This window comes from Leptidea sinapis, chromosome 17 (assembly GCF_905404315.1).
Source record: "Leptidea sinapis chromosome 17, ilLepSina1.1, whole genome shotgun sequence".
NCBI lineage: Eukaryota > Metazoa > Arthropoda > Insecta > Lepidoptera > Pieridae > Leptidea > Leptidea sinapis.
In genome coordinates, this window is record NC_066281.1 from 6,420,804 (window position 1) to 6,539,188 (window position 118,385).

Here is a 118,385-nt window from a genome sequence, read left to right on the forward strand (position 1 = left end):
ATACTTTGAAACTATTTCTTATGTGTTCGTCCAAAAAAAACATTGTTCGGCCTTAATTACCTTTTAATTTCATTATAATTTTTTTTTATTCCACGTTAATTAATTTTTTCCGCGCATGCGCGGTAATCTTCACCATAAGACTTGTCCACCACAAGACTTGTGATTAAGACAAGCTTACGTACAATACAAATATGATTATTGATAGAAAAAATATTTTTTTATATCAAATACAGTGAAAATTATCCAATTTTATGACAGTTGGTTTATCACAAAAAATTTATATTTGGCGAAAAATTTCAATCTCCTGCTACACGACATAAGATATCAGTTATAGTGCCACCTGCCAATAACATAATAAGTTAATTAATTACGGAAATAAGCACTTCTATTGTGCTTGTGTGTGTGTAAGAGATTGAAATTTTCATTCGACGACAAAGGCAAAATGAATACATTTGTGTCTTTATAATAATAAAATATAAAAAGTTATAAAATTTTACATGTCTATTCACACTCAAAAAAGCCATGATAAATCCACGCTGCATGAATATATGGGCCTTAAACCCACGCTGTGTGAATGTGAAGACATTCACGCGGCGTAGATTTATCAGGACTTTTTTTGGGTGTGAATAGTCACTTCTAATAAAATTACTAAGTCATTTTATGACTTATCTAATAAATAAAGTTCTCCATGAGGCACGATTGAAGTATGATTGCCAATTGCTTCTGATACTGATAATAAGTACAAAATTACAAAATTGAGCACAATTTTTTGCCTCATGCCGGGGTATGTGTTTACGTTAGGGAGGATATCTGCTGTCGCCGTCTCGGCAATTTTGAGGGTAGTGACCTGTCTACTATCTGGCTCCGCGTAGATTTAGAGGACCGCGTCCGCATTTATGCGTGTGTCTACAGGTCCCATAGTGGTAACGCAGAAACCGATCATCTCATGGGCTGCGTTCAAGCGGCAATTGACGTGCTTGCACAGATCCCTTCCGCTGAAATCGTAGTCTTGGGTGATTTCAACGAGCACAGTGCCGAATGGCTTGGATCATGTACCACAGACTACGCAGGGCGATCTCTGCATAACTTTGCATTGGCGTATGGTCTGTCCCAATTGGTTGCCAACGCTTCTCCCGGATGTGGATAGCCACATGCCGTCCTTATTAGATCTTCTGCTGACTACACATCCCGATGGTTACCAGGTCTTTGTCGACGCCCCTCTCGGAACGTCCGACCATTGCCTGGTCAGGAGTGTAGTACCTATCCGACGGCAACGTCGCAGACCACCAGCGACTTGACTTGACTTGACGCGTTTGGTACTACAAGTCAGCAGATTGGGATAGGTTTCGTTCCTTTCTTGCATCCTACCCTTGGGGCAAGGTTTTTGTCCTTCGGATGATCCTAGTGCCTGCGCCGTTGCAGTAGCCGATATCATACTACACGGCATGGATATTTTTATACCAAGCTCTGTAGTACCGATCATTGGCAGATCACAGCCCTAGTTCAATGCATCAGTTAAAGTTAAAGTTTTAAGCGGCAAATCGCCCGTGCAAAGTCAAAACACGTCAAAATCGGCGAGCAGCTTTCCAGTTACCGGACCGGAACACGCAAGTTCTGGTCGTTGTCGAAAGGTGCTCTTGGTGACTTCAACCAGCCGTCCTTGCCGCCGTTGCACATTAAGAATGACACCCTTTACCGTATGGGGCAAAAGAGAAAGCCGATCTCCTGTGCGCTTTTTGCCTCCAACTCGACTCTTGACGACAACGGAAAACTGTTAGGCGAGCTCTGTTTTCGTTGGAGGTCAGGAAGTCGAGCGGGCCAGATGGAATTTCTCCAATCGTGCTTAGAACGTGTGCCCCTGAGTTGACGCCGCGTTTATTCCGGTACTCTTATTCAAAAGGCGTAGTCCTTGACTCATGGAAGTCAGCCCTTGTCCATCCGATCCAAAAAAAAGGAGACAGTTCGGATCCGGTAAACTACAGGCCTATTGCTATTACCTCCCTGCTCTCCAAAATCATGGAGAGCATAATCAACCGCCAGCTCTTGGTATACCTACCCTGGTCGTCAGTTGATCAACGACCGGCAGTACGGCTTTCGCCATGGTCGGTCAGCAGGTGATCTTCTGATATACCTAACACTTAGATGGGCGGCGGCTATTGAAAGCAAGGGGGTAGGCCTAGTAGTTAGCCTGGATATAGCAAAGGCCTTTGATATGGGCATGCGTGGCGTGTATGGCACAAGGCGCTCCTCTCAAAACTTCCATCATTTGGGCTTCCCGAGAGCTTGTGCAAGTGGACCTCCAACTGGGCGCAGCATACAGGTCGTTGTCGACGGCTATTGCTCGAACCCGAAGCCCATGAATGTTGGAGTGCCCCAAGGCTGTGTGCTATCTCCTACGCTGTTTCTTCTGCATATCAATGATATGTTGGACACCTCCAACATACATTGCTATGCAGCACTGGTGATGCCGTATACACGGGCCATGCAGGTCTCTCTCGGGAAATCGTCGACCAGTGCCGGAGATATTCGTGTCTTCTATCGAGTCCTCTCTCGAGAAGGTAGCGGAATGGGGTAAATTGAACCTTGTCCAATGTAACCCCCAGAGGACTCAAGTTTACGCGTATACCACTAAAAAAACCCCATTTGTCGTATCACCGCTTCGACAACACTTCTCTTAAAGGCTCACCTAGTATCGGAATACTTCTTCGGTCTTCTACCGCATTTATCATGGGGTGTGTTCCGAAGAGATGTTTAACCTGATTCCTGTCGCCGAATTCCACCTTCGCACGACACGCTACAAGTTAGGATATCATCCTCACCATCTGGATGTGTGGCGATTCTCCACGGTGCAGTTTTCAAAATGAATTTTTTTGGAACAAACATTGAAGAACAGTTAAAGAACAATTGAATTAGTGAAAAAAATTAATAAAAAATTAATTACCCCCCGCCAACTTAAAAGTTAAGCATAGCCGACTATGTGATCACTTATCACCAATGACCACTGAGTACAGACTTCTTACTATTTAACACTGGACTGGCGTATGTCAAAGTGCTTTTGTGCCTGTTTGATATTCGCCATTTCGGCACTATTGTCCATGTAGCGAGAGTCTGCGGAACTAAAACTAATGATGACAACCGCAGCTAAATAAACAACAATAGGAAAACTTTTTACAAAAAAAATGTGTACTTTATTACGTTGATCCATAAAGTATAAATAACATGGAAAACGACCGAAACTAATTCAAAATCCAAAAATATTTCAGAGTACTGTACACTCAGAGTTCTGTTGTAGGCATTTGCAGTGGCGCTTCAAATAGGCACAAAAAATTTGCTGTCAAACATATGGAACAGCCTGTCCAGTGGTATTTATACAGGTCAGTGCCAATGACGCTTAACAGCTTAACACCAATAATAGTACCCTATGGTGTGTAGTTACAGTTATGTCATCAAGAAATTCAGCTCTTTCTGATTTTACTGACAGCTTTCGCAGAGATCAAGCTATCTTTAAAACAGGATTGCCTGTAAGATTCGTTCAGAAGCAGAAGACACTAATGCAAAAGTACTTGCTGCCAAAACCACTGAACTTTTGTCAGAAAAGAAAAGATCTGGATGGTCGCGTTTCTGCGACGAACTCTCTCCTATTATCGTTACTCTGTTTATTGTCCTGTCAATTCATCTAACGACCCGTCGGACTGGATTGAAGAATAGCTTCCCCCTCTGTACCTTCTTTGGAAGAACTTGGCCCACCCATTCTTCTTCCTTATTCCCCTGATGATTTTGAATCACCTTTTTCTTGGGAGGAACTCTCAATTGCACTAGAGGGCCTTAGAGACTCATCACCAAGAATTGATGGGATTCCATATTCTTTCATCTCCAATAGGAGCGTCCCCGCAAAACAGGTATTTTATCTATTGTTAACAATATATTTTTAACAGGTACCCCGCCAGAGGAATGGAGAACACAGATTATTATACCCATTCTAAAACCTGGCAAGTCTAGCTCTGACCTATCTAGCTATCGTCCAATTGCTTTGTTTTACACAATGGCTAAGGTATTGGAACATTTGATTAAGAATCGTTTAGAATGGATAGTGGAGAGTAAATATATATTGGCTAAGACCCAGTTTTATTTCCGCAAGGTTTCTAGTACTTTGGACAGTCTAAGCACATTTGTCACTGATAACCGTATTTCCTTTTCTAAGAATGAACCTCTAGTAGATGTGTTTTTAGATGTTTCATCTGCATATGACAATGTTCTTCTTCCAGTGCTCAGGCATAAAATGTTCCAGCTGAGTATTCCTGTGAAGATTGTAATTATAATTTTTAATCTCCTCTCTCCTAGATCTGTGACAATTCGTTCTCCAAATTATAATCGTTCTCCCAGACAGGTATAGAAAGGGCTTCCCCAAGGCTCTGTCCTTAGCTCATTACTTTACAGTATCTACACATATGATTTAGAGCACTCAGTCAATTCTTTTTGTGAAATACTCCAATATGCCGATGACTTGACCATCTATGTGTCTGTCAATAAAATTGAGGGGGCTGCTTCTCGCCTCAATTCAGCTATTAGGTATCTCAAGGATTTGCTTCTAAATCATGGATTGTCCTTATTCACCGTAAAAGCACAGTAGTTGTTTTTTGTCGATCTAGATCCCTCCCTGATGTTTCAGTATCATATGGCCCACAAAAATTTACTGTTATCGACAAGGTCAAATTTTTAGGCATGGTTATGGATTCTAGATTAACTGGCATTCAACATATTAACAATATTGTTAAAAAAATCTCTATCCGGAGTTTGGTGGGGCTGCCACCCATACACCCAGAAACTCATGTACAATGCCGCGGTGCGTAGTCACTTTGATTACGGCACTTTCCTATTGGAACCTTGTAATAAATCTGACCTGTGTTCCCTCGACAAAATAAGATCGAAATGCCTTCGGATAATATGTTGTGCTATGAAATCATCCCCTATTAATGCTCTCCAGGTAGAATGTGGTGATGCTCCCCTGTACCTTAGAAAACAATTCTTATCTGACCATTTTCTTTTGAAACTCATTCAATTCCCTTATCATCCCCTTATTTCTAAACTTCATATCCTGTCAAACTTTATTTCTTCTAATAAATACTGGTCTCATAAAGATTATCCCTGCCTTTTCAATAGTTTTGTTACTTATCTCCGTCTACCTTGTCCCATATTTCAATGCCAAAAGTTTCCTCTTTTTGGCATCCCTTTTCACTCCCTTGTCTTTCAACCCCAAATTATCTTTCAATGATTTCAAATCCTTACTCTCCTTTGTTAATATTTTATTTTCATTTATTAACCAATATAACCAACTAACCCTTTGTATATATTGTGATTATCTTTTCTGTTTTGGATACATCAACAGTGTTATTTGCGGTAAATAATTTCACCAGTAACAAATTTCTTAGTTTCTCAAGACCTTGTTTATTCACGAAGCCAAATATAACAGAGTGGATTGATATACACTCGTCATTAGCGAAATCTAAAAGGATACGCCATGAAGTCAAACAATAATAATAATAAGACAGGATTCATTATTCTTATTACAGTCCGTTCACACAGTTATTTTACCTCTGACAGAAGTCATTATATGTTTTCTTTATGTTGGTGTTCCTGTCGAGTCGTCGCCGTCGAAAACGAGTTGCCGCCATGACGGGTATGTAAATTTAGTATTTTTCCCAATTTTAGTGGAAACTTGATGTCCTAGCGTTACCGCCATCAGTACATAATTTCTGTCGCGTCAACTTTGATTTTCTCTCACCATAAATATTAGACTGCTTGTTGTTGTTCTTGCGAGTACAGTTACTATCTTGTGATGTTTTATGTATGTTTTATTTTTATAGTAATTTAATCAATCATTTGCTTCAATTTGATATACCTTTATATTTGTCTTTTTAATATATTACATGATTTCATAATTTAATAGAGTAATCATTGTCAATTAGTATAAGTCGCCTTGAGTGGTTTTAATTTGAATAAATAAATAATATAAATGCCAAGCTGACCTCTATTTTTTTTAATTAGAACTACAATTTTCGTTTGGTAGCATTTGATACGATTAGGTAAAAATGTAAATAGGAACATTATTGGTAAGAAATAGCCCTCTACATATATACACAGCTATTTTTAGTTTATAATAAAATAGGCTTTATAAAATAAAACATTTTTCCTGTTTCAGGAATATCTGAAAAAACCGTAAGCAAGGCGAAATTGCTGCATCCACTTCTCAAAAAATTTCTACGCCCAGAAAAAAACGCATCAAAAAAATTATACTGGATGATTTTGATCTGTGTGCAGTTCGAAATAAAATGCTTGAAATGTATACCGTCAGAAAGGAGGTACCGGCTTTGGGGAAATTTTAGCAGAGTTAAAAATTTATATAAATTTTTGTGGAGGTCGTACAACATTGTGAAAAATTATACCTACCTACGAAAAAATGCTGTGCGAAACTCTATTTCACTATTTCTTGTGAGAAAGTCAAATATCGTGAAAAACGTAGCCTAAAACGCAAATAGATTACCTTATTTCCGATTAAGATAATTATCCGGATGAATATGTTGTGGTTATTGCAGTGTAACTAACTAATACAATAACAACTGACAGCTTACAATTAATACAGTAAACGTGCTTTTTTAGGATAAAAAGTAGCAACTCATAAATGGGTTGGTAATTCTTTGGTACTAGTTAAATACTTTTGATAAGCTTACACATATTTTTTGAGTTATTTTCAAACTGTAATTATTATCATTTCGTATCTTACTGAACAGTTTATTAAATTAAAATTGGAATAACGAACTTCGCTCCTGACGGAAATCTCCCGATCACTTAATTGTTTATTATTTTAAAATAATATTATTAGATAGGCATATTCTTAAAGATATATAAAGGTATAGTCTTACATTAAATAACAAAGCGAACGGAAATTAATATGATAAGATAGGTATAAATATATAGGTAGGTATATTTTTTTATCATCGGAATCCGAATAATAAAACTATTAAAATAACTTGTTGTATTGTTTCTACTCTTCTAAAAAAAAAAGCATTTCAGTCGTTCATGCGTACGATGATCCCCATCTGTACGAATTATCTCTTGGTACGAGATGGTTCTCTGTACGCCACATTTCTTAGGAAGTTAGGAAAAATAGACTATAATAATAAATATATCACACTGATGTAATTATTAGCAAATTTGTATAATGACTCCAAATATAAATTTAAATGCGTTCAACCGTCCCGATAACAAAAGATCTTATTACAAACTTTACGTTCAAATCATTATATTTTAAGAAAAAAAAATATCAATACCGTAAAGTTTAACTTGTCGTTTTTCGTGGTAAAATAACTGTGAGCGCACTGTACGTAGTATTCAGATCCTCTTTGTTCTTATTTGTATATTGTTTGGATATCAAGAATTCCTGCTGCAAATTTATAAATTTTAATTTTTTACCAATGACTTCAAATGAAACGGAAACTGAAAATAAAAATGATGCTGCCTCAAGTGACACAGCAGAAAATACTGGAGAATGTGAACAACTGTTGCTATCTGAATACGTATCAAGTTTGGAAGTCAGGTTAAAAAAGAAAACCGATATGAGAAATCAAAATTTAACCTGCGTTCGACCCCCCGACAATTACTTTTCGAAACTTGATTCTGGCTTAAAGAAAAACACGACATTTGTGAAAAAACTCAAATCGTTCAGTGCACCACAGCTGGAAGTACTATTGAAAGATCTAAGCTCACTCAACCTCACTAAGTATATCTCAGAGGTAGCCGCAGCTTTGGTGGAAGCAAAATTAAAAATGTCAGACATAGCTGCTGCTCTTATATTGTGTTCTTCTATCCATTGCACTTATGCAGAATTTTCAACATTTTTTTTCGAAAACTGGCATAAAATTCTGACATTTAAAGCAACTGATAAGATTGGAAATTCTTCGAAACTGAGAGTTGACATCAGATTTTATGCTGAGCTTGTATCAATTGGTATATTTGCCAATAAGACTGGTTTGCCATTGTTAGGGAATGTACTCACAGTACTCATAAACATGGACAAAGAAGATCACAACAATATTCCCATTTTATTATCATTCTGTAAGCATTGCGGAGAAGACTATGCTGGCTTAATTCCAAAAAAAATCAAAGAAATTGCTGAGAAATATAATGTTACCATCCCACGTAACCAATTTCTACCAGCTGAAAAACAAGCTGCAGTGAGAGGATTGCTAAAGGATTACTTTTCATCACTTTTGAAACATCTTTTGGCTGAGAAAGGTCAATTACAAGCCCTCCATACTGCCAATCAACGAACTTTACACACAAGAGGTGAACTGTCACAGGAGAGAAAAGATCAATTAGAACAACATCAGGTACTTTCTATTATTTTAAATAAAAATGTTAATTTATATGTGATGAGAACAGATTAACATAGATTTGCATACATCTTTGTAGATTTAACCTTTCAGAAGAGGATGAGATTAAAGAATTCTATTTATTTAGTATAAGCCCCACATCATATACAATGTTTTACCTAGTGGTAAATTTACACATTAATAACTTATACTATCTAACATTGTATACCCCATTTACGGGTTAACTCGACATGCAATTAATTACAAGTACTTAATAACACTATTAAAAATAGACAATTTCCTTGTTTACTTACTATGTTAAAAAACCCTGTACGATAATTAGCTTGGATTTGACGTAGAATGCGGAGACACCACTAAAAATAAAATAAAAAATCAAAACCCCTTTTGAATAAATGCTACAGTAAAATGAACATTTCATATTAAATGGTTTCAAAAATCTTGAGAAACTCTGACTTATTTATTCTACCAGTAAATTCAAATTCAAATATTTTTATTAAAAATAGGATGTGATATCATTTATTGAAAGTCAAAAAATACTACCACCTATTCCAAAATGAATGCCTCAGGCCTGAAAAAATATGTAATATATATGTAAAACAAAGCAATTATTATTAAGAAAATAATTCATGTTATAGTAACCTTTACCACACAAACATGGGGACATTTTAATGGGGAGGAAAGACAGGGAAACACCTAAAACACAGGAACATTCACGCAACTATGATAAAAATCGAATAAACATTATAAGAAAATGAAATAAGCAATATAGGAAATAGAAAGAAAGAAAAAAATATTTTTTGTTGTTTTTTTACTTTACAACTCTGGGCCCTAGCCTTTTTAGTCTAAAAATTATAATTGATGAAGCTGTCTAGTCTGTCCCAGACTATTTATTATGTTTTATTTTACTGTTTTTCATTTACAATTAACCGCCACCATGCCAGCGCTTATCTACAGTTTTATTTATGTGATTTACCCATTTTAAGTTGAGATTATAATTGTATTCGTTATTTTTTTTGAAAACTTTGTTTTAAATGTGATTTTTTCGTAGAAATCAATATTAATATGTACTCACTACTTAATACCAACATACGCCTTAAGATAATATAGTATACTGAATTTTTTAACAGCGTATTGCATATTACAATATATGTATATTGCAGCATTGTATAAACAGCTTTATAAAGTACACAAAATATAAATTTTAAAACATGTAAAACTATATAAATTAAGAAAATAAAGCAATTATTATGAACAGCAGCAAAGACGAATGTTATTATTAAATTAAATTATTTTTAATTTATTTTACACAGACCTGACATTCCCTTGCTTGTTTTAGATGAACTCTTATTAGTCAAGGTTTTTTTGATATGAGAAGACTAAAGGTATAATTAGTTATTATTAATTATTGTGTTCGCCACTCATACTAAAGCTCGTCTTTAAGCCCTGCCGCCTTTACGAACCGCAGTAATTCCTTGATGTGAGTGTTGCAAACACTATCTGGTGGCACGAAGAGGTTGCCACAGATTGTGTTACGCTTATGCATTAGTGGATAGTATTGGATTTGTAAGTAATTTCATAGAAATAAAAATAAGGTTTCATTGGCAGTGACCAGCTTAGAATAATAATTAGTTGGATTGTCTCATTGGCCTTACTATACATCTGTATTGTCATAAACTAACCCTATTTGAATATTATGTAACAACATGTCTACCTAATTTATTCAACATCACACCAATTGTCTTTATAACTTGTAGGCCACCTATGACAAACTGTTGGCTGGAGCTCAGAGTTTTGCTGAGATTCTCGGGGAGGAACTTGGTGAGGCTGGTGAGCCTCCCACTCTGACTCTGAATATCATAGAGACTCAAGGAACAGTCACCATTGGAGGCAATGAAGAGTTTGCAATGCAAGCTGCAAGTGACCCCTGGCAAGATGAAGACACTAGAACATTCTACACAAGTCTGCCAGATTTGAAAGTTTTTATGCCTAATCAGCCAAAAGAGGTAAGAAAAATATTGAATACTATTAATAACATGGGTATATTTTGTAATTGAAACTGTGTTTGACTATTCTGTAGTTATTTTGTTTATTATTATTTCATTAAATCTGATCATTACTACAATGCAGCAAATATTATTTTTTATCTATACTACTATAATATGTAACTCTGTCCTATAATAATATCCTTGACTTTCTATAATTTAACAATGGCTTAACCTATATTGATTATGATTGTTAATATCATAAGACATTTACAAATTAATGAATATAACTTTGATTTAGATCTTTGTGATTTATGTATTGATTCATACAAAGAGACAACTATTATATAACAAGATAATTTGTAAAATATATTGTAAAATATCAGCTCGTATCACTAAAAACTTCTAGTTGCTTTGATTTTGTAATGGAATTACAAATTCCGTAGATATCACCAGTATATGAAACATATGATCAAAATTCCTCATGCGCTTTTCAATCACTTTACATACACCCAGCGCAATATTATCTTTCACATGCGTATAAACTAGTAGTTGTGAATACTTCCCTAACCCATTGAAAATGTACACTGAATCTCTTCCTATGTAATACACCTTTTTTCTAGTTGTAATGTTCATTGCTTATTAAATAAATTTTGAATATTTGAATTTATTAACTTATTTTCTTTGGTAAAATATTTAAATTTTTAATATTCTTTCAGGCAGTTAAAAGCAAACCTGAAACTGTAACAGAAGAAATGCTCGATGAAGATCTGAAAGAAGATGATCTCAGTGACAATGAGGATGTTCCAGTTGTTGCTGAAGTGGAACAAGAAGAAGCACAACCAACGAACATATCTAACAAGTTAGTATTCACAAATGTCTCAATCCGCTAGACACTGGACTTAAAAGCCTCACACTTAATCATAATACTTTAAGAGAAACCTTTTTAAATAAATCTTTAAGGTTGGGTGTATATGCATAAACTTGTTATGCTTACTACTCAGTTAAGTCAAGTTAGTAAGTCACTTGTTGGGATCCAATACATCAGTATAAGTATGTTTTTACGACATGATCCCTGAAAATGTAGGCACAAAACAGATGTGTAACGTCATTCAAAAGAACTTAAAAGGGATGTTTGTGTCGTAAAGGTTATTATTATTTTATTATTTTTTGAAGAGGGTGGCTATTTCCTAGTCGTAAAGATTCCTAGTAACACCGCGTCCAAAATTGAACTATTGTGTTCGCCACTCATACTAAAGCTCGTCGTCAAGCCCTGCCGCCTTTACGAACCGCAGTAATTCCTTGACGCGAGTGTTGCAAACACTATCTGGTGGCACGAAGTAGTCGCCACAGATTGTGTTACGCTTATGCATTAGTGGGCCGCAGTCGCAGAGTAGATGAATAGGCGTTTCATCATCCTCAAGTCAGAATCTGCAAGTTTTGTCGCTTTTGATGCCGACCACACTGAGGTGCTTGTTTAGGCGACAGTGCCCGGTTAGCATCCTAGTGAGTATGCATAGATTTTTCCTGTTCAAAGATAGGGCTTCATTACTGCCCCACCGGCATAGCTGCTGTTGAATGCCCTTATCAGTGCTTTAGAGTGGTTTAAACCTGAAGAGTTGTACTCAGGGTGTGTCGGATGGCGCTCTAGGTAGTCCACAAATGGGTTCCGGACCATATTGGACTGCTTTAGCCCCAGCTCTTGCGAGCTCATCGGCTATTTCATTGCCTATGATTCCGGCATGCCCTGGGACCCATCTGAGAATCACTCTGTTTTTCATGCCTAATGAATTCAGGCATTCAACGCAATTATTGACTAACTTAGACGTCGTCAAGTCAGCGTCTAAAGCCAACAATGCTGCCTGACTATCAGAGTGAATGTATATGTTATGATTGAAGTAGCCTTTTTGGATATTGGTTTCCGCGCATTCCAAGATGGCGTACACCTCTGCTTGAAATATGGAGGTAAAGCTCCCCAGGTTTGTGCTGGATTTAAACCTGGGGCGTTCTCCATAGACCCCACAGCCAATTTCATTTTCCATTTTGGACCCATCGGTGAACCACACGAGGCTCCCGTCCTTCCACGAGACTTTGTTGTTCATCCAGTCGTCCCTGGAAGGTAGTTCCACGATATAGTGTTTAACAGAGATTAATTGTGGAATCATCTGATCAGGTAACATGCCTAATATGTGGTCTCGCAGAACTGAGTCTTCTAAAGTCCTAAGCGTTTGCGACATCCAGTTACATGAACCCCCCTGGGCGATTGCCCGCAGCATGCTTGCCTTCTGTCTGCAGTTTTTTTCTGGCTGGCTTTGTTCTACCACACAATGGAGGCGTATGTGATTGTTGGTCTCACAATTGCTGTGAATAGCCATAGGATAATCTTTGGGCGCTTTCCCCAATGTCTTCCTACCAGACGTCGACATACACCCAAGGTTGTTTTAGCCTTTTTTACGGCCTTGTCGATGTGAGAATTCCATGTGAGTTTCTGGTCGAATGTGACTCCCAGATACATAACCTCAGCTGAGAATTCTAAAGTAGAGCCGTTCAAGGTGGGAGACTTCAGTTTGTTAAGTGTTCGTTTCCTCGTGAATGGCACAATAACAGTCTTTCCTGCGTTGACTGACAGTTTGTTGGCTGTACACCACTGTGAGATGGTGTTTAGCGCCTTTTGCAATATAGAGCTTAGTAGGCTTTGGCAGAAACCTCTGACGATAATAACTAGGTCGTCTGCGTACCCTAGTGCATCAATCCTGAGTTCTGCCAGCTTATTGAGTAGTTCGTCAACTACTAGTGTCCATAGAAGTGGCGAAAGAACGCCACCTTGTGGGCAACCTCGAGTAGTGTATAGCTCCAGTGATTTCCCATGGAGGGAGATTAGAGCTTTGCGATTTGAGAGCATTGACCTTACCCATTTGACAGTGGTGGAGTCTACGTTTTTGTTAATTAGTCCCTTTACTAGCGTGTCTATCGGGGTATTGTCAAAGGCGCCCTCAATGTCTAGAAACGCACAGAGTGCAATTTGTTTGTCTTGTAACGCCTTCTCGACTCTATCCACAAGTTGTAGAAGGGCCGCTTCTGTAGACCTGCCTCTACAGTAGGCGTGTTGAGAACTATGAATGGGCTATGGCTATGTCGTAAAGGTTACTATCAAATAAATTATTTTCTTAATGATACCACAGCTAGAAATGTAGAGACCGACTTCAGGCTATGTAAACAATAAGTTTTATTGTATGATATTACATTGTTACCACATTTTTATGAAAAAAAAAATGAAGCTCGCTGAGTTTGTCGCGCCCGTTCGCATTGACTTTAAATAAGTGATATCCCTTGGACAGCATTCCGCACCAACCAATTCATCCTTCACACTCTAGGTGTAAAAACCAGACTCTCATTGAATTGTAGAATCTTAGAGTTCTTTGGACATATCGCCAGAAAGGAGGGCCTCAACCTCGAACAACTGATGGTTACTGGGACGGCAGACGGACGACGCCCCAGATGCGACCTCTGACCCTATAAGATGGTCTGCCCAAATCCGCACATCTCTGGATACCGGACTTCAAGAAGAAAAAGTTGAATCCTCAGAGAAATAACGACCCTCAGCAATGAGGAGGACGAAGTGATGTCACTTCCTATTTAAAAAAATATATATTTTCATATTGTAACGAACATTAAGAAAGAAGAATAACCCCACTGAGTTGCTTATGCTGGTTCATTTCCGGTCAATTTTCGAACGGGCGGTAGTTTTTTACGTTCAATACATTAAAACCTATTTTAAATTAAAATATTTGAATTTGAATAAGTCATACTTGCAGAGGATAACACGGACGGATATTAGTAAAACAATAAGGTACGAGACGAGCAGGACGTTCAGCCGATGATAAATGATACGCCCTGCCCATTACGATGCAGTACTACAATTGCGCTCTTCACTTGAGAAATCAGATGTTAAGTCTCATTTGCCCAGTAATTTCACTAGCTACGGCGCCCTTCAGACCGAAACTCAATAATGCTTACACAGTACTGTTTAGGGTTTTAATGAATTGTATTATATATCTTTTTAGGTACGCTCTTGAAGCGTTTTTAAATGAGCTACCCAATTGTATTAATCGAGAACTCATAGACAATGCCGCTGTCGACTTCGTGCTCAACCTAAATACGAAAAACAACAGGAGGAAGCTGACAAGGGTTCTGTTCAGTGTTGCTAGAACTAGGCTTGACTTGTTGCCGTTTTATTCGAGGTTTGCGGCAATACTTTATTCGGTGTTGCCCGATGTGTGTGTAGATCTTTGTCAAATGCTGAAACAAGACTTCAAATATCATGTGAGAAAAAAGGATCAAATAAATATTGAATCTAAGGTTGGTATTGCTATGTGCAACATGTTCCTTAATTGTCAATTATGCGTGAGGTAGACGCGGGGAACAAAAGCGAAGGGCAGAACAAATATTACATACATTACATTGCTATGCAGACGACAGCACTGGTGATACCGTATACACGGGCCATGCAGGTCTCTCTCCGGAAATCGTCGACCAGTGCCGGGAGAAACTTGTGTCTTCTATCGAGTCCTCTCTCGAGAAGGTCGCGGAATGGAGTAAATTGAACCATGTCCAATTTAACCCCCAGAAGACTCAAGTTTGCGCGTCTACCTCTAAAAAAACCCCATTTATCGTATCACCGCTCTTCGACAACACTCCCCTTAAAGCCTCGCCTAGTATCGGCATACTGGGTCTCGAAATCTCGAGCGATTGCCAATTTCGTGGCCATCTGGAGGGCAAAGCCAAATTTGCTTCGAAGAATCTGGGCGTCATCAATAGAGCACGGCAATACTTCAAGCCGGCCCATTCTTGCGCTCTACAAAGCGCAGGTCCGGCCACACATGGAGTATTGCTGTCATCTCTGGTCTGGCGCACCCCAGTATCAGCTTGATCCATTTTACCGCGTGCAACACAGAGCAGCTCGAATTGTCGGGGACCCAGTGCTCTGAACGGCTGGATCACTTGGCGTTGCGTAGAGACGTCGCTTCATTGTGTGTCTTTTACCGCATTTATCACGGGGAGTGTTCCGAAGAGCTGTTTAACCTGATTCCTGCCGCCGAATTCCACCTTCGCACGGCACGCCACAAGTTAGGATATCATCCCCACCATCTGGATGTGTGGCGGTCCTCCACAGTGCGGTTTTCAAGGAGCTTTCTTCCTCGTACTACAACGCTGTGAAATGAGCTTGTGCGGTGTTTCCGGGACGATACGACATTGGTACCTTCAAAAAAAGCGCGTACATCCCTTAAAGGCATGCAACGCTCTTGTGATTCCTCTGGTGTTGCAAGAGAATGTGGGCGGCGGTGATCACTTAACACCAGGTGACCCGTAGGCTCGTTTGTCCTCCTATTCCATAAAAAAAATAAAACGAAATGACGTTTCGTGCAGCATAATGCCCAAGAAAGTTAAGAAGCCTGAACTATCCGGACTTACTCTTGATTCGATTTTACCTTGATGTCTTAAGAATGTTCTCGACGCGTCTAGTATGAACAGTATCATACTATAGCCATTAAAAGTATGTTCTATACATTATTTTTTTTCAAAATTAGTAATTCGTTTAGCAATGTACGTACATAGAAAGTATATTTTTATTTAGATTTCTATGGTTAGAACGCATGTCGACCAAGCTGTAATACCTTACAGCTTGGTCGACATGCGTCATGTAACAATTCTGTTTTTGTATTTTTAGATAAAAGTAGTGAGGTTCATCGGTGAGCTAGTTAAATTCGAGCTGTATTCTAAAATGGAGGCGTTGTACTGTCTGAAAGTACTTCTCCACGATTTCAAACATCACCATATAGAGATGGCGTGCAATCTTCTTGAAACATGTGGAAGGTTTTTGTACTGCAACACAGATACACACCAACGGACCATGATATATTTACAACAAATGATGAGAAAAAAGGTAAACATTTAAAATTGTGATTATAATTACTTGTAATATATATACTTATAATATAATTTAGTTATTTAATTTGTTGTTATCTCATCGTGTATTATACCAAATTTATCATTAACTAGCTTTTGCCTGCGAATTCGTCCGCGTAGTAGTCGAAATGAGACATGAACGAACTATGATATATATATGATAGATCGTCATAGTTCAATCAAATTTAAAAAAAAATTAGGAATGAATTTCCAGAAAGCTGGATATCATTTTAATACCTTCATTTGGTCCTAAATCGCGGGTAGTACGAATTCGCACGGTCCTAGGAGGTGCGCTCAACTTTTGGGGGTCAAAAAACCGCGAAATTTTCGCACTTTTTTCAGTTTTGTGCTTGTAGCTCGGAAACGGTACGTTGGACTGAAATATCGTTATTGCAATATTAAAGAGGGTTAAATTTTGATGTATGTTGAGGGTTAGTTTCGTATGATTGTCTAAGACTTTAAATTCGGTTTAGTGGTATAGTCGAAATGTTGTAAACCGGAAAAATTTCTTATTTACGTGCAAATTTACATTTTGCGATTTTTCAAGACGATATTTCTTTAAAACTGATACTTCTATTGAAAAACCCAGAAGACAAAAGTTGTAGAGAATAAAATTTCATATTATATAGACACCTCAACTTTCAAATTCAGTCATTTTGTAAGACTAAATTTTGCATCAATTCAAAATCGTTTTTTTTTTGCAAGTCCCCGTAATTTGCGCATTTTCTGTAAATATGAGGTCTACATTAAATGCATTTTGAGGGTGAGAAACATTTCAATGCGATTTTTTAAGGACGCAATCAGAAAACTAGAGATTCGAAGTAGTGTGAATGAAAAACTTTTTTACGCAAGTAATATTTAATTGGTACTTTAGGAAGCAATAGAAACATTTAAAATGGATGTGTCATTGATAAACTATGTAGATAGGCAGCATTCAAGTTCGCATTTCCTGATATGTCGATGGCCGTTCATCTATGAAGCTCTCAAGCTGGGATGGCATTTCGAGGCCATCTTCAAAGGGACTGTCCTCACCTATTTCTGCTTCTATAGCGATCGGCCTGTGAGCCTCCTCGAACGGTGCTGAATTCGAGCATGACTGGCCGTGGCAGTTGAGGCAAATTATCGAACATTTCATGCCTACTTTCCGTCAGGTGCACTTCCCTGTACACCACTTCTTACATCTGCAAGACACTGCGTTGAGGATTTCAGGTGGAGCTGGATCCTTGGTGTTCTTGGTGGGGAGCAGGCCAGGTCTGTCTTTCTCCAACCCCAGATGAGAGGATCCTTTGGCCTATCTAACCAGCCCTGGATTTGGAGGTAGACTCGCAGAATATTTTGGGTGGCGGCTGCATTTATTGGGGGTAGAGAGGCCTGATTAAATTTGTGATTCATGAGGGATTTAGAGAATATCTCGTAGCGGATTTTGTCTAAGGAGGAGTCGTTGGCTTTAGGTGATATAGGACTGCCAGGAATAGTTGACCTACTGAAGCTTCCCTTGAAGAAACCTTGACAGCTTCCTGTAAAGCCGTGTTCTTTTCAAGGAGCTTGACAAATTTCAACTTCCCTTGGCGAAATAATGCAGAGGTTGTATCGCATGTAGGAACAGAATGTTCAGTTTGACAGCAGAAGAGAAGTTGGAGTACATAGGAGAGTAGAACGTGTTCTCAGACGGTTCCTCTCCGATTATTATGACCGTCGCAAAGTTCTCTGCCACTTTAATGGCGGTGTTGACAATGAGGGTATCAGCATCCTCAAGAGTTTGCCTAACTTCAAAACCCTGCTGTACTAATTTTTCACTCAGCATGGAGATAAGCCGTTCTTTGTTGCTATTGTTGGACAGAAATTGTTCTTTCATGGTTGCAGCCATCGTTTCAGTGAACACCATGTTTGCAGAAGAGTGTTTGCATTTACGGCGAAGCCGCTCAGCTGATTTGGTACTCTTTACTGAATCATCAGGATAACCACCAAAAACGATGATTGTACTGGCAGGGTTATAGTATTTCTTAACGTAGTCGACATTTGGAGAGAAAGGTTGAAAATTTTTACTTGGATTGCCAAACCACTCGATGTAGAAGGAACCCACCATCAATTACAATGCCACTACCTCCAAGGTTTTGGTGGATCAGGCACAGGAGAAAATAAATCACACAGATTTCTTTGTTTACAATACGTTGAATTTATTGTTTATATATATATATGTTTTATATTATTTATTGTAATATTCCCCAGTTATCACAATAATATTATGTCATTGTAAGGTACTAGTTTACTTCGTCACCCGTAACTAGGTTTCATTTTAGTTTGAATATGAGTGAACTGTCATCCCCCAAACATTACTAACTCATTTATTTCTACCAGATTGGGTAAATCATTTATATAGTAAAGGAAGAGGAACGGTTCAAGAATAGACCCTTGTGGTTTACCTCTTATAGAGAGGAGCTCCAGGAGTTTTACTGCAAATATTATTCAAATATACATTCTGAATTCTATTGTTTAATTATGAAATGAAAAGATCGAGCTCAATTCCTTTTTTATATCACTTTCCTTCCTTATTATCAAATTCTCTAGTCTCTATAACTGTGGTATCTTGACGATATCGGTTCGTCGAATAGTTGCTTAATCGATCGATGGCTTGATGTAGTATGAAATAATATTTCTTATGATATAATATGTCTCTCATGGAAAGATTCCACGTAAATCTAGGGTCTGCTATTTCAAGTAGCAGATACGGTGTAAAATGATTCTAATTTCTGTTGCATTTTGTGATGCAAAATCTTTTTTATTTCTATTTTTTATTTTACTTCTTTAGACGATACAACAAATACACATTGGTAACGTTTTGTTATATGTAGCTGGTCCTGTACTTGATAATATCACTCTGTTGTGGGTTTTATTTTGTGGCAGCTATCATAAAGGTATAGAAAGGCATTTATTTTTTCAAAGTTGATTTCTATAGAATTATTTTTAATGTCACTTGAAACCCTACCAGCGCTTCGGAAATAAATGGCGCTCTGAGAGAGAAGAAGCCTTATCTAGTTCAACTTATGTGCAGGTATTACGTATTTAATTTCAATGATGGTATCTCTGGACTAATACAATCTGTTGATGCTTCAAGAAACGGAAATCTCATCTATCTATCTAATAATAATATATGTAAGAATCTAATATTACGTTTATTTTGTTGACGTTAAGAATATTTTTCCATAAGCCAGGTCTATAAAAGAAGGATGCCCATCAGTCATACCAACTTCGGTACAACATGAACTATAAATAAGAAACTAGTTAGGAAATTGGCTTAAATAGAAGAATGGGTTTTTTATAAAAAAATGTTTTTACTTTTCATTTTCGTGATATTATATCACTGCTTTTTATCGAATTGCAAATACATTTTAAATTGCGTCAGATACGCATTAATTACAAGAAATCGAGTCCAAGTCGGTGCTACGGTTATCGTGAGAAGCGGGGGCAAGATTCAGGCCGTGGTCCTTTGGGTTAGAAAATTCGTAGGTGTCCATTTTAAAGCTTAGTCGTCTATTAAATACCAATTACAGAGAAAAACAAATTGAAAATGCACACGCAAATACAAACGGAAATTGATTGGTATGTTGACATGTTACCATGAAATAGATGTTGCCAAATAATTTGTTGATAAATATCGAATGTTATTGATCTATTTTATAAATTTTTGAATACTGTTGTTATTAACACCACATGTACCGTGTATCCTTATTCAATAATTGCACAGTGCAACTATATATTTGCTACATCTGATGAAGGTTTATTATGGCTGTATGAAAACACACCCAATCATTTAAAACAAAAAGCTATTCGCATAATCCTGTTATTTAAAACCTGTGTAGTGACAAAAATTATATTATATATTATAACAAATAGATAGATTATTATTAACATTTTCTGCTTTTATATAATATAGCTCATACCCGCCACTTTCTTTTAAATTACAATTCAAACAATATGAATATTGTTTCAGACTGTGTCAGCTTTAGATTCGCGTTACGTTACACAGATCGAAAATGCGTTTTATTACGTTTGTCCTCCCGAAGCCCCGGCCCAACCGAAAGAGGAGGAGCCACCCATGCATCAATTCATCAGAAAGATCTTACATGAGGATTTGCAGAAGAGCAATGAGGAAAAAATATTGAGGTTAATGAGGAAATTGAACTGGGATGACCCGGAGATTTCGTATGTTGCAGTTCAGCATTTAGCAGGAGGCTGGAGAGTGAGAGCCAGCGCGAGAAGAGCATTAGCTAGACTGACTGCGGAGCTGTCTGCCTGGCAAGAGGCAGTAGCTCCTGCAGTAGTTGATACTATCATGGAGGAAATACGACTGACGATGGAAGATCCCCATCCTAGATACAACCAGAGACGCATTGCCACGGCAAGATACTTGGGTGAACTCTACAACTATAAGCTCTTAGACTCTCGAGATGTATTCACTGTTCTATACTCTTTTATAACTTTTGGAGTTTCCAATGACCATAGTACGATCTCTCCACTGGATCCCCCGGACAATGTTTTCCGGATAAGGCTTGTTTGTGCTCTATTAGAGACCTGTGGAGCCTATTTCAACAGTGGCTCGAGTAAAAAGAGGCTCGATTATTTCATTGTGTTTTTCCAAAATTATTACTGGTTCAAATACTCCGATCCATACTGGACAGAAGAAAACCAATTTCCGATATACGTAAAATATATCTATCAGGAATGTTTGACAACACTCAGGCCGAAATTGACACTGTGTACTAGTTGGCAGCAATGTAAAGACGCTGTAGAGGAGCTGAGGCAGACCCTGTACCCTGAGTTAGGGGATGATGAGCAGGATGAAAATGAAGATCAAGGCGAAGATAGTATTGCGGATGGATTGGATACTATTGTGGAGACCGATGACGAGACCGACAACTTGGTTATGCCTGAGGAGAGTTCTGATGAAGATCCACTCACAGAGAATGCTGGCAATGATGATAATGATGTACAGAATGAGGAGATGACTTGTGAACCACGCCGCCCCGCGCCCAAGCCTGTGAGTATAGTAATACAGTACGAGACACTTAACACAGTGTGTGTTAAATTAAATCTCTATAAAGTTATTTTATACTTTTGAGTTTTTGAAGTCGATCTTTTTAAACGTAGTTCCTTTTTTTTTTTTACTTTATAGTGTCATTAATCAGGATAAATTATAGGATTTCGTTGCTTTTTACTGTCATATATTAAATAGTAATTTTTTTAAGTAGCTATGGATAGGCCTACGAAAGGTTCCGCGTGTATCAACGCGTGTAAAACAATATAGATGCCCTATTTCACGTTCTTGTGAGACACTGAAATATCGTGAAAAAAGTTTGGTTGCTATGAATGACAAACGGGCTAATGATAAAAATATATAATCAAAATAAATGAAAACTAGTATACAAAATATAATAACATCAACCACGTATATAAAAATATTCATAAAATGAAAACTACTGGGCCAAACTATGTCGAATTTTTTTGGGACCAAATGGCAAACATTCTGCATCAAACTAAAGAGGAATCACGAAAATCGGATCATAAATCTCAGAGTAATCGGTGTACATACATAAAAAATACTAATCGAATTGAGAACCTCCTCCTTTTCGAAGTCGGTTAAAAATAAACAATTGTAGGATTGCAATTAAGTTTTATTTAGGAGTTACTTGCATTATACCCTGTCTATTATATTTTGTAGGTCGAAGATGTGGAGTTTGAATCTGCGTTTGAAAAGATGGTGATGGAGAACATAGCGGACAGGCAGCGGGAGAACAGACCGCAGCAGAGGGACATTGCTGTACCCATGACGTGCCGCCAGACCACCAAGAAGACCTATGAACAGCTGTTGGTGAGATCATTATTGATACCCACTCTGATGTGGTCTGATTTCTAGTTAATTGTATTTAGCACCTAATCCCGTAACAGTTGGGAACTGTACTCTTGACGAGTATGAGACCTTGGACAAATAATCCAGTTGGGCAGGTCCAATGTCGGGAAACAGGTCACTCGCCGAGTCCAACTCGGACGGGCAGCGTTCGGGAAGCTTCGTAATATCGTCTCCTCCCAAATACAGTGTCTGAATACAAAGGTTTTCAACCAGTGTTTGTGGCCAGTGATGACTTACGGTACGCAGACGTGGTCGCTATATATGGGCCTTACGAGGAAGTGCATTGTGGCTCAGAGGGCTATGCTCGGAGTATCCCTGCGAGATCGAATCAAAAATGAGGAGATCCGTAGGAGACACAAAGTTACCGAGCGACGTTTAGCCACCATCTGAGCTATGTCGGTGAGTTGATGGTTGTCAGTTAGTTTTAGTTGAACGTTTAAGCGAAGTGATTTGGACATGTAACTCAATTTATGTACACCCATGCCTTAAATACTCTATTAAAGATTCTAAAACAGTTAGCTTATTGCCAACATTAAAACACCCAATGTCCTAATAACCATTACATCATCCAAACGACTGTTGTAATGAAATTCAGTACAACATTACATCATTCGTTTTCATTTTACTAGGGCTGGCTTTTTTAATGTTAGCAGTAAGCTAACTGTTTCAGAATCTTTTATAGAGGATTCATATTTTGGGTGTAGATAAAGTCTTGTATGCAACTGTTGATAATTAGGTATTAAAACACTCATGTGAAACTGTTTTCACAAACCCATTTCGTATTTTAATACCCCTTATTACACAACAGTTGCATAAATAACTAATATCACACAGCATTGAAACTAATTGTTGTTTATATTCTTGCTAATGGCACAACATTATTAAATGTTTCAGCAAGGTAAAGAAGGGGTCGAGTTTGTCCTGATGGTCCGGAAAGGAACCAAACCTCAATACAAGTCTTTCAACGCTCCGCCAGAACTGGCCAGCAACCTGCAACAGCAAGCCCTGGCCGACAAACAAGAGATGGAAAGAGTTAAAAGGCAAGTACTTAATATCTTATGTCATATTAAAATTAAATCAACTCGTTATAATTGCAGATGATATTTTTCCACTCCAACATATAGTTTTATTACCTATATAATATTAAGACGTTAAGCGAAAACTTTGTACATCTTTATTAAAAAATTGCGCGAATTATGAACGTGATATTACAACAATTATAAATAGTAGGTATAGGTATGTGTAGGTATTGCCTTAATAAGTTTTCAAAACACGATAATAGATGGCGGTACTTTGTCTTTCCCATTCTAATAGTTGAGTTAGGTATCTATTACTATAAGTATATACTCTGTCGGTACTAGATGGCCACACTATCTCTGGTCCTCGCTGGCACGTAACGCCTCCTTCCCGCGTTCCCCTTTTACTCGCCCGCATCCATTCTCTTGCCCCAGAACGGCTTGCAGTTTCATTACCGTCAGATAGTACTAGTCGTGATATTTTGGTGCTATCACTGCTTTGTTTTTGATGTTCTCATTGTTACGTTTTGACTTTTGTTGTTAAAAGTCTGTAGTTTCTGTTGTTCTGTGTCGCTATGACAGTACTGTCAGACAAATAAATACTCTTAGTACTTAACCTAGATGCTTGCATTGATTTTTCATCATTATAATAATAATAATTAGCATCACAACACAACACCTTTACAATCGTAGTTTATTTATTAATAACTAGTTGACCCGACAGACGTTGTTCTGTATATAATAAATAAAATAATGTTTTTATAAGAATTTGTCAATTATATTATCATAACATCAAAAGTTACTTCGTAAAATATGTTACGCACCCTGCTGTCGTAATTAAATTGTTTCTCAGCAGAACTGTCAAACCGTGCGTCAGTAAATTCTCTCATAATTTCTATAAATTATGTATGGACACATCTAAGGAAAAACAAATTTGTTGTTTTTATTTAATTTAGCAGCATTTTCCTATTTATTCACCTTTTAACCTTCTCTGGACTTCCACAAATAATTCAAGACCAAAATTAGCTGAATCGGTCCAGCCGTTCTCAAGTTTTAGCGAGACTAACGAACAGCAATTCATTTTTATATATAGATTATATTAGGATATACAGGGTGGTTTTTTGAGAAGGGCGTAGTTTCTGACTTGGCCATCAAGTAAGAAACTACGAGACTTAGAGAAAAGTTGTGAAAGGAGTCATGCCCTCAATTTATAAGAAACCAACAACTCACTGCGTATTTGCTTTTTTTTTGATTTTTTGAGCTTTTGACGGAAATCGACCCGAATGATTTTTCAAAAAAAAAATACTTAAATCTTAATCCTGTATAATTGGATCAATGAACTCTGTTGCTGATAAGGATCAATCTCTGTAAAGATACGTATTATTAAAAAAGGAAGGAAATATCACATTTTTTGTTTTATTATTTTTACACGGAACAAAACTCACCTCCTCTTCAAACCATTTGTAACAACTTATTAGTTAGGTAAAAGTGAGATATGGAAATCAATTTGTAAATTTTTTTTTCCTATCTATATATAAAAAGATATAAAATTAAAATAACTTTTTTGTAATACATATCTTTGCAAAGATTGATCCATATCAGCAAAATAATCCATTGATTCAATAATACAGGATGTGTTTTTTTTTTTAAATAATCAGTCGGGTCGATTTCCGTCAAAAGTTCAAGAAATTTAAAAAAAAAAAGTAAATATGCAGTTATTGGTTTCTTATAAATCGATGGCATGACCTTTCAGGACTTCTCTCTAAGTCTCTTAGTTTCCGACTTGGCCATCACCGCCCTTTTCAAAAAACAACCCTGTATAATATCAAAGCGACGATGTGACGTCAGATCCACAGATAATGTAACCTGGCCGGTTACATTTGTATAGTACGCTAGCTGACCCAGTAAACGTTGTATTGCCGATATTAAAATCGCGATACAAAAGTAACTGTTGATCGTAGATGGGTGAAAATTTGAAGTTTTGTGTTTTTTTTAATGCTGACTCATAATCAAACAAATTTAACAAAAAATGGCATAAAAAATAAAAATTTCGTGTGGGACCACCCTTAATATTTAGGGGGATGAAAAATAGATGTTGTCCGATTTCATGAGAATCGGTCAAGCTGTTTCGGAGGAGTTCAATGTTTAACACCATGACACGAGAATTTTATATATTAGATGTAACATCAATAAACAACAAATAGTGCAATTATATTTGTAAATGTTTATTTTCCAGATTGACATTGAACATATCGGAGCGTCAGGAAGAAGAGGAATACAGTGCAGAGAGTGGGGGAGGCTCTGAGAGGAGTGGTAATCCTAACAGAGGCATGCACAGCCGACAGAAGTACCAACATCCCAAGGGAGCCCCAGACGCAGACCTCATATTTGGACCGAAGAAATTTAAATAGAATCCTTGTGACTTAATAATGCTAGAAGAGCAGAATCTGTAAGGTCGTATTTTGTAATGGAGGAATTGATGTTGCATTAGATTGTTCGTGTCGTGCAACAGAGACTATTACACAAGTTTTATTATATAATTATTCATGAACTCTATATGATTTACAGACAGCGCGCCAGTTGAGTGAGTGGGGCCTTATTCCCCGCTCGTGCCCGTGGTCTTAGATGTTGATTTTAATAATGACTGATTCGAGTGCATCAGGGTCCGTTCCGAGATCTTTTGATCGCCAAGCGAGAGAAATAGCGATGATAAAAAAAAAATATTTATTTTTTTTAAATTTTGACCCATTACCAAGCACCACCAATGTTAAACTTAAAGTATTTTTGTGAATTTATCGACACACTCACGATAGTGGTGGTAACATTCGCGCGATATCTGAAAATGAAATGATGAAAACATTGACTCGTTGAATATTTGAATTATGGTTTATAAGTGCACATCTATGATTGTTGTTACAATTGTGATAAACTAATGATAAATACATATCCACCACGGCCAGTTTAAGATAATATCTTCTGTTCGAACAATTTATTGAGTTCAGCTATTCATAAGTCATTAGTTTGATATTTGGCTGGCTATAGACGATTAAAATAAACTATACTCGTATAATTAGATCGTTAACAGTCAACGTCCTATACTTGTACCCTTTACCAGTCTATTTGATATAACTAGTGTCCTGTATCTCTCATATTACAATTAATACTAGCTAAATGAAATTTTAAACTATGAACTTAACTACAATGATTTTAATTTACTACAAATACAATTCAAGTGTTATTTTTTATATTAAAATATGTATTTAACAGTAGGTACGTCTCGCCACGTTAGTTGTTCATTTATAGTTCGTGTATAGTGACATATGAGCGACAAATGTTTTATTAAACAATTAGGATGATCTGATAATAAATTACTTGAATAAAGGGTTGTTTCACAATAGTTGAAGTTTTAATAGAAATTATTAATATAATATTATTAATAATCCAATATCCGTATCTATCGAATAAAAACATAATTTGCGTATCACAATGTATAAATAGTGTTATATAGCAGAAAAGCGCCATTTAAAAGGATGGATCTAGTAGCAAATATCATAGTTATGTACCGGGTACTGGATAGACTGACAGATAAAAAAAAATTGTATGATATGTCTCTGGTGGACGGAGTGTGTACAGCAATATAAAACAAAACAGTCACAAAGAAATACTCAAGTGCCCCACCCCACGTGCTCCTAACCAATATAGTAACGATGTGACCAAAAGCTGTGAACAATTTTTGAAAATGCAAAAAAACATCATGACCACTAAATTCTCAAGCGGGCCACATTATTATACTAGGATGCCGCAGTCGGTCGTCGTACCGCTTCGCTGCGGCGTCTATTTGAGCGAAGCGAGGTAAACTTAGTCTGTGTACAATAACAAAACCCTCAGTTACAATTAAAACTTATTGTGATTTGATCAATCGGCTCAATTTTTAATAAATATAAATAGCGCGTGCTAATTTATTATATAAAGATATAATGTGAATTATCCAAAATATTATAAGTCAGAAAAATTTAAATAACTTTATAAACATTTTAATACAACTCTTATACAAAAGCTGATACGATTAATATGAATAAAATACTACCTATTGATAGGCTTTAAGTCGGTACCTGCGCGCTTGGGTTGTTTTGTTTTAGATGAAGCTATCGCGCTCAAAGGTACCTGCTATTACATGTAGTTTGGCTCCGACTTCAGACCTATCAATAGGTAGTGTTTTATTAATATTAAAGTGATCAGGTTTGTATAAGAACTGTATTAAATTCAAATTTTTTTTGCTTCCCCCGTATGTATGTCTGTAACCGACTTAATTCTGCGTGATTTTGACCCACTTTAAACGGCCACATTTCGTTCAAACTTCGTAGATTTATCAAGGACCGATGACAATACATTAATTTGATAAAATCATTCCATTTTTCAATTTGCAAAATAAGATTTTTTTTATATAATTCTCATCTATCGTCGGTATGAGGCAGGAATTGGTGTTAATTTTAAATTTCAAAATAAATTTTATTTTTTTTAGTTCGGTTTTCTATAAACAGCTTGTTTTCTTAGTTTTCCTAACTACTTTTTATATATTTTCAAAATTAATAAAATATATGTATATAACAACTATGCAAGAAAAGTGTTATTCAAATGAAGACTACAGGGGAAAAACAATAAATGTCAATTGTTAGTTAATTTACATGAACTCAAAATAAAACTAATGAAAGTCTATATTTTTTTGTCTAAATTGTTTAAAACAATTTTTTTATTTCCAATTTATCAGGATTATTATATGATTCAATACTAAACTAAAAATAAGTAAAATATAACAAGAAATTCTTAGATAGTTTTATTAAACTTTAAAAGAGTCACACAGAAAAGTGCAAGTACAATGATGGTGAATGACATTCACTGTTGTTCCTAATTTTTGATCACAAAATGTTCTTGATAAAAATCCTCTATCTTCTTATGGTTAAATGTGGTAGATTAGTAAACGAAACTTGAGCTTCTTTTGAACAAAATTTCTTCAGTACTTGGATACTTTTCTTTTGATATTGGTATAGGTCCTGAAACAGATTTATTAAAAATAATTACTTATCAAATAAAATAGTTTTTATTTTACAAAATACATGGCTTGTGCCTAAACAAGACAGATAATAGGTAAGTTTAGTACCTTCATATGCAGCATTAGGCAAATAGAGTTCCTCGCCTCGACATGGTGTTACAGTCACTTGAGTACGCTGAGGCTGGCCTTTATTTTTTGCAGCAATAATTATTCCCTTTGAGTAAAGGCCATTATAATTGCTGCGATGGTTTTTCAGATGAGCAATACAGTTCCCGGATTTCCTATAGGACAACCTGTCCTTTTAAAATACAGGAAATCCCTTTAAATTCTTGAAGATTGGGTCTTTTAGAAAATCAGCCCAATCTCTGACAATCCGTGGGTCCTCTTCAACATTTATCACTTGAAAAGGACTGGGTTTTGCTCGTGCATTTGCAATAAGCTCATTGAAATCGCATGGCATTTCCATTTTGGTTTTCAATTTTATAATGCCAAATTTTTTATCACATTCCATATAGGAATGCCCTCTAATGGGGAATGTGATATCAACCCAATTCAACAAGTTACTTTTGTTTGCTATAAAATGAAGCCATTTTATGAAATTGTAATTTTTATTTTGTCCACCACATGACTGTCCAGTTGATAAAACATGTATATTGAATGTGTACATAGATAGTTGTCTTTTATAGTAGACATCATTCGTTGTGATCTTTGGTAATGAAATGTTTTTCTGATAATCAACTGCAATGGCTTCAAAGTCACAATCGAAATGATTGCTTTTAATTTTTTATTTATTTTTCTATCATAGAAAGTCCCAGCTTTGGCGAGATGTAATTTCTTTTCTGTATCCAATCCTTTAATTTTCTGCTTTATTTCCGGTGTGCTCTCTTGTTTAGCCAAATAATTCAATTCAGCATTTATTTTGTCACATGTGCTACAGGTGTCGGACCTCGGGTAGCAAAAAGAAATATTGTATTTCTTAAATTCTGATCTATATGCCTCATAGGAGAGCTTATGATGTGGATACTTATTTAAGAAAAGTGTGTATACTTTATTGATGTCAAACTCTTGTGGCAGATAAATTTTTGATGTTTTTTTGTTACTATAAAGGCTCGAGCAACCCTTAAAAGATTTTAAGTGTTCTTTAATATCATCCACTAAGTATTTGAGTTTTCAATCTGTTTGGACGATTATGATGTTTACCTCTCATGTCTACCGGTGCAGTACCAGAAAACTTTAGCCTTGCTTGGAGATACTGCACTTTAGCCTTGGTTATTCCAATAATTGACAAAAAGCCTTTATGTTTTATAAATCCCTATTTGTTTAATAGGGATTTCTACGCACATTTGCTCTCTGACAACTTTTACAATGTAAGAATATGCAGAATCATACTGACCTCTAGCCTCTTCAACTGGTTTCCGTGATCTTCGCTGTTTAACATTTTTTACTGATATCATGGAACACTAGTAACTATTTTGTTGAGTTACTGATTCTAAACTATTCAAATTATTAAGAAGCTTACGCCTTTCTACTTCATTTACAGTCTCCAAGCATTTGAAACGTTTACAACCACAGTCTTAACCACTTTCGTGACTTTGAAAATTGGTTATTTTCATGACATCTCTTATGCGTCCTTTACACAATTTCTTTCGTTCTGGCGATTTTACTCGCGTGTCTCGTCACTGCTACTCGACATTATCTAATGATTTTAAACTTTGTGAAGCAAGGAAAATTTTCGCGCGCGGACGTTCACGATTCTTGACAAGTACAAACAAGCAATTATTTGGCTGTAACATCGACGATTGTTGTTTCTTAATTTTTTCTGAGGTTTCTGTGTACCCAACACACAAATGCCGCTAGATGGCATCATTCGTTCATTTTTTATTTTTTACTGACATTCCTTGTTTTTCCCCTGTACTCTTCAAATGTAAAAATATAAAAATGCAAATCTATCTACAAACTAAATGAATCGGAAACTTAGAAAACCCAGAGTTAAATGACAGATGCTACCTATATTATAAATATAAATTATTTATATTGCAATCCTCGGGAACGTTATTGATTCTAAGCGTTTCTAATTATACGAAAATAATTATTTTCGCGTACATATTATATAAAACAAGTTTTGTGCTAAGTCTCATCTTGTGTCAATAACTTGACACAACTCACCGCCCACATTCTCTTGTAACACCAGAGGAATCACAGGAGCATTACCGGCATTTATCTCTAGATCTTCTCAACTGATTTTGAAAATTCTGTTACCAATAGAAAGCCAAATTTTTTGTGAGTGTTACATACATATTATGTATTATATTAGCCCGAAAAATAAAAAGATTCGTGGTATTCGGATTTTTAAAGTACGTCGGAGAAAAAACAATCGAACAACAATAATTATTTTATATTGCAAAACAACGTTTGCCGGCTCAGCTAGAATGAAATAAAAATGTATTAGAAGCCATTAAGCTTGTGTTACGTTTTTTCGTTTAAGGAACAGTATTTTTAATATTTTCATTTCGTCAAACGGAACTATTGCATCTAGTAAATAAACATAGCGGCAAAGAATATATAATAGTACGAGTACGGAAATCTCACTCTGCAAAAACAAAGAAATAGGGACTCTTGCGGTCATACAATAAGGTGTTATTCAGATCGTGCAGCGCTACTAACCTACATTTTAATTTACCTAGAAGTTGCCTCTCTTTCTAACGCATGACTCTTCCCTCTTCTGATGACATTAGCGTTGACTTCTTTACCTTCAACTGTACATACCTAGTATAAGGTCATCTTATTAAAATAGCTCAGTTTTTTCTATAATGTAAGTAAGTATGTAATCGTAATTGTAAATCAATATTATTTCGTTGTCAAACCTACATTATTGCAAATAGTGATGTATGTTTTGGAAGACCAAATCTACTTAGTTTATAGAAAATAAATAGGTAGGTAGCTTTATTATGAATGTAGTAAAATTTTTGAAAAAATAATTTTAAGCCAAATGCTTACTTACTTTAACTCTCAAAGTTACTTCATATGAAACAATTTGGCTTTACTAGGGGACTTTCAACAACGGATGCAGGTGTTGAACTGATCAAGAATATTTTTGATGCCTAGGAGGAATCACGGAATGCACTAGGTATCTTCTGTGATTTATCTAAGGCCTTTGATTGTGTTGAACATTCAACGCTGGCCAGGAAGCTACATCACTATGGTATAAAAGGAACAAATCAAATCAAAATCAGCTTATTCACGTAGGTCACGGAAATGACACTTATAAATGTCAAAAAAATATATAAAATATTTTTCTTATTGAATCTACCGCTACTTCGTAAAGGGTTGAGCTAATGAGAAGAAAAAGCAAGAAACTCATTGCCACTCTTTTATATCAAGATTTACATTTACATCGATTTACAAATCATTTCAATTACAATATAAAATGTAAAATGATGCAACAAACACACTCAAACGTCAAATAGTCAATGTCTCACACGAGTAAGTCAAAAAAGTAAATGTAAATTAATACAAAAGTTATTGAGTACAGTAGCTGCATCATCCACATACACCATAAATAAATAAAGGTATTCTGTGAGCATTTTATAAGCGATTATAAATAAATAAATATGTATATATCCATACATATATATACACACAATAACTTTTAAGAATCTGAAACCGAGTCACCGGCAACAGGATCATCCTGCCACCACAAGCAGCACCCGTTCACGAGCATGACGCATGAGCCAGCCATCGAATCCCTCAACCATATTTTAGGGAAGGGTACGACCCATCCCATTTCGCCGCCACAAGCAGTGACATTTAAGCGAGGATGACGAAACCTGTTACGAGAACTCAGCAAACAATAATAAAATAATCCTAATCTACATATCATGCAATACTCACCAAATACCTCTACTTACAATTTGACAATTCTGCTTAAACTTGTAATTAATATAATATTTTTACTAACAGTAATCAAAAGCTCAATCCTTTAGGGTAATCAAATCAAAATCACCTTATTCAGGCACGTCAAGGAAATGACTTTTCTTTTTATATCCACCTCCTTTGAGGGTTGAGCTTTAATACGAAGAAGTGGCAAGAAACTCTTTGTGACAATCACTCACTCATAAATCATTTCAGTTACAATATATGTAAAGTGATGCAGCAATAATACTCAAACTACAAATACTCAAAAAAAATGTAAATTAATACGTAAAAACAAGAGTTATTGAGTACAGTCACGGCCGACTACTACTGTATCAACAATAATACCAAGCCATGGTACAGTAGATGCATCAATCCACACACACCGTAAATAAATAAATGTATTTAGCGACCATTTTATTAGCAATTATAAAAAATATAATTTTTAAATTTAAAACCATGAGGTAGAGTTTCCGGTTACAGGATCATCCTGCCACCGCAAATAGCGCCCGTTCACGAGCATGACGCATGGGCCAGCCATCGCCTCCCTCGACCATATTTTAGGGAAGGGAACGACCCGTCCCACATCGCCGCCACAAGCAATGACATTTAAGCGAGCATGATGATAACTGTCACAAGAACTCAACCAAATAGCAAAAAACCAGAATGTTCAACTAAAATATATTCAACCACACTCACTAAACACCTCTACTTATAAGTGGACCATTTTGCTTTTAGTATAAATTATTCATTTTTTAATAATTATTAATAATTATAAATACTATTATATTTAACTAAGGGTAATTAAAGCTCAAATCTTTTAGAGCAAATCATACCCATGCTTTCTTATCATCTAAATAATCCTTTAAATTGTAATACGATTTTTCCATAAGCTTATGTTTAATATAGGCTTTGAACTTGTTGAGGGACATTTCCATTATGTTCTCAGGAAGCTTATTATAAAATCTAACGCAATTACCGATGAATGACTTGTCGAGTTTACTAAGCCTAGAAGAGGGCATTAACATTTTTTTTTGTTTCTAGTATTAATATTATGTTTTTCATATACCTTTTGAAATTTATTGCCATTTTTATGAATATACACTAAATTTTCATACATATATTGGCTAGAAACAGCCATAATTTTAAAATCTTTAAATTTAGATCTAAGCGACTCTCTTGGTCCATACCATAATTTGCCCGAACAGCTCTTTTCTGCAGCACGAAAATAGAACCAATATCAGCAGCATTACCCCATAATAATATTCCATATGACATAATGCTGTGAAAGTAACTAAAATAAACCAATCTTGCAGTTTCAATGTCTGTTAAGGAACGAATCATTTTTACTGCGTATGCAGAAGAACTTAGTCTACTTGATAAATTTTCTATATGAGGGTCCCATTGGAGTTTGGCATCTAGCGTTATTCTTATTCCTCGTTTTTAAGCTGTATATCGATTCGATCGACCAAAGATCATTAATTGTCGCCTTATTTTTAAAAGATTTAAAAGCTTTTATAACATCAGAGCCATAGACATGATCAAATTTAAAGATTTTATCACATTAAAAAATGTTATCTTTCAATAGTGAAAGAGCGGAGTCTGGTGATGAGTTCAACGAATTTGTAGTGGTAACAGGTATATCTGTAAAGAATGTTTCGAAAATTCTTGCAACTTCGCAATTCGACTTTACGGACCTGTTATCAAAGTTTAAATTTAACTCGGATATTTTATGGGTCACCCTTCCGGCTTCTTCATTTATTATTTTCCAAGTCGTTTTTATCACGTTAGTACTATTAATTATTTTATCTCGTATATACCTTGACTTGGCAATAGTACAATCTTTTTTAAAATTTTTAGAGAACTGTTGAACATATCTTTTGAAGTCATCACTACAGTTATATTGTCGCTCCGCATATAAATCGTAAAATATTTGCCTGTTTTTGTGTAATTCAACTGTTGCCCACTCGCTAAAAACCATTGCATCAGTTTTGAGGACCGATTTATGAGTGAAAATAGAATTTATTAAATTATAGAACATATTAAAGAATTAATTATACATTTCATTTGGTTTTAATGTATTATGTACAAATGGGAGGTCTCTAACAGGGGTAAGCCCTCACTCTTTCTATGCGGTCTGATGTAACTGGCACAAAAGTTATTTTGTGTTTAGTTATATTGGGTTTTAAAGATTCAAACTGAATTAACTGACCACAGTGGTCCGAATCTAATTTACTAATTTTGTTTGTACTAGTAGCCCTCAGATTTGTAAAAATATTATCAATACATGTGGCACTAGTAGAAGTTATTGTTGTCTCTTGTCTCCATGAACATATTGGATAAGTTGTATGATTTAAATAGATTTAATAATTTAACACTTAAAGCACTATTTTCTAAAATATTTATATTAAAGTCTCCACAAACAAGCATTTTTTATTTGATTTTGTGGTTTTGAATTAAACTTCATCCATAACTTTCTCTGCGCTCGATCTTCTGATTTTATATTTAAACAATAGAATTCAGAAGGTTGACGTGAATGGCAGAATTCTCCTGGGACTCCTCTCAGTATGGGGGTTCCAAAAGGGTCTAATAATGATCCTAATCTACATAAGTGATCTTCCTTATCTTATAGAAAAAAAAACATAAGGTAGCATTGTTAGCGGATGACACTTCACTGATATTTAAAGTGAAAAGAATCCAGGTTATATATGATGAAGTAAACGATATTCTATCTGACATCGTGTACTGGTTGAGCGCTAATTACCTTTTGTTAAAGAGCAAGAAAACGTGAAACAGTCACTTAGAATCATTGACGTTTGTTTAACATGATCTATCTGACGCTTAAATAAAATTATCAAAATCTTTAAACGAGTTTCATTTCTATTTTAAGTTATGACTGGATGGTAAAAATGAGACCCTACCTACTACTAAGTACTACTATTATTATTTAGTAAGTGATGTGTCAGGCGTGTAAATACCGTACTTACTCCACTGGTGAGATGAGAATCTTTATACGACTTAACACGTAGATGTATGTAAGAACAATTTTGTCTACAAATAGCCTTTGGGAAAGTTACGGGGCCATTCTGTTGAATCCAAACCAACGCTAACCAAACTAGTAAATAAATGTAAGTTAAATGTAAGTAGATATGTTATGTAAATAATTAAATAAAATAAATAATAAACAACTGCATCGGGTCTTTAAGTGGCAAAAGTTCCCGATGTCCGTATCTTCTTTGGTGGTCACCAATGTCCCGAATAGCCAGTTTAATGTTACACTGCTTATATTATCTAGGCTGTTGCGAAATAAGAATGGGCTCCCTAATGGAGATGATTTTCAAATAAGTAAGAAACTGAAAGTGAGCGTGTGCGGCGAATGTATTATAATCATTTATTTCAGGCGTAACCCATAGAAAATATAATTGAAATCACAATTACAATTAAATGACAAAAAATAATAAATTGTTTATTTCTTTAACAAAAAGTAGGTACTTAAAAACTAGGGGCAGGTGTCTCCCGTTAAGCTTATCGCCTGTGTTGGGAGTCACCGCTCTTTAACCTTTATTTATAACAAAAAAAAAATATATTATACTCAAGAGAAAATTAATCTCTGTGAACGGCTGGATCTCTTGGCGTTGCGTAGAGACGTCGCTTCATTGTGTGTCTTCTACCGCATTTATCACGGGGAGTGTTCCGAAGAGCTGTTTAACCTGATTCCTGCCGCCGAATTCCACCTTCGCACGACACGCCACAAGTTAGGATTTCATCCCCACCATCTGGATGTGTGGCGGTCCTCCACAGTGCGGTTTTCAAGGAGCTTTCTCCCTCGTACTACAAAGCTATGGAATGAGCATCCTTGTGCAGTGTTTCCGGGACAATACGACATGGGTACCTTCAAAGAAAGCGCGTACACCTTCCTTAAAGGCCGGCAACGCTCTTGTGATTCCTCTGGTGTTGCAAGAGAATGTGGGCGGCGGTGATCACTTAACACCAGGTGACCCGTACGCTCGTTTGTCCTCCTATTACATAAAAAAAAAGAGGTATTTATACATGTAAAAGTTAACCAATAAAAATATAACTTTGACTTTTATTTACTTACACGAAATTACACAAATGAAATAATATGTTCTTTAATTTAAGATGAGAATAAGATCTGAGTTTGTAGTTACGATGAGGATAAGATCTGAGTTAAGAGTTACGATGAGGATAAGATCTGAGTTAAGAGTTACGACGAGGTTAAGATCTGAGGTAAAATTTAAAATGAGAATGGATGAGGTCCGAGTTAAGAGTGACGATGAGGATAAGATCTGAGGTAAAATTTAAGACGAGGATCAGATCTGAGTTAATAGTTACGATGAGGATAATATCTGAGTTAAAAGTTACGATGAGGGTAAGATCTGAGCTAAGAGTTACGATGAGGTTAAAGTCTGAGGTAAAATTAAAAATGAGGATGGTTGAGGTCCGAGTTAAGAGTTACGATGAGGATAAGATCTGAGTTAAAAGTAACGATGAGGGTAAGATCTGAGTTAAGAGTTACGATGCGGTTAAGATCTGAGGTAAAATTTAAAATGAGGATGGATGAGGTCCGAGTTAAGAGTTACGATGAGGATAAGATCTGAGGTAAAATTTAAGATAAGGATCAGATCTGAGTTAATTTTTTTTTTATATGAGTGGGGGCAAACGGGCAAGAGGCTTACGGGATGGGGAGAGATGAGGCAACCGCCCAGGCAAGAAATTTCGGACAAAACGCGCGGTTGTAGGATGCCAGACGTCTACGTGATGCGGATGGTACTTTGCACGTAATGTCCGGTGGTGGAATTCGGCCGCTGGAATCAACCCGAACAGCTCCTCTGAGCACTCCCCGTGATAAATGCGGTAGAAGATGCAGGGAGAACCCACATCTCTACGCAATGCTAGAGAATCAAGCCGATCGGAGATGACTTGATCGTCGATGATTCGAGCCGCTCATCGTTGTATGCGGTCAAATGGAAGAAGCTGGTACTGGGGAGCACCCGCCAAGAGGTGAGAACAGTACTCCATATGAGGCCGAATTTGCGCCTTATAAAGTTGCAGGCAGTGGCTTTTAGTGAAGTACTGTCTCGCCTTACTGAGTACACCAAGCTTTTTTGAGGCCAGTTTGGCCTTCTTTTCCAAGTGACCACGGAACTGAACGTCGCTCGATATATCGACGCCAAGTATGCCAATACAGGCTGTGGCAGTTAGAGGAGTGTTCTCGAATCGAGTGAGACTTTTTAGTGGTGAACGCACAAACTTGTGTCTTCTTGGGGTTGAATTGGACTAAATTTTGTCGGCCCCATTCCGAGACTTTACAAAGCATAGTCTCGATTTCAGACACAAGTTTGTTCCGGATCTCGTCGACGCTATCCCGGGACATGTTGGCACGGCCGGTGTAGTGTAGTGAATATTGCTGATTTGCAGCATATCATTGATATGCAGAAGAAACAGCGTATGGGATAGCACGCAGCCTTGCGGGACACCAGGGTTTATGGGTTTTAAGTCGGAGCATGCACCGTTGATAACAACCTTGATGCTCCGATCAGCCAAAAAGCTAGTGACCCATTTGCACAATTTCTCGGAAAGCCCATAGGATGGCAGTTTCGCTATAAGCGCTTTATGCCACACCCGATCGAAGGCCTTCGTTATGTCCAAACTCACCGCCAACGCCCTTCGACTCAACCGCTTCTGAGCGACCCTGACGGAAACCATACTGGCAGTCGCTGATCAGCTGGTGCACCTCTAGGTATACCAAGAGCTGGCGGTTGATGATCGACTCCATTACTTTGGAGAAAATGGAGGTAATGGCAATGGGGCGGTAGTTGGACGGATCTGAGCGTACACCTTTCTTAGGGATCGGGTGCACTACAGCCGCCTTCCATAATTTCGGGACTACGCCTGATGAGTAGGAGAGCTGTAAAAGACGGGCTAGGACCGGCGCCAGATCCAGAGCACATGTCCGCAGCACTATCGGGGGAATGCCATCGGGCCCGCTCGATTTGTGAATGTCCAAGGTGAGAAGCGCCTTAAGCACGGCACTTTGCCGGATTTTTACCTCCGGCATATATGAATCGCACCGCGGAATATGCGGTGGTGGTGCACCTTGGTCATCCAGAGTCGAGTTGGACGTGAAGAGGGAGCCCAGGAGATCAGCTTTCTCTTTCGCGTCATGGGCCAGCGAGTCATCATCCCTGTGTAGTGACGGAATGGCTGGCTGGCAGAAGTTTCCTTGGACAGCCTTGGCGAGCGACCAGAACGCACGAGTTCCCGAGGGAAGGCGTGCAAGTCTCTCGCCAATTCTGCCAACGTGCTTCGACTTCGCGTCAGCAATAACTCTTTTGAAGGACCTGGAGGCATGATTGAAGTGTTTTTTAAGTTCGCTGGGATTCACATCCTTAGATACCACCGCATTGACCCAAGCCTGATACCACTCCTGCTTTCGGCGAGAGGCCATTTTGCAGGAGCGGTCAAGCCATGGTTGGGACCTGCCACCGATGGGCACAGAGGAGAATGGAGGAGTTCCATACCTTGCAGTACCACATCAGCAACAGCGTCAGCAGCGGTATCTGGATCTCCCAGCGAAAAACAGATCTGCCTCCACGTGTAGGATGCAAAAAAGCACCGCATCTCGTCCCACTCTGCTGACCTATAGTGCCACACGCGGCGACAGCCTAAGAAGCGGGGCCGTGTTAGGCGCGTGATCGGCACGGTGCTCCGGATCAGGCAGTGGTCCGACGATCCCAGAGGAAGGTCAACGGAAACTATAATAATAATAATAATAAAATATTTTATTTGCAGCTAAAAAACACACAAAAAATAAAACAATTCTTAAATTAAATTAAATTTGAAATTAAACAATAAAACACTCCATACTTATTAAAAGACTAGGAACGTTAGCCACAAATAAGCTCAAGCTCGGCATATGCTGGCACACATATTATGCATGCTCAACGCCGATCTTCCGCTTGAGCCATTGTGACTTCGTAACTGTCCCAACACTTATACGCTATAAATATACAGATTTAATACGAACATTAAACTAAACACAAGCAATGGGAAAAACTTTGAATTTAAAACATTACTACAACATATTACAATTATTAGAATATTATTACAATTTAAAACAAGGTAAAATGAAATAGGACTACCCAGCACCAGGCAGAAAATACCTACTAAATATAAAAAACTACTATGATTACAAATAACTACCTAGTTCGGATGCTAATCAATTCACAAATTAATAAATATATTAAGACCAAACCTGAACCTACCCTATAATACACTCATATCTTGAGCCAAGCTTTCTTGCGCTCTTTGCTCTTGTAGAAGAAATTGTCGTAATTTCGTTTTAAATAAAGGCAGACTTTTTAAATTTCTAATGGGCGGATGTTATTCCACATTTGGATGCCGAGTAACGAAAGCTACCCCTAAATGACGCCGATCGATGTTTGTCAATGATTATCTGAACAGAACATTGCCGTGACCCGCAGGACCTAAGACTAGCCGTTCTTGATAGTTTGTCATAAAGGTATTTTGGCTTCTCGAATTTTAACACACCAAATAGAAGGCAAGCCAAATGTAGTTTTCGCCGGTGTGTCATTTTTAACATTGAATGCTCTGAATGAGCTTTCAAGAGAGAGAGAGTTCAAATTCAAATATTTTTATTCAAAATAGGGTTTATAATTACTTATTGAACGTCAAAATCTACCACCCATTCAAAAGAGACTGCCTCAGACCTGAGAAGAATGGGCGCAAGAAACTCAGCGGGCTTTTTTTTTTTATATTAAATATGGATTACAATGTAATATCGTACAATAAACATTAATAATTAAAGAGCCTGGGGGTGTTCGCTTTAATCCCAGTCCGTGGTGTCATTAAGAAAATCGTTTATGCTATAATAACCTTTCCCACACAAACGTTTTTTAACAATTCTTTTAAATTTCGTAACACATTTGTTTTGTACATTTTCTGGGATCATATTGTAGAAGCATAAACCCAACAAAAGACTTACTAACTCGACCCAACTGAGTAGTAGGCATAACAAGTTTATGTTTGTTCCTCGTGTTAACATTATGAATGTCACAGTTTCTAGAAAATTCCTCAATGTGCTTATGAACATACAAAACATTATCAAAAATGTATTGAGAAACAACAGTCAAAATGTTTATTTCTTTAAATTTTTCTCTTAATGATTCTTTATGACCTAGGTTATAAATCGCGCGAATGAAGGGGTTACGTGGTCTCTATGTGATATATTGAAACAATAACGGGCGCATGCATTCTGGACTCTCTGTATCAGTTTTTTTGTTACGGAAACTAAACGCGGGCCAAAGACGACATCTGTATAATTCAGCTTTGAGAGAACTAGACTTTCAACGAGGCGGATACGCATTTCCTTCGACAGATAAGGTCTCATCCTGTATAATACTTTCAGCCTGTAAAAGGAGTTACTGACTAGGTTAGTGATGTGATCATGGAATCGCAGTTTACAGTCGAGAAGAAGACGATGTTTTTTGTCGCCACAAATTATGTATTTTGATTTTACCGGATTAAGACATAAGCTGTTTTTCTGGGCCCACAACATAATACTATTAAGGTCATCGTTAAGCAACTGGACCGCGTTATCTATTTCATTTGGCTTACAAGATATATAAATTTGGGTGTTATCAGCATAAAAGTGGTACTTGCAATGCCTAATGTGGTTTTTGATGTCTGCTGTGTATAAAATAAATAATATGGGACCCAAAATAGAACCTTGAGGTACTCCATTTGCAACCGGTAAAATCTCAGATGTCAAGGTAGAACAACTGTTGTGGGAGAGCTGTACAAATTGGTGACGCTCACGAAGGTAGCTATTGAACCATTTTAATGCACCAAAGTCAAATCCATAGTAATTTAATTTTGATAGCATTATATCTGGTCGTTCTAGCTGTTAGCGGTCGTTATAGCGGTAAATATCACCCTCTCAAACAATTTACCCGCCTCGTACAGCAACACTATGGGCCTGTAGGCTGTGACCGAGTCTGCAAGCCGCCCCAGCTTCGACGAGAGAACCAGCTTCCCACTCTTCCAGCAGTCAGGAAACCGTCCGAACACCAGGCCTGCGTCGAACAGTTCCCTGAGGCGGTCCATCATATGGTTGAGGGCTAAGGCCAGCACTCGGGCAGGAATCCCGTCCGGCCCAGGGGCGGTGTTCTTCGAACGAATTCGTAGAACAGCCGCCCCTATCTCCGCCTCTGTAGCGGGCGGAACGACTTCCCTTTCGGCCTCACCGTCATCTCTGGCGAAAGGGGCCTAACCTAACCTAACCTTACCTAACCTACCCTAACCTCACCTTAGAATTTAAGATAAGGATGAGGTCTGAGTTAAAAGTTACGATGAGGATAAGATCTGAGTTAAAAGTTAAGATGATGATAAGATCTTAGTTAAGTGTTACGATGAGGATAAGATCTGAGTTAAAAGTTACGATGAGGATAAGATCTGAGTTAATTGTTACGATGAGGATAAGATCTGAGTTAAGAGTTAAGATGAGCATAAGATCTGAGTTAATTGGTACGATGAGGATAAGATCAGAGTTAATTGTTAAGATGAGGATAAGATCTGAGTTAATTGTTACGATGAGGATAAGATCTGAGTAAATTGTTACGATGAGGATAAGATCTGAGTTAAGAGTTAAGATGAGCATAAGATCTGAGTTAATTGGTACGATGAGGATAAGATCAGAGTTAATTGTTAAGATGAGGATAAGATCTTAGTTAAGTGTTACGATGAGGATAAGATCTGAGTTAAAAGTTACGATGAGGATAAGATCTGAGTTAATTGTTACGATGAGGATAAGATCTGAGTTAAGAGTTAAGATGAGCATAAGATCTGAGTTAATTGGTACGATGAGGATAAGATCAGAGTTAATTGTTAAGATGAGGATAAGATCTGAGTTAATTGTTACGATGAGGATAAGATCTGAGTAAATTGTTACGATGAGGATAAGATCTGAGTTAAGAGTTAAGGTGAGGATAAGATCTGAGTTAAGAGTTAAATTAGGATAAGATCTGAGTTAATTGTAACGATGAGGATAAGATCTGAGTTAATTGTTAAGATGATGATAAGATCTGAGTTAATTGTTACGATGAGGATAAGATCTGAGTAAATTGTTACGATGAGGATAAGATCTGAAGTAAAAGTTACGATGAGGATAAGATCTGAGTTATTGTTACGATGAGGATAAGATCTGAGTTAATTGTTACGATGAGGATCAGATCTGAGTTAATTGTTACGATGAGGATCAGATCTGAGTTAAAAGTTACGATGAGGATAAGATCTGAGTTCAGAGTCACGATGAGGATAAGATCTGACTTAATCGTTAAGATGAGAATAAAATGAGGCCGGCAACGCTCTTGTGATTCCTCTAGTGTTGCAAAAGAGTGTGGGCGGCCGTGATCACTTAACATCAGGTGACCACTACGCTCGTTTGTCCTCTATTCTATAAAAAAAACTGAGTTAAGAGTTACGATGAGGATATGATCAGAGTTAATTGTTAAGATGAGGATAAGATCTGAGTTAATTGTTACGATGAGGATAAGATCTGAGTAAATTGTTACGATGAGGATAAGATCTGAGTTAAGAGTTAAGGTGAGGATAAGATCTGAGTTAAGAGTTAAATTAGGATAAGATCTGAGTTAATTGTAACGATGAGGATAAGATCTTAGTTAAGTGTTACGATGAGGATAAGATCTGAGTTAATTGTTACGATGAGGATAAGATCTGACTTAATTGGTACGATGAGGATAAGATCTGACTTAATTGGTACGATGAGGATAAGATCAGAGTTAATTGTTTCGATGAGGATAAGATCAGAGTTAATTGTTTCGATGAGGATAAGATCTGAGTTAATTGTTACGATGAGGATAAGATCTGACTTAATTGGTACGATGAGGATAAGATCTGACTTAATTGGTACGATGAGGATAAGATCAGAGTTAATTGTTTCGATGAGGATAAGATCTGAGTTAATTGTTACGATGAGGATCAGATCTGAAGTAAAAGTTACGATGAGGATAAGATCTGAGTTATTGTTACGATGAGGATAAGATCTGAGTTAATTGTTACGATGAGGATCAGATCTGAGTTAAAAGTTACGATGAGGATAAGATCTGAGTTCAGAGTCACGATGAGGATAAGATCTGACTTAATCGTTAAGATGAGAATAAAATGAGGCCGGCAACGCTCTTGTGATTCCTCTAGTGTTGCAAAAGAGTGTGGGCGGCCGTGATCACTTAACATCAGGTGACCACTACGCTCGTTTGTCCTCTATTCTATAAAAAAAAAACTGAGTTAAGAGTTACGATGAGGATCAGATCTGAGTTAAAAGTTACGATGAGGATAAGATCTGAGTTCAGAGTCACGAAGAGGATAAGATTTGAGTTACTCGTTAAGATGAGAATAAAATGAGGCCGGCAACGCTCTTGTGATTCCTCTGGTGTTGCAAGAGAGTGTGGGCGGCGGTGATCACTTAACATCAGGTAACCCCTACGCTCGTTTGTCCTCTATTCTATAAAAAAAACTGAGTTAAGAGTTACGATGAGGATATGATCTGAGTTAATTGTTACGATGAGGATAAGACCTGAGTTAAAAGTTACGATGAGGATAAGATCTGAGTTAAGAGTTACAATGAGGATAAGATCTGAGTAACAAGTTAAAATGATGTTAAGATCTGAGTAAATTGTTACGATGAGGATAAGATCAGAGTTAATTGTTACGATGAGGATAAGATCTGAGTTAATTGTTACGACGAGGATAAGATCTGAGTTAATTGTTAAGATGATGATAAGATCTGAGTTAATTGTTACGACGAGGATAAGATCTGAGTTAATTGTTAAGATGATGATAAGATCTGAGTTAATTGTTACGATGAAGATAAGATCTGAGTTAATTGTTACGATGAGGATAAGATCTGAGTTAATTGTTACGATGAGGATAAGATCTGAGTAAATTGTTACGATGAGGATAAGATCTGAGTTAATTGTTACGACGAGGATAATATCTGAGTTAATTGTTACGACGAGGATAAGATCTGAGTTAATTGTTAAGATGATGATAAGATCTGAGTTAATTGTTACGATGAAGATAAGATCTGAGTTAATTGTTACGATGAAGATAAGATCTGAGTTAATTGTTACGATGAGGATAAGATCTGAGTTAAAAGTTACGATGAGGATAATATCTGAGTTCAGAGTCACGATGAGGATAAGATTTGAGTTAATCGTTAAGATGAGAATAAAATGAGGCCGGCAACGCTCTTGTGATTCCTCTGGTGTTGCAAGAGAGTGTGGGCGGCGGTGATCACTTAACATCAGGTAACCCCTACGCTCGTGTGTCCTCTATTCTATAAAAAAAACTGAGTTAAGAGTTACGATGAGGATATGATCTGAGTTAATTGTTACGATGAGGATAAGACCTGAGTTAAAAGTTACGATGAGGATAAGATCTGAGTTAAGAGTTACAATGAGGATAAGATCTGAGTAACAAGTTAAAATGATGTTAAGATCTGAGTAAATTGTTACGATGAGGATCAGATCTGAGTTAAAAGTTACGATGAGGATAATATCTGAGTTCAGAGTCACGATGAGGATAAGATTTGAGTTAATCGTTAAGATGAGAATAAAATGAGGCCGGCAACGCTCTTGTGATTCCTCTGGTGTTGCAAGAGAGTGTGGGCGGCGGTGATCACTTAACATCAGGTAACCCCTACGCTCGTGTGTCCTCTATTCTATAAAAAAAACTGAGTTAAGAGTTACGATGAGGATATGATCTGAGTTAATTGTTACGATGAGGATAAGACCTGAGTTAAAAGTTACGATGAGGATAAGATCTGAGTTAAGAGTTACAATGAGGATAAGATCTGAGTAACAAGTTAAAATGATGTTAAGATCTGAGTAAATTGTTACGATGAGGATAAGATCTGAGTTAATTGTTACGACGAGGATAAGATCTGAGTTAATTGTTAAGATGATGATAAGATCTGAGTTAATTGTTACGATGAGGATAAGATCTGAGTTAATTGGTACTATGAGGATAAGATCTGAGTTAATTGTTACGATGAGGATAAGATCTGAGTTAATTGTTACGATGAGGATAAGATCTGAGTTAATTGTTACGATGAGGATAAGATCTGAGTAAATTGTTACGATGAGGATAAGATCTGAGTTAATTGTTACGATGAGGATAAGATCTGAGTTAATTGTTACGATGAGGATAAGATCTGAGTTAATTGTTACGATGAGGATAAGATCTGAGTTAATTGTTACGATGAGGATAAGATCTGAGTTAATTGTTACGATGAGGATAAGATCTGAGTAAATTGTTACGATGAGGATAAGATCTGAGTTAATTGTTACGATGAGGATAAGATCTGAGTAAATTGTTACGATGAGGATAAGATCTGAGTTAATTGTTACGATGAGGATAAGATTTGAGTTAATTGTTACGATGAGGATCAGATCTGAGTTCAGAGTCACGATGAGGATAAGATTTGAGTTAATCGTTAAGATGAGAATAAAATGAGGCCGGCAACGCTCTTGTGATTCCTCTGGTGTTGCAAGAGAGTGTGGGCGGCGGTGATCACTTAACATCAGGTGACCACTACGCTCGTTTGTCCTCTATTCTTTAAAAAAAACTGAGTTAAGAGTTACGATAAGGATATGATCTGAGTTATTTGTTACGATGAGGATAAGATCTGAGTTAAGAATTACAATGAGGATAAGATCTGAGTAACAAGTTATGATGATGTTAAGATCTGAGTTAATTGTTACGATGAGGATAAGATCTGAGTTAAGAGTTAAGATGATGTTAAGATCTGAGTTAATTGTTACGATGAGGATAAGATCTGAGTTAAGAGTTAAGATGAGGATAAGATTTGAGTTAGTTGGTACGATGAGGATAAGATCAGAGTTAATTGTAAAGATGAGGATAAGATCTGAGTAAATTGTTACGATGAGGATAAGATCTGAGTTAATTGTTACGATGGGGATAAGATCTGAGTTAAGAGTTAAGATGAGGATAAGATCTGAGTTAAGAGTAAAATTAAAATAAGATCTTAGTTAATTGTTACGATGAGGATAAGACCTGAGTTAAGTCTTAAATTTTACCTCAATCTTTATCGGTATTACTGGTTGTTCTACGAAACCAAATCCACTCACTGTATTAAGCGTCTTTGGGCCATATATTCGGGTCACACAACTTATCATAATCATATTCCGATACTGTAACCCTAAATGAAGAGTATCCCCATTCCGTTTTATGTTTTATTTGATCTACTTTTATATAACTGTTTTCACCAAAAACATCCCGTATGTATTCTGATAAATCCTCTTATTTTGTTCCTTCTTGTAGCCTCCATACATGAAGAGATTTTTTCTTCTCCACGGCTTTTATTCGGAGGTCAGAGGTGTTTCCACCTTTCTTAATGGAATTACGTCATTTAGATCGAACCCGAATCCAACTTTCACTTTCACTTGTTGATTTTTCGCCATGGTCACCCTCTATTTCTGTACTCTTGGCGATTTTAGCATAACTTAACTTTGTCGGGCTTTCACAAATAGTCATTTCATTGTCAGGTTTTGAATAAATATTTTATCATTACTCACCAACAGTGGGGACCGTTGCCTGTTTTGTTTTTGACCAGATCCCCTTAATTTATTCTCATTGGCTACTAATTGAGATGTTCCAATCATGTGTTCCGTTTTATATAGATAGGCATTTATTGCGACCTCAAAACCCAGAATGCAAGTGAGTTTATAAAGCTTACAAAGAAAGTACTAGAGACAGATGAGATTGGAATTATCCTGACAGATCAATATCCGGGCATTAATTCAAGAGAATTTAAGCAATATTTGCAAAAGAATAATATTAAACAAATTTTTACAGCTGTGAATACACTATTCTCGAACAGCTTGAATGAAAGATTAGATCAAACAATAGTAAATAAAATAAGGTGTAAAATGAATGAGAAAAATAATAAGAGAACATGGACAACACTAGTAAGAGAATGTATACATAAATATAATTAAACAGAACACGTTACAGGTTTTGCACCAAAATATTTACTGAATGGTACAAATGTCAATATTCTACCAAATGATTCAAAACAATAGAAAAGGAAGACAAGTGGATTGCTGATAGAAGATTGGCATTAGAGAATACAATAAAATCCCATGAGTACCTACAACAAAAAAATATTTGATAGAAATAGAAAAATGCAAGAGTTTAATGTAGGAGACAGTGTATATGTAGAAAATGGAAATAGACTGAATATAAAGAAATTAGACGAATTAAAAATGGGCATTTCAAGATAATAGAGAAAATATCCAATTCCATTTATTTGATACATTAATACTGGCAACAGAAATACAGAAACAACATTATTTCACATAACAAAACTACAACCTGTTCTAACAGAAACTGAAGAAGATGCAGGAATAGAAAACGAATATGATGATAACTTATTAGATACATAGTTACATTGTATAGATATATTGCTTAGAATTTTCGCTTTTAGGGGGGAGATGTAATGAAATGAATGACATTTCATTAATTTGAATTTGCTGCGCTTGGCGTATCTATGTTGTCTGTGGATGATGGTGCATCGAAGTGACGTGTGAACTATGATAAGATGACGGATGACACTTAGATTATTTTGTGCACTTTATTGTGATAAACAACTTATCTAAGGATACAATTGAGGAAGCGATATTAGTAAACTTTAAATGTCGTTTCTTTGTATTATCAGAGAAACAATTTGTGGTTATTTTGAAGATCTTCAATAGTATACTTTATATACATTATTGTAGTCAAAATTTTAACGAGGAAAAGTAGTATCTTATACTAGTTTCGTATTAATAGCTACGCTGTACCTAGTTTAAATTCTAAAAAAGCTATGGAAATTTTCTATTTTATAATACATAATTTAGAATTCCACAAAACCTAACTAAGTGTTTAACTTTTACACTAAAACATGTTTAATTGCATTTTGCTTCAATTACTTTCCACAAGTTCTAGGTCGTCGGTTAAAACGCTTTCTTCGCAGTATGCCTTTATTAGAATATATTATAATGACTTCACTTGGAACAGAGAACTGATATGTATTTTAAGGCGACCACTCTAGCCAACTGTTGAAGATCGACTAGCTTGCTGATCGTTGGTATTAAACACGTTAGTAATCGACTGACAACTAACTGACCAAAGACGAGGTTGAGTCGTCAGGAGGTAGATTAGAGAGAAACAATGTCTATGGAATTTAAAGTATAGTAGACTATAGTTTTAATATTTGTAACACAAGGTTAATAATTAATATAATATGCCAATTTATGTAGGTATTAATGTCATAAGTGGGTGTCAGTAACAATGTTATCTCACTGTTCTTTGTAAGATCCTGATGGATGTGCTTCAAAATACTCGAAGGATTTGGTAAAAATACAAAATCAATTTCATAGAAACTTAACTTTATTGAAACATATATGAACTTATTGTAATTCAATGCATTAAGATTTGCATCTGCGCTAGTTGACTGTAAGTGTCGCCCGGCATCCGGTACGCAATGTTCCCGGCGAACGTGTTCAGGATCTCTGCTTGCTCTTTCAGCCAATCCACTTGCTGGAAAAATAGCATCAAGTTATAATAACATTGTTGTAATTATTAACAATTAGAAGTTGCAACAATTACAAATAATAAAACACAAAAATAACATGTTAACATTGTTGAATAAACAAACAAATTTGTTCTCTTCACCATTGTTACGTATCTCTTCCAATCACAGCGCGTCACTTTATGCGACGAGGGTATAAAATAGCGGTTTCCGGCTTATTCAATTCAGCCTCGTACCTGAATGTGGCGAGTCAACATCTCCTGAGGATGCCTCGTGTAGAGTCAAAACACGCGTCGAATTGATTGAAGACAAATCTTAGCAATTGGAAATAATAAAATACAAAAAAAACATGTTTACATTATTGTAATTGTGAATTGTATCAAGTTGAGATGGTTTGCTCGTGTACAGAGCATGGACTAACTTTACAAGATATTTAATGTAAAAATCTTAAATAATAGGATGTTCTTTCCTCTAGGCAACATATTAATCTATTATATTATCTATTATATATATAAAATTGGAGGTGTGTGTCCCTATATTTCACCTTGCAGCCAAAACTACGCATCGCAGACCAAAAGTATTTGTATGTGGCAATAGGTACAAGGTTCCCATTGTGCACTATGGTGGTTGCAAGTCGATAATTATAAGGGTGTAAAAGATACGGGGGTTGAAAGATGTTAACTTTGAAAATGTGACTATTATTGATCTAAAATGGTCTGGATTGTTCAGGAAATTTCTGGAATGTTCTAGAAAGCTTTAATATGTATACCAATGTTCTGATCGATCGATCGAAAATGTTCTAGGAAATTCTAGAATGATCTAGAAAATTCCAAAATGATCTGGGAAGTTCTAAAATCGACGTGTAGATTCTGATCGAATGAGAATGTTCTAGAAAATTCTAGAATGACCCAGAAATGTTTAGAATGATCTGGGAAATTCTGGAATGATGTAGGGAGTTCTAAAATCTACGTTTAGATTCTGATTAAATAAGAATGTTCTAGAAAATTCTAAAATGATCTGGGAAGTTCTAAAATCTACATTTAGATTCTAATCGAATGAGAATGTTCTAGAAAATTCTAGAATGATCCAGAAATGTCTAGAATGATCTGGAAAATTCTAGAATTATATAAAGAGTTCTAAAATCTACGTTTAGATTCCGATTGAATAAAAATGATTTAGAAAATTCTAGAATGATCTAGAAATTTATCGAATAATCTAGAACATCCAAGAATAATTTGGATATCTTTGGAATGTATTCCAAGGCTCTGATTGATCAAATATATTTGAAATGTTCGAAAAAATTCTAGAATCACCTAGAAATTTCTAGAATGATCTAGAATATTCCAGAAATATTATATATATATATTATATATATATATAAAATTGGAGGTGTGTGTCCCTATATTTCACCTTGCAGCCAAAACTACGCATCGCAGACCAAAAGTGTTTGTATGTGGCAATAGGTACAAGGTTACCATTGTGCACTATGGTGGTTGCAAGTCGATAATTATAAGGGTGTAAAAGATACGGGGGTTGAAAGATGTTAACTTTGAAAATGTGACTATTATTGATCTAAAATGGTCTGGATTGTTCAGGAAATTTCTGGAATGTTCTAGAAAGCTTTAATATGTATACCAATGTTCTGATCGATCGAAAATGTTCTAGAAAATTCTAGAATGATCTAGAAAATTCCAAAATGATCTGGGAAGTTCTAAAATGATATGGGAAGTTCTAAAATCGACGTGTAGATTCTGATCGAATGAGAATGTTCTAGAAAATTCTAGAATGACCCAGAAATGTGTAGAATGATCTGGGAAATTCTGGAATGATGTAGGGAGTTCTAAAATCTACGTTTAGATTCTGATTAAACAAGAATGTTCTAGATTGAATAAAAATGATTTAGAAAATTCTAGAATGATCTAGAAATTTATCGAATAATCTAGAACATCCAAGAATAATTTGGATATCTTTGGAATGTATTCCAAGGCTCTGATTGATCAAATATATTTGAAATGTTCGAAAAAATTCTAGAATCACCTAGAAATTTCTAGAATATTCCAGAATGTTTTAGAAATGACTTATATGCCACGGTTTTGAACGATTAAGAATGTTCTATATCTTACTAGATTGATCTAGATTGTATGCTAATTTTCTGATCAATATAGAATGTTCTGGAAATTCCTCCAATGATCTAGAAAGCTCCAAAATGTATCTCAACTTTTTGATAGATTAGAAATATGCTGGATCGTTCTAGAAACTTTTAAAATTTCTTGAGATACTTAAAAGTCGAAATTATTAGAACAATCCGGAAAATTTGGTCGGTAGTGGGGATAATTTTTGCGACTATATAAGCCGAAATGTCAAACCCGTGCTTCAGTCGATTTTTTATAAGAATTGTATAACGAAAAAATAAATATTAAAAATTAAATAATCATAAATAACAGCGTATAGTGTTTTTTAAAGTGAAGAATCAAAAGTTTTAACGTGCAGTGTAATACACAATATTGTTTCTTTTTTTTTTAGTTTTTTTATTTTAGTGCAGTGTGAAAAAGGTGAAAAAAAAAAATTAAAATATTACTAACGATGCCGAAACGTAAATGCGTATTCTCACGTTTTCGAATTGTATCGAAAAGGCAAAAAATGTCACGGAGAAATGAAATTACAGACGAAAGAGAACAACGTCTCACATTACTTCGAGAAAATTATCATCAAAGTCGAAATAATCAGACTGAAGAGCAGCTTAATGATTCTAAAGAAACGGACCGAATCAGAAAAAGATTGCAAAGAAAAAGAAAGACAAATGAACAGGCAGATGATAGAAGAATACAAAATGCAATAAGAATGCGTGATCTTCGACTAAATGAACAAATGGAGGCTCAAGTTTCTAAAACAACTGTATATTCTGTTCGTCAAAAACGTCGGGAAAAATACAGTCTTGAACAAGAGGCGTTTCATTATAATCCTACTAGAAATTATTTTGAACATTCAAGTATAGTGATCGGAAGAATGAATGAAGTATGCAAATTTTGTGAAGCTAAAAAATTCAAAGGAGAAACGCAAAGTATATGCTGTTCAAGTGGCAAAATTAAATTGAGTTAAAATCACTGCCACCGGAATTTCTAGAATATATGAAAGGAGAAACACAAAATTCTAAAGAATTCTTACAACAAATTAGAAATTACAATGCATGCTTTCAAATGACTTCATTTGGAGCAACTGCAGTAATTGAAGAAAAAGGATTTAATCCAGTATTTAAAATACAGGGACAAGTATATCATAAAATTGGATCATTATTGTCACTCCCAAATAATACTCTGAAGTTTTTACAAATTTACTTTGTAGGAAATGAAGAAGACGAACTCATCAAATTTTACAGAATTGCGTCGAGATATAATTCTTTATTTACAGCGCTTTCTACATGAAAATAATGAGTTGATAAAGATATTTAAGACTGCGATGGAAAAAATGGTTTCAGATGATTATAAAATAATAATTCGGGCAGATAAAAAGCCAATTGGCGAACACGAAAGACGATTTAATGCACCTCAAGTAAATGAAATAGCCGTAGTTATGGTGGACAATGAAAGTAGTTATAGGGATATTGTGGTACAACGAAGAAGTAATAAGTTGGAACGCATCGCTGAAACTCATCACATGTATGACGCCTTACAGTATCCACTAATATTTTGTCATGGTGAAGACGGTTACCATTTTAATATTCAGCATGTTGATCCACAAACAAATAGCCCTACAAACAAAAAAGTTTCTTCCAAGGAATTTTACGCATATCGGATAATGGAGAGAGTGAATAAATACAATCATATACTCAATTGTCGGAAATTGTTTTTACAGTTTATTGTTGATATGCAAGCAAAAATAGAAGCAGAAAGATCTATTCGTTTTATTCGATTTATTCGTCTAAATCAAAATAAATTACGAACGGATGAATATATTCACTTACGAGATGCGGTAGCCAATGATGGGGATGTTGAAAATTTGGGACGATTAGTAATTTTGCCTTCTACATTCATTGGTAGCCCTAGGCATATGCTTCAATATGCACAAGACGCAATGGCGTATGTGAGAAAATATGGTCGTCCTGACTTATTCATAACGTTTACGTGCAATTCGTCATGGAAGGAAATTAAAGATGAGTTACAATTTGGACAAAAGTCACATGACAGACATGATTTAATTGCGCGCGTGTTTAAACAGAAACAAGTAAAATTCATTAATGCAATTGTGAAGAGTTGTATTTTCGGAAATGTTAATAGCTGGATGTTCTCCATTGAGTGGCAAAAGAGAGGGTTGCCACACTCACATAATTTAATTTGGCTGAAAGAAAAAATTCACTCAAATCAAATCGATGACGTTATTAAAGCAGAATTCCCAAATCCGGTTGAAGATCCTGTTCTATATGAAATAATCGTGAAACAAATGATACATGGACCTTGCGGGGCACTTAATATGCAATCACCCTGTATAAAAGATAATAAGATCATTTTTGAGTGAGACGCAAACGGGAGATGATGGATATCCGCAATACCGACGTCGACCACCGAGTGAAGGAGGATTTACAGCAAAAATTAGAGTACGGGATGAAGAAATCGAAATTGATAATCGATGGGTTGTCCCTTATAATCCGTTATTATCGAAAATGTTTAATGCACATATAAATGTAGAATATTGCAGTTCAGTTCAGTCAATTAAATATGTGTGTAACTATATTAACAAAGGAAGTGATATGGCTGTCTTTGAAATTACAAATGAAAATAGATATGATGAAATTTTAAGTTATCAAATGGGACGATATATAAATAGTAATGAGGCAGCTTGGCGTATATTGGGGTTTCCGATTCATGGCAGGGATCCAGCTGTTTTTCACTTAGCAGTTCATCTTGAGAATGGGCAACGGGTATATTTTATTAATCAAACAGCACAAAAAGTTGCAAACCAACCTGTTAATACTACGTTAACTGCATTTTTCGAATTGTGTCGAAGTGATCTGTTTGATAGAACTCTTCTTTATGGAGATGTTCCCAGTTATTACACATGGGGCTCATCGCGAAAAGTATTTAATCGACGAAAGAAAGGAGTTTCGGTTGAAGGATTTAAAGGTGTCTTTAAAGATAAAGCTATTGGTCGAGTATATACGGTACATCCAAAGAATGCTGAATGTTTCTATTTACGTCTACTACTTCATGAAGTACGTGGACCAACTTCTTTTGAAGATCTTCGAACAGTAGATGGTTACATTTGCGAAACGTATCGTGAAGCATGCCAGCGTCGTGGTTTATTAGAAAATGATAATCAATGGGAGCAGGCAATGAAAGAGACAGCAGAAACAGCAACAGCGAATCAACTGCGAGAACTCTTTGCTATAATTCTAACATCGTGTAATCCTTCAAATCCGAATAGACTATGGCTGAAATATCGTGATAGTATGAGTGATGATATTCTAGCAAGACTACGTAGAGAAAATCAAGATATGAATATTACATTCAACCATAATATTTATAATGAAGCTTTGATAATTTTAGAAGATCGATGTTTCGCAATATGTAATCAAACTTTAGTTACTCTCGGAGTGCAATCTCCTAAAAGAAACGAATTAAGCGTGACTAATTCTGAATTATCAAAAGAACTTAATTATAATAAAGATGAATTGCAACGTTACATTGAAGAAAATGAACCAAAATTAACACGAACACAACGAATAGTATATAACACAATAATAAATCGTATTGAGACGAATGCAGGAGGAATAATCTTTTTAGATGCACCCGGAGGTACTGGAAAAACTTTCCTCATTAATTTGGTCCTAGCTACAATTCGGGTGAAAAATGAAATAGGCATCCTTGGCATCCTCTGGAATTGCCGCGACATTAATGGAAGGTGGAAAAACGGCACATTCTGCACTAAATTTGCCATTAAATGTAGCTGAACAAGAATTCCCAGTCTGTAATATCACAAAATTTTCTGTACGTGGCCAAATTTTAATAAGATGCAAACTTATAATATGGGATGAGTGCACGATGGCTCATCGAAAATCACTGGAAGCGCTGGATAGAACATTACAGGATCTTCGGAAAAATACAAAACTAATGGGAGATGCTTTATTGCTACTATCAGGGGATTTTAGACAAACGTTACCAGTTATTCCAAAATCAACACCAGCTGACGAAATAAATGCATGTTTAAAGCGATCAATTTTTTGGAACAATGTTGAAAAGTTATCACTGACAGAAAATATGCGAGCGTTAATTACTGGAGATCCAAAAGCACAAGAGTTTGCCGACAATCTTTTGAAAATTGGGAATGGCACCTACCCACTAGATCCACAGTCTGGTAAAATAATTTTAACTGAAGAGATATGTCATGTGGTAGACACCGAAGAACACCTTATAGACAAAATTTATCCATCCATACAACAAAATTATTTAAATAAAACATGGTTGTCTGAGCGAACAATTTTGGTTACAAAAAATGATGCAGTAAAACGAATAAATGAAAAAATACAGGAAATGATACCGGGAGAGGAAAAAATCTATAAATCAATAGATACAATGATGAATCAAGATGAAAGTTTAAACTTTCCAACGGAATTTTTAAATTCATTAAACCCACCTGGTATGCCTTCTCATGAATTAAAGCTAAAAATTGGATCACCAGTCATATTAATGCGAAATCTTAATAGGCCAAAATTGTGCAATGGTACAAGATTATGCGTAAAACAAATTTTGAACAACATCATTGAGGCAGAAGTTCTCACTGGCAAAGAAAAAGGAAACTTGGTTTTTATACCAAGAATTCCAATAATTTCGAATGATTTACCATTCTATTTTAAACGGTTACAATTTCCTGTACGATTAGCTTATAGTATGACTATCAATAAGGCGCAAGGTCAGACGTTCCGATTTTGTGGAGTTAATTTAAAAGAATCCTGTTTTTCACATGGTCAACTCTATGTAGCTTTTTCACGCGTAGGACAGAAAGAAAATTTATTTGTTTATGCACCAGAATGCAAAACTGTAAATGTAGTATATAAGAATGTATTTCAATAAAAATGTTTAGGATATCAGTTAATGTTAGATGATAAAAGATATTAATGTCTACTTAGTCGTAAGATTTTAATGTAAAAATAAGTAAGATCAATAAATTAATAAGAAAAAAGAAAATGTGTCTTTTATGTGAAAAAATTGTGAAGTAAGTAGTGATAGATTATTAACATTAACAAATAAGTATACAATTAAAAATGACCCAGCGAAGCGGGTATTCATAGCTAGTATAATTATAATGTTGCCCAACTTACATTACAATCTAGCCGTAACTTTAGCTAAAAAGTAATTCTACATTAATTTAAACGGCACTTTGTTAATGTGTCTTTTATAATATCCCTATTTTTATACTGTATTACGAATTCATCACCACTACACACAATAGGTTTGTTCATTATAGTCTTACTATATCAGTGTTGTCAAATAGATGGATTGCCCCGACATCCACGTGATGATGATGTTTATGTTGATGAGCACAGCGTATTTTTTGTATTACTTTGTCAACGAACTCGATGTTAAGGTTCCGATGGAGACCGCAGTTTCCAAGGTTCGCGTTCACAATTTACCTCAATACTTTATTCTGGAAGCGTTTGAATTGATTGAGAATTGAATTTGAATATTGGTTTGTTTGGTGCAGCCCTACTGCTGGGTCAAATAAGTCCATACAAGATTACGGACTTGCTTGTACAATAAAATATTAGTATGATAATGTATTTTTAACGCGAGTCCCAAGATATAAAATATTCAATTATAATATAATTCAAATAACCATTAACATTTATCATATAGAGCTTGATATTTATATATTTCTATGAAAAAATCCACAAAAGTGTTTTATTTTTAAATAAATGACTTCACCAAGTGTTTCGCCTTTACACGAAACATCTTCAGGGACTGTTAACTTGACAAACGCTGATACCTACGTGGATGCGCCGCAATTATTATTTTTATTGTTATTTGGTTATGGGCAATTTATAGCCGACGCCTGTAGACAGAGAAATACCATAGACAACAGACGCATTGTCACCATAACATGTGAGGTTAACATTATCACAGTTGTCTATTTCGCCGCCTAATAATATAACCAAAATTATTATATATAGTTCTCACACAAATCGTCACATACGCATAAATTCCGCTTAATATAATTGCGCAAGTTCTTCAGAAGAGTTCATCAGTGGTCAGGGATCTAATCGCAAGAAGTTCTCTGTGTAACCCATCGCAAAACCCTTTCCATATACAAGCCGAGAGGAAGTAGCACGCACCGTAACACCAGGAGTTCCTAGAGGACTAGCGGGGGCCCCCAGCTACAGACCGTCGCGTCCAGCAATACCAGGTACATTGGTATATTATTTCAGCCATAACTGATTGCGCAATTATAATATAATCATATCTTAACCACGAAGACTAGAAGAAACACTAGAAGAAAACAAAATGAAATATTTCAAAAAAATAACGATGTTCACAACTACTATAACAAATTGGAAGAAGCAATTATATCTAGTCTTAAAATTACAAAGGAAAAAACCATCAAAGAACATAGAATATTCAAAAACAGTACAGAACTAATAAAGAAGGGAACGGAACTAAATACGGTTAATAACAAAACAAAATAATTAAAAGAAGAACTGAAATCGTTATATAAAAAGATCCACAAAGCAATCAGAGAAGACTATCAAAATTACAGAAGGACAATCTTAGTGAAAAGTTTGTTGAATTATAGAAGTGCTAAAAGAGTAAACAAACAATTAAACTAACATAAAAGTTGGATTCAAGATCTCAAACAGAATCAAAAGAAAATTAAGGCAAGTCATAGTAAGTATATAATATATAAATAAATAAATTGCGCAACGTACAGAGAAATTTATACAAAACCACCACATTCTTATATGTTAAATGAAACTACCAATGAGAGTAAGAACGAAAATAGAACTTCAACTTTAACTGAAGAAATAACAGAAAAAGAAATATTAAAACATAAAAAAAAAGAAAAGAGCTCTAGCCCAGATAGTGTCAGTAATGAAGCCCTGAAGATCCATTGTTTATCACTTTTCTAACGAGGTTATTCAATATGGTGGTAGAATCGGAAGTAGTTCAACATTGTAAGTCAGAAATTATACTGCTCTATAAGAAAGGAGATCAAGAGTCATTGGCAACTATAAGCCAATTAGTCTACTATCCAGTTTGTATAAGCTTTTCTCATCATTGCTTTTGGGTAGAATAACAGAAAAAATAGACAGAATGCAACCAGAAGAACAAGCCGGAACAAGCAAGAAAAAATAAAAATAGAAAGAGGCATAAGACAAGGAGACCCTCTTTCACCGAAATTGTTCATAGCAGTATTGGAAAATGTCTTTAAACAATTGGACTGGAAGGCCAACGGCATATGGATTGGCAATAAGTGCCTTTACTTAAGATTTGCAGATGACATAGCACTTTTTGGTAACTCGGCTTCAGAAGTCGAGCACATGATGCAAGCTTTGAATAAAGCTAGCAAAAAAGTTGGCCTACATATGAACACCAGTAAAACGAAAATCTTAACGAATTACCATCATCTTATATATAAAATTCTTGTGTCACAATGTTAGTCACCTTACTCCTCCACCACTAATTATTAATAAAAATAATGAATAAAATATATATCGTAAGTACCCGTCATAATAATTACTATGTTAATGTTCCGCGATGATAAAAGTTTAAAGACTCAAATCAGATACAATATGTGGAAGATTATGTATATCATGGGAAGCAAATATCTTTTAACTCTAATAGTAACGAAGAAGAAGTAGAAAGAAGAATCAAAAGCTCTTGGAACAAGTTCTGGTCACATAAAGAAATATTAAAAGGATCCTTCGACTTAAGAGTTAAAAAGGTGGTAATGGATACATCTTACCATGCCTAACATATGCAAGCCAAACATGGATGCACACAAAGAAAATTAAACATCGGTTACTAGCAACACAACATGCCATGGAGAGAAGTATCTTGAGGCTCAGAAAGATTCATAAAATCCGAAGCAAAACGATCATGAAAAAACAAACCTTGTAGATGTCTTTGAATGCATTAAAAATGAAATGGCAATGGGCAGGACATGTGGCATGAAATGGCAAAAGCGACAAGATGGAGTGGTCCCTCAGGTAACAGATACCGAGGTAGACCCAAAACGAGGTGGAGTGATGACCTTCTTACAGTGGCAGGCAAAAACTGGCTGGAGAAAGCAAAAAATAGAGTTATGGAAGAAGTTGGAGGAGGCATATACCCAGATGGGATCAAGATTATAATTTAAATAATAATATTAGTTTAAGGTATATTTTTAAGTTACTAACACATTAAAATATGTACCTAAACTATACTCTTGAATAAATATGATTATTATTATTATTATCTTAACCACGCACGCGCACTCATAATTTGGTTAACTAAGAGCCGTATGAATATATCAGATTAATTACCTACTCACGCAAACGGGTGTGCATTAAATTATTATGCATTTCACGTAAATTTTCTTATTTCTCTTGTGTGTCGACGCCATTTTGACACGCTAGTGACGCTTACAAATATACAATATTTTTCCGCATTACAAAGTTAAGTATTACGCATAAATTAATATTTCAATTGTCAAAACAATATCAAAATGTCGAAACTTAAATTAAAATTAATTGAATCTAAAATACAGGCTATTTTTGAGCAAATAAATCATTAAGTACAGCAGATACAAAGAGTAAACAGGAATTTGTAATTAAATCAAATAATATTGACATACTTAATGAACAATACAATAAGTTATGTGACGATGAATATCTTTTGAAATTGCAAGAGGACCCATTTTGAGATATCAATTATAAAGCTTGGACTTCATTTGAAGATGTATATTTTAATTCACAATTATGAAATAAGGGTAACGCCAGTGAGCAAACGCAACAGGACAAAAATGAGCCTGTATATAAAGGTAAACTACCTGCTATTGAACTCCCAAACTTCGATGGACAGCCAGAAAATTGGCTGCTGTTTAATGGAGTGTTTAAAACAAATATTCATGACAATTCAAAATTATGTGATTCGCAGAAGGTGCAGTATTTAGTTAGCAATTTGCGGGGTAAGTCACTTATGATGTTTTCTGGAGTGATTCCAAACGCAGAAAATTACCAGTCAATTTGGAAGGCTGTAGTCAATAAATACCAAGATAAGCGCGCCTTACGTTCTTTATATTTAAATAATATTTTTGATTCCAAAAATGTTTCTAACAATGTCAATCAACTTAATAATTTTGTTGAAAAGTTCTCATCGTAATTGCTTTGAAACAACTAAATTTACCTGATTTAGGTGATTTTTAATTCTTGTTTATTCCTCAAAAAAGGTAAGACACCAGTTTAATTCAAACATTTGAACAAACAATGCGTTCAAAAGAAATACCTACTTGTTCTGATTTAACAGAGTTTATTCGCTATCATGTCAAAGTTCTGGAGTGTACAGGTACACATAATGTACAACCTTTGAGTGCCCATTCTAAAAATGCACATACTTCAAAATCACATACATTTGCAATTTGTGTAAAAGCAATGAACATTATCAATTATATTTATGTAAAAAACATTAAAGAAATGAATATCAACTCAAGGTTTTAATTTGTAAATACAAATAAGTTCTCTCTAAGTTCATGTCATACTATACATATTTGTAAACAGCACCACCATACATTTTTGCATTTTGAAACCTCTAAACCTAATTTTATTAATAGCAGTGTCACACAGAATAAAACTAACAATAATTTTACTGCAACATTAGTTTCTGAATAAGCTAACATACTGCCTTGCAATGGATATGTGACAGTGTCTCAGCCAGTTACTTTAACTTGCTGGCAAAAGGAATTATTTTACTATGCACATATCATAAAATATGAGTGATAGTAAGACATCTATTATCTTATCTTCTGCTCAAGTTTTAGCTTACACAGTTACTTATATGTTAGTAACAAACAACTGATAAGACTTCTTCTGGACAGTGCATCACAATATAATTTAATAACACTTAAATTTTATAAAAGACAAACCTTAAATGAATACCTAGTGGTAACTCAGTGGTGAGATATGTTGAACACTATTGAAACACGTTGAAACTGTTACAGTCACGTTTTACAGATGATGTTTGGAGCATTTCAATTAATGATTATTAACTTATTTATTTATTAAAAGGTGCTCCAACAACACATACACAATACACTCTTAAACTTAAATATTGCACAAAAATAGTTCCAGTGTATGTGTCAATTACAGATGCACACAAGATAAATGAGAATCATTTCTATTAGGCACTTATATATAACACAAAGACTTATTCAGTATATAAAAAATATGATAATAAAAAAATATGATGTAAGTAATTAAATAAACATTATACTATAGTTGCAATACCTTACGTTTAGATGCTATGAGGCTATCGCAGAATGGATCAGCCCCGGATGTCTCCAAAATATTATTTAATGAATGACAGACACGATATAGTGGCGCGTTGCTGCCAACGTTAGTTCTTACGGTGGGTAGATAGAAAAGTTTGTGTTTCCTTTTTGACCCTAACCTCGGTAAGTTTAATGTTATTTTGCTCAGGATATTGGGTGTATCTAGCATGTTGTTTAAAACTTTATATAAAAACGAGTGGTCAAGCATACGACGTCTATACATACGAGCTTATTCATTTTAAGAAACTTTAATCTTTTTTCATAGTTGCTTCTGTTGCTTATATTTCTATTCATAAAACATGTGCTTGGTAAATGAGCGATTGATTCGTTCAATGCGATCCCTGTGGACAGAATACTGAGGGTTCCAGATAACGCTACCGAATTCAAGTTAGTCACAATTTTAGGTTTTGATTTCTTAAAACATTTAGTTGCTCGTATTATGAACCCTAACATTTTGAAAGCCTTACTGATTATATTATTATAATGTGGTATAAAGGTGAGTTTCATATCTAGCGTTATCCCCAAGTCTCTCACCTCAGTGACCTACACCAGTTGTTCATCATTAATAACATAAGTTGTGGATAGAGGATTCTTTCTTTTGGTAAATCTTATATGGTAACTGGTAACTTTGTAATAATGCCATATCATCAACATTATGGATTTCTTTAGAAAGTTTCATATCATCAGCGTATAAAGAATAGGTACTGTGTTCAATAAAAGAGCCTATGTCATTAATGAAAAACGTAAATAGAACCGGGCCAAAATGGGAGCCCTGGGGAACTCCTGAGGTAGCAATAAATGGTAGTGAATCGAAGCGATTGATTGATACAAACTGACTTCTTTCTGTTAAGTAAGAACCAAACAACTTAAGTAACTCTCCACCTATTCCATACAAACAATCAAGCTTTTTTAGCAAGATTGGCTGACTGACTTTGTCAAATGCACTGGAGAAGTCTGTGTAGATGCAATTAATTTGAACCCTTGTCAAGTGCATTTACCAAATTATTGACGTGCTCAAATAGATTGGTATCGATAGACCTTTTGATACAGAAACCACACTTTTTTCATTTAATTACTGTTTACAATGTGATGCAAGAATTGGACAGAGGAGAGATTCAAAAATCTTTGAGAAAGTGTTCAGTATGGAAATAGGTCTGTAGTTTATAACATCATTTGTGTCGCCTTTTTTGTATACTGGTATTATTCAGGCTTTTTTCCATTCAGAGAGAAAGGTACCTATTTGAAGCGATCAGTTAAAAACTATTTTTAAGGGAAGGGCTAGAGAAGATGAGCATCTTTCTTATAAATAAAGGTGAAATATTATCCGGACCTGATCCCTTATAAATATTTAAGCTTTTAATTTTATTAAATATAATTTTCTCAGTAATTCTAATACTACAGAGTGGTATGATATTATTTTTATATATTGTGCCTTGCATATCGCTGCTATTAAAATCCGAGTCATTAGAGTAAACTGAACTGAATTGTTCTGCAAAAAGATTAGCTATTTCGTCACTATCCATGGCTATTTTAATATCACGGTGCATTACATTGGGCAAATTATTAGTATTCATTCTTCTATTTTTTACGAAATTCCAGAAATATTTAACATTTTCACATATATTGCCTTCAATATTGTCTATATATTTACTATGTTTAGTACTGATTATTTTATCACAACGAGTTCGAAGTAATTTAAATTCATATTCATCCCGCGGATTTTTAAATTTACGTATTTTATTTCGAAGTTTATCTTTCTCTTTAAGTAATTTGATGAGCGCTTTATCAAACCACGCCGCATAATTATGTTTCAGAGTTGTACTAGATGGAACATAATTTTTAATCGCTTTGTCCACCTCATCATGTTCATTGCAACCATATCATCTACACAACCGTTATCTACATTGAATTTTTCCGTCCAATGAACACTTTGAATATAATTATTAATTTCAACATAATTTGCTTTGTAAAAATTGAATCTGGTTTTTGGTTTTTCTTTTAAAAGCTTAGATGACACTTTTGAAATGAATATTTCTAAACAAGGATGAAATGAATCCTTTTTGCTTAAGTTAATATTGGCGGGCGCGCCCCTCAGCCACTGCCGCTGCGCCAGCAACACGCCGCACGCGGCCCGCAGCACGGCCGGCAGGCAGCGCAGGACCGATCGTAGTGGAGATCTTCCGGAGGCCTGTGTCCGGCAGTACCTTGTGCGCGGCGGGCGCGCCCCTCAGCCGCTGCCGCTGCGCCAGCAACACGCCGCACGCGGCCCGGAGCACGGCCGGCAGGCAGCGCAGGACCGATCGTAGTGGAGATCTTCCGGAGGCCTGTGTCCGGCAGTACCTTGTGCGCGGCGGGCGCGCCCCTCAGCCGCTGCCGCTGCGCCAGCAACACGCCGCACGCGGCCCGCAGCACGGCCGGCAGGCAGCGCAGGACCGATCGTAGTGGAGATCTTCCGGAGGCCTGTGTCCGGCAGTACCTTGTGCGCGGCGGGCGCGCCCCTCAGCCGCTGCCGCTGCGCCAGCAACACGCCGCACGCGGCCCGCAGCACGGCCGGCAGGCAGCGCAGGACCGATCGTAGTGGAGATCTTCCGGAGGCCTGTGTCCGGCAGTACCTTGTGCGCGGCGGGCGCGCCCCTCAGCCGCTGCCGCTGCGCCAGCAACACGCCGCACGCGGCCCGCAGCACGGCCGGCAGGCAGCGCAGGACCGATCGTAGTGGAGATCTTCCGGAGGCCTGTGTCCGGCAGTACCTTGTGCGCGGCGGGCGCGCCCCTCAGCCGCTGCCGCTGCGCCAGCAACACGCCGCACGCGGCCCGCAGGCAGCGCAGGACCGATCGTAGTGGAGATCTTCCGGAGGCCTGTGTCCGGCAGTAGCTTGTGCGCGGCGGGCGCGCCCCTCAGCCGCTGCCGCTGCGCCAGCAACACGCCGCACGCGGCCCGCAGCACGGCCGGCAGGCAGCGCAGGACCGATCGTAGTGGCGATCTTCCGGAGGCCTGTGTCCGGCAGTACTTTGTGCGCGGCGGGCGCGCCCCTCAGCCGCTGCCGCTGCGCCAGCAACACGCCGCACGCGGCCCGCAGCACGGCCGGCAGGCAGCGCAGGACCGATCGTAGTGGAGATCTTCCGGAGGCCTGTGTCCGGCAGTACCTTGTGCGCGGCGGGCGCGCCCCTCAGCCGCTGCCGCTGCGCCAGCAACACGCCGCACGCGGCCCGCAGAACGGCCGGCAGGCAGCGCAGGACCGATCGTAGTGGAGATCTTCCGGAGGCCTGTGTCCGGAAGTACCTTGTGCGCGGCGGGCGCGCCCCTCAGCCGCTGCCGCTGCGCCAGCAACACGCCGCACGCGGCCCGCAGCACGGCCGGCAGGCAGCGCAGGACCGATCGTAGTGGAGATCTTCCGGAGGCCTGTGTCCGGCAGTACCTTGTGCGCGGCGGGCGCGCCCCTCAGCCGCTGCCGCTGCGCCAGCAACACGCCGCACGCGGCCCGCAGCACGGCCGGCAGGCAGCGCAGGACCGATCGTAGTGGAGATCTTCCGGAGGCCTGTGTCCGGCAGTACCTTGTGCGCGGCGGGCGCGCCCCTCAGCCGCTGCCGCTGCGCCAGCAACACGCCGCACGCGGCCCGCAGCACGGCCGGCAGGCAGCGCAGGACCGATCGTAGTGGAGATCTTCCGGAGGCCTGTGTCCGGCAGTACCTTGTGCGCGGCGGGCGCGCCCCTCAGCCGCTGCCGCTGCGCCAGCAACACGCCGCACGCGGCCCGCAGCACGGCCGGCAGGCAGCGCAGGACCGATCGTAGTGGAGATCTTCCGGAGGCCTGTGTCCGGCAGTACCTTGTGCGCGGCGGGCGCGCCCCTCAGCCGCTGCCGCTGCGCCAGCAACACGCCGCACGCGGCCCGCAGCACGGCCGGCAGGCAGCGCAGGACCGATCGTAGTGGAGATCTTCCGGAGGCCTGTGTCCGGCAGTACCTTGTGCGCGGCGGGCGCGCCCCTCAGCCGCTGCCGCTGCGCCAGCAACACGCCGCACGCGGCCCGCAGCACGGCCGGCAGGCAGCGCAGGACCGATCGTAGTGGAGATCTTCCGGAGGCCTGTGTCCGGCAGTACCTTGTGCGCGGCGGGCGCGCCCCTCAGCCGCTGCCGCTGCGCCAGCAACACGCCGCACGCGGCCCGCAGCACGGCCGGCAGGCAGCGCAGGACCGATCGTAGTGGAGATCTTCCGGAGGCCTGTGTCCGGCAGTACCTTGTGCGCGGCGGGCGCGCCCCTCAGCCGCTGCCGCTGCGCCAGCAACACGCCGCACGCGGCCCGCAGCACGGCCGGCAGGCAGCGCAGGACCGATCGTAGTGGAGATCTTCCGGAGGCCTGTGTCCGGCAGTACCTTGTGCGCGGCGGGCGCGCCCCTCAGCCGCTGCCGCTGCGCCAGCAACACGCCGCACGCGGCCCGCAGCACGGCCGGCAGGCAGCGCAGGACCGATCGTAGTGGAGATCTTCCGGAGGCCTGTGTCCGGCAGTACCTTGTGCGCGGCGGGCGCGCCCCTCAGCCGCTGCCGCTGCGCCAGCAACACGCCGCACGCGGCCCGCAGCACGGCCGGCAGGCAGCGCAGGACCGATCGTAGTGGAGATCTTCCGGAGGCCTGTGTCCGGCAGTACCTTGTGCGCGGCGGGCGCGCCCCTCAGCCGCTGCCGCTGCGCCAGCAACACGCCGCACGCGGCCCGCAGCACGGCCGGCAGGCAGCGCAGGACCGATCGTAGTGGAGATCTTCCGGAGGCCTGTGTCCGGCAGTACCTTGTGCGCGGCGGGCGCGCCCCTCAGCCGCTGCCGCTGCGCCAGCAACACGCCGCACGCGGCCCGCAGCACGGCCGGCAGGCAGCGCAGGACCGATCGTAGTGGAGATCTTCCGGAGGCCTGTGTCCGGCAGTACCTTGTGCGCGGCGGGCGCGCCCCTCAGCCGCTGCCGCTGCGCCAGCAACACGCCGCACGCGGCCCGCAGCACGGCCGGCAGGCAGCGCAGGACCGATCGTAGTGGAGATCTTCCGGAGGCCTGTGTCCGGCAGTACCTTGTGCGCGGCGGGCGCGCCCCTCAGCCGCTGCCGCTGCGCCAGCAACACGCCGCACGCGGCCCGCAGCACGGCCGGCAGGCAGCGCAGGACCGATCGTAGTGGAGATCTTCCGGAGGCCTGTGTCCGGCAGTACCTTGTGCGCGGCGGGCGCGCCCCTCAGCCGCTGCCGCTGCGCCAGCAACACGCCGCACGCGGCCCGCAGCACGGCCGGCAGGCAGCGCAGGACCGATCGTAGTGGAGATCTTCCGGAGGCCTGTGTCCGGCAGTACCTTGTGCGCGGCGGGCGCGCCCCTCAGCCGCTGCCGCTGCGCCAGCAACACGCCGCACGCGGCCCGCAGCACGGCCGGCAGGCAGCGCAGGACCGATCGTAGTGGAGATCTTCCGGAGGCCTGTGTCCGGCAGTACCTTGTGCGCGGCGGGCGCGCCCCTCAGCCGCTGCCGCTGCGCCAGCAACACGCCGCACGCGGCCCGCAGCACGGCCGGCAGGCAGCGCAGGACCGATCGTAGTGGAGATCTTCCGGAGGCCTGTGTCCGGCAGTACCTTGTGCGCGGCGGGCGCGCCCCTCAGCCGCTGCCGCTGCGCCAGCAACACGCCGCACGCGGCCCGCAGCACGGCCGGCAGGCAGCGCAGGACCGATCGTAGTGGAGATCTTCCGGAGGCCTGTGTCCGGCAGTACCTTGTGCGCGGCGGGCGCGCCCCTCAGCCGCTGCCGCTGCGCCAGCAACACGCCGCACGCGGCCCGCAGCACGGCCGGCAGGCAGCGCAGGACCGATCGTAGTGGAGATCTTCCGGAGGCCTGTGTCCGGCAGTACCTTGTGCGCGGCGGGCGCGCCCCTCAGCCGCTGCCGCTGCGCCAGCAACACGCCGCACGCGGCCCGCAGCACGGCCGGCAGGCAGCGCAGGACCGATCGTAGTGGAGATCTTCCGGAGGCCTGTGTCCGGCAGTACCTTGTGCGCGGCGGGCGCGCCCCTCAGCCGCTGCCGCTGCGCCAGCAACACGCCGCACGCGGCCCGCAGCACGGCCGGCAGGCAGCGCAGGACCGATCGTAGTGGAGATCTTCCGGAGGCCTGTGTCCGGCAGTACCTTGTGCGCGGCGGGCGCGCCCCTCAGCCGCTGCCGCTGCGCCAGCAACACGCCGCACGCGGCCCGCAGCACGGCCGGCAGGCAGCGCAGGACCGATCGTAGTGGAGATCTTCCGGAGGCCTGTGTCCGGCAGTACCTTGTGCGCGGCGGGCGCGCCCCTCAGCCGCTGCCGCTGCGCCAGCAACACGCCGCACGCGGCCCGCAGCACGGCCGGCAGGCAGCGCAGGACCGATCGTAGTGGAGATCTTCCGGAGGCCTGTGTCCGGCAGTACCTTGTGCGCGGCGGGCGCGCCCCTCAGCCGCTGCCGCTGCGCCAGCAACACGCCGCACGCGGCCCGCAGCACGGCCGGCAGGCAGCGCAGGACCGATCGTAGTGGAGATCTTCCGGAGGCCTGTGTCCGGCAGTACCTTGTGCGCGGCGGGCGCGCCCCTCAGCCGCTGCCGCTGCGCCAGCAACACGCCGCACGCGGCCCGCAGCACGGCCGGCAGGCAGCGCAGGACCGATCGTAGTGGAGATCTTCCGGAGGCCTGTGTCCGGCAGTACCTTGTGCGCGGCGGGCGCGCCCCTCAGCCGCTGCCGCTGCGCCAGCAACACGCCGCACGCGGCCCGCAGCACGGCCGGCAGGCAGCGCAGCAGCTCGCCCCGCGCGCCGCGCGTCGCCGCCACGCGCGCCTCCAGCTCGCCCGCGCTCAGCGGCACCAGCTCGCACTCGCGGAGCGCCTGCCGGCCACACGCATATAAACCTTGGATCATTGATTAGGGGTGGCCCGAACTCACAAAAAAAAACTACAAGATTTTCTCGAAAGGTAGACGCGGTCTATACTGACTTTTCAAAAGCGTTTGACAAGGTAAACCATAAAAATCTTATTGGAAAATTACATAGAATCGGGATAACTGATAACCTTCTTGAATAGTGTGCTTCCTACCTTTCTAATCAATAGGCGTGAATAATAATGGATGGGAAAGAATCTCGACCCTATTTTGCGTCTTCTGGTATACCCCAGGGCTCCATTCTGGGGCCTCTATTTTTCAATGTCTTCATCAATGACATAATACGGTCTGTAAATCACGGCGACGTTTATCTTTTTGCAGACGACCTCAAAATATGCTCTTATTGATTAATAGAACCGATAGTTTGTTAAATAAAACAAGCCTTTAGATAGACTGTTCCGACTGTGAAGACGTCCAAAAAAATTAAGGTCGGCACCTAACATCTTTTTTGAGCGATGCACGCACACAAAGCGACACATAAGTCGCGAGTTTATGGCTCGTCACGCACACTAAATTAATATTTGCGGCCTGTTTTTATCGATTGTCAAACAGCAAGAGACTATCTAGACGTATAAATGATGTAAGTGATAAGTTAATGCTAGCACCTCGAGGGCCGCCTCGTGGTTGCCGGCGTGGTAGTGATCGAAGAAGGTGAGCAGCCTGCACAGCTTGGTGAAGGCGTCCACGAGCGGCGCGGGGGCGTGGTCTGCGTGCGCCCCGCCCACCCGCCGCGCCACGTGCTCCGCCAGCGGCGCCAGGCGGGCCCGCACGCCGCCCGCGCCGCCCGCCACCACCTGCGCCAGCAGCACGCAGAACAGCTCCAGCACGCGCTCCAGCTTCTGCAACGGAATGTTCACTGTCACTTGGATAATGATTTACAATTGAAACGCAATAGAGCGTCACGAAAATGTGGGACGTTTTTGTTTGCGATCGACACCGATTGAGGAAGACTATTTCTTACTCTCGGGCCTCCCTACTAATGTGGATATCGAATCCCAGGTTCTCAAGCGTGCCAAGAACGAATTTATGTCTAAAAGCCTGTGGACTCCGGACCTCCGTCATTTTATAAAAGTTGAAAGTTTGTCAGCGCATGCTCCCAACTCGGGTAAGAACGATGGTCCATTATGGAGTTTGACAGGCAAACGGTACTAAAGTTGTGTAAAACACCGATCTAAATACATCAAAGATTAAAATACGATTTTTCGGTAATACCTTCAGAATATTATTAAAAATAACGTTATTCATTGCCCGACACTTCCCATCGCTGCGACCCCTTGCCAAACACCCTTAATGTTCATGAAATTATAATTTTCTTACGTCATAGTATAAGAGTTGATTTTTATAATATATAATACTTGGGTAATAAGTAGATGATGTTTCCTTATCAACCAGACACTTTTGATAGTTCCAACCACTTACCAGACAAACATTGTAAATCGTAAAATATTCGTGATTAGAATGACTTATACAAATAGACTTTTTAGCGTAGACTTATTCAACTGATAGTCTATGTAAATTTTGAAAACATTCTAAGAAAAGACATTCAAAGCTACATCTACCTTACATATTTAATTTATTCTGTCAATCACATATTTAATAAAAAAGGAAAATAAAATATTCTTCAAAAATTAAATTAAAAATTTGTTTATGATACAAGTCATTATAAAGGATAAAAAATAGATTAATGACATTACATATTATTTTAAAATGATTAATTCACATTTTTTCAATGTCTCGCCAATAAATAATGTTATTTATCACTACTTTTGTTGCAAATAACACAATTTAATGTATCATCCATGACTTGTTTTATAAAACAAACTTACTTTTATATAAATAAATAAAGTCACATGTAACCATATAATCTTTATGTATTCGAAATATTTTATATTGTTACTTAATATTACTTGATGTTAATTTATTTATTTATTTATAATAGACACACCAACAAGTTATTCTAAACTAAACAAAAATAATAAAAATATAAAACGAACATTATGAACAGAATAGCTGTCTTACAGGTATGTACAGCTCTGTTGTATTATTAAAGATAATTTATTGTTAAGATATTTTACTGTCGGGGTGCTCTGTGAACGGCTGAATCACTTGGCGTTGCGTAGAGACGTCGCTTCATTGTGTGTCTACTACCGCATTTATCACGGGGAGTGTTCCGAAGAGCTGTTTAACCTGATTCCTGCCGCCGAATTCTACCTTCGCACGACACGCCACAAGTTAGGATATCATCCCCACTATCTGGATGTATGGCGATCCTCCACAGTGCGGTTTTCAAGGAGCTTTCTTCCCGTACTACAAAGCTGTGGAATGAACCTCCTTGTGCGGTGTTTCCGGGACGATACAACATGGGTACCTTCAAAAAAAGCGCGTACACTTTCCTTGATTGCCGGCAACGCTCTTGTGATTCCTCTGGTGTTGCAAGAGAATGTGAGCGGCGGTGATCACTTAACACCAGGTGACCCGTACGCTTGTTTGTCCTCCTATTTCATAACAAAAAAAATATAATATTATTTTAGCTGATGTAAACAAGTACTGAATACTAAACAATACATGCACAAAAGAAATACCAACTGCGCAGTGTGGGACCGCGGTAGACTTTAACCGCCATCTCACTCGTACTCACCCATATGCATACTGCCTCGTGCTCTCCTACAGCTACCCTACATGCTTGTCTGGCAAGGGGTGGTAACTATCAAAAGTGTCTGGTTAATGAGGAAACATCATCTACTTATTACCTAAGTATTTTAATAATGTCCTATGGTATATTGTTATGGGGCAACGCTGCCGATATTAATACAATATTTGTGCTGCAGAAGAGGGCTATTCGCTAATATGAAGAAGATAGGATAATAATTGAGAGAAAAATTCAAAGAAATTAACACCTTGACTTTTGCTTCTCACTATATTCTTGATAATGTAATGTATGTTCATAGGGACTTATGTGAATTTGCTAGAAACTGTCATAACCATAATGTTAACACCAGGAACAGACATAAACTTATGGTGCCTACTACTCGGCTAAGTCGAGTTAGTAAGTCTTTTGTGGGGCGATGTATATGCTTTTACAACAAGATTCCAGAAAACGTTCAAAACGTATAACGTAAGAGTATTATGTTATTCAAAAGAATTGTTAAAAAACGTTTGTGTGGTAAAGGGTAACATAAATGACTTTCATAATGATACCACAGATTGGGAAAGGAGTGACCGCCCTCAGGCTATTAAATAATAAGTTTAATTGTACAATATTAATTTGTAAACATATTTTTTCGATGAAAAAAAAAGCCCGCTGAGTTTGTTGCGCCCGTTCTTCTCAGGTCTGAGGCATTCATTTTGGAATGGGTGGTAGTATTTATCTTTCAATAAGTGATATTAGATCCTATTTTGAATAAAAATATTTGAATATGGATTGTATTAAAATATTATATTTTAATACAATTAATTTAAGCTAATTCATTTCTGACTTCACATAGTCATTAGAGATGACCTAAGGAATGTCTGGTTCAAAGCATAGTATACCCATAAAGTTTCCCCCTAAACACCTAAGCAAACATTTAATTTGTAATTCAAAGAACTATATATATTTATATTACTATTATTTTATAAGTACAAAAAAGGGCTTAATGGTTTATTTTACGCTATAAAGCGCAATTTTGAAATGTATTTTTAGTATTTTCTAAGTAAAAAACCCGCTAAAATCATAACATTTTAGGTTTCGAAACGCAACGCATATGGTTCGAGTAAGAGAGACAAACTTATGCAAAGACTGTAGTGCGTCATCTCTCTCACACCGCGGACCACAGAGAAATTTACTTAAATAAATTTGCCACTCAGTAAAAGACAATAATTCATGGTACGAATTTTAGCGATTGCGATTTGCGATAGCGAAGAACTGCATCGGAATCGCATCGCTAATTAAAAGTTGATGGAAGGCCTTCAGGTATTAAGGATTCTAAATTTTTACCGTATATTTATATTAACCATTTTAAACAGCCACGATTACTACTGTAAGTACATACTTTATTGAATCCTTGACAAAGGTCGGTCCTCTATGTGTTACGTATTTTACTGTCGCCAAAAAGCACAGTGTTGTTGGTGGCACAGACAATTCATATAAATATTAAGTAATACGTAATACAAACGATATTACAAACATTATTTCCTTGTTTAAATTATTAAACTCAACATTTAATGTCAACTTAAGAAAAAAAGCTCTTCGGGATAATTTACTAAGATGCTGGTAGGTATATTTTTCACATTTCCCTCGTTGGCTCGCCGTCAAAGTCAAATAAAATTTATTCAATTAGGCTTAAACATCTCTCCACCATGACGTTGGCCGAATCGTAGACATTCAGTCGACGGAGCCATTTAATTTAAAAAAAACAATTGGCTCAAACAAAGCGCTTTTGAATCGTCACTATATATTTCTTTTCAATTGCTGAATTAACCATATGTACGTAAAAAGTTGAGCTCGTGAGATGAACATACAAGAAACTCAACGGCCACTGTTTTCAATCTTATATTGTAAGGTGCTGCATACAATACATGAGACGTGTTTAAATTATTGAAATTATTTAATAAAAAGTAATAAAGAATTAAATGTATAAATATAAATTATCAAATATTGGATGCATCAACCTTAAGAGCTTGAACTCATTGTTTGTGTAAGGATGCTTCGTGAACATGCTGGTCGTGATTACTGTTACAATAATTATGGGTGTACCTTTGTAATTCGTTGAACGAAACCAATCTCCAGAGATAAGATGTATACGATACATTTCCCAGACATTTAAGCGGCAAATAATTTTTTTTTTTAATTACCTAGTTGTAAAAAAAAGTGTTGTATGCAACGCTGTAGGTATAACGAGGTCAAAAAAGGCTCATGACGTCTTTTATTGCGCAACCCACACCACTTATGACTTATTGTTGTAAACAATAATTGTTGCATAAAATAATAATATCCGGACGACCGAGCCTTGCTCGGATTTTTAAGAATGTACAAAACTTGAACAAAAAAAAACTAATAGGACTTCTGGATTCGAACCGGGGTCTTCTGCTTTCCGGATCACCCAATGTCCCATCTGAGCTATAATAGTCTTGTATATAGTGGCGAAATTTACCTTTTGTATTCTAATGTTATGTTTCAAACATGGATAAAACCATTTTTTTTAAATTGAAACCTAGCTAGATCGATTTATCACCCCCGAAATCCCCTGCATACTTAATTTTATGAAAATCGTTGGAGCCGTTTCCGAGATTCAGATTATATATATATATACAAGAATTGCTCGTTTAAAGATATTAGATATGTATTTAAATAGCAGGTAGTACCAACATTATCGAAAAATCTAAAGTCTGTCAAAGACTTACGCCAGCGTATTAAATTTTCTAAGCATTTTACATCTTTTAATTTTAAATTTATATAAACATAAGAGATAGATGTAATTGTAATGAAATGAGTAATTCACACATACCCCAGCAATGTCATACACAGTGATGGCATCTTCAAATAGACCTTTATTCTCAAGCTGTTCTGCAACATTGAGGGCAATAACCTGAAATAATATGTTATAAAATACATTATATATTTATTGACACACTTTTTACACAAATTATCTTGCCCCAAGTTAAGCATATATAGCCTGTGTTATGGGTTACAAGACAATGATATATTTAATACAATATACTTACTTAAACATACATATATTCATATAAACATAGATAATTACATTTAAACATCCATGACTCGGAAAGAAACATCCATATTCATCATATAAATGCTTGCACCTACCGGGATTCGAACCCGGGACCTCTAGCTTAGTAGGTAGAAATAAAAAATAAAAAAAAAACAAATAAAATTATTAATAAAAAACATGTATAAATAACATTAAACACAATACAAAAAAATAGTTATAATAGGTTAGTTTCATCTATCAAAATTAAATTATGAAAGCATGTTATTTATAGTTTTTACCATAAGAAATACGCATTCCATGCTACATAATTAAAATCATAGTTATATTATGTTATGTCACGTGGCCGACCACCATTTTGTGACGTCACTATAGCATAAATAATTTGTTTTGGCAACGCAATAACGATGCGAACTATACAAGGTCGTTTTTATTTTTTTGAAAATCAATAAGTATTGTAATGCAAATTTTACTGTTCTTTGTTTATGATATTAATTTGATTTAATTTTTATTGAGAAGATACAGTTTTTTTATAAAAAATAACATTACAGACTAGTAATTGTACACATAAACCTTTAGTTTCCTATATATAATAATTTATTTATACTAAAGGCGCAGTTACATAAATCAAATGAATTATTTATACTTAACAGGTGATTTAAAACGAAAAGTAAACTTAAAAATAATATATGAAAGTGTAAATAAATGATATTAATCTTATAGAACTAATCACATACAAAAAAGTTTTAAATTGAAGCAAAGAGGAACTAAATAAATCTATAATATAATCTAGAAAATTTATCATTATACAGTTTAGTAGCACGATTAAAAAAACAGTTATTGGCATAACAAGATCTACGTTTAAAAGTAGAGAACAAAGGATATTTACGACAAATTCATTGTAAAAGTTATTTTATGTAATATAATATAATAAGTTTATATAACATAATAAATATAATTAACACGTCACGATCATGGCTCCGTTTTTGGCGCGATTATTAATCTCTTTCAACTATCCAGTGTGTCCACTCTGATAATTCTAATATTGACACTGTGAGCCTCTGACCGATGTCAGCTGTGAGTGTGTGATCTTACATCATTTATACTACTAGAAACACTATGACAGCTGTGAAAACGTCGAAAAAAATATATTTTAGAACTAACTTCTATTTTGAGCAATTCAGGCACACTAACACAAAGGGTCACACAAATCGCGAGTGTAAGACGTAGCTTGTCACGCACACTAAACTATTATTCCTGGCCTGTTTTATCAGTTGTTGTATCTTATAAATTATCTAAGCCATTAGCCTCCTTTGCACAGGATGCCGGCTAGATTATGGGTACCACAACGGCGCCTATTTCTGCCGTGAAGCAGTAACACCAGTGGGAGGCTCCTTTGCACAGGATGCCGGCTAGATTATGGGTACCACAACGGCGCCTATTTCTGCCGTGAAGCAGTAATATGTAAGCATTACTGCGTTTCGGTCCAAAGGGCGTCGAAGCTAGTGAAATTACTGGGCAAATGAGACTTAACATCTTATGTCTCAAGGTGACGAGCGCAATTGTAGTGCCGCTCAAAATTTTTGAGTTTTTCAAGACTCCTGAGCGGCACTGCCTTGTAATGGGCAGGGCGTATCAATTACCATCAGCTGAACGTCTTGCTCGTCTCGTCCCTTATTATCATTAAAAAAAAAATTGACAGTTAACACACTCGTTGTATTAGACATAATTTCGATTCACATTAACCCTGCCATCATTATTAAAGTGTGTCATCTCCCCGCGTTCTTCAAACAAGTCTTGCTACTTTGTAATTTGCGAATAAGCTTGTTTACTCGTATTTGTCTTTTTTTAACATATGAGGGGGCAAACGAGCAAGAGGCTCACGGGATGGGGAGAGTCGAGGCAACCACCCGTGGACATCATCAACAACAGGTGTCAAGAAATGTGTTGTGGGCCTTTATTATACTATATTCCATTATAATGTATGTAAACCACCAACTCTTAGTAAATCCCACTTATTTGTACTGGATATTTAATAAATCATACAAACATTTTAAATATAACTAGTAGGTACTCTCATGTTGATAACTCAGTTCTAAAAAGTAACATTTCAGTAAAGGCTTCCAAAAGAAAACAACTCGAATTGTTACTGTGAGAGACAAAAATATTCTAGACTTATGAAGAAATCATCCTCCTCGCGTCGGTTTCCTCAGTGCTGAGGGGCGTGATCATCTCGACAGAGTACTTTTTTGCGTATTATTTGCCGCCATCTGCCCCTGTCGGAAGCAGAGTGTAAAGCGTCGTGGACAGTAGTTTCAAGGGCAGTGCGAATCTGATCGGTCCATCGCATGGGGCTCCTTCCCTCCACATTCCCTGTTACCACCAGTCTCTCCAGGTTGTCTTCATCCCTTCTGGCGATGTGACCGAAATATTCTAGGACCCTACGCAAGCAGATGGTAGAGAGCCTAGTCACAATGCCCAGCCGTTTCAGGATCGACACATTAGTTCGGTGTGCTGTCAAAGGTATGCCCAACATCCTTCTCCAGCACCACATTTCGAAGGCATCGTTTTCGGTCGGCTTTCTTTAAAGTCCATGTTTCAGCGCCATATATGAAAATGGAAAACACCAGTGAACGCACAAGATTGGTCTTGGTTTTTATGCTGATGGTTCTACTCTTCCATATTTTCTCTAATTGTGACATGGCGACTTTTGCCATGCCGATCCTACGACGAATCTCTCCCTTGCAAGAACCATCGTTGCAGATTTCAGAGCCCAGGTATTTGAATCTGTTGACCATTTCTAATTGTAGTGTTCCGGTAAGCTCCAACCTGCCAGTCCGATCCACAACCAAAATAAACTACATTCACATATCAACTTGTTTCTCTGTGGTAATGGTGGGTTATTGTTTAAGGAACAATTTCTCATACTTATCTGAAACTTACTGAATGTCGGACTTGTAACACTTTAGAACTAAGGTATCAACGTAAGTTTTTGTCTTAATAGAAAATAAATAAATGTATTAATTGAAAGATAGTACCTTGCTGTCAATCTGCGGGCTATTGAATTGGTCCAACAGGCCCGTGCTTCTAATGCCTGTGACAGAATCAACTCGACCGAACAACATCTCATAGTCTCTGCTCTCCAGCGCTAAGTCCGTACAACAGCACATGAATAGGTTCTTGCCACTCGGATCCTTGAGGTTCCTACAAGAATGTTAATTGTTTTAATTAAGCAAGTAATTAAATTTTAATAATTCGAACGAGCAAACAGGAAACACACCACATTATACAGCATCCCACATCCCATGGCTATGACACATACAGGGAGGGTGAATGTTGTAACATTTTACTGTAAGATGACTTTATTATAAAAAAAAAAAAAATTTAAAACCACACTCATAGATTTTAAAATAATTACCTAAGTGAACTGGGAATCGAACATCATAATGTCAGTTGTATATCCTTACGGCATGTTAGCTTTTCATTTTTGTTAACAAATTTTTGCATGAAATGTTAAAATTCATGGTCTTCTTTTTATTTCCGATGCTATATTATGTAGCAAAAAAAGCCTTATGATGAAGCTTTTCAATTAGTAACATTTTATAAGCTACAGGGTATTTTTTTCTCGTGTAGCGGGTTCAATTCCCGGTTCAATCGGGTAGGTTACTTTGGTGAGGGAAAAACTTATGGAACTTGCGCACATGATAAATATTTGAACATGGTGTTGTTAAGGGGAATAACTACCTTCTCAAGAATGGTACTTTGATACACTTGTGCCGATGTTTTGATACCTTTTTCACAAAAGTATGGCACAGTCACTCTTTGATAGCTGATACCTCAACAAACCATCACTGAAGTCGGATAGTGCGCACCCTTTACTGATGTCCTTCATGTAACTTTATTATTATATGTCCTTTATGTAACTTTATTGTAATAATTTCTTTTTATAAATTTTAAATGAGTCTTGGCACTTTTAAAAAATATGTATTTTAAAATATTATTATATTTATTAACTAGGTTACACATACTAGCTAATAAGTCTGTAATTAATCTTATTTGTAATAAAGAATATTTGAAATTGAATTGAACTCTTTACTGAATTCTTACTCTGTCGACAAATTACGAAGCTTCATTAGAGCTTTGAGCATAAATGATTTTGTATGTTAAAGTGTTGCTCAATTGTAAAAAAAATCTCATCCGTAAACAAAATGTTTCTATGACCTTCCTTTGCGTACCGCTTCAGCAGTTCTTTCGATCTTACTATCCTATTCATTTTTAAATTATCAGTTAAGAAATGACCAGTATGTCTCTTATAGGCTGAAAGTGATCTTTTAAAATACGCAACATGTTTCTAGGTACTTCATTCTTCTTCATCTCCCTAGATAAAAATTGGCTTTCGGACAGGATTTTTTCGAATTCTCTTACTGCTTTGGCCATCTTTTTCGTACGAACACAACGTGGACGGCCATATCTTTTTCTGTCACAAACAGAGGAGATCTAATTGCACCTATTAATAGCCCGGTACACAAACATTTTACTAATACCAAGCGTATGGAGAGTTTTAAAAATTGCACTTGGCTCCATACCTTCATTTTGTAATGCAATCACAGCGATTCGGTTCTCTTTATCACCCCACTCCGCTTTAATATCGCAATATATTGGACAATGTATTGGCGTCAAAATGAGAAAACTCAATCAACAATCGTACAAAAATGGTAGATTCCAAATTCAAATACCGCGGTATACTCAGAAGTCAATATAGCATTAATGGTTTAGCTCTAGAGGATAAAACTGATATTAGAGACTTAGGGGTTTTTTTTATAACAAACTAACGTTTCTGCCTCATATTGATAATGTTATTAATAAATCTTCAAAAATGCTAGGCTTCATCATCCGTAACTGTAAAAAATTCCGCAATCCAACAACTAAAATAACCCTGTATAATGCTTATGTGCGCAGTAATCTAGTATACTGTAGCATCGTTTGGTCTCCTCAATACAACATTCATCAATTAAGAGTTGAACGCATTCAAAAACTGTTCTTATGGCACCTTGCTTTTTCTTGTAGGGTACATAAGCAATTGCCATCGTACTGCGATAAGTTGAGACACTTTAACTTGAAAAGTCTTTCTGTTCGACGACAAATGCTAGATCTAATATTTTTATACAAAATAATTAGAAATCAGCTCGACAGTCCATCACTCGTGCACTCCATCAGCTTACGAGTTCCCCGCGGAGTACCAAGGCGTGCGCAGGTCGGAGCTGGCCTGTTCCATCAGCCATTTGCCAAAACTAACCTTAAGCAATTTTCTCCCATACCACGTCTATCAAGAACTTATAACTCCATCTGTGGTGAAGTAGATATTTTTAAAGATTCTTTACCTGCTTTTAAAAAAAAAATACGAGATTGTTAGGCGCCAAAATATGATTAAAATTCTTCTTCTTCTTTTTTCTTCTTTTCATATTCGTATCTTGATTTTATATTATTGTTTTCTTGGTGTCACGGAAGCAAAGACTGTGCATGTTGTGACACCTTAATTTGTTATACATTCAACTCATTATTTGTTAACATTTGATATATTTTAAGCGTATTAGAATGTAACAACTACTGGTTGTCCTATAAATAAATAAATAAATGTAATATTTTGTTTATTTTTAATTGTATTTACTTATGACCATACTCAGTGTAGTTAGGCACTTTTTGGATGGGTGAAATCTAGTGAGTTCGTGTCACTGAAATGGACGTTGCAGTAAATCTGTAGCTATACATATATATACATACGCGTCTTTTTAGAAAAAATGATAATGGATACTTAGAATTTAGTATCGTATAGACGAGCTGCCACCCCGATAATGCGTTACCTATATTGAAATGCTAATTCCAACCGTGGCTGACTGTAGACGACTTGTCAATCAAAATCAGTTACTGTAACTATAGATACGCTTGCCTTTTCTATCTTGCCGTATCTCTGTTAGAAATGGGAAAGGTGCAAGGATGTTCATGGACCCTATGGTAGAATGTCTGACAGTTTACCTCAAGAAGAAGTAATAGTGCAAGGCGTCCACGGGGTCGGTGAGCTCAAACTTCCTCACGTACAAGAGTAACAGTCTCGCCAAGTTGAGTCGTCGGAGTGGTATCGGGTCGTCCGTATCGACTGACACTGGAATTGAAACAAGGAATCGTTAGAGAATACAATCAATTATAATTACTTTATAGAACAGATATACACTCAATTATAATAAAAAAAAACATTAGAACATCTTCATAAATTAAAAAAAAAGTAAAATATATTAAATATTTATAAATACTTTAAGTAATCTTTGTCTTCAATGGAAAATATATTTCATATTTTTATATGAGAAGAAGTGACGAGACGAGTAAGTGGTCACCCAAGGATAAATGATATGCCCTGTCCACTACAAACTACAATAAAGGTCACCCAGGGATATATGCTATGCTCAAGAACCTTCAAACCAAACCATCATACCAAAAACTCTATTGTTTCAAGGTATTGACATTGACATATTCGTAAAACTACAAATTACCTTAGTTCATAGTTACAGTGGTCGCACATTCTTGAGACGATGACAAGTGTTTTTATGTAGGTATATTATTTACAAGTTTAGTGTGAGCCACGCAAATATTAATCTACCTTCAATATTGAAACCATTTTTAGTTGTTTATTTTATGCTTAAGATTGATGTATTTAAGTATAATTTATGTTTTTGTTAAATGTGTAAGCATTCTTATCCGTTGGAAAGAGCGGTCTTCCCTAACACAGGTTCTGCGAACTTAAAAGGGAAGTCCTTCAAATACTATTTACTAAAATGCTAAATTTTTTTGATTGTACAATAAACAACTACCCACAACCACACTTAAAAAAGGCCTTTTCTAGAAGGATGTAATCCAGCGTCCCATCAGGGGGACCTTGCCTATAGCAAAATTCTAGCTACGCTCTTCCCAATAAGTAGTAAAACAGTATGTGGTTACTTACATAAAGGTGCTTGCACATTACGGGGAGTTCCGAGCAGGAACATGTCGTGTAGCGCCAGAGCCATGTGAACACCATGAACTTGATATCTATATTGAAAAATAAAATGAACTTACTCAGCAACTTACTTACTAGTCACTTTATCAGTATAGAGAATGTCACCAAATTCCATTCCACCCGTGGCAACCCTAATTTTGATGGCTAGCAAGTAAGTGATCGTCATCACCATATCAGCAGGAAGACGTCCACAACTGCTCAAAGGCCTCCCCCAAAGATCTCCACTATGGTGGGTCCTGCGCTGCCCTCATCCAACGTATTCCAGCTATATATCTTGACCAGATCGTCGGTCCATCTTGTGGGGGCCTACCAACACTGCGTCTTCGAGGACTTTACTGCCCTAACGGCCATCTGTCCGAATGAACTATGTGCTCTGCCCATTGTCATTTCAGTATCGCAATCATCTGGGCAATGCGACTTTGGTTCTACTACGGATCTCCTCATTTCTTATTCGATCTCACAGGAAAACACCGACCAGAGCCTTTCCATTGCCCTCTGAGCGAAAATGACCTTTCTCATATGGCCCATAGTTAGCGACCACGTCTACGTACCGTAAGGCATCACTGCCATCACACATTGGTTGAAAACCGTCGTCTTCAGACACACGGGACGAGAAGATTTTAATTGCAAGTCATTAATTTTATTTTATTAGTCTGCCGCCTCAGCGTGTCCTAACTCCTATTCAAACTCTTATCTGTTGGTGTGTTAAAATACAATGTAGAGGAATATATAGCTTTGTAATAGATATTACATTCGAATGCAGCTATTATATCTTTCGCGAGCAGTAAAAAATTATTTTGACAAGAGGGTGCGATAGCCAAGTAGCTTAGAACTATGAAATTTGGCAAGTAATGCTGTCTTATACTACAACTATAGAGAAAAATCTGAAAATGTATGGATTACTGTCTGCCTTGCTGTTGTCCGATTATTATTTTTATTCAAGCACAGTTCGATGAATCGCAAAATTGACAAAATATATTATTTTAACATTATAAATTAATAATATAAATGCACCTGCCTTGGTATCCTTGACAGAAACTCGATGGCTGGCTCAAATTGTCCGGTTAATGTTAACACTTGGAAGTATACAAGTGGTTTCTCGTATGCATGATAATGTGTTTCTCCTGAAAAATATTATATAATTATAGTTGTGAATAAAATTTTGCAGAATGCAATAATATACTTAAAATAAAACACTTTGGTGCCACACATTAGTGTTTTTATCAATAATCAAGTTAATATATAAAAATTTATCATGGGGGTTTGAATAATTATTATTTTCTGGATAAAATGGCCATAGGTACTAAGTTTCGTCAGAATTCGTCAAAATAATAACAAAAAAAGCAACTGTGTGGTTTTATGAAATTACAATGCAAGTGAAACAATATAACAAATTATTATATTATCATTACTAGTAGTCAAAAGAAAAAAAAAAAACAGATATATTTTATGATTAATTTATTCATAAAATATAAATATAATTTAATAAAAAACCTTTGTCAGGTGTGGGGTTCGAACCCACACTCCCTCTCTCGGCCAACCTGTCTTGACACCTTGTACTTGAAATTAATGATTCAACTTGACTCTCGGACGTCTGTAATGCGACATGCGATTGATGGAGAAAAAAATTGAGGCTATGTATTTATGTAATGAACAGAGTTACTTGCTCATTTATATGCCGTCAAGAACGTCGAGCCAAGAAGAGAGTACGAAGATCATTCGATATTCGTCTTAGCTCGGGTGTAATTGGCGTGCGGTGAGAGTGCGGACGAGAGCAGGCGCCGGCCGAGCGCCGAGCTGACGGTCAGGGAACAACTGTCACAGAACGTGCCGGGAACACCACGTACCTATTACCTCATCGTTACTAATGTGTTTGTGAAGTGTACCTTCTTTTATCTACACCCATGCTTTAAATGCTCTATTAAAGTATCTAAAACAGTTAGCTTATTGCCAACATTAAAACACCGAATGTCCTTATAACAAACGAGTGTTGTAATGAAATTCATTACAACATTATACCATATTTTTTCAATACAACACTCGTTTGGATGATGTAATGGTTATCAGGATTGGCTTTTTTAATGTTAGCAGTAAGCTAACTGTTTCAGAATCGTTTATAGAGGATTTATATTATGGATATCAATAAAGTCTTGTATGGAACTGTTGATAATTAGGTAAAACACTCGCGTGATACTATTATCACACTCGGCTTCGTGTGTGTTATAAAGCTACATTCGTGTTGTATTACAAGGTTTATTACACAACAGTTGCACAAATAACTATTACGATTGTAATGTTTGTTTCTGATTATTATACGGTATGTTTGTAAGACAGTGTTTTACTTAATGTCGTGATCAACAGCCACGAGGACCCTGATCATGTGACTGGCCATGACCCGTCATATACATGTATTATTACACATTTACAAGTGGAAGAGTCTGCATATCAAACATGTTAGACACCTCCAACATACATTGCTATGCAGACGACAGCACGGGTAGATGCCATATACACGGGCCATGCGGGTCTCTCTCGGGGAATCGTCGACCAGTGCCAGGAGAAACTTCGTCTTCTATAGTCTCCCACTGGTATTTATATGGAGTATTGCCGTTATCTCTGGTCTGGCGCACCCCAGTATCAGCACGATCCATTTGACCGCGTGCAACGCAGAGCAGCTCGAATTGCCGCGGACCCAGTGCTCTGTGAACGGCTGGATCACTTGGCGTTGCGTAGAGACGTCGCTTCGTTGTGTGTCTTCTACCGCATTTATCACGGGGAGTGTTCCGAAGAGCTGTTTAACCTGATTCCTGTCGCCGAATTCCACCTTCGCACGACACGCCACAAATTCTTCTATTCTTCAAAATCTTCCACGTACTACAAAGATGTGGAATGAGATTCCTTGCGCGGTGTTTCCGGGACGATACGACATGAATAAGCTTCAAAAAAGCGCGTACACCTTCCTTAAAGGCCGACAACGCTCTTGTGAATCCTCTGATGTTGCAAGATAACGTGGGCGGCGGTTGTTAAAAGAAAATGAATATAAATTAACCACTTCATAATACTGTGTCGGAACTGAAATAGTATTAAAATTTAATCGAAATTGATAATTTGTTTTCAACATAAAAGGAATACAAAATATTTTGTTAACTGACCATATTCCTCTAGTATCAATTTCTGCAAATCAGAGTACGAGAAGGTCTCCGATTCATTTCCTAATCGTGTTTTAATGATAGACAGCTTGAGCCACAGATAATCGTCTGCAGTTTTTGCCACTTCAGCATGTTCATCACTCACATCACAGCAGCCTATTACACAATAAACCTAAAAATAAACAACTCGCATAAATCAAATAATTGTGATGATTATGTTATGATTATTTGTGTGAGTTTTAATGAGAAGAAGTAGCAAAAAACTCATGAACACTCTTTTAACTCAATATAATTACCTACAGCTTCACCAGAGTTATGTTCGGACGATCATAAAATGTCTTTTTAAAAATTATTATTTATTACACAAATCACTAATTACAATAATATTAGAATATGTGTTACTTAATACAAGCCTGGAGCGAAAGTAAACAATAAAAATATTAAATTAGAGACAGTAGAGCACGGCAATACTTCAAGCCGGCCCACATACTAGCGCTCTACAAAGCGCAGGTCCGGCCACACATGGAGTATTGCTGTCATCTCTGGTCTGGCGCACCCCAGTATCAGCTCGATCCATTTGACCGCGTGCAACGCAGAGCGGCTCGAATTGTCGGGGACCCAGTGCTCTGTGAACGGCTGGAGTGACGTCGCTTCATTGTGCGTCTTCTACCGCATTTATCACGCGGAGTGTTCCGAAGAGCTGTTTAACCTGATTCCTGCCGCCGAATTCCACCTTCGCACGACACGCCACAAGTTAGGTTATCATCCTCACCATCTGGATGTGTGACGTTCCTCCACAGTGCAGTATTCAAGGAGCTTTCTTCCACGTACTACAAAGCTGTGGAATGAACTTCCTTGTGCGGTGTTTCCGGGACGATACGACATGGGTACCTTCAAAAAAAGCGTGTACACCTTCCTTAAAGGCCGGCAACGCTCCTGTGATTCCTCTGGTGTTGCAAGAGATTGTGGGCGGCGGTTATCACTTAACAACAGGTGACCCGTACGCTCGTTTCCCTAAAAAAATAAATAAAAAAAAACCGAAGTTCATCGTCAGCGTCCATTCACTTGTGCACTCTGCAACTCAGCTCTTTCACAGTGATGGGGCCCCGGTAATGCCAGTATACATTTTTTTATTCATTTATTTATTTATTGTATACAGTCACTTTATCACATAATATTACATCATATTTGGTCCCTACACTAGGCGTAGCCTGTCCGGTAGGCAAATAAAATTACATTCTATGGTTAACAATATGAACCGAAAGGTCAAAACAATTGTTTTACATAATCTATGGAGCAAGGAAATGGAAGAACAAGACAACAACAATGTCTAATAGAAATTCTCAAATGTAAATCATAAAAAAACTCAAGTTGAAATACAACTTGATCTATCCTAATTATTTATATGTAAATAGTTACTTACAGCTCTTTTATATGGATCTGTTGAATTTCTAACTTGAATCCTATACTGGAAGTTAACAGCTGTTTGTAATTTCTCACTCAAAGCCTTCTCGGGATTTCTCATGTGTTCTTCCAGAGCTGCTATGAACTCCTCATGCTCTCGACTAAATTAAAAAAAAAATACAAATCAATTTAATAAAGATAAAATAGAATTGTTTAACTCAATGCAGTTAGAAGACATTGAATATTTAGGAAATAAATAAAGAAAACAGTGGCAAGATCTCTTTTGATGTACAAAATAAAATATAGGATATTAATTAAAAGCAAGCCCTTAAGAAACCCCATCAGCCTGGCGCAACTATCTTGACTTCAAAATGTATGAAACGCGTACTAAAAATAATGGCGGCAAACGCTGTCTCGCTCTAACATATATTCGACTCTTTTGTTTGTTTTGGTTTGAGTGACATGTGATTATATGTCATTCATTCAAAATAAAAGTGACTGTTAACAATTTTTGGTACGAATTGTCGTTTTCTTTTACTTTATTCGTGTATTATTTAGCGGAAATTGCTTAATTATTTGAAGAGTAAATTTGTAAGACATTTCTAAGCTATACAATGTAAAGAAAAACTTGTCAAATACGTAGTTTAAAATCTGGCCGGTCAGATGGAAGTTGGAGAGTTTTCATAGCTAAATTACCCTTTAAGCTAATAAATAATGCTTAAGGTGATTAAAAGTGATAGAATATTAATTAAATTCATAATATAATAAAGTAAAAATTATAATGTTATAACCTATTTGACACTTTTTTATCAACAGTCGATATTTTATTATTAATTAATGTTAAATTTATTTTTATTTATTTCTTTCATATTTATGGTAGGTATCTATATTTTTGTTCAATAAGTTTATTGATCTTAAAATAGTTTATAAGTTTCATTAATTAATTAAATTAAACCTTCAAAATCCTTTTTAATATATTATTTAAATATATAAATAATATAAAAAGGACTGTGTGGTTTTATGAAACCATGGTAAAAATGAAACTTTTTTTCACATTATAGACATTTAACTAAATATTTTTGGAATGATATTCTGTTAAGGGTATAAAAATCGCTTTACCAATCTTAATTTTATAATAATAAATAACAACATTTACATTAAACACTGACAAAAACAAACAAAATAGCAATGGCACAAATGAGTAATAAATAGTCTATACACTACACGGTCATCTGCTGCGAACTATAGGCGTCGCCCGACCGTCACGCGACATGCAACACACACACGAAAAAGTTTGAGACGATATAATAAAAGTTTCACTTTAATTATTTAAAGCCTAAAAATTAGGGTAAAGTAATTTCTGTTAATATGTATACTGTTCTTATTTCAGATTCTACGACATCAAAACCATTTATTGCAACATCTGAAAAACAAAAACCAAAGACTGTCAAAACCGCAACTACTAAACAACACATAAGAAATTATATTAAAAAAATATTAATTATGTAAATTGTTTTTATCTTTGAGATAACTAACACGTATCCCTAGTCTAAACCAGTTGTACTTGTCTTAGGTCCATCTTCAAATTAACAAAGGGAACCTTAAAATTAGATCACATTTATATTAATGTAACTGTCGATATAAGAATATATATACCTTTTTTTATGGAATAGGAGGACAAACGAGCGTACGGGTCACCTGGTGTTAAGTGATCACCACCGCCCACGTTCTCTTGCAACACCAGAGGAATCACAGGAGTGTTGCTGGCCTTGTATATATATATATATTATATTTGTTTAGTATAGTGAACTACCGATAAAAAATATGGATTGATTATAACCCTTACATTGATTTCCTATATTGGCAGTTCTGCTATTATGTCACTAAGTGATTATGTTGGTATCAAGATTTATTAATTGTTTCATAAAAGCGACATTTCTCATCATTTTCTACAGCACTTCCGTCTCTTAAACATAGTGTTTAAATTCTCTTTGCACCCCATACGATATTCATTGATTGATTGAATTGTTTAATTGAATCTTATATTTTTATTGTTTTAAGTGTTTTTTTGAGTATGTGAGTCCAACACATTGTTTTTTCTTTGTTATAATAACAACACTAACCCATTGTATGTGTTGTGTGGGTGATTGTGATATTGTATTTTTTTTACCACTGTCAATATCACATTTCAATTAAATTATTGATAATATTATGTGTTTTGTTCATATTATGAATTGTGGATGTGCTTTATAGTCTAACAGCATTTTAATTTGTTTCAGGTTTAAAATTAGAAAATCAATCTATCTTAGCATTGCCCTGTGCTTCCCCGGGGCGTAAGAAGAATAGGGGAGTCCCAGGCCCAAGGGTATCTTAGAGGCAACTAAGGGCTTTTCAGAAGTGGGAGAGTCACGCCGCTGTCTTATGACGTCAGCAAAATCGGGCCAGACTCGTCCGGGTTAATTTCCACACTCGCATAGAATACCGGCGTGAAGTAGCGGCTTAGTGCCGCTATGTTTCGCATGGGTTATCTTCTGGTATACCTAATACATAGATGAGCAGCGGCTATCGAAAGCAAGGGGGGAAGGCCTGGCAGTTAGCCTTAGTTAGGATATACCGAAGGCCTTTGATCGTGTATGGCACAAGGCGCTCCTCTCAAAACTTCCATCGTTTGTGCTTCCCGAGAGCTTATGCAAGTGGACCTCCAGCTTCCTCACTGGGCGCAGCATACAGGTCATTGTCGACGGTTATTGCTTGAATCCCAAGCCCGTGAACGCTGAAGTACCCCAAGGCTGTGTGCTATCTCCCACAATGTTTCTTCTGCATATCTATGATATGTTGGACACCTTTGGACACAGCATTTACCACTATAAAAAACACTGTTTGTAATATCACCGCTCTTCGACAGCACTACCCTTATAGCCTCGCCTAGTATCGGAATAGTGGGTCTCGAGCGATTGCCATATCCGCGGCCATCTGGAGAACAAAGCCAAATTGGCTTCGAAGGAACTGGGCGTCATAAATAGCACGGCAATACTTCAATCTGGCCCATATTCAAGCGCTGTACAAAGCGCAGGTCCGGCCACACATGGAGTATTGCTGTCATCGCTGGTCTGGCGCAGCCCAGTATCAGCACGATCCATTTGACCGCGTGGAACGCAGAGCAGCTCGAATTATCGGGGATCCAGTGCTCTGTGAACGGCTGGATCACTTGGCGTTGCGTACATCGCTTCATTGTGTGTCTTCTACCGCATTTATCACGCGGAGTGTTCCGAAGAGCTGTTTCACCTGATTCCAGCAGCCGAATTCTTGTGGATGTGGCGGTCCTCCACAGTGCGGTTTTCAAGGAGCTTTCTTCCACGTACTACAAAGCTGTGGAATGAACTTCCTTGTGCGGTGTTTCTGGGACGAAGGAAGGGGACGGGCCGGCAACGCTCCTGTGATTCCTCTGTTGCTATCCCGCTCAAAGTCACGCGTGGCGAGTGTAGGTACTAACTGTTACATTTGGCTTGGCACCGATTTCAAAGATATCAATATGTAGCACATACACTTCTTTTTCACTCTTACATATTTTGTTGTCTTTGTTTTATCTATGGTTAGAGCTGTCATGATTTTGCAATTTTTATGTGGTTGTTGAATCTGATGACTATTATGTGTTTGATATTATGTTCTTGTTTCTTACAATTATAGAAAATGGGGGTTAGCTGTTTAGTGTATAAATAAAAGTATATAAGGTATATATGTTTCTGCACTATATAAAAATCCCTTTAAGTAAACTGTTGATACATTACCCAGCTTTTCTTAAGCAATGCAATGCTGCACCAGCATCTCCACTTCTTAAACAATAGTAAACCATTGGCCACAGAGGTCTGTCATCAACCACACCATCAGCTAAGCCTTGCGAGCTCTGCCCTATCAGGCGCAATCCAAGGAACCCTCGTACCAGTGGTAATGTGCCTGGTTCTCCACCTCTCATGGCTATACCTGGATTAGCCCTCACCACATCACTCATGTATTGCTTATACCTAAAATGTAACAATAGTATAATTTGCATGCTAATATAAATTAGCTTAATAAAAGACAATTTAATAAATTTAGGATCTTAAATAGATACTGTATTCGACACAATAAATAAATTTCATTTCATTTCCATATTACAATTAATTTAATTAAATCAATTTGACTTCAATCAAACTTTACATGTCATAAATAGCTTATGTTTATTTGAATTTTTGATTTATATGCTAATGTTAAATATAGTAATTATTTAAATTAAAATTTCTTATTAAATAGGTAAAACTACTCATAAGATATTCTATTAGCCTGTGCCACAGCCGCCATACTCTTATATAATATGAATTACCTCTTTTCTAAATACTTTTTCCCTTGTGCAATGAGGCATTGCTGAATAGTGGGGTTTCCTCTGGCTTTTAATGGATCCTCATCTCGAACCAAAGCAGGAACATTCGACATAGTTTTAATTATTTCCCACATTTCTTTAACTTTCTGTAAATAAAAATTCCAAAAATAATTGTTAGTGTAATTTGTATGTTAGTCGGCAATATACGTATCTCATTGAAGGCTGTAGCTCCAGAACCCTATCTGCCTTTAACTCTATTTGCCATTGTGTTTGGCTCCAGATATTACTGCACCATTACAACAGTCTCTTCCGGCAATCAACACCACATTGTCACAAAAGCTGTGACGGCTTGGAAGACAGCAACTTAGGTTAACTGGGACTTTAACAGGTCATGCTCTCCTAAATAAGAACTTGTTTTTCTTTGGGTGTTATACACAGCCCTCTTTGCAGAGCCTGTTTAGGGGCAGAAGAAACAGGCCATGTCATGCTTGAGTATCAAGAGGTGGCAGAATACATGGCACTATACCTTGGAAGGCCGGGGTCACTACCAGAGATCATCAGCAACATCATGGGTCGGCTAGGCTCACTGGTAGAATTGTGTTGACATGAGTAACACTGTCAACCTTTCACCCAAAAAAGGTGCACATAAGATGTTGAGTGGGGAAAACAGCCCGCTAAAACCTATAGGTATCTCAATTCAAATTCAATGTAAGCCCTACTAATTCTAGCCTATTATAGAGTAATGAAGTTAAAACAAACCAGTTCCTCAACTAGCCAAACTAATGCAAAAGTTCTAGAACTTACAGGATCATTATTATCTTCAGCAACTTGGGAGAACTTTTGGTGCAATGCTGTTCTTGACTTAGCACCTTGGAACACCATTTTATTATATTGTTGAATTTGTCTAGAATAGGCAGCCTCAATGTCATCAAGCATTGAATGACCAAACTTTTTAGGGGTATCTGCAATACTTGGAGGCTCTGGTGTGCGTTTGAGGTCTAACCAATTTTGAGATGGTCCAATCATAGCATTCATTAGCTTTATTTTTTCTTTATTCCATTCTGAAAGCATGTGTTCCCATTTCTGGTCTTCTGTTGTTTGTAATGACTGAAAAATATATTTCAATTATCTATCAAGACATGTATGTAAGACATGCTCATACAACATTTTCATAAACAGCTTACATTTTTATTTACTTCATCAATCAATGACAAAATAGCATTTTCTCTTTCATTCTTAAGGAAGCTCTCAATATCTGAATCTGCTATAGGTTGCAGTGGCTCAAATGTTCGTTTTGATGACAATGTTTCTAATTTTTGAGATATTTTTTGTAAATCTATACCTTTGGAGCCAAATAAAAGATGTCTGCAAAGAAATATAGAATAAATAGCGTAAAAAGGGGTACATGAATTAATTAACATAGCAGACGATACATACGCTTGAATGTCGTTGGTACCAGATTGAATTACTCTGGAGTAGAGTTCATTGGAAGCCTCAAGCACTTGACCAAGGGAGCGTTCAACTCTAGGTAAATCTTCATTTCCCTCTATTTCTGTAGTTAATTGCTCTGCTTGTTGCAAAAGTTTACTGAAATCTTCATCAGCCATCTCTAATTTAACAGGTTATAATTTCGAAGCTAGAATAATTGCCTGCAACCTTGATCTACAAATATTCTACCGACTACACAAGATACTTGAGAAATTTCATTCGGAAGCTTAGTTAAGGTATGTCAATTTGTCAACTAAATAATAAAAAATGATTTTAAATAGTTCAAAATAAAGCTCGTTCTCGCCGCCTTTTCACTTTTGACATAATTTTTTTTTTTTTGGATTTTATGGCCTGGTAACGTATATTCAGTTCGTTCACAAAGAGGATGTAATTTTTTTTTTATGGAATAGGAGGGCTAACGAGCGTACAGGTCACCTGTTGTTAAGTGATCACCGACGCCCACAATCTCTTGCAACACCAGAGGAATCACACGAGCGTTGCCATGTCGTATCGTCCCGGAAACACCGCACAAGGAAGCTCATTCCACAGCTTTGTAGTACGTGGAAGAAAGCTCCTTGAAAACCGCACTGTTGAGGACCGCCGCACATCCAGATGGTGAGGATGATATCCTAACTTGTGGCGTGTCGTGCGTAGGTGGAATTCGGCGGCAGGAAACAGGTTGATTTTAATTTTGTAGTGTGTATTTTGTTTGTTCGAGATATAATAATTAGTAGTTACTGATTTGGTAGGTGATTGTGTCCTCGAGACGCAGATCAAAGCAAGCAAGCACGATGTTTGGTCTGGTCGCGTCAGTTGAGTGTGGCAGTAGCGTACATAACATGGTGTCGTAAGGTCGTGATGGTGTCCACGTATACTTGTCTATGATGCAATGCATTTGAATTTGTATTATGTTCTTTTCCTTTTGATGTGTGGTGTCATTATGTTTTATATTTTCTCATTATTATACTCTTTGATTTTCTTATACACAAGTAAAGACAATATTTTCAAGTATTATTTACGTTTTAATTAATTGCTATAGCCGCTAGTCCACCCTATCCGTGGGATGAATATCTAGTGGCAAATGGAAGAAGGAAGGAAGACCTGGTGCTTACAAGCACAGGCGATTCTCATAAGATACGATTTGTGGGAATACGCTAGTGGTGAAAAAACGTTAGCGGCAATTGCGACTGCCGAAGAAAACAGTGCGTTCCTAAAGTAAGACTTAAAGGCAAGGTCAGAGCTACTTTCACTTCTATCTCCACCAGAACTTAAACAAATTAAAGGATGTAATACATCCAAGGAAGTATGAGAAAAACTAAAGTCTGTACATCAAAGTTCAGGGCCGGCAAGAAAGGCTACGCTATTAAACCAACTAGTATTGAAGAAAATGACTCCACAAGAAGATGTGAGAGACCATCTCAGTAATTTTATGGATGTAGTAGGTCAGTTAGAAGACATAGATGTTAAAATTCATCCAGAGTTATTAAGCATAATGATGTTGTACAGTTTACCTACAAATCTCGATAGCTTCCGAACTCCAATTGAGTGGACAGATGTTCTGCCATGTCCTGACAATTTAAAAATAAAAGTTATTAGAAGTTTGATAAAAATATAGCAGATGCAGTTGTATGGTATACTAGCTGACCTGGCAAACGTTGCTTTGCCATATAATTTATTTTTAGTGTTCGACAATGATATTATAGTATTAACTTCCTTAGAATTAAAAGGAGATCATAAGGATCAAATCTTTTTATATTAATTAGTCAATGGGTTGATCGATAGTCATTATTTATTGAACAAAATCAAATATAAGGCACCAAAACCTTTAAAGCGAAATTGTCGGCAGCAGTACCCACACATTTCATCTTCCACAAGTTATTCCTAATATAATAAAAAAATATTGGGTATTGCATTGTTTAGTACTAAGGCCATTAATAAAGTTACGCTAGTAATAACAAAATATAATATTGTAATAGTGTTAGTGTCATAAATAAAGAAATATAATATATTGGATGCCGCTTCTTACAAACTAATTTTTAGTAAATATATAACAGCCATTGTTAAATACTCCATTTGATTGACCGTTGAGTTTTTTGTATGCTCTTCTCACGAGCTCCAACTTTTTCCAAACATATGGTAAATTCAGTAATTTAAAATAAATATTTATAGTGATTAGAGACTATTCAAAAGCGCTTAGTTTAATTCCTCCGGAATTCGAGATAAACCGTTTTTTCCCCTTTTGTATTTTGTTGGAGCAGATGGTCTTGTTACCAATGCTCTAAACAAAAAAAAAATCTAGAATGACAACTGTCTTAATTCCGTCGAAAAAAAAAATATTTTGAACACTTCTGTTTAAATTCTCTTTGAAATATTACAGAACCAAAAACAAAAAAAATCTCTTTGAAATATTTATTAAAAAGATTACAGACTAGTTACAGCTACAGTACAATTTAATATGTGATTTAACTCGGTAGTCGGTAAACTTTGGTTGAAACTTGAAAGCATAGTTATAGCACTTATACACAGAACACTTTTACTCTAACTAATGCGGAATGATACTTTAGAATTTAGACTAGGTGAAACTGAAATTAGAAGAGCTTTTTGTGTTTGTAAGAGTAAAAAACGTTCTTTAGCTAGCCACTTATCTAATATTTTAAAATGAATGAAACTACAGCCACTAATACTAAAAATGCTCTAAGTAGTAAAATGTATTGTGTTTTATTTCCTGGAAATGTAAAGAATGAAGAAAAAGCCATACAATGTTTGGGTGGCTTGAGAACAATTTCACAGGTGTGTATGTGGTTAATATAATTAATACGTTAGTGTTCCAATACAACATTTTTGTAGATTTGATTTACGATACTTTACCTCAGATTGTGAATTTCTAAATATAAAGAAATATTTATTTAGACTGATCCGAGCTGATATCTCACTAGTAATTTCTCCATATTTTGGTAGTATACTTCTATTATTTGCCGTCGTTTTATTTACAATGCTCCTGAAATGAAGTTTAATAATACATTTTATGTTTTATAGATATTCTCCCAGTCTTACAAAAAACCTGTTCATCTGTCTTTTCAACCTGATAATCCTTATGTTAAAAAAATTGGTGGTGAAAAGAAGCCAGCGTCAGGTGTCTTGTTCAAAGTAAGAATCAGAAAAATTATGAATGAAGATAAAACAATATTAAAGCGTGAAGTTATCGAAACTTCAGCAGTAAGTTATGTTAAAAATATAGTTAAGTTTGATGGTAAGTTTTGTATAATCGTAATTAATCTGTTTTTATACTGTGTTTAAAAATGACATTGAAATTATTTCCAGCTCTGTGTGATTTTCAATATCTTCCAGTTTGTTCAATGGGTGGAATGCCTAAATGCATTCTAGATGATATTATTCCACCGGGATTAAATGACTACACTATACTAGAGCAAGTATACTGATCAAAATTTTTATATAGATAAACATTTAATAAAATATGTGAATTTTAATATTAGTTGCATACTTTTATCAGTTGAATGTGGCCAAGGTAATCTGCAAACTTGTTAAAATGTTAGGGTAAATAAATAATTGTTGTTAAGTCTACAATCATTAATGTTTAAATTTAGTTAATACTTTATTATTTATTAGACAGATTAAATCCATTCCCCAATTACTTCCCCCACACATACCACTATTATATATTTATTATGAAAATATTTTTAGAAAACCATCACCACTGTTTATACTACCAGGAGCATTTACAAGGTTTGAAAAACCTGTTGGCTACTCCTATACAGACAAAAAGACCTACCTTCATAAAGACGATGATTTATCATTAGATGCTGGTGATAAGGATGATGTTCATAAAACAAGGAGTGATAGAATAAAACCATCGGCAAGATGTAATTTCAATTTGGATGAGATTTTCCCAACTGAACCAAATGCATTCTTTACTAAGGCAGCTGGAGAAAAATCAGCAGCTAGTCCTCAGTTTAAAGCTGAATATGAAACTGTTAAAAAGGTACATAAAATTGCTTTTTATCCAACCATCATGTCAGTCTGTTAGTCAAGACACAATATCTAATGCATTAATGTTAAGAATGGAGGCAGTTTGTTCATTTAATGTTTATGGCCAAAATTCTAATATTGACAGTCAAATATTTATATGCCAACATTTTGGCGAATTGTGCTGTGCACCTACCAATTGTTAAGACCTATGTTACCATGTTTCATACAATTAAATAAATTTCATTTCATTCTTAAATGAGAATATGTGCATGGTTTCCGAATTAGAATCTTCATATAAAAGGATAATGGGCTAAGGATGAAATCTATAGAAATTTCTTAGAATGGTATCCTGAGGGCATTTTCTCACAGGTTCGATTGTCAGTACCTGAACCACTGCTGTTTGATACATGTGCTGACAAGTCGGTCCTGTCCTAGATTAGGAAGGTTTTGATTTTAAGATATCTTGTACTAACACTAGATTTTACGGTATTTTGTTACTAACACATTATGATCCTTTGTCGAATTAAAAAAATTATTATTATTATTAGACTATACTCAGACTTTACTTACATTGCTGAGTGTGATAAAACGCAAACTAGACTTTTGCATTGGGCCGCCTTAGCTTAAGCTCGTTATAATTTCTGTTGTCGAATGACTATACAGATGAAATACAAGGGTGGGCCATCTAGTGTTTAAAAATTTGAAGTACCAATTACTTTGACTTTGAAAGGTACAATGACAATCACTTTTTGATGTCAGGAAGTTAGTTTTATTTTTGACACAAAATTGGGCACTTTACGCTTGCATAGAATTGGGAAATATCAAAAACTTGTTTCAAAAGTAGTGATTCTATAACGCAAACTGTAAGAAAATTTTCGAGAAATGATCTGCCTTCAGTTCTGTGCCAATTTGTGAAAAGAGTTCATGAATATAGATCATTATTAGACATAGCATCTTCCAAAAATATTTGAGAGTTTCCTTTAACTATAATACATAAAAAACTAAAATAATGGCTAATAGATAAATGCTTCTACAGTTTAAAGGAATTCTATAGCCACAAATGTTTATATTTTAAAATATTTATTTGAGAGTGGTACCTACAAACTTATGTTTATTTATGATATTATTGAATTATTACTTTATAATTTGTTAATGCCACAGGGCCACATCCTCCTTGACTTCTGCCCACACTAGTTGGATGTCATTTGATTGGCAGTGGTATCTCATTACCTCCACACCAACTGCTTTCGCCTATGTACGACAGGAACTGAGTTTTGACATTTTTAACCTATTACAAAAGCTGGACTTTTGTTTCCTTTGCCTCAAAAGAAATTTGCTTTGGTAAAGCCATTTTTGGTTGTCTGGTTTTTAACTTGTAACTGGGATTTTCACCTGGCATCTTGAGTGGTAGCTTGCAACTCCTCTATGTAAAATAATTAGTTGTTGCCTTTGTAAATAGGATTCCTGGCACCAGTCAAAAACCCTCAAAAATGCTTATGTTCGTGACTTCACTGTAGTGTCTTCCGACACTTCGATTACAGCGTGTCCCGAAGAGTAAATGAATAAATTTATGAGAAGTTTAAACATTTAACCACTTGATTTACGAATTTATAATCGAGTCACAATCTCTTTTGTCGATCCTATGTCCTTCCTCTTGTTACAAAGTATATATATATATATATATATATATATATATATGAGGAAAAGCACCGAATATGGAATACTTATACAAATTCAAAAAAAAAAAAAACAGTATTTAAGAGTTATTTTTTCAGTCTCATGGATATAATTAAATGCAGTAATAGTCACTGATAAAAATTAATAATTAAATGAACAAATAAAAATCCGCCAAAACTATGTCTCTCAAAAATTAATAAATATATATATAAATATTATGGAATATGGTATTCTATAATGGAGTCAAGCCTTGTTAATTAGAATAAAATAATAAAATTAACCCTGCAAGCAAAAATTACAAATAAAATATGCATATTCTGCTCAGGAACCCTGAAAATGTCATGATTGTCTACAGGCAATGCACTAAATCCAATCTTTTCCATTTTTGTCTTCGCTGAGAAAATCACAGCAATACATGCACTCGGCATCAACATTGGGATCGTTAGGTTGAACCACAGAGGGTTTATCGTCACTATAATCAATAGATAAAGATCTGGTGGATCTTCATCAGAACATAATTCAACACTGGTTTTCTAAGTCTTTTCGTTTGTTTTTCTCACAGCTACTTGTTGATTGTTGAGGCTGAAGAAGCTCGTTCATCTTCACTTGTCATGTTGTAAGTTGTTTGTAATTTGTTTCCAGATGTTTGAAGATCGTCCGATATGGTCCAGCAGTCTGGTCAAGCATCTCACAAACATTAAGGAACCATCTCTGAGAATGATATTTCCGTGCCTGGCGTACTACCTCAAAACAGGTCCTTGGCGACTGTTATGGGTCCGGTACGGCTATGATCCGAGAAAAGAACCAAATGCGAGAATCTATCAAACTTTGGACTTTAGGTTAAGACATACAGGTGGGTATAACATAAATTATTCTTAATTTAATATTAAATAATTATTATTTTCGTTGTTCACAATATGTACAATAAGACAATTTATACGTCTATATATCTGACAGTATATACTTTCAGCGACGCTCGCACACTAAAACAAAGTGACCGACGTTTCGCGAGTGTAAGACGTAGCTGTCATGAACACTAAACTAATAAACGTGGCCTGTTGTTATGCGTTACCTAACATCAAGAGGCTCTATCTACACGTATAAATTATCTTAGGTAATAATATATAATGTCTTAACATTAGTATACTAAAACTTCTTCGACCCACTCAAATAGAATTGATAATATATTCAATAATAAAATTGGAATTGAATTCAATTAACTTTATGAAGATTTCATTTATTGAACGTCAAAAATTACCACCCATTCGAAATAATGTGCCTCAGACCTGAGAAGAACGGGTGGAAGAAATTCAGCGAGCTTTGTTTTTAATAAAAATTATTACAATATAATATCGTACAATAAACATTTATAATTAAATAGCCTGAGGGTGTTCGCTCCATTACCAGCCTGTGGTATCATTTATATTATATTTTATAATCACCTTTACAACACCAACGTTTTCTACAATAATTCTTTTAAATTTCTTAACACGTTTTGTATATTATCTGGGATCATGCTGTAAAAGCATAGCAGACTTACTAACACGACTTAACCGAGTAGTAGGCATAACATGTTGTGTATGTTGTTTGTTTGTAGTTGTATGTTTATTCTTCGTGTTAACATTATGATTGTCGCAGTTTCTAGCAAATTCTTTAATATGACTGTGAACATACATAACATTATCAAGAATTTATTGAGATAGAACCGTCAAACTGATTATTACTTTTAATTTTTTACATAATTCCACCTTCGCACGACACGGCACAAGTTAGGATATCATCCCCACCATCTGGATGTGTGGCGGTCCTCCACAGTGCGGTTTTCAAGGAGCTTTCTTCCGCGTACTACAACGCTGTGGAATGAGCTTCTTTGTGCGGTGTTTCCGGGACGATACGACATGAGTACCTTCAAAAAAAGCGCGTATACCCTCCATAAAGGCCGGCAACGCTCTTGTTATTCCTCTGGTGTTGCAAGAGAATGTGGGCGGCGGTGATCACTTAACACCAGGTGACCCGTACGCTCGTTTGTTCTCCTATTCCATAAAAAAATATCATTAATTAAATAAACACCTTTACACTGTGAAACTGATGTCTTTATTCGATAGAAAAGTAGCGAGTAGCCTAACAGGAACTTATTTGGACATTGTGAAACACCCCTCAGTATAATATTAATAGTTTACTAATTATTCGATTAATAATAATATCAAAACTGTTTAATTTAAGTAATAGGATTCAGAGGGTTGATGTGAATGGCAAGAGATCTCCTGGGACTCCCCTCGGTATGGGGGTACCACAAGGGTCGATTCTTGGACCCTTTCCTTTTTTACTTACTAATTTATATAAATGATCTACCTAACCTTGTAGAAAAAAAGGTGGTATTGTTTGCAGATGACACTTCACTTATATTCAATGTGAAAAAGAAGCCAAGTTTTATATGACGACGTAAACAATGCTCTATGGGACATCGTGTACTGGTTTAGCGCCACTAACTTATTGATAAATAGTCATCAAACCATATATAATAAATTTACCGCAACAAATGTAAAAAATGTAGATGCGAATATTTTATAAAACGGAGAGGTGGTAAAACCAGTGGAATCTGCTGTATTTCTTGGCATTACTCTTGATTCCAAATAGCAATGGGGCCCCCATATTGAAGGATTGGCGAATAGACTTAGTTCTGCAGCATATTATGCGGTTAAGAAAATTAGACAGTTAACTGACATGATACGTATACTTTAGTTATTTTCATAGTATCATTTCCTATGGTATATTGTTATGGGGCAGTGCGGCCGATATTAATACCATCTTTGTGCTGTAGAAGAGGGCTATTCGCGTTATTATTAACGTAGGTCCTAAAGAATCGTTAAGAGAAAAATTTAAAGAGAAAAACTTTTTGACTTTTGCTTCTCAATATTTTTTTGATAATGTTCTACATGTTCATAAGCACATTGCGGAATTTGCAAATATAAACTTGTTATGCCTAGTACTCGGTTAAGTCGAGTTAATAAGTCTTTTATTGGGCGATGTATATGCTTCTAAAATATGATCCCAGAAAATGTACAAAACAAATACATTACGAAATTTAAAAGAATTGTTAAAAAATGTTTGTGTGGGAAAGGTTACTATAGCATAACCGATTTTCTGAATACTACCACACACTGGGAATGAAGCAAACATCCTCAGGCTCTTTAATTATAAATGTTTAGGTATTGTACGATATCACATTGTAATCCATATTTTTATATAAAAAAGGCCGCTGAGTTTCTTGCGCCCGTTCTTCTCAGGTCTGAGGCAGTCTTTTTTGAATGGGTGGTAGTTTTCGACGTTCAATAAGTGATTTTTTATCCTATTTTGAATAAAAATATTTGAATTTGAATGTTGGTTCTAATTACCTTAGATCATTCGTACGTTGAGACAGACTGTGACAGCTGTAATAATGTCGCAATAAATTGAGGTTGACAGTTAACGTCTATTTTGAGCGATGCACACACACTAACACAAAGTGATATACAAATCACGAGTGCATGACGTAGCTTGGAGTTTCGTCATGTTGGCTTTGGTTGACACACGTGTGGTTTTTTTTCGGAGTGCTTTTTTTTGGCATGCGGTCTCCTCTCGGAAGCGGCATGTAGAATCCGATAAGCCCGTTGTAGAAAGCGGAAAAAATCAGGTTTAAATCCCCCCCAAGTGTCCGTACAAACCATGTACACGCATCCCTCTTTCGTTGAAGGGCCCTAAAGGCTACAGTAAGGATGAAAAAGGCCCCTTTATAGTTCACGTGTCCAGGCAGGTGTCGGACACATATGCAGGCACAGCCATCCGTGCATTGCAATTTGGACTGTTCTTACATCAAAATACATTCACGGACATTGTTAAGGAGGTGTTAAAAGTGTTGGTCGCCACAGAGTAAGTGTCGAACTTCAAACGCTCAAGCACCCTTGATTGAATGATTTTCTAACTAACCAGATTTTGACTTTGACAAAATACAAAGCAGTAATCCCGACTTTTAACATTACTCAGATGGGCCTAGTGCGAGATGTCCCTGTAGACTGGTAATTTGTCGAATCCCTGGAACTACCGATTGGCTGTGGCGAGGTTCTGAAAGCCCGCCGCCTAAACCGTAAGAACGTTGTTGAAGGAATTGTCGAATGAGTGCCCACTTAATCTGCTTAAGATGCTACCCTCAAAAAATTTCTCATTCTATATGTGCCTCCCTGTTGAAACCTATAAATTGTCGACTATGCAGTGCCTGAACTGCTGCTGTTTTACAAATGATTTAAGTTTTCTTTAGTGTTAATTCCGCCAATATTTGTCAAAAAAAAAAACAAATATAAAAAACAAATATTGGCGGAATTAACACTAAAGAAAACTTAAATCATTTGTATAATTATGGATTTCCGCAAAGTAACGCCTAATTCAATAAATTTGCTGCTGTTTTCACCACGTTAAAACGATCACAGTGTAGGTCTAAGCCCAGGTGTTACAGATGTGCAAAGCCCCAAAGGTGTTACAGGTGAGTCCTGCGATGTTTCAAAAGAAAAAGCTTCCTGCTTGCATTGCTCAGGCAACCATTTTGCGTCGAACGAGGACTATCCAGAGTTTTAACGTCAGGAAACAAAGCATATTATGTCTCAGGACAATATTTCGTATTTAGGGCTACGGCCAGTTTCCCCCCAGTCCACAGCTCATATGCGTAGATGACAAGGAAGTTGTTGTGCTCTCCTACATTCTTAGCTCGGGCCCTCAACTCACCTCGATCCAGTTCCAACCCTATGAGATCCTATCAGGAGACAATTATTCGTTGTCCTCGCACCCCCTTAGCAAATAGTTACAATAAGCAGGCCACCAATAACCCATCCTCCTTTCTCTCTCCAATCTCCTCCTATCTCCTGTCTCAAATAATTTGCCTTCCCCTTCCTGGTGGCATGGGAATGCAAAGATTTGTTGAATCAGAGAGTGGCAGCAGAGAAAGAGTACGCAGCCGATATGACAGAAGAGAAATTCATCTATATATATATATATAAGAGATTTCCACGTATATAGTCACTCATCACGATATCTCTGGAACCATTAGAGCTAAAGACTTGAAATTTGGTAGGAATTTTCTTTTCACCGAGTAGAGGTCACCTAAGAACGGATTTGCCAAGATTCCATCCGCAAGAGTTTTTTATTTTTATTATGAACAGAACGTCTGTCGGGTCAGCTAGTTCAATATAAGCGTATTGATGCTACGAATGAAAGGATGGTATCAAAAAAGAAAAAGCTTGACTGGCCTAGTTCTGTGAATAACTTAACCCTAGATCTCCTTCTTCGATTGTTTGGCTCAACTATTATTTGCGCACTTTTTTATAGCACAATTAGATTTGGTGATTGACACACAGTTGACACACTACTAAGAAGTAAAGTATTCTTACATTGGCTCTTAGCAAACTTTTGCCGTTCCGCTATTAGACTACAAATGATATGTCCATATATTATATAGTACGTCATTAAATATAGTATTTATTTTGTATAATATTGTGTTGTTCATGGCTAGAATTCATAACGTTTCTCTTCAATTCAAATTCAAATATTTTTATTAAAAATAGGATATAATATCACTTATTGAAAGTCAAACACTAGCACACATTCCAAAAGGTGTGTCTCAGACCTGAGCAGCAATCTATCTAGACGTATAAATAATTACATTATATTAGTGAAATAGTAATTTTTTATTAGATTAGTCGTAGAGTAATGAAGCTAAATTGTATGACAGTTCTGTCCCGCGACTCAAGAACAAATGTATCAAAGAGGAAGACTGTAACGGATACCAGTAATAGTGAAGATGTCCTTGAAAGCGCTGTATACTTCGAGCCAGGAACTGTGCCACCACAACGACAAATATTCTATACGGTACAGTTTCATGTTACTTTGTTTTTAACCGAATTCGTATAGGAGGAGGTTCTCAATTCGATTGGTATTTTATTAATGTATGTACACCGATTTACGTGATTCTTCTTTAGTTTGGTGCGAAATGCTTGCCATTTGGTCCCATAAATATTTGACGTAGGTTAGCCCAGTAATTTTCATTTTATGGTTATGACCTTCTATCGAGTTTCTATCTAATTCACCTATCTGCCGATGTACATACATTACAATATCAAGAATATATTGAGAAGCAACCGATAATATGTTTATTTGTTTAAATATAGCTCTCAATGATTCTTTATGAGCGAGCCCTCTTGTAGAGCGCCCGTTTGTGAATAATATATCTGTGAACAGTTCTGCGACGTTCATGTCCCTGAGGTCCAGGAGGTCATCAACAAGGAGCCCCCCGCGGGCTACTCGTGCCACCCCAAGTGGGGCTGGCTGCCGTCGTACGCCGCGGAGAAGGGTCGCGACACCATCATCAAGTACATCATGCAGGCCATCTTGGGAGACAAGCAGGCGGAGATGAGTTACGAGGTGAGAGGGTTAGGATATATCATTCAGTGGAACGGCAAAAGTGTGCTGAAACAAAATGTAACATCACATATATAACATAACCTGAACCACAGAGAAGGGATGGATGCTTACGTTACGAAGTAGCGGCCTAGTGCCGTTATGTTTCGCATAGGTTAGTGTCGAGGACCAGAGGCCATCCATTAATTTATTTCGACGTTATCACAGCTGTTATAGTCTAGACCAATGATATTCTATACATTTAGATAAATCACGTCATACAAAAACAGAGCCAAAATATGGAACATTACGCAAATTACACCATAATAATCTTCGACTGCTACATCTATACATTGCCGCATTTACTCCAGTTGTTTAAAATATTCTTGGTCAATAAGCAGCAATGTACAACATTTATTCAGGTCAGGATACTTTTTTTTATGAAAATAAGGGACGAGACGAGCAGGACGTTCAGCTGATGGTTATTGATACTCCCTGCCCATTACAATACAGGATTCTTCAACGCTCAGGATTCTTGAAAATCCCAAAAATCCGGAGCGGCACTACAATTGCGCTCGTCACCTTGAGACATAAGATATTACGTCTCATTTGCCCAGTAATTTCACTAGCTACGGCGCCCTTCAGATCGAAACACACTAATTTTTACACATTACTGCTTCACGGCAGATATAGGCGCCTTTGTGGTACCCATAATCTAGCCGGCATCCTGTGCAAATGAGCCTCCCACTGGTAAAGTAACGTAAGTATCCATCGCTACTCTGTGGTTCAAGTTACGTTTGTTGTATTTAGAAAGTATTGTAGAATCAGTATTTACCTGTGAAATGTTTCTTTATTTGGATTGTTGCTGTATATAACAACACAATCTAATACAGAACACGACACCGTTATATTTTTCGATTACTTAATTAAAACACTGTATAATTACGATAAAAACTCTCAAATTAAAACACGGTCCCATTTGACAGGAGACTAACGGACACTAAATTGTTTAAAAACAGTTTCACGCTGCATTTATTCCGTCTCTTTCTCACACCTAGGTTTTTATGTAAGTTATCTCAATCTCACACTGGGTTCGTCTATTACAGTAGTATACTAAGTTTATGGTTCCTATATAGTAACGTTGTCGTTGTTTTTGTTTTTGTTATCAGGAAGGTGAAGGCAGCAGTGACTCTATATCTGAGAGTGAAGACGAAGGACTTAATCAGACAGACGCGTCTGTATATGGTGAACAGTGGACTGAGACAAATGAGAAGAAGAGTGTAGCTTAAGGCAACAGGCCGTTTGTTTTAGTTATAGTAATGTGGCTCCGGATAAGATTAAGAGGAATTGAATAAAAAATTGTTTATAAACAAAAATAATATTTTATTTCACCAAATTGTCTGCAATAACTATCATGTGGATATTCATGCAATTCTTTGCATGGATCATGGTCACATAATGTCGTGATGTCTAGTAGTGCCTAAACACATGATCGGATTTGGTACGGCCGAACCATTATTATTATTACCGTCCGGACCGAGGATGACGCCGGACCAATTGGTGGGAAGCGCCCACCGAAGCGTCCGATGGTTTGGCTATAAGATACACGATCATATAGGCTTAAATGAAAAAAAAAACATATGTTATCAGAGTGTTGCCAAAATATTCTCTTTGTAGGAGTATTAATGTAATTTTGACTTTAGCGTTTTTTTTTTTATTATAATAATAATAAACTCATTTATTTCAGGCATACCACCCATTTAAATTAAAAACACGTTAATACAATATTTGACAAAATCTTATAATAATTTGTTAGTTACAATATTCACTTAAATCTATGTTAGTTCCTATCGCTAATTCTTAAATTTACCTTATAAAACGACTTGCACCTAGTACTAATATGAGCCTCGATCCAAGTTTTCCAGAGAGAACTGTCTAGTCGAGATGCCAGTGTGCTGAGGAGGACATTAGTGCTACTGGCAAGTTTTCGCGTTTTCGCATAACCGCAAAGAAATCGTCCACGCGGGCCTCCGCAAACATTGCTAACGCGCTGCAGTGCCACAGTCCCCCCATCACTGCTCTCAGCACGTTGTTGTACTGAACACGTAGGGCACTGTAACTTCTCTGCGTGTAGTTAGTCCACAGACTGCACGAATAAAAAGACTGGCAGTATGCTCTATACAGAGTTAATTTGACCTGCGCAGTACACCGCGCAAATCTACGAGCCAACATGTTGCCTCGGACCGACAGCGCCCTACGCTCCCGTTCCATGTCACTGTCGTCATCGAGGCGTTCGGTCACTACGTGTCCAAGGTACCTGAACTCAGATACTTGTTTCAGGGGGGCTCCGCACAGATAAACAGTACGAGAATATGTGACTTTTTTGTTCCTGAAAATTAGAAACTCACTCTTTTTTGAGTTGTCAATGAGTCCATGTTCCTCAGCATATTCTTCGCATATGCGCAGCAACTTACCAAGGCCACCGATCGATAGACTCAATGGAACCATGTCATCTGCATAGCTTATATTGGTCATGCTGACACCATGTATCGAGTATCCGACACCTGCTCTACTGAGCCTCTCGATCATCGGTTTACATATAAATTGAACAACCTCGGTGACGTCAGTCCTCCCTGTCTCACTCCACATCCTAGTCTGTATGGGTCACTATATTCGTCACCCCACCTGACCACATTAGATTGTTTACAACAATGACTGTAGTTCAGGACTTACGCTTGTTTCATGTTTAAGCTTGTGCCATAGGACGTCATATGAGACTAGGTCAAAAGACAAGTCCAAGAAGCACGCGTATAACTGTGTATTCCTATCGGTGTAGTAACTAACAGTTTGCTTCAGACACATAATAGCGCTCTTAGTAGATAATTCCGATCTGAAACCGAACTGCGCTTACTGTTCTTTAAAGGATTTGTTTAAATGAGTGTCAAGCAAACTGTCCAATACCTTCGCGATTATTGTAGCAAGGGATATGGGCCTATAATTGGACTTGTTGATTATTGGCACAACCACTGTCATCATCATAGCATCTGGCAGGTAATTGTGGCTTGTACACTAGTTAAAGAGCGATCTGAGAACTCTGGAAACGTGCACACCAGCATATCGCAGATGCCCAATGCTCAGTCCGTCGTGACCCGGCGATTTCCCACGCTTCATATCATATGAGATCAGTGTTCACCTCTTTCAGTGTGAAGCGTATCGGGTCTGGGTCAGTATCTCCAATGTCCTGAGCATAACACGAGTTTTTACTCTTTGTTCTGGGGGGCTTTAACCTAAACTGTTCTTTGAAATTATTAGCTATGTTTTTAGAACCGCTAATTTCATTTACCTCCATGGGATGGCTCGCCTTTGCATTCAGCCTGTTTGTTTGGCGCCAGAAACTGCCAAATTGTTTACTCTCGCATGACGTGGCTAGGATATCCATTTTAATATGGTGTTCATTGTCCTGACACCACTTATGTTTTTTTTAAGCAATTTTCGTGACTCGGACATGTTATCATAAACAACTCCACTAGAAGGCCTCCCCGCTGATACCCAGGACTGAAAACAATGGCGAGCTATAACATGTAAAGGTCTTACATGCCTATTCCAACCCATTATGTACCTTTTCCTATTCAGCGGAGCCGATTTGTAACGCAGCTTAGCGGCATCCTGCAATATATTAATAACAGCCGAGTACATTTTGTTTATTATACATTTATATTCAGGCTTGTAACATCGTCTATCACAGCATACCGCTAAGTCTCCCGGAAAATCAATGTTACTCAACCCATTGTTACAAATATCCATATAGAGGCTAATCTGATGGGCATTCCTATTTCCCCATACTATTTTATTCACCTGACAGTGTGATACACAATTTGATTGCGTTGGTAGCAGATTGAGGTTACAATTTATTATTAAAGGGTAGTTATCGGACCATGCAACAACGTTTAATATATTAATACTTTCAATATAACTCATTATACCTAGTCTTGCCATAAATACTGAAACAAAGAAAAAAAAATTATATTGCAAATAACAGTAGGTTTGTTTATTTTTTTTTTTTTTTTTATGGAATAGGAGGACAAACGAGCGTACGGGTCACCTGGTGTTAAGTGATCACCGCCGCCCACACTCTCCTGCAACACCAGAGGAATCACAAGAGCGTTGCCGGCCTTTAAGGAAGGTGTACGCGCTTTTCTTGAAGGTACCCATGTCGTATCGTCCCGGAAACACCGCACACGGAAGCTCATTCCACAGCTTCGTGGTACGAGGAAGAAAGCTCCTTGAAAACCGCACTGTGGAGGACCGCCACACATCCAGATGGTGGGGATGAAATCCTAACTTGTGGCGTGTCGTGCGAAGGTGGAATTCGGCGGCAGGAATCAGGTTGAACAGCTCTTCGGAACACTCCCCGTGATAGATGCGGTAGAAAACACACAATGAAGCGACGTCTCTACGCAACGCCAAATGATCCAGCCGTTCACAGAGTACTGGGTTCCCGACAATTCGAGCTGCTCTGCGTTGCACGCGGTCAAATGGATCGAGCTGATACTGGGGTGCGCCAGACCAGAGATGACAGCAATACTCCATGTGAGGCCGGACCTGCGCTTTGTAGAGCGCTAGAATGTGGGCCGGCTTGAAGTATTGCCGTGCTCTATTTATGACGCCCAGTTTCTTTGAAGCCAGTTTGGCTTTGCCCTCCAGATGGCCACGGAATTGGCAATTGCTCGAGATTTCGAGACCCAGTATTCCGATACTAGGCGAGGCTTTAAGGGAAGTGTTCTCGAAGAGCGGTGATACGGCAAATGGGGTTTTTTTAGTGGTAAACGCGCAAACTTGAGTCTTCTGGGGGTTAAATTGGACAAGGTTCAACTTACCCCATTTCGCGACCTTCTCGAGAGAGGACTCGATAGAAGACACAAGTTTCTCCCGGCACTGGTCGACGTTTTCCCGAGAGAGACCTGCATGGCCCGTGTATACGGCATCACCAGTGCTGTCGTCTGCATAGCAATGCATGTTGGCGGTGTCCAACATATCATTGATATGCAGAAGAAACAGCGTGGGAGATAGCACACAGCCTTGGGGAACTCCAGCGTTCACGGGCTTGGGATTCGAGCAATAACCGTCGATAACGACCTGTATGCTGCGCCCAGTGAGGAAGCTGGAGGTCCACTTGCATAAGCTCTCGGGAAGCCCAAATGATGGAAGTTTTGCGAGGAGCGCCTTGTGCCATACACGATCAAAGGCCTTCGCTATATCCAAACCAACTGCCAGGCCTTCCCCCTTGCTTTCAATAGCCGCCGCCCATCTATGTGTTAGGTATACCAGAAGATCGCCAGTCGACCGACCATTGCGAAAGCCGTATTGCCGGTCGTTGATCAACTGGTGACCCTCAAGGAATACCAAGAGCTGGCGGTTAATTATGCTCTCCATGATTTTGGAGAGTAGGGAGGTAATCGCAATAGGCCTGTAGTTTGCCGGATCCGAACTGTCTCTTTTTTTTGGGATCGGATGGACAAGGGCTGACTTCCATGAATCAGGGACTACGCCTTTTGAATAAGAGTGCCGGAATAAACGCGTTAGCACCGGCGTCAACTCAGGGGCACACGTTCTAAGCACGATTGGAGAAATGCCATCCGGCCCGCTCGACTTCCTGACGTCCAACGAAAACAGAGCTCGCCTAACAGTTTTCTGTCGGAACTGTACTTCAGGCATGGAGCTCTGACACCGCGGGATGGTCGGCGGTGTTTTTCCGTTGTCGTCAAGAGTCGAGTTGGAGGCAAAAAGAGTGCACAGGAGATCGGCTTTCTCTTTTGCCGTATGGGCCAGGGTGTCATTCCTCATGTGCAACGGCGGCATGGACGGCTGGTTGAAGTTACCAAGAGCAGCTTTCAATAACGACCAGAACTTGCGTGTTCCGGTCGGGTAACTGGAAAGCTGCTCGCCAATTTTGACGACGTGCTTCGATTTCGCACGGGCGATTTGCCGCTTAAAAAATCTGGAGGCACGGTTATATTTCCTCTTCAGAACTTTGCAGTTCGGATCCTTTGAGCCCAGCGCCGCAACCCAAGTTCGATACGCCTGTTTTTTGCAGACAGATGCTGCTTTAACTGACGCATCGAACCAGGGCTGTGATCTGCCACCGATCGGTACTACAGAGCTTGGTATAAAAATATCCATGCCCTGCAGTATCACATCGGCTACTGCAACGGCGCAGGCACTAGGATCATCCGAAGGGAAACAAACCCTGCCCCAAGGGTAGGATGCAAAAAAGGAACGCATCCTATCCCAATCTGCTGACTTGTAGTGCCAAACGCGGCGGGTCGCTGGTGGTCTGCGACGTTGGCGTCGGATAGGCACTACACTCCTGACCAGGCTATGGTCGGACGTTCCGAGAGGGGCGTCGACAGAGACCTGGTAACCATCGGGATGTGTAGTCAGCAGAAGATCTAATGTTGAAGATCTTTTGTTTAATACTTAAATCTAAAACAATTTAAAATGTACAAATCTTATTCGAAGTGGTCTCCATTGGCTGCAATAAAGTCCTTTAAGCCAGTTATCAATAGATTTTTCTTAATAAGAAAACTAAAACTGACAATAAATCATAATCCAGCGGACTAAGATCGGGACTAGACGACGGCCAGTCTTCAGCTTTGATGAAGTCCAAATAGACTGCGCAGACCGAGCTTTTTTAACCAGCACCGAGTCTTGCTGGAAGGACCATTCTTGGTTATTGAACATGGTGTTGTTAAGGGGGTTCAATACCTCCTCAAGAATCTTGATACACTTGTGCCGATGTTTTGATACCTTTTTCACAAAAGTATGACTCAGGCACTCTTTCACAGCTAGTATTAGCTGTAGCCACCAAACCATCACTGAAGTCGGATAGTGCTCACGTTGCACTCTCTAGAATAATTTGAAGCTTCGTTAGAGGTATAAGGTCATTTTGTTTGTTAAAATGTTGTTCTATTGTTAATTATTTTTCATCCGTTAACAAAAATTTTCTGTGGCCTTCCTTTGCGTACAGCTTCAGTAGATGATTCGATCTTACCATCCCATTTCTTTTTAAAATTATCAGTTAATGTTAATGGCCAGTACGTCTCTTATAGGCTGCAAGTCCTAAGTCATCTTTTAAAATACGCGACATGATTCTAGGTGATATCTTTATCTCCTGAGATCAAAATATTTTGCTTTCAAACAGGATTTCTTCGAATTCTTTCCCTTACTGCTTTGACCATCTTTTTCGTATGAACACTACGTGGACGGCCATATCTTTTTCTGTCACAAACAGAGAAGGTCTCATTGTAGGTACCTATTAATAGTCCGGTACACAAACATTTTACTATGGAGAGAGTATGCAATCACAGCGATTCGGTTCTCTTTATCACCACACTCCATTTAAATATCGCAAAATATTGTACAATGTATTGGCGCCAAAATGAAAAACTCAATGAACAATCTTATTATAAAAATGACAGATTCCAAATTTAACTGTAATATTTTCTTTATTATTATTGTATATTATTTGCCTTGACCCAGATAATTTTTGTTTATAATGCCATCTTCAATAAAGTCAAGCATACAACAGAAATGTTATATTAGGTTTGTTAGAAAAAGCAGAAAAATTAAAATTGGAAAACTGTATTTATTTAATTGTTACTTATTACACAAGATTAAAAGTTGAGGCTTGGGGTTGGTAAAGTTCTGGCGGCCACGTACCGGAAGACGTAGTGTTGGTAAGCCCTTCAGAAGATGGACCGACGATCTGGTCAAGATCGTCGGAATACATTGGATGAGGGCAGCGCAGGACAGATCGCCATGACGACTTTGTCCAGCAGTGGACGTCTCCTGGCTGATATGATAGTCCAGGGGAGGAGATGTTACCCGTGTGTGCGTTATAAACTAGAACGTCACCCGGCTGATATGATAGTCCAGGGGAGCAGATGTTACCCGTGTGTGCGTTATAAACTAGAACGTCTCCCGGCTGATATGATAGTCCAGGGGAGGAGATGTTACCCGTGTGTGCGTTATAAACTAGAACGTCACCCGGCTGATATGATAGTCCAGGGGAGGAGATGATACCCGTGTGTGCGTTATAAACTAGAACGTCTCCCGGCTGGTATGATAGTCCAGGGGAGGACATGTTACCCGTGTGTGCGTTATAAACTAGAACGTCTCCCGGCCAGTATGATGACACAAGATTAGATTATCTTAGTACATCTAAGAACTTACAGTTTATTTATTTTAATATAGTTTGCTTAAGTAATAAATTTTAATATTGTTTTAATAAGATAATCCGCCGAAAGGTGATTGTCTAGTTGTTAGCCTATATCTTCCAAAAGAATAACTTTCATTTCAAAATTCTCTCTTAATTATTTTCAATTCATAGGAATTTTCTTTGACCTAAACAAAATGTTACAATCTCAAAATAATCAACTTGCCTTCAAGTCAAATTCAAAGTTCAAATGCGTAAAACATTCACAAGTTGTTACAATTGTGGCACATGTTTCGTCTTGACAGATATGCAAATATTTCAGTAGTTTCGTTTTAAAATAATATATCTAACCTAACACACTCAATAATTACTGCTACATTTAATTTGACCAACGTAAAGCTATAAGTTGTTTGTTTTGTTATTTATTAACTAAGGAATAAGTTAAAAAGTGGACTGCGACGATTCTTTTAACCTTGAAAAACCACGGCTTGAACATGGATACCGCTTCCGATTCTCTTGATAACCCCAATACGAACTTTAAAACGATATATTTGCTAATGCTAATAATTGAAACTAAAATTTGTAGTTGGGTTGCGTAGTAAATCATTATAAAAAAAATACTACAAGAAATAAGAAAGACACTGGGATCACATATCATCAGTAAATATTTTGTATTTTGTATTTTATTAATTTCAATGTAAAATAACACGATGCTTATATCAGACAAAATTTGAAAGATGCCATTGAGTGTCAAGATGCCACGCAAACAAGCATCTTTACAAATTTCCAATACACACTACAATATAAAGTTGCCGTAATAAAAAAGCTATTGTTCTTAGGTAGTATGGTATCTAGATGGAGACTTATTCTAAGTGAAAACCAGTTTAACTTGAAACTCAGATTTTTTTTTTTAAATTTTTAAGATATTATTGAAATAATAATTCTTCTACATCCCGCGCTTTTTTTTTATAATGAAATATATAATATTTTTTTACACTATTTTCAATTTAAATTTATTTTCTATTTTTTAGTTGAATTTTATATAAAGCGTGTTCTTTAGTTTTTTTTTAAACTATTATTTATTATAACGAAGTTCGAAAGCTTATACTTACAGCTATTACACCATAACACTGTGCCTATAAAATCAACTGATGGTGTTCCACTCGCCAACGAAAATGACGCAATAGACCGTTGGCTACAACATTTGAACATAGACAGGTCAGTTGATTTAAAATATATAAGCTCACTCCCAGATTCTCCAATACATGAATATCTTTTAAGTCCGCCGACACTAACAGAGGTTATAGTTGCTATCAAACAATTACATAGCAAGAAGTAGGTATGGATGATATCAGTTGAGAGATTCTTAAATTTGGGGGAGAAAATCTGCACACCATCTGGTGGAAAATATTTGCAAGAATGTGGGACGAGGAACAAGTTCCAGACTGAAATAGAAAAAAATGTCTTGCTTCTTACGCCGTTACGAAATAGAAATACATATTTATATTTTAAGCCACATTCATTTCGGCTGAATAAATATGCTACCTAACTAACCTATTGTTTAATAAAAGTAGGTAGGTACTAACATTATTTATTGAAGCGACTATGAGTAATATTAATTGTTCTTTGTAGTTTGTACTTCGACCCATGATATATATCACTTTTATCAACGTTATCCTATGTCAGCGTTGGCGTAGAAATAAAACATAATTACGGAAGTAGGTATTTATTTATTTATTTAGAAATAACAACATTTGTTTACATTGATGCGTTATATATTTATAATACAGACTAAATATAATGTGTAATAATGGTTAAATGATCTGGTATTTAATTATTATTATATAAGATTTCTAATTATTATGACTACATTTTATTCATTAAACTTACATACAAATAATTTACGAACTGTATGGACAGAAGACGTGAAATTCATAAATTTACCATCTTGCACAGCTAGGAGAGCTAGCTAATAGGAGAGTTCGCTCCAAACACATCTTCGAACCGGTGGAACTAGCGGAACAATTTGCTTCCCGGGATAGGTATCCCGGGAAGCAAAATGTTCGTGTCCCGAGTAGGTACTCGGGACACGAACATTAAATTTATTCAGAAGTTGAGGACAGTCAATATTGTCATTTAAAAGTTTTTAATACAAAGATGAGATCGATTAGAGTTCGTCTTCTAAGGAAATCATTTTGAAAAATACAAGTCTTTAGCATAGGAGGCAGACGTTTTCTTGAAAGTCCTTTCGAATAAATTAAATGCCAAATAAATCTTTTTTTAATTCGCTCTACTCTTAACATGTGAGTATCTATACTTAGTCTGGCCATAAATACTATAACAATTAAAAATAAAATAAAATAAAAAATAAAAATGTTCCATTTGAATTTGGAATCTGTCATTTTTATATGATTGTTCATTGAGTTATCTCATTTTGGCGCCAATACATTGTATAATATTAAAATGGAGTGAGGCGATAAAGAGAACCGAATTACTGTGATTGCTTTACACAAAGTAGTCTAGAAAAAAAACTCTCCATACGCTTGGTAAAATATTTGTGTACCGGGCTATTAATAGGTATAATGAAACCTCCTCTGTTTGTGACAGAAAAAGATATGGCCGTCCACGTAGTGTTCGTACGAAAAAGACGGTCAAAGCAGTAAGGGAAAGAATTCGAAGAAATCCTGTGCGAAAGCAAAAGATTTTATTTCGGGAAATGAAGATAGCACCTAGAACCATGTCGCGTATTTTAAAAGATGACTTGCAGCCTTCAAGGAACGTACTGGTCAATAGGGTGGTAAAATCGAATCAACTACTGAAGCGGTACACCAAGGGAGGTCACAGAATTTTTTTGTTTACGGATGAGAATTTCTTTTAATTGAGAAACATTTTAATAAACAAAATGACCGAATTTATGCTCAAAACTCTAAGGAAGCTTCCCAATTAGTCGACAGAGTGCAAAGTGGGCACTATCCCACTTCAGTGATGGTTTGTTGGTGTAATAGCAATGAAGGAGTGACTGAGCCATACTTTTGTGAAAAAGGTATCAAAACATCGGCACAAGTGTATCAAGATACCATTCTTGAGAAGGTAGTGAAGCCCCTAAAAACACCATGTTCAAAGGAATGGTCCATCCAACAATACTCGGCACCGGGTCATAAAGCTCGGTCTAGGCAGTCGTGGTTGGAAACGAACGGTTTGGACTTCTTCAGAGCTGAAGACTAGCCGTCGTCTATTTCCGATCCTAATCCGCTGGATTATAATTTATGGTCAGTTTTAGAAAGTACGGCTTGTTCCAAACGCCATGATAATTTGGAGTCCCTGAAACAATTTGTACGATTGGCAGTGAATAATTTTCCCATAGAAAGAGTGAGGACTGTGTTTCCAGTGTAGACCACTTCGAATAAGATTTGTATATTTTAAATTGTTTTATATTTATGTATCAAACGAATACACTGTAAAAGAAATAAATATTGTTTTCAATAGGAAATTTCTTTTTTCTTTGTTTGAGTATTTATGGCAAGACTAGGTATACTATATGAGGGGTTAAAGTATGAAATTTGGATTTGTGGTATTCGTTTTTTTTTAATATAACATATTTATTTAGTCAATACTATACATTGCTGCCGTCTGTTAGGAAGGTCATTGCCTTTGCGACAGAACTGTGGTGATGTAGATTCGACAAACTGTGTGAAAGCATTTTGTACTGCCTTCTAGGCAGATTGCCTTTTTATCACTTACAAAATTCAGAAAAGAAATCAAGTCAATCAGTCAAAATCAAGAAAAAAATGGTAGTCCCTCGGACCAATGTCTGGCGAATACGGAGGGTGGCGAATGGTTTCTAATTGCAGTTCCTGTAGAGTTAAAACAGTTTCTCGTGCTGTATGAGATCTCGCGTTATCATGGAGCGATCATGGTGAAGATCTATTCATGAGTCGGGGGTATGCAGTGCTAGTTTAGCTATCATTGTTCGGCACAGTAGACATCTGCCGTTAATGCTTGACCAGATCGGAGAAAGCTATAGTGAATAACACCATGCTGAGACCACCAAACAGTTACCATTACCTGTTTATTGGTAAACTTTGCTTTTGGACTTATTGTAAAGAATCCACTTTTCATCGCATGTCACAAATCGATCCAATATTCCTCAACTTCTGCATCGATTCAACAAGGCAACACAAGTTTCAATACGCGTTTCTTTTTCAGATCAGTCAAATCATGAGGCACCCATTTTTCATACTTTTGAACTGAAATTTCTTTAGAATCGTTGTGATTTGAAACTCGATGAAACGAAAAAGCGGGACGATAGAGGCGCCACCAGCTATTCTTTGTAAAACCATTATTTTGGCCGCCAAATTATGATTTCAACAATATGGATATAGTATCTGAGCTTCTCGAGGTTGCAAAGAAAGAATTTGGGTTCTTTTTAAAATCCAAGATTGCCGCCGCGTTAAATTATGAATTCAACAATATGGATATCGTATCCGAGGCTTTTGAGGGTGCAGAGAACGAATTTGGGATCAATTTTGAAATACAAGATGGCCGCCGCGCAAAATTATTTTTGGGACTATACGTATGCGTGGTGGTTATAACGATAACCCTTAAGCCAAGCAACTAAAAGGCATCTCTCGGAAATTGTTGTGCCACATGGAACTAAAATCGTTTAAATTAGGAACCTGTGTGCTAACGAATGAACACGAAACACTAGAAAACGTTAGTATTTTGATGTGTTCTTCTTCACTGTATAAGATTAATACAACTGCTCCATCTTAACGGACTGATAATGCAATTGAGAATGAAAGTGACGGTTATATTATAGATAACTTAGAAAAAAAAATTACGTTTTAAAAAAAAAGAGTGTGTGTACTTATGTACACGCGTTAGAAGTTATACTTCTTTGGCGTATGGAAAAATAAATCAAATTTTAACAAATAGTTAAGATCAAATATAGTATAAAGACTCATAATTTAAGGTATAGAAAATTATTAATATTTTTTATTTACTCTTTTTATTTATTAATAGAATTTTTAATATAGCAGAAATAAAACAAAACGAAAAAAATATATTTTTTAGATAATAAAACTGAAAAGTAACAAATAACTAAAAATTTAATTTAATACACCTCTTATCAAACCTTTACCTTAAATATTAATAAAATACTATTATTTACATGTGCTACTTATTGATAGACTTGAATAATATATAATAATATATTCAAATTCAAATTCAAATATTTTTATTCAAAATAGGATGTGAAATCACTTATTGAAAGTCAAAAAAAAAAAAACCTACCACCCATTCCAAGCCTCTATAATCAACCTGATTGAAAACTCCAAAAAAAAGGCGTAAACAGAAAACAATTATGTCATCCAGGTAGACGAGAATTTTCATATAAATGTTCATAAAATGAAAACTACTGGGCCAAACTATGTAAAATTTTTATGGGACCAAATGGCATCTACTTTGCATCAAACTAAAGAAGAATTACGGAAATCGGATCATAAATCTCAGAGTAATCGGTGTACATCCATAAAAAAAAATACCGATCGAATTGATAACCTCCTCCTTTTTGAAGTCGGTTAAAAATGGAGGCATAATATCTCGATTACTAGATCATAATGAAGCTTGTGAATATATATAGCAAATAGTTGGATATATAGCTGATTTTGTGGTGAGATCTCTATGTCACCATTTAAAATGCATGGGTTGCATCGACCTGTTATGTGTGAATAGTAAATTCACGAGATGGGGATGGAATGTATGCCTCAAGCGAAGTATATGAGGTTTGTAAAGCTGTAGAATTTGTAATATTACAATTGTTTGCATTAAAATATTAAATAATTTTTAACTACTACTCTATATCCATTTTAATCTCTCGTAGCCTACCCCTGATTAAAAATACTCATTGAAAAGTATTGAAAATGATAAAATTTGAATTTTTTGTTTTCAATAATCATTATTATTTTTTATGTATTTATAAGTATATATACAGTTTACATGAAGCGGCTGTTTATTTTTTCAATACATTTCAATGATTATAGATGATATTATTAATCAGGAACTTTTCAGAAGTTTCACTTTTACCATGTGTGACTTGCACTTTACACACACATATTTTTTTTTTATTGATTTGACGCAAATGAGTCAATATTGTTAGTAAGGTAACGTTAAACCATGCCGCTCATTCTTGGGTAGTTTGGCTCGGATCGGCTTCCACCATCTCTTTCGATTCATTGTTACTCTCCTGTGTGGTCGGACTTCTGCGTGGTTCGTTCCTCAAATCAAAGCTTCCATCACCAAAATCGCACAATGCGTTTATTAGCAGTCCCCTCTTCAAACGCAACATTGATATTGCGAGCTGTTTCTGTTGCGTTAGTTCCGCGTCGGAACTCGTAGCCAAATCTCACTCGAATTATCCGAAGTATCCATCTCAGTTGTCTAAGCTGAATAAAAAAAACAACTGAAAGGCACATTTTTTAGAAAAAAGGTTCGCTCAAAAATCTCAAACCATGAAGGTTCTATGGCAATTCGAATTACCTATTACAATAAACCGGCAATTTCATACTTTAAAGAATCAGGAATTAGAAACGAAAGAAAAAAAGAAACCAAACAATTTGTGGTTTATATTGATA

At 37.7% G+C, this 118,385-nt stretch overlaps 3 protein-coding genes across 4 annotated transcripts; 2 read left to right on the plus strand and 1 right to left on the minus strand.

The window, feature by feature from the left end:
* Positions 1–7,385: 7,385 nt before the first annotated feature.
* Positions 7,386–26,660, plus strand: LOC126969203 (regulator of nonsense transcripts 2). The gene is made up of 9 exons (XM_050814524.1): positions 7,386–8,387; positions 10,145–10,393; positions 11,092–11,234; positions 14,437–14,731; positions 16,101–16,316; positions 20,331–21,377; positions 22,059–22,208; positions 23,142–23,287; positions 25,500–26,660. Exons 1-9 carry the CDS (start codon positions 7,473–7,475, stop codon positions 25,672–25,674), a joined length of 3,336 nt encoding a protein of 1,111 aa, XP_050670481.1. The 5' UTR covers positions 7,386–7,472; the 3' UTR covers positions 25,675–26,660.
* A 22,059-nt stretch (positions 26,661–48,719) lies between these two features.
* LOC126969211 (nuclear pore complex protein Nup93-like) lies at positions 48,720–91,778 on the minus strand. The gene is made up of 15 exons (XM_050814538.1): positions 91,401–91,778; positions 91,148–91,328; positions 90,768–91,070; positions 89,967–90,109; positions 89,395–89,628; positions 85,626–85,767; positions 84,206–84,374; positions 82,072–82,177; positions 81,000–81,085; positions 80,039–80,165; positions 77,044–77,209; positions 73,787–73,867; positions 68,906–69,139; positions 68,073–68,249; positions 48,720–48,887 (listed from the first exon to the last, which is right to left on the minus strand). The coding sequence occupies exons 1-15, from the start codon at positions 91,568–91,570 to the stop codon at positions 48,768–48,770; spliced, it is 2,439 nt and encodes an 812-aa protein (XP_050670495.1). The 5' UTR covers positions 91,571–91,778; the 3' UTR covers positions 48,720–48,767.
* Positions 91,779–93,812: 2,034 nt separating this feature from the next.
* On the plus strand, positions 93,813–104,917 carry LOC126969244 (general transcription factor 3C polypeptide 5). Of its 2 annotated transcripts, none has more exons than XM_050814611.1 (8): positions 93,813–94,241; positions 94,488–94,701; positions 94,773–94,878; positions 95,154–95,451; positions 97,758–97,968; positions 102,874–103,010; positions 103,380–103,562; positions 104,708–104,917. In XM_050814611.1, the coding sequence occupies exons 1-8, from the start codon at positions 94,110–94,112 to the stop codon at positions 104,825–104,827; spliced, it is 1,401 nt and encodes a 466-aa protein (XP_050670568.1). In that variant the 5' UTR covers positions 93,813–94,109; the 3' UTR covers positions 104,828–104,917. The 2 variants fall into 2 exon arrangements, with proteins under 2 accessions (XP_050670568.1, XP_050670570.1); XM_050814613.1 differs by having other exon boundaries at positions 93,815–94,241; positions 94,800–94,878.
* Positions 104,918–118,385: the final 13,468 nt, after the last annotated feature.

Bases quoted from the DNA above. Each gene is read 5' to 3' on its own strand.
- LOC126969203 (XM_050814524.1), top strand. From the start codon at position 7,473: ATGACTTCAAATGAAACGGAAACTGAAAATAAAAATGATGCTGCCTCA. The intron at 11,235-14,436 runs GTTAGTATTCAC...ATATCTTTTTAG, and splicing joins CCAACGAACATATCTAACAA to GTACGCTCTTGAAGCGTTTT. The intron at 21,378-22,058 runs GTGAGTATAGTA...TATATTTTGTAG, and splicing joins GCCGCCCCGCGCCCAAGCCT to GTCGAAGATGTGGAGTTTGA.
- LOC126969211 (XM_050814538.1), bottom strand. From the start codon at position 91,570: ATGGCTGATGAAGATTTCAGTAAACTTTTGCAACAAGCAGAGCAATTA. The intron at 85,768-89,394 runs GTAATGTATCAA...TTTTTAATTTAG, and splicing joins CATTGCTTAAGAAAAGCTGG to TCGAGAGCATGAGGAGTTCA. The intron at 68,250-68,905 runs GTGCTAGCATTA...TGTGGCCGGCAG, and splicing joins ACCACGAGGCGGCCCTCGAG to GCGCTCCGCGAGTGCGAGCT.
- LOC126969244 (XM_050814611.1), top strand. From the start codon at position 94,110: ATGAATGAAACTACAGCCACTAATACTAAAAATGCTCTAAGTAGTAAA. The intron at 97,969-102,873 runs GTGGGTATAACA...ATTGTATGACAG, and splicing joins CTTTAGGTTAAGACATACAG to TTCTGTCCCGCGACTCAAGA. The intron at 103,563-104,707 runs GTGAGAGGGTTA...TTTTGTTATCAG, and splicing joins AGGCGGAGATGAGTTACGAG to GAAGGTGAAGGCAGCAGTGA.